The sequence below is a fragment of the Monodon monoceros genome, unplaced genomic scaffold, assembly GCF_005190385.1.
Source record: "Monodon monoceros isolate NGI ecotype Baffin Bay Population unplaced genomic scaffold, NGI_Narwhal_1 Super_Scaffold_22, whole genome shotgun sequence".
In the NCBI taxonomy this organism is placed as follows: Eukaryota; Metazoa; Chordata; class Mammalia; order Artiodactyla; family Monodontidae; genus Monodon; species Monodon monoceros.
Window position 1 is genome coordinate 126,932,559 of NW_021703779.1, and position 117,039 is coordinate 127,049,597.

The 117,039-nt window shown below is 59.0% G+C and overlaps 7 protein-coding genes and 1 non-coding gene across 19 annotated transcripts in view; 4 read left to right on the top strand and 4 right to left on the bottom strand.

Annotated features, from left to right (window-relative positions):
• Positions 1-5,399: 5,399 nt before the first annotated feature.
• BCAP31 (B cell receptor associated protein 31) lies at positions 5,400-30,724 on the bottom strand. Of its 4 annotated transcripts, none has more exons than XM_029240599.1 (8): positions 30,662-30,724; positions 29,551-29,679; positions 28,000-28,163; positions 23,519-23,666; positions 8,791-8,926; positions 7,805-7,925; positions 6,918-7,018; positions 5,400-5,761 (listed from the first exon to the last, which is right to left on the bottom strand). In XM_029240599.1, the coding sequence occupies exons 2-8, from the start codon at positions 29,640-29,642 to the stop codon at positions 5,723-5,725; spliced, it is 801 nt and encodes a 266-aa protein (XP_029096432.1). In that variant the 5' UTR covers positions 29,643-29,679; positions 30,662-30,724; the 3' UTR covers positions 5,400-5,722. The 4 variants fall into 4 exon arrangements, with proteins under 4 accessions (XP_029096432.1, XP_029096433.1, XP_029096434.1 ...); XM_029240600.1 differs by lacking the exon at positions 30,662-30,724 and adding an exon at positions 30,210-30,378; XM_029240601.1 differs by having other exon boundaries at positions 5,404-5,761; positions 28,000-28,100.
• Positions 25,060-25,162, bottom strand: LOC114906633. The gene has a single exon (XR_003796458.1). It is a non-coding gene; the product is annotated as a U6 spliceosomal RNA (small nuclear RNA).
• Positions 30,725-31,110: 386 nt separating the features above from the next.
• Positions 31,111-48,778, top strand: ABCD1 (ATP binding cassette subfamily D member 1). Of its 2 annotated transcripts, XM_029240323.1 has the most exons (11): positions 31,111-32,405; positions 34,808-34,924; positions 35,198-35,378; positions 40,262-40,404; positions 40,495-40,663; positions 41,181-41,275; positions 44,083-44,228; positions 44,662-44,807; positions 47,017-47,101; positions 47,423-47,548; positions 47,648-48,778. In XM_029240323.1, the coding sequence occupies exons 1-11, from the start codon at positions 31,497-31,499 to the stop codon at positions 47,853-47,855; spliced, it is 2,325 nt and encodes a 774-aa protein (XP_029096156.1). In that variant the 5' UTR covers positions 31,111-31,496; the 3' UTR covers positions 47,856-48,778. The 2 variants fall into 2 exon arrangements, with proteins under 2 accessions (XP_029096156.1, XP_029096157.1); XM_029240324.1 differs by lacking the exon at positions 34,808-34,924.
• Positions 48,779-61,825: 13,047 nt separating this feature from the next.
• Positions 61,826-74,690, top strand: PLXNB3 (plexin B3). 2 transcript variants are annotated; one of them, XM_029239881.1, is made up of 33 exons: positions 61,826-63,063; positions 63,481-63,660; positions 64,241-64,369; positions 64,455-64,555; positions 65,015-65,463; positions 65,574-65,682; positions 65,762-65,876; positions 65,989-66,114; positions 66,209-66,325; positions 66,588-66,681; positions 66,764-66,933; positions 67,179-67,330; positions 67,609-67,714; positions 68,407-68,537; positions 68,791-68,967; positions 69,082-69,274; positions 69,397-69,627; positions 69,713-69,874; positions 69,956-70,107; positions 70,271-70,371; positions 70,450-70,673; positions 70,809-70,987; positions 71,250-71,316; positions 71,579-71,906; positions 72,018-72,121; positions 72,208-72,346; positions 72,669-72,847; positions 72,972-73,132; positions 73,349-73,496; positions 73,645-73,709; positions 73,778-73,853; positions 73,976-74,050; positions 74,334-74,690. In XM_029239881.1, the coding sequence occupies exons 1-33, from the start codon at positions 62,029-62,031 to the stop codon at positions 74,436-74,438; spliced, it is 5,880 nt and encodes a 1,959-aa protein (XP_029095714.1). In that variant the 5' UTR covers positions 61,826-62,028; the 3' UTR covers positions 74,439-74,690. The 2 variants fall into 2 exon arrangements, with proteins under 2 accessions (XP_029095714.1, XP_029095713.1); XM_029239880.1 differs by having other exon boundaries at positions 65,015-65,144; positions 65,307-65,463; positions 69,713-70,107; positions 71,579-72,121.
• A 1,514-nt stretch (positions 74,691-76,204) lies between these two features.
• SRPK3 (SRSF protein kinase 3) lies at positions 76,205-80,670 on the top strand. Its single transcript, XM_029240255.1, has 15 exons — positions 76,205-76,329; positions 76,405-76,535; positions 76,670-76,778; positions 76,909-76,996; positions 77,295-77,382; positions 77,948-78,054; positions 78,136-78,301; positions 78,407-78,432; positions 78,859-78,988; positions 79,072-79,311; positions 79,403-79,503; positions 79,767-79,874; positions 79,946-80,015; positions 80,096-80,188; positions 80,329-80,670. The coding sequence occupies exons 1-15, from the start codon at positions 76,205-76,207 to the stop codon at positions 80,511-80,513; spliced, it is 1,767 nt and encodes a 588-aa protein (XP_029096088.1). The 3' UTR covers positions 80,514-80,670.
• Positions 80,671-80,816: 146 nt separating this feature from the next.
• IDH3G (isocitrate dehydrogenase (NAD(+)) 3 gamma) lies at positions 80,817-89,179 on the bottom strand. 2 transcript variants are annotated; one of them, XM_029240724.1, is made up of 13 exons: positions 88,941-89,179; positions 85,341-85,379; positions 84,976-84,987; positions 84,619-84,716; positions 84,181-84,293; positions 82,967-83,027; positions 82,737-82,869; positions 82,474-82,607; positions 82,112-82,214; positions 81,874-82,020; positions 81,440-81,534; positions 81,296-81,356; positions 80,817-81,024 (listed from the first exon to the last, which is right to left on the bottom strand). In XM_029240724.1, the coding sequence occupies exons 1-13, from the start codon at positions 89,019-89,021 to the stop codon at positions 80,923-80,925; spliced, it is 1,179 nt and encodes a 392-aa protein (XP_029096557.1). In that variant the 5' UTR covers positions 89,022-89,179; the 3' UTR covers positions 80,817-80,922. The 2 variants fall into 2 exon arrangements, with proteins under 2 accessions (XP_029096557.1, XP_029096558.1); XM_029240725.1 differs by having other exon boundaries at positions 80,822-81,024; positions 84,976-85,129; positions 88,941-89,044.
• Positions 89,180-89,265: 86 nt separating this feature from the next.
• SSR4 (signal sequence receptor subunit 4) lies at positions 89,266-93,178 on the top strand. 2 transcript variants are annotated; one of them, XM_029240726.1, is made up of 6 exons: positions 89,266-89,460; positions 91,305-91,423; positions 92,207-92,281; positions 92,436-92,525; positions 92,784-92,849; positions 93,013-93,178. In XM_029240726.1, the coding sequence occupies exons 1-6, from the start codon at positions 89,394-89,396 to the stop codon at positions 93,115-93,117; spliced, it is 522 nt and encodes a 173-aa protein (XP_029096559.1). In that variant the 5' UTR covers positions 89,266-89,393; the 3' UTR covers positions 93,118-93,178. The 2 variants fall into 2 exon arrangements, with proteins under 2 accessions (XP_029096559.1, XP_029096560.1); XM_029240727.1 differs by having other exon boundaries at positions 89,330-89,460; positions 91,308-91,423; positions 93,013-93,169.
• A 3,400-nt stretch (positions 93,179-96,578) lies between these two features.
• Positions 96,579-117,039, bottom strand: part of PDZD4 (PDZ domain containing 4) — a 28,805-nt gene continuing 8,344 nt past the window's right edge. The window contains exons 2-9 of one of the 5 annotated variants that reach the window (XM_029240708.1): positions 101,861-102,114; positions 101,331-101,576; positions 100,659-100,749; positions 100,147-100,245; positions 99,495-99,557; positions 98,943-99,044; positions 98,592-98,702; positions 96,807-98,401 (exon numbers count right to left, since the gene is read on the bottom strand). In XM_029240708.1, the coding sequence (XP_029096541.1) occupies positions 96,851-98,401; positions 98,592-98,702; positions 98,943-99,044; positions 99,495-99,557; positions 100,147-100,245; positions 100,659-100,749; positions 101,331-101,338 (2,025 nt within the window). In that variant the 5' untranslated portion in view covers positions 101,339-101,576; positions 101,861-102,114 and the 3' untranslated portion in view covers positions 96,807-96,850. Of the gene's footprint in view, positions 98,408-98,591; positions 98,703-98,942; positions 99,045-99,494; positions 99,558-100,146; positions 100,246-100,658; positions 100,750-101,330; positions 101,577-101,860; positions 102,115-117,039 lie in introns of all 5 variants that reach the window. The other 4 variants (XM_029240707.1, XM_029240706.1, XM_029240705.1 and 1 more) reach the window with 4 other exon arrangements.

A 117,039-nucleotide genomic window follows, 5' to 3' on the forward strand; every position in this document is an offset into this window, starting at 1 on the left:
CCCGCCCTCCAGTGCCCGCTACCGTCACGTCTCACCTGACCCCACCAGGCCCTGCCTGCCTCTCTCCAGGCTCTGCCCAGCACACCCTTGGGTGGCCCCTCACCCCAGGGGCAGCAGTGGCAGCTCGGGGAACAGGGGGACTGGAGAGCAGAGGGGGCAGGCGAGGGGGGGGCAGCAGAACCAAGGCGAATATTTCAGCTGGGCTAGACCCCTCTCCCCGTCCCTACTCTAGAAGCTTAGAGAGCCAGCCAGCAAGGGAACCTTCAGTTCCTGAGCCAATTGCCACCAATAGCAGTTGTGTGAGCTTGAGTGCATGTGTGCGTGAGTACATAGGGTATAGACATAGATCTCTATTTCTTAGCCAAGGTGAATACCAGGTGTACATTGTGCCTGTGGGCAAATGAGGCTTGTATTTTGCACATTTTATAAAAACTTGAGGAGATTTCTGCTTGTATATTTCTAAGAGAAACACCCCAACGTCCCTCTCCTTGCCACGCCCCATCCCTTTCAGCCCCTCTTACACCTCTGCCCCAGCCAAGGAGTGTGAATTTATAGATCTCATTTTCATAGGCAAAACAGAAGCTTCAAGCTGTCGAGTGTGTGAGTCTGTCGTGTGGGTATGCACGTGTAGTCCCTGGCCCCAGACTGGGGTGGGAAAAGTGCATGGTGGGGACCTCAGTGGGTGTCCGCACACTCCCCGCTCTGCCCACAGGTCGGCAGGGTGAGCCGACGCAGGGTTCTGCGGGGGGATCCGGACCTGAGGCTGCTCACCCAGCATGCTCAGGCTGACCCACACCCTGCGCCCTGGGCCGGGTGCCCCTGCGGCAGGGGTCTGAGGTGGGCATCCGTCCCCCGCCCCAGGGATCCTGCGCGCGGCTCCCACCTGCGAGCTTAAGGCTGACGCACTTTCCACGTCTTAAGTCCTCCGCGTAGCAGCTTCACTTAACCCACGTCTGTGTCACGTCCAATCCCGAGACAGCCGAGGGGGCCCTAGAAAGGCTTCCCTCACACCCTGACGTGGGCTCGAGGGGTGGGGGGCGGGTGAGGGCGGCGGTCCAGCGGGGACACCCTTACTGTGCTCAAAAGCCACTGCAAACATAGCAATAAAAACATGTCATTTTCCAAAAGCTGGCTCCTGCCCCCCCTCTGTTTGTCAGGTGCCAGAGCTGCGGGTGGAGGCCTCCCCACCTCGAGCAGCTTCCTTGGGCAAGTATTCGCCCTGAGGGTCTCTGCACCCGGCACTGTTCTGGGAACTTGGAACGGAACAGGGAAGGAATCCGACAGGAAGCCTTTTCCCCACGGAGCTGACATACTTGGGGAGCAAGGATAACGGCGTGCTAAAGAGGAGCACGCCGAGCGGGGAAGGTGGGTGTGAAGTCCGGGCGCTGAGGTTTGCAAAGGCTGCCCAAATGCTGCACTGAACAGGTGCTCTTCCGAGGGCAGGCGAGGGAGAAGGCTGGGGAGGAGGCTCCGGCAGAGCCCCCGCGAGGAAGGTGGAGATCACTGGGTGGGACCAGGGCACTAGCAGTGCAGGTGAGAAGTCTCTGGGTTAGGGACCTGTTTGCAAGGCAGAGCCAACAGGCTTTTGGATGGCTGGGATGCCAGGGACGATGGCAGTTGCCAGGCCCTGTACCAGGGAGACGAGGAGGTTTGGAGGGAACGGTGGTGTCAACTGAGTAGAAATGTCCAGTAGGCAGGTGGACAAGGAGTTTGAAGTTCTGGAAAGAGTCTGGGCTGGAGACAGAATTTTGGAAATTCTCATTACATAAAGATGGCCCCGAGAGCCCCGAGCCTGGATGAGCTCCCCAAGGGGGGGGGGGTGTGGGCCACGGGCAGCTGGAGAGGGAGACGTGGCCCAAGCACTTGAGTGGCCCTGGGACACTCAAGAGGTGGCAGAGGGCTTCCCTGGTGGCGCAGTGGTTGAGAGTCCGCCTGCCGACGCAGGGGACACAGGTTCGTGCCCCGGTCCGGGAGGATCCCACATGCCGCGGAGCGGCTGGGTCTGTGAGCCATGGCCGCTGAGCCTGTGCGTCCGGAGCCTGTGCTCCGCAACGGGAGAGGCCGTGACAGTGAGAGGCCCGCGTACCGCAAAAAAAAAAAGGTGGCAGAGAAGAGCGGGGACCGGCTACAGAGTCTGAGGAGGCTCGGGAGGGGCCCCCGAGTGCCAGACGGGTCCTGGAACACATGTGAGGACCCCCCCCAACCCCGCCCTGGGCGTCAGGGAGGAGGGAGCAGTGGGCTCTGTCGGGTGCTGCCCACGGTCACGGGAAGTGAGGCCCGAGATCGCCAGCTGCGTTTGGCGACAAGATCGGTGACAAAATCGCGGAGACCTGGATGAGAGAGGTCTGGTGTGGGAGGAAGGGCCAAAGTCTGATTGGAGTGGTATTAGGAAAGGAGTGGAAGCAACCCAAGTGTCCACCGACAGAGGAACAGATGAAAACAATGTGATCCATCCACACGATGGAACAAAAATCAGCCTTAAAAAGGAAGGAAATTCTGACACCTGCTACAACACGGATGAACCTCAGACATTACGCTCAGTGGAAGGGAAGCCAATCACAAAAAGACATAGTGTGTGACTCCACTTCTGTGATGGCCCTAGAGGAGTCAAATTCAGAGACAGAAAGCAGAACGGTGGGTGCCAGCAGATGGGGGGAGAGGGAAGGGGAGTTAATGTTTAATGGCGAGAGAGGCCACACACAGTGTAAGTGTACTTAATGTCACTCAACGATAATCCTAAAAATGGTTAAAGCAGAGTTTGAGATTACACACACTTTAGCCCAGTGTAAGGGAAGGGGTGGGGAAGACCTGGAGAAAGTGAACCCATTCAGGTCCTTGGCTCCATCCCGAGTGATAGGAGGAGGAGCATGACAAGGCAGGGACACGGGGTGGCCAGGACCAGCCCGGTCATCATCTGAGGCAGGCCTGGGGTGGGGGTCAAGGTTGGGAACCTGCTGCCCACTCTGAATGCCAGCCTGGGCAGAAGGGAGGGGGTGGCCCTTCAGAGAAAAGTGACAACTTGCTCCTCTTCAGTCCCTCCCAGGCCAGTCCCTCTCTTTAGCAAGGCACAGTCCCCTTAGAGAGGAGGGGGCTTTAGCCCACTGTACAGCCGGAGATGGGCTCCTGCCTGTGACACGGCCATCAGCCCATGCTCTCATGATCACCAAGAAGAACCCAGACAGAGCACAGGTCACCGCAGAGCTTGGGAAGGAACATCGGCCGAGCAGGCCCAACCCCAACTCGACCTGGGCCTTTAGAGCCTTTGCTGGCGTGGAGAGGCGCCTCGGCGGTGCGACGGTGGCCCGGGCCCTGCAGGCCCAACACCTGACGACCGTTCTTCCGACCCAACCCGTCCCACCCTTCTCTTAAAAGACTTTTCACCCTACAAACCTCTGCTCTCGCCACGCCCACAACTCCAAGAACCCCGTGTGCTGGCAGCTCCCCAAACCTGCAGCCTGGCTCTCCTGAGCAGGCCCCTCACACGGTGCCCAGCCCCCACCCTGCATCCGCTCCTCCATCAACAGTCCCTGCCTCCCCTGCGGCTGGGCCTGCTGTCACCCCCAGGCCCTCGCTACTCCCCACCCTGACTCATACCAACTCCTTGACGTCTCTGTTCCCCCGACCACCGCCATGCCTTGGCTCAGGTCCTCATCACCTCTTACCAAATGGCCTCCAAGCCACCTACCACAGGCCAAGAAAGACTCAGAAAACATCAACAGCACAAAAAAGGGAACTCAGGGAATTCCCTGGCGGTCCAGTTGTTGCGACTCTGTGCTCCACCACAGGGGGGCCGGGTTTGACCCCTGGTCGGGGAACTAGGGTCCCACAAGCCATGCGGTACAGCCAGATAAATTAATTTTAAAAATTAAAAAAAAAAAACAAAAAAGGGAACTTGACAGAGGTCATGCTGCTTGGCCAGGGCCCTGAGAGCAGTGGGCTGGCCCCATTCACTTGGGAATCTGTCCGTCCAGTAGGGGCTGAGAACCCAGTGACCAGCAGCCTAGCGGGGAAGACAGGCAAGGAAATGGAACAGCCCAGACCCGTGGAGCCCACGGGGTTACCAGAGCTGGAGGCAAGACAGGGGATACTGTCGGGCACAGTCCCACTCAGAATGGAGGCTGCCGGAGGAAAACAGCCCTCAGGATGGGCCAGAGGGGGCTGGTTTCCTCAGGCGGCCCTCCAGTGTAGGCTGGGCGAGCACCTGGCTTTTCACCTGTCAAGAGTCTGCTGCCCCTGCCACTGTCTCTTCCCGTCCCCAGCCCGGGGCCTGATGCCAAGGGGGTTCAGGGACCACCTGGGACTGAACAGGGAAGAACCTAGAGGCACACTGTTTGGACTTTGGCCTGTAGAAGTTCAGAGAAGAGCGAGCTCAGGGAGGCCGAGGTCGTCAGGGAACACTTCCTGGAAAAGTGGGCCTGGCCCTCAGCCTCGGCATAGCAACCAGAGGGCGTCACCTGTGGGCTCCCTCCCCGGCAGACACCACCTAGAAGGCTGCCCGGAAAGGGGCGGCATTCCTCGTGAGAACATGGGGAAACGACAGCCCTGAAGGGAGCCACCAGCCTGCGCCTGGCAGGAGGAGCAGGTGTGCAAGGCTGGGTGTCAGCACCATCTTCAGGGGCCCCTTAATTCCAAGAGAAAACACCTCCGACCTTACCCCAATTCCCCTCGCCCAGCCCTCAGGGCCAGCAGAGAATGAGCACTAGGGCCTGCCCAACGGCGGCCACCTGCCAAAGCCAGCCCAGGGGGCCGCCAAGGGGGAGCCCGCTGCCAGAGCAGGCTGTCCGATCAGGGCGGTGCACCTACATGTTCACGGGCCACAGGTGGCAGAGGAGCACTTCACCCGCCCGGAGGCCCTCCCCACTGCCTCGCTCTGCCCTGGGCCAGTCGCAGGTCACTGCCAAGGGCAAGTCTCCTCTCTTGCCAGCATTAGTCAGAGGTCATCCTGCAAACCTTTGGGAGGGGGTGGGGCAGGGAGTGACTGGTGGCACTCTGCCATGCTCTATCTGTCCTAAATGTGATGAAGAGGACCCAGAGGAGGCAGGCGAGTCTGCCACCCGGAAGCCCCAGCGGTTTACCTTGCCTCTCAAGCTTCCCCGGGCCCAGCAGCCAACCCCCAGGAAGACCGACAGGACGGACACACCCCACGTGGCCATAAAGCGGGGCCTGGCCTGGGGAGCAGGAGGCAGAGGGGCAGAGAGGGCAAGTGTGAGCCTGCGCCCAGCCTGGGATGAGGGAGCCTTTAGGGGTTTGAACAAATGGAGACAAAATGTCTGGAAGGCCTCCAGGGCAAAGACTGGAGCGGGGATCTCTGTCCGAGCTGCCTGCCGCCACCTTCCCAGCCACTCCAGGGAGAGGGATCACAAGGAGGTCTCCCTGCGGCCTCAGTTATACGCACGCACCACGGACACAACACAACAACGTTTATTTTGCCCCAAGAGAAATTCTACTCTTCCTGCTCCACCTGCCCTCCTGCAGGACCAGAGAAAAGGGGCCTTGGAGCCCCGAGCATCAATGCGCAACACGAAGGGGCTTAACCCAGCGGGAAGCAAGACCTGCCGCAGCCTTACTCATCCTGGGTGGGAACTGAGTTCCCTACAGAATGCTGGGAGAGCGTGGAACTGCAAGCGGCATGAGGGAACGGAAGCGGAAGGGAGCGAGCCGAAGTACCGAGGGAGGCCGGGCTCTCGGGAAGCAGCCAGCCACGGGCGGGGAGCAGGGGCCCTCACTCCTCCTTCTTGTCCGTGGGGCCATCTACCTCCGCCTGCAAAGGGGACAGAAATTGCAAAGCAGTGGGTTGGCAGGCATACTCCTCCCCTTCGCCTTCCAGCCCCTCCACCCCAGAGGCCCAGTGGGGTGCCCCTTTCTGAAGATGCCAGGCGGTCAGATGAGCAAGGGACCCCCCCACCAGCAGCACCTCACACTCTGCCAGGCTGGGAGTGGCCCCACTCCACGAGGGCTGTAACCCTAACTCCAGCCAGGCGGGGGCGTGGGGCGAGGGGAGACAAGCCTCTGCTGTCGCTCTTTTCTCAGAGCCCCAACCCCACAGCACCACCTTCTCCTGGGCCTCACTCACACCCACCCTCGTGCCCACGGCTGTCTCCGAACTTGAGCCCCTTCCAAGTCCCAGTTCAGGCTCTTCCCAACTCTGCACGCCTTCCACAGGTCCTGCCAGTGAGCCCGCCCTGCACTGAAGCTGTTGGTCCCCCTTTGGGGGCTGGGCCCTCCTTCACCTTCCACGGTGCCCAAACTCAGGACGCCAAGCACTGAATCAAACCATCAGAACTTAGGGGTGTTTTCCTAGCCCTTATGCCCAATTTCCAGGCCACCTGAGCTTCCAGACGCAGGCAGCCTGGGGACTCAGACCGGGCCTGCGGGCGGAGGTGGTGGCAATGACTCGGACCTACTGGGTGGGAGCTGGCTGTGATGTCCCCAGCTCTCGGCCTCACATCACCCCGCAGCCCCTACGGAGGGAAGGCCAGCAGCCAGCAGTGGAATTTCCCCTGCACGTCTCTGGCCGGTACTTGATGGGGCCCTTCAGTAAACCACACCATGGACCAGGGGTACGTGTAAGGGAAGGAGCCCTTCTCAAGGGCACTGATGCTGGGCACGAGGCTGGGCAGACCCACAATGCAGAGGGCTGATCCGACTGCCAAGGCGACCTTAGTAAGTGGCTGCCATCTGCCAGGCCACACCCCTCCTGCTCCAGAAGGGGTTCTGGCTGTTGGGCCCATGCTGGCCCCAGACTCAGCAGCAACAAAGGAAAAAAGGGGGACTGGGAGAGAAAGCAGCCAGCTTGCTGCCGAGGCCTCTCAAAGGGGACACGTTGGCCCTGAGGCTAAGGGAGTGGGAGGCCTGCTCTGCACCTGCGCAGGGTGCGGGGGGGCTCGGTTCCAACAGAGCAAGCTGAGTGTGCTGACCTGCAACTTCGCGTGCTCCTCCAACAGGCGGTCGTACTCCTTGGTCAGGCCCTCAGACTGCTTCCGCATGGCCAGAGCCTCATTTTCAGCTTTCTCCAGTTCTGGGGATGATGCAAGTGGTGAAGGAAGGAAAATTAAAAGATGAGGATTAGGGAGAAAAACACCATTTGCTGTAGACAGCAGATGCAGCCGCCCCAAATCTGTCCCCAGTGAGGGTGTCTGGGAGACCACTCCTCTCAAGAAAGCTCCTCTGCCAGCTGCCTCGAAAGCCTCCAAAAGTGGGGAAGGGCTGGCCAACAAAGCTGGGACAAGTAGAACACCGAGGATCGCCCCCCAACCCCTTTAATGGAGGGGTTGCATGGCTCTCAGCAGGGGTGACCGCAGGGAGGCTGACAGCATGGGGCAAACATCTTGGAAAGGTTGGGGGTAAGAGCAGGAGGCAGGGAGCAGAACCCCAGCCTCAAAGCTGAGAACGAGAGGTGTGTCGAGAGAGTCCTTCAGGAAGGGAGCAGATGGGAACATCTCAAGCAGCTCTGATGCAGCCTTTCCTTCCCCACCCACCAGGCCCCTGGTGACAAGGCACACAGCACCACTCCCCATGCCTGGTGCTGGATGAGATGCTCTGGAGTTAGCCCATGGGCCTCTGGGGTTCCTGGGCCCTCCTCGGTTGGACCCTGAGTGCACTGCTAAACCACTAAGCCCCACCGGCTGGGGCCAAGCCCGGCTGTGTTTGGGCTGGACGAGCAGGGAGCCATTTGTTTGTTTTCACGCAGCTCCTGAGCCCGCGTGTGAGCTTGTTATTAATACTTTGGCAAGAGAGGTGTGGCAGCCACCGGCAGAGGCTCCCGAGCTCTGGGGGCCGCGGGCAACCCGACGACAGTGCTCACTTTGCTTGTTGACAGCCAGCTCGTCCTTCAGCCTTTGCAGATCAGCCTTCAGGCTCCTGTTCTCTTCCTCCACCTTCACTTCAGCGTCCCTGCCATCCAACTTGACTCCACCGGCAGCTTCCTAGGAACAGTGCCAAGGGCCTGGGTTACTCGGGAGGGAGGAGGGAGGAGGGAGGGAGGGAAGGAGTCCAGCTCCGTCCTCCCCACTGAGCTGTGATTCCTCAAGCTGCCCTGGGCACTTGCCCCTTCGGAAATGTCAGCACAGAACTGGGCCACTGCTTGTTCCCAGCCACCAGGCAAAGCCCAGGCCAGCAGGGCCACCTGCTACAGCTCCCAAGCCACACGCCCTGCCTGCCCTGGCCCCCAGCCCTGCCTCCTTTCTCGGCAGCTCCTCCAAGTTGACCAGTCCATCCAACGACTCCATTTGCTGTCATCTGGGGATTGCTGCCAGTGACCCCCAGCTGACCAATGCCATCGCTTCCTCTCCCCAAGCTCCACAGCTCACTCCAGCCGAGGAGCCCCCAACTCACCCCTGCTCTATCCTGCCTATGGATCCAAGTCCATCCGTCTCCTTCCCAGCTTGGCTCACACCTCACCTCCTCTGACAAGCCTTCTAGGACTGCCCCGCCTTGTCCCCAGATGATAGCAATCCTCAGGGGACCAAGATTGGTCCTATCCTACCTTGTGTTCTTCTGTGCTAACTTGCCCAATGTGCACAGCACAGGGCTCGGCTCCTTAGGGAGTCAGTTTATCAGGGAAGAGTCTGGCCTGGATGCACAGCGGGTAGAGGCAAGAGAGCAGCAAGGGCGCCCCCCTTCCCATCGCGTCCCCCAGACCCCTCCGGTACCCACCCCCTTCGTCCCTCCACCCACCTCCTCCGCTTTCAGACAACAGCAGTGTCGCACGTTTCCCAGCCTGACAGGCTAACGGCAGCTGCTGTGGCCCGTAAAGAATGTCACGTGGGGGGTCGGGAAGGCCAAACTCACCTTCTTTAGCTGGTCATTCTCTTCCATGTACTTCTTGGCCGCTTCACTAGCGCTCTCTGCCTGCTTTTTAAAGGCTTCATTGGAGGCCAGCAGCGTGGCCTGCTGGGAGATAAGAGTCACCAGGCGTCTAAGCAAGCTGTAATTGTTTACAAAAAGAAGGGAGAAGTGAGCAAAAGAAAGAGGGAAAGATGGCTAGCATGAACTTCTTTCGTTTGCTCCCACCCCACACCTGCCTGCAGCCTAGACCTGTCCTTCTGGATTGCCAGGGAGGCAAAGCAAAACACACTGGCAACGTGAGGGGAAAGATGGAGCCAGGAGCTGTCCTCTGCCACCAGAAGGATTACTAGTGCCCGCAAAAGGCCGCTCACAGCCCTGGGGCTCTCCTCCAGCCCAGAAGGCACAGGAAGCAGGAGCCTGATAGGACACAAGGGGCCACGCTTAGATACAGCCTAAAGGCCTAGAACCCGGCACTTTACAGGGCAGGGCCTTGACGTGCCAAAGCAGCCATGCTGCCACTTTCCTCGCTGCAAGGCTGGGCTCGCCTTGATAAACAAGGGCAGCCCAGGACTTCCCTGGTGGTCCAGTGGTTAAGACTCCGTGCTTCCAATGCAGGGGGCGTGGATTTGATCCCTGGTTGGGGAACTAAGATCCCACATGCCATGCAGCAAAACAAACAAACACACCATACAAGAGCGGCCAGTGCTGCGGGGGCTTCCAAAGGGCCGGCCGAATCCTCCAGCCCACCTTGTGAGACAGTTGCTACTACTGCCCCCGCTTCAGAGGGGATATGGAGGCTCAGCATGCTGAAGCAATTGGTCAAGAGCCAGAAACGAATGTGGCTGGAATCCGCACTCCTGCCTGTCTGACCCCAAGGCCTGAGCTGCCAACCACTACATGTTCTCGATTTCCAGGGAACCACCAGCTGGGCCAAATGAGAGAGATGGAAACAACCCTTCTCTCCTCACCCCCTTCCCAAATGCAGTCTACAGGCAGCTGCCAGACCACACCTGTTAGAAAACATCACCACCTTGAGGTTTCCCCAGGCAAGGGGGACAGAAAATGAAAAATCAGGGCCCAGGCACACATCTCAGGTTCAGGCCAGCCACGAGAGGCAAGCACGTGGCAGCTGAGCACACGCTGCTCCATTTCCCGACAGCCACCCTGCCCTGAGATGTTAGCTGGCAGAAGAGAGGATGGGAGGACTCAGAGTGGGGGGCAGTGGGGGCACTTCCCCACATGCCTGGGACGGGCCTGGCCAGCCACTGCCCCGAGGAGGGTGCAGAATAGGCAGGCCCCGGGGACGAGGGGAGGACTCAGCATGTCCAGGGTGTTTCCACAACAAAGTGCTCGCTCAGAGGAGACAAAGGAGCTGAAGCCGCCTGCTCCGAGCCGTCTTCTCTGGCCTTTGCAGGGCTCTTGTGGACACCTGCTGCTCATCAGGCCCAAGGGGACGAGGGGACTAGGGAGGGATGGGAGAGCAAACAAGGCGCCCAGCTCTCCCTGGCCAGGCCCTGGCAGAGCCCCAGCTGGGAATGAGCCCTGATGGGGAGCGGCTCGCAGGGGCTGTGAGGCACCCATCACGCTTCCTGGTTTAGGGAGCGGCTCCAGGGGCCCCTGTCAGGACCGGGAGAGCCAGGCTACTGGTTCCTGGCAGGAAGGGAGAGTTTCCAGTGACATGTGCTCTCTAAAATTAGCGACCAAGACCTCGTGGCCCAGGGCTCAGGTTTCCCTGTCTCAGCCGCAACTGCCCACCAGCCTGCCCCCCACCGGGCTGAAGCCCTGGAGGTGGAGGGGGCTCCCGAGTGCCCCAGGAGCCAGAGAGAAGCAACGTGCCTGAGTCACATAGGCAGAGTGGCAGTCACTGGGGGAGCCCAGAAAAAAAGGCAAGTCTGACTAAGCCCCAAGCTTGCAAGCACAGGGCGCTCAGGCAGCTCTGAACAGATCCTGACGACGTGGAGGAGGCTGCTCCTCCCAGCCGGAGACTGGGTTGGGGGGGAGGGCACATGTGCCACCTGGCAGACCCAGCCAGCAAAGATGGAGCAGGCAAGCCCAAAGGTGACGCTCCCCCTTCGCTTGCGCCCCCCCCCCCCCCCGACGAGGCTGGGCAGGCGGCTGACATGGGGCAGGACTCCAGCAGCACTGTGAGCCACCACAGCTGTCGCCCCAGTTACCCAGGGCGGCCAGGCCCAGGATGGTGGTGGCAGCGAGGACCACAGCAGTACAGCAGGGGCCGAGCTCTCCTCGGTGCCGTCCCAGCCCATCCCCACTTATGGAGAACCAGGGTTGCCAACAAGGGCCCGGGCAAACACGCGGTACCCAGCGCCAAGAGCTGTCCAGGGGGCCTCCCGCCACCTCAACCCGCTCAGCCCCCTGCCCGCCCTCAGGGTCTCCCCCTCAGTGCAGGGCAAGAGCGTCTAGGGTAGATGCCCCTCCCCGACCACGTGTCTTTCACACCATCCATCCCCTTCCTCTCCCTTCCTGTTAGACCTGTTCCTCCAACCCAGCCCCAGACGATTCTGGGTAATTCCTCCCTCCAGGAACCTCGCCCCTCAAGGCTCTGCCTCCCACCAGCCCAAGCCCCTCCTCTCTTCCTCCATTCCTCAACCAACACCAACCTATATCCTGCCCTGGCCATGCCACCAGCATGATCACCGGTGCCCTAACCGCCCAATCCAAGGAGCACCCTGGAGTCCTTGGGGCACTCGCTCTGTAGCACTTGTCACAGCTGACGGGTCACCCCCTTGGAACTCTCCCCTACCCTTGCCTCAAGCAAGCCTCACCGCCCACCAATCCCACCCCCGACAGGGGTTTATCTCAGCCAGATCCTGACACCCAGCTGCCGACTCACCGGTGGCTCCTGCGTGTCCCCGAGACACGCCTGACTCAGCCCATCCATGACAGGCCAACTGCTCCTGCACCGCGCTATGGTGGACACCGTCACTGAGCTACCCAAGCTCTTGGGCCTGCACGCCACCTTGGGCCCCAGTCATCCCTGTGGCCTCACTGCTTCTTTCCTGGGTGACTTTAATAGCTCCTAAGTGGCCTCCTCCCTACCCTCCACCATACAGCTTTGCAATCCATGCCCCCAAGGAAAGCCAGTGATCTTTCTCCAAGACAATCTGATCATGTCACTCCTCTGCTTCCATCCCTCTGACGCACGCCCACTGTTCTGGCTGGCACACAGCCCTCTGCGAGCTGGCTCTTGTCCCCTCACCACCCGCATGGCCCTCTGCTCTACTAACACCAAACCACTGGCTGCTCTTGAACACGCCAGTCCTCACTTGCCTCATCTCCTGTCACTGCACGTCAGCCCACCAGTCTGCAGGGGTGTCTCCCCTTCTCTTTGAGAACTCTCGCTGATGACTCAAGACCCAGCTCCAGGGGACTTCCCTGGTGGCGCGGTGGTTAAGAATCCGCCTGCCAATGCAGGGGACACGGGTTCGAGCCCTGGTCCAGGAAGAGCCCACATGCCGTGGAGCAACTGAGCCTGTGCGCCACAACTACTGAGCCTGTGCTCTAGAGCCCACGAGCCACAACTACTGAGCCCGCGTGCTACAACTACTGAAGCCCACGAGCCTAGAGCCTGTGCTCCACAACAAGAGAAGCCACCGCAATGAGAAGCCCGCGCACCATAACAAAGAGGAGTGCCCGCTCACCGCAACTAGAGAAAGCCCACCTGCAACAACGAAGACCCAACGCAGCCAAAAATAAATTAAAAATAAATAAAATTTAAAAATAAAAAAGGGGACATTTAAAAAAATCCGCCTGCCAGTGTAGGGGACGTGGGTTCGATCCCTGGTGCGGGAAGATCCCACGTGCCGCGGAGCAACGAAGCCCGTGCGCCACAACTACTGAAGCCCGCGAGCCACAACTACTGAAGCCCGTGAGCCACAACTACTAAAGCCCACAAGACACAACTACTGAAGCCCGTGAGCCACAACTACTGAAGCCCACGAGCCACAACTACTGAAGCCCACACGCCTAGGGCCCGTGCTCCGCAACAAGAGAAGCCACCGCAATGAGAAGCCCGTGCACTGCAACGAAGAGTAGCCCCCCGCTCGCCACAACTAGAGAAAAGCCCATGTGCAGCAACGATAGACCCAATGCAGCCAAAATAAATAAAGACCTAGCTCCATTACCACTCTCCCCTCAAAGCCTCTCCTGAACCTCCCAGGTCCCCCTTCCACATCTTCCCGCACCAGCCCCTGTGCCCCCTCATCTGGTTGCACGGTTCTTCCTCTCTTCTCCTCCCAATCATCTCCCCGCATCACACTGTCACTTGCTCCTCAACTGGCTGCCCAGCCACAAATGCCTTCAGACCAGGGAATGCACCTTCAACCTCTACACGCCCCCCCACCTGGTCCACTGGGAAGGGACCCTGCAGATGACTCCCCCCCATCCCCCATGTGTGTGATGCCACACCTCAGGCCAGGACAGAATGTGAGTCTGTGGCCCTGGCTCTCCCCAAACTCAGCCTTCCCTCGGCCCAGGCGCACAGAGGGGGACACAGGCAGACACGGGCGGGGCTTGCCAGTCAGTTGAGCAACAGGGTGACGAGAAACAGCAGCAGGAAGGCGCCATGTCAGACCCGTGTTGATGAGCCAGCCAGGCTTGTGACTGCAGCGGTAGCTGAATAGGCACTTGGGAAAACACTCATCACCAAAGCTGGGGGCAAAGCCCAGTGCCCCGGCCCAAGTCCAAAGGGTGCCCCTGCAGGGCCCCCGGCTAAGCCAAGAGCAGCATTCCCTAGCACGGCCGACCGGGCCTGCCCAGGAGCTGGCCTTCTAGAACTTCTTAGTGCCCCTCACACATTAGGCCCCATGCTCTTGTGCCTGTCCCCAATTCACCCAAGATCCAGCTCCAACACTCCCCGAGAGCCTCCACCCTCTCCCAGGCACATCAATGTGCCCTCTTTGTGTCTGTCCCCTCAGTGTTCTGAGTCTCCACCGAGACCCAGGACAGAGCAGGGCATACGGTGGAAGGTGCTGAGCTTCAGAATCTCCAAATCTCAACAGCCCAGAGATGTCAGCCTAGAAAGAAGGCTGACGGACTGCTGTCCCCACTCCTGCTGGCCATCCTCCACCGTGCTCGGCTTCACTGTCCAAGTACTGTTATGCAGGTAACTATTTCTAGCCATTTCTGGACAACAGGTGAGAAGCCACAAGCCGAAGGGATTTCCCAAAGGTTCAGGGCTGGTAGAGGGGCCACGGTCTGGGTTAAATGCACCCAGCGACTGGGAGAGAAGTCAGTGCACGAACCGTAAGAGAATCCAGATGTGCCCTTGGCAGACAAACGTCATCCCCAAATACCTGAATTCAACTGGGCTTTCTCGGTAAGATGTTTCTGGACGCTGAGTGGGGCTTTCATGCTTTTATAAAAGGTTGAGTAAACAAGGATCGGCAGGAGAAACAGAGCCAACCATATCAAGCTATGGAGACGTGGTTTCACATGTGCTTTACACCGATCCTGTCTCCCTCCTGTGGGCGAACAGGGGGAGGCAGACTTGGACTTTACAGGAAGTGGGACAAGAGCAAGGAGGAGGGTCCTCCCAAGTCCCAAAAGGAATATTCTATGCTTGTGGCCCCCCCTTGCCAATCCTGCCCACTAGCATTTACCAGGCATCTCCCAGGTGCCACGCCCTCGGGTCACTCAGCCCTCAGGGCCCCGCAGCGAGATAGGTGGGCAGGCAACTCCCCTCACCCTGCTGCCCTGGGGAAGCGGGAAGCTGGTGTCACAGCGCCACCTGTCGACTCTCCAGGCTGACTACAGCTCTGCCTCTGGCGCCGCTCCACAGGGTGGCAGGTGGACTCCGGGTGAACTCGGCCCAGCTCGCCAGCAAAAAAAACACTGAGGAGGCGGCGGCGCGGCGGCGTGGGGAGGTGGCCACCGTGGCGAGGAGCCAAAAGCCAGGTGCTGCCCCAGCAAAAACTTCGGACAAAGCAGACCAGTAATAACAGGGTGGAAGCCGCCCCAGGAAACTCTCACCCTACAGAGTCTGGAGTCATGAAAATAAGGAGGCAGCAGAATGGGAAGAAGGAGAGTTTACTCAGAAAGATTCAGGGAAAATCTTTCAAGGGCTGCCCCCATCCATCTCAGGAGTACATCTCAGCACACACGCTCGGCCTTCCTCTTAGCCCTTGAGTTCGGACAAAATGGGAGGGGGCCAGGGTCGAGGAAAGGCCAAGGCCCTGCAGCAACTCCAGCTTAAGCCCAGGTGGTGCCTATCTACCCTGGGGACAGCAAGGCCAGCTAGAGGGAGAGGGAGCGGGGGCGGGGGGCCCTCTAGAACTGAAGAGAACCAGCGAACAGGAGCGAGCCTGTCACGTTGCCTTCTTGAAACCAGGGAGCAGAGGGATTCTGTATAAACTGGGGGACAGAGAGCAACCAAAAGAGGCCAGACAACCTAGACAGATGTTCCAGGGCTAAAATATGCTGGTGGCCCCCTGGCTACTTCGAGGGAATGGGAAGGAGGGAGCTGTCGAGCCCCAGATGTGCCCCACGTGGTACTCCAGTCCAAAGGCAACAAGGCAGTGTCTCCAGCAGGCGATGGCGATGTGCTGTGGAAAAAGCCCAGGAAATAGGCCTGGCCTGGGCAACCAACAAAGCAAAGAACGAGAGGTGGCATTGGCTATGCGGTCCAATACAGAGGCCACCAGAGGTCCTTTCAGTTCAAATAAATTAAAATTACATTAAATGAAAAATCCAGCTCCTCAGTCACACCAGCCCCATTTGTTCACAGCGAGAGTGTCTCCAGCCTGCAGGCAATTGGTCACATGGTGCTGGGCTGGAGGAGCCAATCGCCCTTCCCATCTCCAGCCCTGCTCTCCGCTCATCCTACCCTCTGCCTTCAGAGAAAGGGGCCCTCCTGGAACATCAGGCTTCCGATGGCCTTGGAATCAGGAAGACTGAACCCCTGTAGTTTGGCACCCTGCCCCCAAAGAGGTCATTCACCATTTGCCTTTAGAGTATGAAGAGAATTCTTCGGCCAAAATCCAGTAGCTGAGCAAACAATCCATATTTTAAAAGAAGCCAATGCGTGTCAGATGGTCTTCCATGGCCTCTTCGTAGCAACTCCCCCCGCATTAACACGGTCCCCCCTTTAACAGAGCCCCCTCCTGGGCCCAGCACCCACAGGACACCAGCACACGAGTAGCTGGGGTGAGTTTGGCTGGGGGAGGAGGGGGGACTAGAAATCAACGGACTTATCAAAAAGGCTCTTACCCAGTGCTGAGCTGTGAAGCACTACCATATTTGTAGTCTTGGAAAATGATGGCAGGGCTTCCCTGGTGGCGCAGTGGTTAAGAATCCGCCTGCCAATGCAGGGGACACGGGTTCGAGCCCTGGTTCGGGAAGATCCCACAGGCCGTGGAGCAACTAAGCCCGTGCGCCACAACTACTGAGCCTGCGCTCTAGAGCCCACGAGCCACAACTACTGAAGCCTGCGCGCCTAGAGCCCGTGCTCCACAACAAGAGAAGCCACCGCAATGAGAAGCCCGCGCACCGCAACGTAGAGTAGCCCCCGCTCGCCGTAACTAGAGAAAGCCCGCGCACTGCAACAATGACCCAATGCAGCCAAAAATAAATACATTAATTAATTTTAAAAAAAAAGAAAGAAAATGATGGCAGCTGATGGATGGATCGTCGGATCAAGAGGAAACAAAGGTCAAAAATCCCTTTACCTGGCCTTCTAAGGTCAGTCCTCCACTTAAATCACTTTATCTTTGGGTAGGCCCCAAGCATCAGATTTTAAAAACCCCTTAGGTTCCCTTATCTAGACACAGATTTAAACAAACAGTAAAAAAGCATAAACAAAACCTGCAAAGTAATCTGGGAAACGTGAGCAATCACTACTGAGTTGGTTACTAAGGAGTTACTGTAAGGTTCTTGTAATAAGCAAGATGCTAGTATGCTTATGGTTTTTTAATAAAGCCCCTCTCTTTTCAAAGCGATAATCCAAAATATTATTTTGCTTGTAAACATAATATTTGGGATTGGTTTCAAAATAATCCAGAGAATAATGGGGAAGGGGGCAATCAAATGAGACTGGCCAGGGAGACACTCATGTTGAAGCTGAGTGACACCACAGGGGGTTGGCTCTTCTATGCTGCCTCCAGTGCTGAGAACCGGATGCCCAGGGCCCTGAGGATTCCTTGGCTTGGCCGCCTCCAACCCTTATTTGGCCTCTCCCTGGGGCAGCCCTCCCCCCACCCTCTGCTCTGGCTGCAGTACCCGTCCTCTCTGTCCTTCTGTCCCACTCTGCTCTCCCACCCCCACTCTCCCCACCCTGTGCCCAGCCTGGAATGTAAGACCCCTGAAGGCCAACACCAGCTTTCTCTTCAACTCCCTACCTAGGCCCAGCACAGCCTACCACATGAGTGGGAAAAATCCCACGAAACTCTCTCACTACTTGGGGTGATACCGGTAACAACTACCATTTATTAAGCACTCCCCACGTGCCAGGCATGATGCTGAGAACATAACCCAAGTCACCTCCACCCTCACACCAAGTGCTCGAAAGAGGCATCCTCAACCCCTGCGCAACAGGTAAGGAAAAAGGCTCCGGAGAGTTAAGTGACTTACCCGAGATCACACAGCTAGACAGTAACAGACCCAGAATCCAAACCCAGCCAGTTCCAAAGTCCACTCTCACTACGCCCATCTGTCTCTCAGGACCACCATGGGCTGTTATACTCCCTTGGGCAAGGGAAGAAAGCGCCCCGTGGCCACTGCAGGTGGCAGAGCCCAGGCTGGACGTTCATCCCCGCCTGCTGGGCCCACGTGGCCTCCGTGGACACGGTGGCTCTGGCTTGTCTCGCCATCAACACAAGCCCCAGCGGCCGCCTGGGCACCAACTATGCGCAGAGCTGAGCGCTGGCAGCAGGCAGGGCTGACCCAAAAGCAAAGAAAGCAGAGCAGAACGTCCCGCCCACCCCAGAGGGTCTGGATGGATTCCGCCCCACCAGCAGTTTAAAGGGCACGATCACCTTCCAGGAGACAACCCAGCCCCCAAGTCACTGGCGGTTAAGCAGAGGAACTTTGTAGCAAAGCACGGGCAGCTCCATCTGGACTGACTGTGGTGACACAACCCAGCCCCAGAGAGGTAGGCAGAAAACAAGAGCTAACTGTGGACCAAGTTCAGGTCACTACAGATCGAGGGGCCTCACGCACAACGGTGGACCTTCCTGGGTCTGGATGGCGACCACTACTTGGGTCCTGACCAGTAACATTTTAGCAAAGGCGGAGAAAACAGAGCACTGCTCTCAGAACATGCAAAACTCAGCCCAGCAAGAGCTGCTGTGCAGCCAACACCTGTAGCTCAATAGGGACGCCGGCCAGAGGCGCTCCCAGAGCAGGGAAGTAGGCACTAAGGCAGCGGATGAGCAAGAGCACGCAAGACAGAGCCCGCGCTGCCGAGTCCACACTAAACGGTGCCCTGCGCCACGCCCATCACAGACCAGAGGCCCGCTGCACAGTGCTGGGACCAACGGCATCCACATCCACATCCTCGGGGCACCCAGACATGTGTCTTCACGAGCACCGCCCCCACCCCCCGGCGTTCCTGCTGCCAGAGCTCAGGAGACCTGAAGAGCTGGGCATCCAATCTAAAACACTCGACACAGCAGTTCGATGAGTTCAACCTGGACATAGGCCTGAAGCTGTCCCTGTGTGCCCAGGACACTCCATTCAGTCCCTAAGGTGAAGGTGGCACAGAGCCAACCAGACTAAAGGGGGTGAGCCCAGGTCCCCACGCTGCCCCTCACAGGCCGCTGGGGCCCTTGAAGGACAGCTCTGTAGGCCAGCCCACAGCACAGCACGGGCCTTGCACGGCAGAATCAGGAGGGAAGGCCCAAATAAGCATGAAGAGGAGGTCTTGGCTAGGCCAGCAGACAAGAGTTGGGGGGTTCCAGGCAGAGGCCACAGAAATACTCAGGGAAGGGGACCCACGAGGCTGGTTCACGACACGGGGCAGCCGAAGCAGAGACTGCAGAGGGCTGCAGGATGTAGGTTTCAAGCCTTGATGCCAAAGGTGCTCTGAAGGCACTGGAAGCAGGGGGCGGTGGAGTCGGTTTTACATGCCAGAAAGGTCACCTGGCTGGGGCAGGGGCAGGGTGGACAGGCTGGGAGACCAAAGCCGGCGGCAGGAAGCCTACTCGGGATGATGCAGCCCCACTGTGGCAGCACTTCCCCGGGTAACGAGGAAGAGAGGCTCAGGAGGTGAGACCCCTGGCTGTGGAGTGGGGACAGAGTTTCAGTTTTGAAGATGAAGAGTTCTGGAGGCTGCCTGTACAACAGTGCGCACGGGCCCAACACTACTGAGCTGTACACTTAAAAATGGTTCAGATGGCCAGTTTGATGTTAATGCATTTTACTGCAATTTAAAAAAGGAAAACACAGGAGCAGGGGAATCACATGGGACAAAAAGAAAGAGGCAGAGCACCCCCAGGCTTCTGAGTAGAGACAGCTGTTCTCAGACTTTGGGGCCCAGCCCACAGAGAAAGGAGCGTGAGGACATGGGAAGGTAGCAAGCTGCCCCACGTCAGGGCGACCACGAAGCAGATGCAAGACAAAAGCCCAGACCCTGCCCCCTGCCCCTCCCCCAGCAGACTGTTGCAGGGAAGTACAGACTTGTCTCCCCCAGCAGACTGTTGCAGGGAAGTACAGACTTGTTTAAGGACGTGATGCGTCCTTTAAGCCTGGGGCCCCTGTTTTCAATTATGAGGACTGCTCAAGGCTCCCCCCAGGTGCTTTTTTTGTTGGCCGCCCTGCACAGCCTGTGGGATCTTAGTTCCCCAATCGGGATTGAACCCGGGCCCTCAGCAGCGAAAGCGCAGAGTCCTAACCACTGGGCAGCTAGGGAATTCTCCCCCAATGTGCTCTTGACCCCAGCCCCATGAGGAACCAGCGCCACCCCCAGCCTCTCTTCTGAGCATTGCTCTCTGCCTCTGTGGTCCCCTCACCCACTAACCTGCTGTCTCTCCCCCAGTCTTGCCTCTCCCTGCATCTGCTTTCATTCCCCTCCATCTCACTTCCAGGGAGCGGCCAGCACCTCCCTGTCGCCCATTCCTCGACCCCTCGGTGCAGTCATCCCCCTCCTCTCCCCCGGCTTCTTCGTTCCTTCCAGCAGGCCTCACCGGCTCCCTTCCTTCCACGCGGGTGGGTGTGCAGCCTTCCTCTGGGTTCTGCCACAGCTGCCACTCTGTGGGCGCCCACAGGAGAACCCACCACCACCTCAACCTCAGAGGCTTGGCATCCTCACTAGTTCCTCCCCTTTCTTCCACCAGCACCTCTGAAACCAGGTTCAGGCCACCAGCATGTCTCAGTTCAGTGACCTCTGACTTGGTCCCCCTGCTTGCAGGCTCTCCTGCTCTACTCCACCCCAGGCGCCAAGTGTGAACACGCAACTCTGACCATGGTGCAGCGCCACTGGAAAAACTCAGTGCTCTACCACACAGGGTTCGGGTACAAACTCTGAAACTGGCATTCAAAACCCTCCACCCTCTCTCTGGCCACTCCTGACCCATCCACCCTGATCCACGTGCTCTTTTCCAAACAGCCTACAGGGGTTCAGGGACTGAGTCAGTACCTGCAAGTGAGACTTGCACAAATACAGATGAGAAAGAGACAGACAGTAAGAGGGGCAGAGACACTTTGAAGAGTACCAGGCAGTCTAGCTGAGAGGCATGCAAAGTGACAATTGAGAGGGGTTTTCCCTGTTTATGATATCAGAAAAATGGGGAGATCGGCCTGATGTTCACCAGCGGGGAATTGGTAGACACCTAAGAATGCTGGCAACAGATGGGTTGTCCTAGAACAATGTTAATGACAAACTCAGTGGAAGACCCATGTTCCCACGTGGTAGTTACAACCTGACCCTGTTTTGAAGAAGCATGTGGCTGCTGAGGTCCCATCACTTTAAGTCTGAATTCTCAGCTCTGCTGATGACTAGTTCTGGGAACTGGGGTCTCTGAACCTCAGTTGTTTCTTCGCAGAGCTACTATAAAAATTAATGTGTGCTTGGCACACTGAACGCTTAACAAGTGGTAGCTGCTATTAGGCACAGAAAAGTCTAGAAAAATATTTAACAAACGTATGTGTCAACAGTGGTTATGATAGCATTTTACAGGATGTATTTTCTTATTTGTTTACTTAAAGCCTCAACCTCCTCCAAAGGTTTTATACTACCAGATTACTTAATAACCCTCAGATGTACAAATGGAGCTAAGAGATTAAAGTCGTTGGACTCCTAACACTTAGACTAATAAGACTGATGTACAGATCGTGTACTTGATCCAGGCACCTTCCTACCAAAATCCAGGGGAAAAAAGCAGCCCGCTATCCAGTCTACGGTCTGAGGCAGGCTATACACCAACCATCTGGCACCAATTGCTCACTCCAATGCACACTAGCTGGCATCTGAACAGAGGGTCGGAACTCGGCGTGAGCTCGGGCTGGCCACTTAGAACCTGTGCAACTCAGGCCGCTCCATCTCTCTTGGGCTGCCCTTTTCCATTTATAAAGGCCCACTGAATTATGAAGGATTATTAAAGTCCTTACTGACTTCAAGCAGAACCAGAACCCAAACAGCTCACACGCACACAGGCGAGGCCACCTGGCCATCCAGTCTTCAAGATAAGCTTTTGTTTTTTTTTCTTTCTTTTTTTCTTTTTGGCCATGCTGCGCGGCTTGTGGGAATCTTAGTTCCCTGACCAGGGATTGAACCCAGGCCCTCGGCAGTGAAAGCACAGAGTCCTAACCACTGGACGGCCAGAGAATTCACACGTAATCTTTTTTCTTCTTGGATGGTTAATGTCATGCAAATAGAGAGGTTCCTCAAGGGCCACAGCCGCCATACAGGATCTGACCCCTAGACTAGGGAGGAGTATATCACCTCAGAAAATTCTAGAAACAATTAAACAGCTCATTTGTGGGCAACTGATGAATCCACACTGATCCGTGGGGTCACGGTTTCCTTTTCTAAGAAGTCACACAAGACCAACCTCACATCCTTTTTTTGATCAGCTACTGGCCAGGAGGGACACGGGAGGGTATGGCAGACACAGCAAGCTAAGATGGACAGGCAACAGATGTACGGCTGCTGGAACAACCAGGCCCAAGAAGTTACTATGCCCGACATGTTTTAAAGGGAATTCGATGAAGCCTTCCTTACACGCCTGTCAAATGGAGAGGCCAGAGCAAAGTGAGGGAGGCAGCTGCCACGACAGAGCACAGAGTGGGATTGTGAGGGAGCATGGGACCTGTGGGCCCAAATCTCACTCTCCTCTCTCAGTCTCCGCACGTCCCTTCAGGAACAGCCGAGGTATAAATGAGGACTGCTCTTCTTTGAATTCACCTGTTTGGGTTAGGAGACTGCCAACTACTCTGTACCCTGACGGCGGTGGTGGTGTTATCCTACTCTGCATTTGTCAAACACTCACAGAACCAGATGCCCATTTGTGCTATATGTCAAGTTTTTAAAGTCAACTGCAGGAATTAAGCTGGAACACCTCGCTTCACAGTGTCGCAGAGAGGACAGAGCTGAGCACACACTCACTCGTCTGGTACACCTGGCTACCCACTGTCCCCTGGCCTTGTCAGATAACACCTGCCCTGGATATCTCCTTCTGGAAGAGATCACAAAAGCAGAGCAGTCAGGAGAGTCTCAGTCCACAAGATCATACTTCTTTTTTGGAGCTTCCTGAAACCCTAAAACTCTAAGCTATGTGTCCAACTCCTCCCAGCCTTCTCAGTTCCTGACTCTCAGAAGTTGGAAGACAGCAGCCTTGCAGATCACTCCTGTGATCAAATGTATCCTCCTGAAAAGCCCTTTCCAGCTCCACCACCCGGCACTTTCCAACTATGACCCAGAGAGGCCAGGCTCAGCAGAGCAACTGACTTTTTTTCTGAAAAACTGAAACCCAGTCATTCCAATGCCCAAGAATCCATACACTGACCCTACTTCTCAGTAACCTCACGGTAGGCTCTTCCCAATAACTCCGGAAGCCCTTGGCCCCCAGGCTCCAATAGGCCTCATGCTCCTGTGACAGACAGGTCTACATCTGGGAAGGCCCTGGGGACAGGGTCGGTCTCAGCCCCTTCGTGCCATTTCTGCCCACTTTTCTCAGGACAGGACCCCATACACAAAAAGCCCCTGTTCAACTGGTCCCTTTTTTTTTTTTTTTTTTGGCGGTACGCGGGCCTCTCACTATTGTGGCCTCTCCCGTTGCGGAGCACAGGCTCCGGACGCGCAGGCTCAGCGGCCATGGCTCACGGGCCCAGCCGCTCCACGGCATGTGGGATCTTCCCGGACCGGGGCACGAACCCGCGTCCCCTGCATCGGCAGGCGGACTCTCAACCACTGCACCACCAGGGAAGCCCTCAACTGGTCCCTTTTAAGCTGGGCTCCAAAGAGCCTCTCCCAGAGGAGGGTAACGCTTGTCATTTACTTCACTCTGTGTACAGAAAGCGAGCTGGTGATGAGACATTTGTCCTAAAAGAACGTGTTGCAGATTACGGCAGAGCCAGAACGTGGTCTTCTGACCTTCTAGTCAGCCCTCTCCCATCCTCCATGCTGCCTCCGGAGGTCAGGAGAAAAATCAGAGGCCTCGGGGGAAACTGTGTGGTTCCCCTAACACAGAAAGGGCCTCCAGTTCAAGGCCACAGACTGAGGAGGCAAAGTCATGGGCTAGCCCACAGGTCCCTTCACAGTCCCTCAGCCCTCCCCACTCACAAGGACAGCAGCAAGGAAAAGCCAGCAATGTAGAGGTTCCTCTGGGCACGGAAAAGCTTCATGTGGAAGTGTTCCACAGCCCCGGGGTTGTTCTGGAGGTTCACCTTCTCCGTCACGTCGTCATACTTTCGAATCTCGCGAAGAGCATCTGTGGCGGAGCAGAGAAGAGATACGGGCATTTAGCTCCCGCTCAGACTAGGCTGGCCTGTCCAGGTAAGACAGGCGGCATGAGCTGGGGCAGTCTTGCTTCCCTCGAATCTGTCTCCCCTGCTATCCCCCTTCTATACACACCTTGGGGGATGCCTTGTCAGAAGCGCTGCCCTTGGACCTACTCTCTCCTCCAGCTTTTCTCACGTCACCCCCCGACCCATTCTACCCAGGCCATGAGCCTGCTCTCCGTGTCAAGATGCTCACCGAATCTGAGACGTCGCCAGCAACAGAGGCAGCTCTCCTTTCCCGTGGTGCCCCCAATGTTTGGTCCTGTTTATCTCAAACTGGGCTGGTCATGGGCCATCCAACTGATAAGCCGGGGTACTCCTGTTTATGGAAATGCCCGCTAGGGAGGCATGAGCTGCCTAGGAGTCAAGACCTGAAGCATGCGTGCTAAAGATTCAAGGGTTTTCACTTCTAAGCTTTATAACCCATTTTATTATTTAAACTCTTTTATTCTGATTACAAAAGAAATTCACACTTATCAAAGGTTCAAACATAGCAGAAATGCAGGAGTAAGAATCCCATAACATAATCACCTCCAGCAGGACCTGCTACATGTGGCCAGCTTAGCTAAAAAGCAGTCATTTTCAGTCCCATTACCTGATGTCATTCTCTTTGCAATACACACATCTGAAATTACCCCAATTACAGGTTTATTGTCCATCTCCCCCAAATTAGACTACAAACGCCATGAGAGCAGAAATCTTTTCTATTACACCCCTAGGGCCTAGCATAGTGCTAGGCGCACAGGGGGCACACAAACACCTGCTGAATGGTGAACAGCCTCTGCTCTGGAGAGCTGCTGCTGGCCACACAGCGCTCTGGTTCACCCGTGTATTCACATCTATGTGTTTGTGGAACAGAAATGGAACCATCACACAGGGAGGGGGAAGGGTAAGCTGGGACGAAGTGAGAGAGTGGCATGGACATATACACACTACCAAAAGTACAACAGCTAGTGGGAAGCAGCCGCATAGCACAGGGAGACCAGCTCGGTGCTTTGTGACCACCTAGGGGGCGGGATGGGGGGGTGTGATAGGGAGGGTGGGAGGGAGACGCAAGAGGGAGGGGATATGGGGATATATGTATACGTATAGCTGATTCACTTTGTTATACAGCAGAAACTAACATAACAATGTAAACCAATTATACTCCAATAAAGATGTTAAAAAAATAAGAAAAAAAAAAAATAAATGCAACCATCCCATACCTACCGCTTTTCTCCCTCAACCCTGAAATCTCTTTTTTCTTGAGGTACACTGATTTGTAACATTATGTAAGTTTCATGTGTACAACATTTCTACTTCTGTATACCCTACAATGTGCTAAAAAACATGGAATGCTTCATGAATCTGTGTGCCATCCTTGTGCAGGGGGCACGCTAATCATCTCTCTCTTTCCAATTTTAGGATATGTGCTGCCAAAGTGAACATCTGAGACATCTTTTTAAGTCAGTACGTAAAGAGCTACCTAAAGAGGGCTCTTAATGGACCCCCATGGGAGAGGGTTAAAGTATCACTGTATGGCTATTGTCTGGTTCTTAATTTCTGGTTTGAGACTGCTTGTTTTTTAAGCTGATCTTACATTATAAAAATCTGTCCCCCTTTACTGGTGTTTTTGTGTTACATCTGTACCATGAAGCAAGCCCTCTTTCAACACTGTTGGCAGGGATATAAACCAGGACAACAATGTTTTTTTATGGACTGCGTGTTCCTGGCCCCAAAAATTCCTAAGTTGGCATCCTAACCCCCAACCAGATGGTATTAGGAAGACGGGCCCCTGGGAAGTGAGCACGAGGCCCTCGTGAATGGGATTAGTGCCCTTATAAAATAGACCCCAGAGAGCTCCTTTGTCCCTTCTTCCATGTGAGGACATGGCAAGAAGACAGCCACCTATGAACCAGGAAGAGAGCCCTCACCAGACACTGAATCTGCCAGCACCTTAATCTTGGACTTGCTGCCTCCAGAACTTTGAGAAATAAATGTCTTTTGTTTAAGCCACTCGGTCTATGGTCTATCGCAGCCCAAACTAAGACATAAAATTTTAAATGTTCATGCCCTTGGGTTCATCCACTCCACCTCTATGAATTTACCTTACAGAAAGATTTGCATATATGTGCAATGATATGAGAATGCCTATAAAGAAGGAATTACAGTATAACCATATGATAAAATACTACCCAATCTTTAAGAAGAATGAGACTGCTATAAAAAAAAAAGGCTAAGATACAGTAAGTGGAAAAAGCACAATCCAAAACAGTGTGTACTGTGATCTGAATCCGAGCCAAAACGGTATGTACTAGTTAATAAAGACGGCAGCATAGAAAATGCCTGTGGAAACATACCATAAACTTTTAACAATACTTACCTGTGAGACATGGGATTATGGGGGACTTTACCTTTCTAGGTTGAATTTGTGAATTTTTAAAGATGTGTTATTTTGTGATTTAAACAAACAAAAACCATGTTTTCCTACACTGTCTTCTGCATCCAGAAACCCCAGCACCTCCAGGACCACCTCTGGCTGATGGCAGAGAGCAGACCGGGGATGGGGGCGTTGGGCCAAACTAGCCCAAGTCACGCAGCAGAGTGCTGCCCTCTATCTCAGGCCTCCAGCCCAGGGTAGTTGACCCTGGACCCTCATTAAGCCCACTCCCCCAGTGAGATGTGCCCTAGGCCCCTCCCAGTGATGGCTAGGGGCCAGCCAGGCCTGCAGCTTCTAGCTGGTTATGTTATGTCATCAGTATTTGCTACTAGCTAACAACTTATTTAGGTAGGCCTCTCTAGATTATGCTTCTTACCCTTAGGATAGAAAGCAGCCTATCATCATAGCAGGACGTCTCTCTAGAACATCCAGGTAGTTCCCTGACCCCCAAAAAAGAAGAATGGCACCTTTGCCAACTACTGCCTTCTGCAAAGGGCCCCCCGGCCCACCCTGCCATACTAGGAGAGTTCGTGGAGTCTGGTTTGCAGAGGGGCAAGGCCCCAAGTGAACACCCTCAGCACGGTCCCTCCCCACCCCAATTCTTGCCCCCAGCCCACACCCAAAAGCAAACGCACACACACCCAATTCCAAAACCCTGCAGCCTGGCTTTTCCTGCTCACGGGAAGACATGCATAATCCCTACCTGTTCTGGACTCAGAGGCCGCTCAGGGAGAGAACCCTGATTGGAAAGAGTTGCCTCTTGGGGCTTTACCAAGTACTTCAAGAACAGTGAGGTCTGTGCGCAGCTGGCACCCACCCTCCACGGCTGGGAATGGATAGGCTGCACCTCACCTGTTCAGAGGCAGTCCTGCCTGAACCTATCCCATCAGGCCCCGAGACATCAGGAAGGAGACACGCCTAATGCTGCAGCTGGTGGGTGGAGCCCTGCACATTCCCCTGAACTATGGCCCCCTGGCCTCCCACCCCCTGCCACATTTCTGCTGGGGACTCAGGGAGACAGAAGGGCTCTGAGTCTAAGCAGGCATCGCACCTTGGAGACAGGACCACTGTCTATGGCAGAGGTGAGCCAATACTTTGGAGACCAAGCAGGGGGATGTACTGATCACTTACCGCAGCAAAAGGCACATTTAACAGACAGATGAGGGCTATACTGATTCCTCGGGTCTCCGAACAATCATGCCACCACCTGGCCTCAGGCCCCACCCCTGTTCATCTTTCAAGCCCCTGCTGGTGTGTACCTCAATGCACGGTTTATAGAACTTCAGAACTGGAAGGACTTCGAGGAACCTGAAGTCTGACCCAGATCCAGAGAGGTCTGGGATTTGCCCCCTAGATATGCTATCAGACCTCTTGCCCCCCGTATACTTCAGGACATGGCGGCTTCTTTCCCAGCTTGACTCCCTATCTACTTGGTAGCTCAGTCCCCTATTTGAGGCCTGTTTCAGGCACTGAGGAAGAGACTGATGTTGCTAAGTGCCCAAGGAGCAGCACTACTTGGACCAAGGTCAGCATGAGCCAGTTAGCTTCTCTTGGTTTCAGCTCTGGAAGGGCGTGAGGAGCTGCCTGAGACATGAGGTGGTCATCGCCGGGTACACAAAGGCCGCCGGTCAAAGTGAGGGCCCTGCCAGCAGCCAGCATCGCCGTCTTTGTGCCTGAAAGGAGCCTCCTCCCCCAAGAGAAAGACAGGCGCCCTTCAGTGGTCTGTCTCTGAGAAGCCAAAGCTGTACACTGCTTACGGAACATGGCACGGGGGCTTTGCAGCAGAGGCTACTTTGGTCAAAGGGTCTAGGTCAGGTAGCTGCCCTCAGCCACAGCTCACTCACCAATGAGCAGTAGCACAAGGATGACAACGAGAACCACAAAGAAGGTGTTGCCATAGGTCACTACCAAGTGCACGAGGCGGGACTTGAAAATCTTCTGCCATCTGTGAAGAAAACAAAAAGGCTGAGGCCTGAAGAGAAAGAACGCACGCCGGGGATCCAGGACCCTGTGAACAGAAATACAGTTTTGCACTCGTCTCCAACGGCTGAATATCCCATACAGATTCAGCCTCAGCCACTTGCAATTCTCCAATTTATGACATCCATTCGAGAGTGTTAAAAAGAAAAAAAAGATACATGTCCGTGTATAGAAATTTCTAGAAAACCAGTCTTAAACACTGGTAGGCTCTGGGAAGGGAAATGGGAAACTTACTTTCCCCTCTGTAGTATCAAAATGCTTGCCACGTACACATTTCTTTAAACTGTTTTCCCCCGTGACCAATCGTGGTTCACCTAGACTCCCACCACCCTACATTACCATGAAGCACCCCAGAGCTCTCTTTCCCTCCATGAATACTTCAGGATACAGCTCTATCAGAGAAGAGCCTTCCAAAATACTAATCACGATGCCATCACCAGACCTCAAAAATATCAACAAGAATCTCGCATCATCAGAACTCCAGAGCCAGAACTCCAAAGTCCAACTGAGACAATTATTTTTAGTTGGTTTGTTTGAATCCTGACAAGATTCTGATTCTGCATTTAGTTGGTAAGTATCTTAAGTCTCTCTTATTCTATAAGCTCCCTCTTCCCTTGCTCTTTTTTCTTTCCCAGTTTACTGTCTGCAGAAACCAGATTGTTTGTCCTACAAAGCTTCCCAGATTGCAGCTCCAAGGGGGCCTCTGTTCTGCATTTCCTGTGAACTGTACGAGGTGACTCAGATCTCGCTTTTGTCAAGAATATTCCTTAAGCAATGTTGTATACTTTCTATCACATCACAACAGGGCCTACACTTTTTCATTAAAAAAGAGCTTTTAAAAAAATATCCATAAAAACACAGCCTTATCTGTAATGCCCCAATTTAAGTCCAAACGTGTTCATATAGTAAGCGTAATTAAAATTAATTTCAAGTTAACTTTCTACAGGTCCTCTGTTCATTGAAAAGAAACATGGCTCCAGCCTTCATAGGCTGAGTAATGCTCATGAGGGCAATACGCAATGCCAGTGAGACTAGTTAAGAGGACAGAAGTCACCGAATCAACGGCAACACGACCCCGTGATGCAAGTTTTGCAGATCCCACAATGCCATCCCCTGAACGCCAGGGCCCCCGGGGGGGCGGCAGGAGGGCATCATTCCCAGAACCATAACTAGGTCTTCTCCCCTCTGGGACATTCTGAAGACCAGAAGGCAGGGCGCACAGGAAAGGAACTCAGCAAGATGTGACAGCAGAACTGTGGGGAAGGTTGGCGATAATCAACACAACCCTTGCCACCCCTACCCCAGACAGGTTCTACCTGTTTCCATCTGGCCTCAGTTCCAGGGCCCACCAACTCTGCAGGCATAAGCTGCGGAGCAACTCTCCCTGGCTCGCCTGCCCGCTCCACGGGCCATACCTTTTGGGAGAAATGAAGGGAATGCAGAGAAGCAGCACAGCAAAGACCTCTGCATAGAGGAAGGTGGCGACTGCAGTCCACTGCAGACTCATCGTGTTGCTAGCAGCTTTCCAACGGGGAGATGTGAGCCTGTTCCCGCGGGAGCACAGAAAAAACAGGAGTCGTGACAGCTGGGCGGCCCCCGCACCCGACCTCAGAGCCTTCCAAGGCCTGGCTGACACGGGCTCGAGCCCCGGCAGTCTGGGCGCTAACACACCCAGAGCCGCCTTTTCGGACAATTCCTTCCCGGTGGAGTCCGGGAGGCTCCTCCCGCCTGCGGAACCGGGGCAGCGCCTGGAATCGGAAACCCGTGGAGCCCGGAGACCATCCTCGCAGCCCCGCGGGCCCGGGCCCGCCCCCCCGCCCCCCCCACGCCGAGGGGAGCGCTGCGCCAGACGCTCCCGCCCCCCACACCCCAGCCCCCGTCTCCGTAACGCCCTCGCGCTTTCTCCCGAAGCTGCGGCGCCCCCGTCCCCCGGGGAAGCCAAGGGGCCCTGGCGCCCGCGGCCCTCCCATCGGGGCCCACAGAGAACCAGCAGCCCCTCCCGGGGTAGGAGCGGGGCTCCAAGGTCTCCCGACCACTGCGTCCGCCTCCGAAGGGGCGGAAGGGCTCGGGGTACCTCAGAAAGCTCCGGAGAGCGACTCCTAGAGAACGGGAGTCGGGGCCAAGGGCAAACGCGGGTCTGGACCCTGCACCTCACGGCCCCATCCAGAGAAACTTCTAGAAGACTGTCTCCTCAAAAGCCGGAGGAGCCCCTCCCGGCCGCCCAGGTCGGCCACGGCGTCCACCCCACTCCAGAGAAACCCCGACGTGGCCCCGACCCGGCACGCCCTCCCAAGCCCCACCCCGGCGGCTCCTCCGGATGGACTTGGCCGTCGTCCCCCGCCCCCGGAGACGGCTCCACCCGCCGCCGCTCCGACTTCCCTCTGCCCGGCCCTGCCCTCGCACTCCCAGCTCGGTACTGGACCCGCGCCCCGGGCCTCGCCGCGCTGCCCGTCGTTCCCCCCCTCGTCGAGGAGCCGGGGCACCTCGGCGACCCCGGAGCCCGGCCGGGAGCGCGGGTTCGCTCACCGAGTTTCCCACACTCAACCGTCACGCCCCGTCGCCGCCGCACTCTCCAACCTCAACCTCGGCCCCGCCCCTTCCCCGCAGCCGGAACCGGAAGCACCCGCCGGGTCCCGCCCCGCCCCCAACCGCCGCGAGGCCCCCGGAGGCCCCTCCCAAGGCGGTTTTCCGCCCCGCCCCCGAGCCGAGGCTCCGACGCCCAGGACTGGGGAAGAAGCTGCGCCTCAGGCGCGCGGGGAGTCGGGGCGAGGCCTTGGCGGGAAGGCGAGGTGCAGCTTCTCTAGCCCGCGCGGTCCTCCCACGTCTCTGTGGTCCGGGGAGGGGGCGGGGCCCAGCCGTGGGGCGAGAACGGGGTGGGGCGCCCCGCGCCCTGGCTCCGCCTCCCACCCCTCCTCCGCCTCCTCCCCTTCCCCCGAGTTCCCCCTGAGGGAGAGTGGGTGGGTAGGTGGGGATTCCCGGCGGGTGGCGGAGTCACAGTCGCTTCAGCCAGGCTGCGGAGCGGACGCACGCGCCCGGTGCCCCGGGGGAGGAGGAGGTGGAGAGGAAAAGACGCCCTCTCTGCCCGAGACCTCTGGAGGCTCTGACCCCAGGGGCCAGGGGACTGACAAGTTCCTCCACCTCGGCTGCCTGAAGAGGCCACGACCCTGGAGGCCCCTGAGCCCACCGCACCAGGGGGCCCAGCACCACCCGGGTGGCCTAAAGCGACAGTATCTGGGACCACTGCGAGGTTTCCAGTTGCCTAGACAACGAGCCTGGGGTCAGAGCCTCCACCCTTCCAGCCACCTGCCTCCTCTGCTGCCTCAGGCACCAGTCCCAGACCCGTGAGTCCAGCCCAGGTGACATGACGGTGCTCTCGACCCCCCGGCCCTCGCGGGTGACCACGCTGAAGCGCACAGCTGTGGTCCTAGCCCTCACGGCCTATGGAGCCCACAAAATCTACCCCCTGGTGCGGCAGTGCCTGGCTCCGGCCAGGGGCCCTCAGACGCCGGCTGGGGAGTCCGCGCAGGAAGCTTCCGGGGCCACGGTGGGCGCAGCGGCCAAGGCCGGTGTCAACCGTGTGTTCTTCCAGCGACTCCTGCGGCTCCTGCGGCTGCTCTTCCCCAGGATCCTGTGCCGGGAGACGGGGCTGCTGGCGCTGCACTCAGCCGCCCTGGTGAGCCGGACTTTCCTGTCGGTGTATGTGGCCCGCCTGGACGGCCGGCTGGCCCGCTGCATCGTGCGCAAGGACCCCCGGGCCTTCGGCTGGCAGCTCCTGCAGTGGCTCCTCATCGCGCTCCCCGCCACCTTCGTCAACAGTGCCATCCGCTACCTAGAGGGCCGACTGGCCCTGGCGTTCCGCAGCCGGCTGGTGGCCCACGCCTACAGCCTCTACTTCTCCCAGCAGACCTACTACCGGGTCAGCAACATGGACGGGCGGCTCCGCAACCCGGACCAGTCCCTGACGGAGGATGTGGTGGCCTTTGCCGCCTCCGTGGCCCACCTCTACTCCAACCTGACCAAGCCGCTCCTGGACGTGGCTGTGACCACCTATACCCTGGTTCGAGTGGCCCGCTCCCGCGGGGCCGGCACAGCCTGGCCCTCGGCCATCGCTGGCCTTGTGGTGTTCCTCACGGCCAACGTGCTGCAAGCCTTCTCGCCCAAGTTCGGGGAGCTGGTGGCAGAGGAGGCGCGGCGGAAGGGGGAGTTGCGCTACATGCACTCCCGGGTGGTGGCCAACTCGGAGGAGATTGCCTTCTATGGGGGCCACGAGGTGGGGCAGCTTGGGGCACCGGAAAGTGTGTAGCTGGGGGCTCAGGGGCAGGAGAGCCAGGGCTGCCTATGGCTGATGCCAGAGGTGTGGGCCAACCAGGGCCTTGGGCAGCTCAGATGGCACAGTAATGAAGAAGCAGGAAGGCTGGGTGGGGACTGCCCTGGGCCACTTCTGCTTCTTCTCCACCTCACTTGTCTTGGCCTTAGGGCTGTGGACCCTAGCGATTTGAGACTAGAGTTCCCTGGTTGCCCCATTCTTCTAGCCAACAGAGAGGAGGCTCCTGCCATCTGGGGACGCGGCCTTATGCCTGGGCCCCCAGACCCTTTGAAGGCTGGCCTCTGGCCCAGCTGGCCGGCTGGGCAGGCGGGCATTATGGGCATGACTCAGCCCAAGCGGAGGTTAACGAGCAGCGCGCAGCGTGCCGGCCGCAGCGGTGGTGGAGCTCAGCGCTCCAGGTCAAGGCTTCCCCCATCTGGAGCCCGAAGGCCCGCCTGGCTGTGGGCTTGGCCGCCTCCCCGAGGCCCCAGCCCAGGATGCTGGGCCCAGGCCGCCACTGCGGCAGGACGCACTTCCTGCCTGCCCGGCGGCCACCCAGCCCCCAGCGTGGCCGCCCTTCCGCCTGGGTCCCAGTCGTGCAGCTTCCCGGCAGGCCGGGTCGGGGGGCTGGGCCAGCTACGGCCAGCCTAGGAAAGGTTACTCCAGGCCAATGCTCCCTTTATCTCGCCTCGGCCCCTCCCCTTCCTCGCGCCTGGGGTTGCGGCTGCCTCTGGCTAGGCTCTCTGCAACTCTGGTTTCAGTTCCCAGTGTTTCTCGGGGGAGGGGCACAATGGCATCCATCTCGTGAAGGCCCATGTGTCCTCCCCGAGTCAGGTGGCCTTGTGCCCCAGACCTTGTCTCACTGGCTGCGCATCACATCAGGCAGATAGGCAGGCTTGTCTCTGATTTTTAAAAAGGGTTTATTCCTGAGCAGATAGGGGGCATCCCGGGTGTGGGCTGGGCTCCAGATGAGGAGAAAAAGTGCCTGGTGTGCAGCTGCAACCCCCTCTCCTCCTCTCCTGTCCTCTGGGCCTCAGGGCCTTGGCAGGCAGCCGTGGCCTTGGGTGAGGCACTTGGCACGTTCCCCGTAGCTACATTGTCAGCTCCTGCCAGCTCCCAGCACGAGCCTGGATTGCCCGCGTGCTCATTTCAGGAACAGGAGATGGGCTTGAGGCAAAGCCACTGAGCGGTGCTGCAGACCTGGGTGGTGGGGGGTAGAAGAGAGATCACTGGCTCCTTGAAGGACTTCCTCTGGGCTAGTTTCAGCAAATCGCATGCTCACCGGGAGGATTCACCAGCCAGGGCGGGAGGGACCTTGTGAGCGTCCACAGCCTGTCTGTTTAGGCCTCAGCCAAAGGCCTGAAAGCAGTGTGGAGTGATGGGCCTTCATGGGTGGGTTGATTGCCCTTACTGTATAGGCAGGTGGCTCACCCCAGTCCCATTGGCGGATGTCCCCATGCCCAGGCTCAGATCAACAGGCTAGGGCAGAGGTGACTGGCTGGAGGGCAGACAGCAGGGTATTCTGCTGTTACTGGGATCTCGAGGAGGCTTATTTAGACACGCACATACAAACACACACAACCTCTTATTGGCTTGTGCCTAGGTAGACCTTTCTTCATAAGTGGAAGCATGAAGCATCGTTTACAAGAATTTGGTCCTCCTAATGGCTCAGCCAATGTGATCCAAATTCCGTACCTCTTGCTACCTCCAGGCTGTGTGAGCTGGGGCAGGTCACTTTGCCTATCTGGGCTGCAATGGACATGAGAATACACACACAGTGGGACGTGGTGAGAATCAAATGGAGAGTCAGCTGTGAAACCACTTGGCAGAGGAAACGGTTCCAGGCTGGGCAGCTATTGTCGGTCAGGGGTGGGAAGGCAGGGCTAGGGCATGTGCCCCACCCCCAACCAAGAAATCTATGCCCCAGTGGCCACCTTGCTGTGACTGCTTCCTGACCACTCCAGCCCCCTGCCCGTCTAACTGCTGCTGTCACAGGGAGCCTCTTTCTCTCCCACTCCCTCTCCTCCTCTCTCTTCTCCAGGCCCTGCACAGGTCCCTCTCCTGAGATGGCAGGTAGTGGCCAGTGCAGGAGGGGGAGGGCAGGGGAGGCCCACTCACTGCTGAGCGGGTGGGCCAGAGTCCTCAGCTGGCTTGGGCGTGGGGCTGTCCACTGAGGGCGATGCCTGCACGAGCTGGCTTGGGAGTGTGCCCTGCAGGTTCTGGTGGGAGAATGCAGTGCAAGTGTGTCACCCAGAGGAACTGTGGGAAAGTAGAGGGAGGCGGGGCCTAAGCAGGTAGAGGTTATTGAACCAAGTTCTTCAAAACCAACAACCGCCTTTTGCTTTCCTGTGCTGTCCTTCGCTTAGTTCAGGGTAGCCCCCCAGCAGTTGCCCAAAGAAACAGGCAAGGTGGCTGCCCTCAGCCCATGTCGAGAAGCTGTCCAGGGCAAAGAGAGGGGTGTGGTGAGCACTCCAACTGAAGAGGTAACGGAAAGGAGATGAGCGTGGGTCTCGGGAGGTGGGGGGGGTGAGCCCCTTCACTGCCGCTGTACCCCAATGCTGTGATGTCGATCCCATACCTCCCCCAAGTTTGAGACCTGTCCCCTGTAAACGTGGCCCAGTCCTAACCCCTGGCTCTCAACCTGGTCGTGGTCATCATACAGCATGGCCTGTGTGCGCGACACTTGGGGACTCTCGCTGTTGCCCCTGTGGGACTGACCGCCAGGCCTCTGGGTCTCCGGTGCCCGATCCCTGCAGGTGGAGCTGGCCCTGCTGCAGCACTCCTACCAGGACCTGGCTTCGCAGATCAACCTCATTCTGCTGGAACGCCTGTGGTACGTCATGCTGGAGCAGTTCCTCATGAAGTACGTGTGGAGCGCCTCGGGACTGCTCATGGTGGCAGTCCCCATCATCACTGCCACCGGACACGCAGAATCAGGTGAGTGGGGGCCTGTCCTCCTGCACCGCTGGGCTAGGCTTGGGAGGCCCCAGTGCTCAGCCGGCCCACCTGACTTTTCTACTTCTGGGGTCAGGGGGCACCCAGCAGGTCACACTCTCCCGGAGCTCCTCGCTGCCTGCTACCCTGTGTGCGGCTCCCCTTTACAGCATCTCATGCTTCTTGGTCCCACTTGGCCAAGCCCAGGGACTGCAAGTCAGGAACAGCCTTCACCAGGCGCGTGCACCCTTGCGCATCTGGCCCTGCCCTCGGCTCATCTTGGAAGTGGGAGGGTGGGGAAGTACATCGAGGGAGCCCCTTCCTGGCTTGGGCTTTGGCTTTCCCACCCACGCCTACAATAGCTCTTGCAGGTTGTCGAGGGTAGAGCCCCCTTCCCCAAGGCCTTGGGGGGACTGGGAAGGATTCGCATTTTGTTCCTCTACTGGTTTGCAAGGAATTCATTCTGTTTGCAGCCTTTTCATGGTTGCCCTTCGAAGGTTAACGTGCTTACTTGAGAACAGTCTGGGTTAATCTGTAGCTCCTCCTCCTCTGGGCCCTTACTTAGAACACGTGGACTGGAGGGCCAGCCCGCCTGACGTGCTGATGTCCCCAGCAACAGGTTTGCCGTTGCTTTATCCGGTTGGTGCGTGTTCAGATTCACCTGTGAGTTTCTGCTTTCTTGGCTTCCCAGCCCTTCCCCGCGGCCCAGTGACCCTTCTTCAGACAGCCGTCCTTCAGAAGTCCTTACTGTGACGCTTTCATCATGGAGCTTCGAGATGATTTTCTTGTCTGAAAATGTCTTTATTTTATCCTCCCCCTACCCCCGAACTGAAGTTCAGTTGGGTGAGGGAGTTGAGACGGACGGTCGGTTTCTCTCAGCCCGTTGACAACATCCCGTCGCCTCCGTTGGAAAATCTGTTGCCAGCTTAACCGCTCTCAGCAGGCTGCGTGGTCTCCCTGGTTAGACTTTTCTCTCTTTCTGCAGTTTCTTTAGGAAGCGTCTGCCTGTGTGTTTCTGTCTATTCTGCTTGAGACTTGTTGTATGGCCGTTGAATACTCAGATTGTTCCATCGTTCTGGAAAGTTCTCAGCTGTTATCTTTTCAAATATTGCCTCTCTCATTCTTTTTACTCTTTCCTTCTGGAACTCTCACGATGTGTTGGGCTTCTCACTCCTTTGTGACTGTCCGTCTCTCTTCACTTTTCCCCATCTAGCACTGTCTATGCTGAATGCTGGGAGTTTTCCTCAGATTTTCCTGCTCACACATTTGCTAGTTTTCTCTTCGGCTGCATCTAATTTGAATTTTCTTTTTTTTTGGCCACACTGCGCTGCATGAGGGATCTTAGCTCCCCGACCAGGGATCGAAACTGTGCCCCCTGCATTGGAAGCACAGAGCCTTAGCTACTGAACCGCCAGGGAAGTCCCTAATTTGAATTGTTTTTTATTTCAATGGCTATTTCTGTAAAGTTCTGCTGGCAACCATATTAATCATGCTCGTTCCATGGTTTCTGGGCAGCTATTCGGTTGTCTGAATTCTTGGGGGTCTAAGCCAGCTTTATCTTCCGTCTGCCGGTCTTCTTTGCTCGTGGTCGTTGTGGGTTCTGCAGCCTAACTAGAGGGTAGGATTCCCCTGCGCACATTTGCTTTAGTTTTAGCCAAGCGGCTGCCCAGTAATGAACCAGTTGGAGGCCACTTTCATGTTAGCTTCTCTGCTTGGGGGAGGAGGGGTCCCCGCACTTGCAGGTGATATTAATTTGCAGCCCAGACACATAATTACAAATTCTTAGAGGAGACCTTTTGGTCCTTGCACCTAGAGCCCTATCTTCTCCGTCTCTGGGGATGTCACAGGAGCACCTGGCTACTGGCTTCTCTTCTCACTCCTGGGAATTTCCCTTGCTTTCCTGCAAGCACAGCTCTGATTTAAAAGGTATTATATTTTATGCAGTTTGGTAGTAAGAGGGTTTCCAGATATATGTAAAGAGGGAGAGCCTGAATTGCGTGTTTCAGAACCAGAAGTCTCTCTGATTCTCTCCCTATTGGTGTCTCTCCCTTGGGGCTTCCATACCCTCAGCCGTCTGTCCCTCTCTGGGTGACCCCCAAGAGGAAAGATCTAATTGAGGGGGTAGTTGCTTCCACCAATGGACCTACACTAAGGGTGGCCTTGATTTAGGCCAGGAGCATGGGAACGGACCCAGGAGGAAACCCAGCCGTGGTTTCTGTGAGGAAATGCCTGTGGCCGCTTCCCTCTGAAGCTGGCACAGGGCACAGCTCAGCCTGTCTAGTCCCCGAGGCCTCTCCCTCCTCTGAAGGCCTAGGACTTTTTGGCGCCTCTGCTGTGTCGGGCTTTGTGGGTGATTCAGAGTCCTGAGCTCCTGTCCCCACCCTCATGGCCCTTATAGCCAGTCACCTGTGAACATGTGGACCGCTCCCATCCCCCTGGCTCACTCCGCTTGTCTCACTGGCCTGCTTCTGCCTCAGGCCCTTTGCTCCTCCTGGCTCTGCCAGGAATGCTCTTTCCTCTGCCACCCTGTGGCCCCTCCCTCCCTCTATGGGAGCTTTGCTCACAGGCACCCTCTAGGTGAGACCACCGCCCTGCCTTTCTCTCCCCCTCCCCTGCCTCGCTGCTCTTCAAAGTGCTGAACGGCCCGTCTGCTCCACGTCTGCGGCTGCCTTATAGAGGCTCTGACACTTTAAACTCAAGGAGGCCAGAGGTTTGTCTGTTTTGTCCCTGCTGTGTCCCCAGTAACTGGAGACTGAGAGCGCTGGGAACCGGGTGAGGAGGCCAGCAATTATCCCCAGGGAAAGATGTAGCCACCTTTGCCTTTCTGGCCTGCCGGCATGGCGGCCTGGCCGGGAAGAGCTGTCAGGTGTCTGGCTCTGGGCTGCTCATCTTAGCCCCCAAGGCTCCGAGGAAAGCTGCGGAGGGCTGTGCTGTCTCCAGGGAGGGGCCCCCTGTTGCCAGGGCCCCCGCGGAGACCCTTTCCCTTTGTGCGCAGTCCCTTTGCAGCTCTCAGGATGTCCGGGGAGGAGGGTTTGTGTCCCCCCTGCCTAGGGACCTTAGACTGTCAGAATCACCACTCCCCTGCCCCGCCCAGTTCCCTGGACTCCTGGTGCTCTAGCCAGCTGTCTGGCCCTATCCACCCCACACTGCAGCTGCCCTGCCCTGACTGCCTGGCCCTTCCCAGCCCACCCCCACCATCACATTCTTGAGGCTTCAACCTCAGATCCATTTATGCCCCTGGATAGTTAGCCCTCAGAGTTGGCCTCCCCCTTGCTCCCCATCACCAACCATTTCCAGAACATTCCTTGTGTAAAAACATTGCCCCTCTAGGGGGTCCAACGGTCAAGGGAGTCAAGGCCATTGACAAGAAAGGGTTGAAGTGAGTGACCATGGGGTCTCAGCTGAGACAGAAAAGAACAAAGCAAGTCAAGACAGGAGCAGGCTCTCAGGGAGAAATAGTAGCATTGAGGACGGCCACAGAATACGGCAGCAAGGGGAGAGATGAAGGCGACATGGGGTAGACTGGAGGTCTGAAAGGGGATATTCCTGTTTGAGAGGCTCGGGAGGGGCTGCCGTTGTAGTACAGGACACGACATCTGCATTATTGAGGCGTAATTAACGTACCGTACAAAAGTTGTGCAACCATCACCACTATCTAAGTCTAGAACATTGTCACCACCCCAACAAGAAAGCCCGGACCCATTAGTGGTCACTTCCCACCCCACCTGGCAGCCCCCAGCGACCGCTAATCTTCCTGTTGCCATGGGCTTGCGTCTTCCGGACATTTCATATAAATGGAATCACACAATATGTGGCCTTGTGTATCTGGCTTCTTTTACTTAGCATCATGTTTTTACGTTTCATCCACGCTTTAGGATTAATCAGTACTTTATTCCTTCTTATGGCTGAATAATGTTCCATTGTATGTACATAGCTACCACATCGTGTTTATCCACTCATGCATCGGTAGACGTTTGGGTTGTTTCCATCTTTCGGCTCTTAGGAATAACTGCTACACATACCCATGTATCATTTTTTGTGTGGACCTCTGTCTTCACTCTTGGATATATGTACACCTAGGAGTGGAATTGCTGGGGCATTCGGTAACTCTCTGTTTAACATTTGGACGAACTGCCAAACTTGTCTTCCGCAGCAGCTGCGCGTCGTTCATCCCCACCAGCGGTGTCTCATGGCGCCAGCTGGTCCGCTTCCTCACCAGCACTTTTACTGTCTTTTCAGCTGTAGCCACATCCTAGTGAGCGTGAAGTGATGTCTCATTGCAGTTTTGATTTTGTATTTCCCTGGTGACCAATAAGCATCTTTTCGTATGCTTCTTGGCCATTTGTATATCTTGCAGAGGAAATGTTTATTCAGATCCTTTGCCCATTGTTTAATTGAGTCGTTTGTCTCTTTATTGTTGAATTGAAGAAGTTCTTTCCGTATTCTGGGGCCTGGGACCTGGGCCCTTAGCAGATATATGATCTGCAGGTATTTTCTTCCAGTCTGTAGGTTGTGTTTTCACCTTCTGGATGACTGACTTTGGTGCCCAAAACTTTTTACTTTTGTCAAAGCTCCCTTACCTGTTTTGCTTTTGTCACTTGTGCTTTCTGGTGTCGTGTTTAAGGAGCCACACCTAATCCCAGGGCACGAAGGTTTACCCCTGCTTTCTTCGAAGAGTTGTGTGGTCTTAGCTGTTCCGTGCAGGCCGCTGCGGTGCTGCATTCTGAGTGAGTTTCTGTGTGTGGTGTGCGGTAGGGGTCCTTCTTCTGCATGTGGATGCCCGGTTGTCCGAGCACCATTGGCTGGACAGACTTGCTCTCTCCCCCAGTGGGTCAGTTATGATTTTCCACTGTCCTCGCCCCTCCCCACCCCGCTGTGCTCCGCAGACTCGGAGGTGGCGAAGAAGGCGGCCCTGGAGGCGAAGGAGGAGGAGCTGGTGAGCGAGCGCACGGAAGCCTTCACCATCGCCCGCAACCTCCTCACAGCTGCCGCGGACGCCATCGAGCGGGTCATGGTGTCCTACAAGGAGGTAACCCCCCGCCCAGCCCCCGCCCCTACCGTCTCCCCTCCCTCCCCGCCCCCACTGGTGGGGGCTGAGCCACGGTCGCCCTCCCTGCAGGTCACAGAGTTGGCTGGCTACACAGCCCGGGTCCACGAGATGTTCCAGGTATTTGAAGACGTCCAGCACTGCCGTTTCAAGAGGCCCGGGGAGCCAGAGGACACTCAGGCAGGGTCCGGGGCCGTGGTGAGGTCTGGTGTCCGTGTGGAGGGGTCCCTGCAGATCCGAGGTAAGGGAGCCCTCCCCAAAGAGGCCGCCCTGGTCCCGGCCCTCCCACAGCAGGCTGCCCGGCGCCCCACAGAGGGCTTCCTGGGCACGTTGCGGCCCCCACAGCCCTCCCTCTCAGAGCGGCCGCCGCTGGCCACCGTGCTCACGTGCCCAGTCCCTTCCAGGTGCCCCGGTCAGGGTTTCCCTTTGCGAGAGAGGGGGCCGCAGCCCCAGTAGGGGCTGGGGCGCTGGGGAAGAGGCCCCAGGCGTCGCAGCCGCCTTTCAGGTGGTGTGGCATTGAGGGGCTGCAGGGGCGGACGCCACGCTTGGGCTCCAGAGGCCAGGGAACCGGCTTTGCCCCTCCGCCGCCCAGAGCACAGCAAGGGGGCTGTAGTCAGCTGGTGGGCAGCCGCACTGTATTCCCAAGGGCCCCTGGGCCACACAGTGGCGTGCCGTCGCGGGTGGGGGTCCATGGCGCCCAGCGGCAGGTGGCGGGAGAGCTCTGCTCCCTCTCTCCCTTCCTCGCGTTCTCTCTCCAGGCCAAGTGGTGGATGTGGAGCAGGGGATCGTGTGTGAGAACATCCCCATCGTCACGCCCACGGGGGAGGTAGTGGTGGCCAGCCTCAACATCAGGGTAGGTCGAAGGGCGGAGGGGAGCCCCAACCTGGCAGCACGGGCGGGGCCGAGCCCAGCTCTGGGGCCCAGGGCCTGGCCTTCTGCACCCACCTCAGCCCTCAGCATCCAGCCTGGCCAGCCTGCCCGCACTGCCAGTAGCCATTGACCCCAGGCCTACATGGCAGGCAGGCAAGCTCAAGGTGAAAGACCAGCGTGTCTCTGACTGACTGTTAGTTCTGGGGCAGTGGAGTCAGAGCTGATTGAGAGGGCTGGGCTGGAGTCACCCGAAGGTTCCTGGCCCTGTCGTTGGCAGCACCCCACGCCCGCCCCTATCCCTGAGTAGCCCAGGACTTGGGGACTCTGGTCCAATTCCAGCTGTGATGAAAGAGATTCTCTTCCACTGACCCGGGCTTGAGGTCCCACAGATTTGCTGTGAGAGGCCCCCAGGGCGGGTGTGTGCCGGGTGCAGCCTGGCCCACTGGGAGGGCTCTCAGCCATTACGCAAGCTGTCTGTGAGAGGATGCCCTGGGGGCAGACGTCCACCAGTGACCTGTGTCCCCAGCCAGAGCTTTGGACAGGGTCAGGGAGTGATAGAGTGAAGGGGAGTCCTGGGTGCAGTAGTCATTCATTCATTCATTCATTCAACTAATGTTCCCTGAGCTCCAGGCTGGACACTGTAAACCACAGGTAAATCAGGGGAACCCCAAAGCGTTACAGAGATCCCGGATTTGGGACTTCCCTGGTGGTCCAGCGATTAAGACTCCACGCTTCCACTGCCAAAGGGTGCAGGTTTGATCCCTGGTCAGGGAACTAAGATCCCACGTGCCGCCCAGTGTGGCCAAATTAAACTTTAAAAAAAAAGAGAAAAGATCCATGGTTAGATGGCTGTCCCGGGTCCAGCGAGGGCCACAGGAAAGGCAGAGTAGAGGTCTGCATCCCTGGGGGAGTAGAGGTCACATGAAGCTTCACCCAGGGCAGGGACGAGGAGCCAGGGGCTTCAGGCCCAGGTCCTGCAGGGGCCACGCGTGCCCCGCTGAGGAGCCAGGGCAGCGGAAGCCACGGCCAGGCAGGGAATAGGCAGGAAGGGCCAGTGCCTAGAGCTCCTTTCCTTGATCTGCTGAGAGGGGGCCTGAGAGCCAGCTGGAAGCTGGACGCAGGCCAGTGGTGTGATCCCCATCACCCCTGGCAGTAGTCACCCTTGGGGTGTGGGGCTGCCACTGACGGCCAGTTTATGCAGGGTGAATGGCTTCCAGGCAGGCCCAGTGGAAGCCCAGCTGGGCAAAGCTCAGAGGCCATGGTGAGCAGGGGCGTGGCTGGTTAGGGAGCAAGGTCAGGCAAGGAACGGGTGACCAGGGGCTGAGCAAGAGCTCTGTCCTGGCAGAGCCGCTGGTGGAGCTGGGCTCCGGGGCTGGGAGATGTTGGGGGCGGTCGGAGAGATGCACGGAAGGAGACAAGGGAGGCAGCCGTGGAGCTGGCTGGGGCCACGCAGCTCCCCCGGAGCCAGGCACACAGAGGAGCCGGGCCCTGACCGACCAGCCCTCCCACATTTGCACGGAGGTAGGCCTGGGCCCTGCCCGGGGGAGTTTACAGTCTAACGAAGGAGGAACAGCGAACGAGGGGCTCAGCCAACAGAAGTTCACATCAGGGTGTCTAGGCCTCTCCCGGCTTCTGGTGTTTTGCCTTCATCTTTTTTTTTTTTTTTCTGGGCCGCGTTGGGTCTTTGTTGCTGCGCGCGGACTTTTCTCCAGTTGCTGCGAGCGGGGGCTACTCTTCGTTGCCGTGCGTGGGCTTCTCATTGCGGTGGCTTCTCTTGTTGTGGAGCACCAACTCTAAGCGTGCGGGCTCAGTAGTTACGGTACTTGGGCTCAGTAGTTGTGGCGCACGGGCTTAGTTGCTCCGCAGCACGTGGCATCTTCCCCGACCAGGGCTCGAACCCCTGTTCCCTTCATTGGCAGGCGGACTCTTAACCACTGCGCCACCAGGGAAGTCCCTGCCTCCATCTTCACATGGCACTCTCCCTGTGCACGTGTCTCTGTGTCCAAATGTCTCCTATTTATAAGGACACCAGGTCACACTGGATTAGGGGCCCACCCCACTCCTTATCTAAATTTCATTATATCCGCAAAGACTCTATTTCCAAGTAAGGCCACATTCTGAGGTCCTGGGAGTTAGGACTCAAACACAGGACTCTTTGAGGGGACACGGCTCAACCCATGGCACTGACCGAGATAAACCAGATGGATGCGCGTATCTGCCACACTCTGGGATCTCGCGAGGACTGCACTGGCTGGAAGGCCCTTAGTGTTGCTGTGATGTCACACATGGCGGGGGGCAGCGGAAGCTGTACCCCGCGTGCCTTGACTCGGTGCCTCATGCTCTCCCCCACCCCGAGGACGGCGGGCTCCCTGCCATCTGCACGCTCCCCGCCTGCTCGGGCGGCCTTTTTCCTATAGCAGGTGTTTCCAGAACACCAGTGGACATGATGTAATCGGCTCATGGCGGGCCTCAGGCGCTTGACGCTTGGCTTCCAGGTGAAGCGGGCTGCAGCTGCCGTTGACCTTCTGGGGCGCGTACCCGTTTGCTGGACTGTGGCAGAACAGGCCCTCCTCCTGCTGGCCCCCTGCTCTCTGGGGACAAGGCAGTGCCTGAAACAGGCAGCCGGTTAGGGCTCCGGATACCAGAGCTCACCCTCGGGGCCCTGCCATTCCTCACCAAGAGATGGAGGATGGCATGTGCTGGGTGCGGGGGCCTCTCCGAGGCTGTCAGGCAGGCCATGGGTAAGGGGAGGGAGGCCCGGGCCGGCTTCCACGGCCGCTGCCTCTACAGGTGGAAGAGGGCATGCACCTGCTCATCACGGGCCCCAACGGCTGCGGCAAGAGCTCTCTGTTCCGTATCCTGGGCGGTCTCTGGCCCACCTATGGTGGCGTGCTCTACAAGCCCCCACCCCAGCGCATGTTCTACGTCCCCCAGAGGTGAGCGGTGGGGTGATGGGGCCACCGGCGGCTGGGCGGGGGTGGGGGGGGAAGAGGGAGAGAGCCAGGGTCCCCAGGTCCGCCCCCACCCCTTCTGACCTGCGGAACCTGACGTCCCGGAGATGGCAGGGCCTGAGGCCTGGGCAGAGGACGGCAAGGTGCTGCCACCCCGCCCCGCCCCACCCGCCCAGCAGCTTCACAGCTGGGGGTGCGTGTGGGCGAGTACCTGCATGTGTGCCGTGATGCGTGTGTGCGACCTGAGTGTGCGTGCGTGTGTGAGCGGGTGGGCGCGGCGCGCTGTGCGGCAGTGTCTGCGGCCTTCCGGTCAGCCCCCCTCGGGCAGGCAGGGCCCGTGCGGAGCCTGCTCGGGAGCAGGGCATCGGCAGGGAAGCCAGGCCGCCCTTCCCTCGGCGGACACGCGGCTCTCCCGCAGGCCCTACATGTCTGTGGGCTCTTTGCGTGACCAAGTGATCTACCCGGACTCTGTGGAGGACATGCGAAGGAAGGGCTTTTCGGAGCAGCACCTGGAAGCCATTCTGGACATCGTGCACCTGCACCACATCCTGCAGCGGGAAGGAGGTAGGGGGAGGGGCAGCCCACGCGTCAGCGCCACGCGGGACGCCGCCGATCCATCGTCCTTTGTCCAAGGCTCAGCGGGGAACCTGCTGCTGCCCCTGCCCGTGCCTCCCTCCTGGCCCCCGAGGGATAGTCCCCGAGGGACTGCCCCAGCCAACGTTCGCGAGTCCAAAGTGCTACGTGGCCTGGGGAGCCCCACCCCCTGGGGAGGACCGACAGGAAGCGCGCGGCCCCGGACCGCCCGAGTGCACTGCACTCGGGAAGGGAGCCGGGCCTGGCGGGGGCCATCCAACGGGGCACCCTCTCCAGGCTCTGGGCTCCGTGGCAGGCAGGGCCTCTTGGGCCAGGCAGGGAAGCGACAGGTCAGTTATGCATTTCAGCGAGAGGGCAGAGCACGGGTGTGGGCAGGGCAGCCTGGAGCGTGCGGAGCAGAGGTGGAGGGGACGCCTGCCCACCCACGTGTCTGGCTCGAGCCTGGGAGGTGTGTCCCCTGGGAAGAGACCGCAGGAGGGAGGGACAGGCCGATGGCCAGAGAACGCATCGCTTGGTGACTTCTCAGGTTGGTCTTTAATTGCCTATCGTGCCCAGAGGGGCGGAAGAGGAGATTGCGGCCCAGCTGCCAGAGTTTGGATTTTTATACTGAAAGCTGAGTGGCAGAGGTCCGAGTCCTGCCTAGGCTACCAAGGGGCAGCTTGACCTTGAGCAAAACCTGACCTCTTGAGATCCTTTCCACCTGTAGAAGGGGCCAGGTACCAGTCTCAACCTCAGTGCCGGCAGTAAATGAAAGAGCGCCTTTGAGGACCCATGGGGGCTCTGCAGGACATGGCGGGTGACTCATGAGAGTCCCTCCCAGGTGTCATCAACTGTGCAGAAAGGGGGCCACAGGCAGTGGATTCAGTGGGGCTGTTCCTCCCGGGCCTGCCCTGGTCGCCACGGTCCCTGCAAAGCTTCATCCCCAGCTTCCCCCTGGCTTGGTCGGGCCTCTTTCGCTCGCCCTGGGAGTGTACCCCTCCTCCTGGGCTGCACACACCCCTGAGTGCCTGGGGCCCCTGAGGCCGAGCCCCACTCCACAAAGGCCCCCAGGTCACTCTGCTGTATGTGGCTTCCTTTCCCAAGGTCACCTCACGGTCCAAGGTGGCTGCTCCGGCATCACATCATATCCCAGGCCATAGGATGGAGAAAGTGGCAGGGGCGGGGTGGGGGTGCAAATCATGGAGTGATTTAAAGGAAGTTCCTTTAAAGAAAGTTCCAGAAGCTGCCACTTACACTTACACCCCATTGGCCAGAATTCAGTCCTGTGGTTAAACCTCTCATCAAAGCAAGCTGGGGGATTTTGTCTTCTTTGTGTGTGGCCACGTGCCCTGCCAAAACCTCTAGTTTTCTGGAAAGGCAGTGGAGGGAGCAGGCGAGGAGGCATCTCTGATGGATCACCCACTCGCCTCCTGAGCCTGGCTGACGTGCTCCACCAAGCAGAGATGCGCAGGCCTGGCGCTTGTGGGTGAGAAGCCTTCTGGAGAGCCCATCGCAGCCATCCTTGGGGCTCTGCCATGACTGTTTGATGCCCACTGGCACTTCATTAGCACCCCATTAGGTCCTGTGTGAGTTCGCTGGCGCCACAGATTGGGTGGGGCAAATGACAGAAACGTATCGTCTCCCAGTTGTGCAGGCCGGGAGGCCAAGATCCAGGGGTGTGGGCAGGGGCAGTTCCTTCTGGGGACCGCGAGGGAGGGTCTGTTCCAGGCCTTTCTCCTGGGCTTGTAGTTGCCGTCTGCTCCTTGTGTCTTCACGTCGTCTCTCCTCTGTGCGTGTCTGCGTCTCCAAATGTCCCCTTTTTATAAGGACACCAGTCCCATCGGATGAGGACCCACCCCCGTGACCTCACTTTAACTCGATCACCTCTGTAAAGACCCTGTCTCCAAGTGCAGTGGCATTCTCATGTCCTGCGGGTGAGGACTCCCATGTGTCTTTTCTTGGAGGGGATGTAATTCTGCTCCCAACTCTTTTGAACTATTCCGGTGTCCCCACAGACGGACAGGTACCCAGAGCACACATCCCCAGCGGACAGCCTTTCTCCGAGTCACGTGCGCTGCTGTGTTCCGCTATTGTTGGTGGCCCGGCCGCTCCCACCACAGCCACTGCGCCTGGGCCCGGGCCCTCTGCCCGTGCTGCCCGGCCCTTGTTGAACTGAACAGCGACCTTTGTCTCCTGCCAGGTTGGGAGGCCGTGTGTGACTGGAAGGACGTTCTGTCCGGGGGCGAGAAGCAGAGAGTTGGCATGGCCCGCATGTTCTACCACAGGTGAGCCACTCTGTCCTGAGTGGCTGGGCTCCCTCGGGCACTGGAGGGCCTCCGAGCCAGCGGCAGAGACAAGGGTGCTGCCTGGGTGCTCCCAGGAGCCTGCTCGGCATCTGTGCTCCCCGGGAGCCCCTTAAGCGGGGAGGGCAGCGCCACCAGGAGGCCTTGCCCTGCCCCCCCAGGGCCCAGCAGGGATGGGATCGAAAGGACAGGGGGTCAGCACGCAGATCAGGCTTCCCGCCCCCACTGGGGGCTGGGGCCAGCCCGGGCTGTTGGGGCTGTTGGAGGGTCCACAGGCTCACCCACTCAGCCCCCACCCCCAAGGCCCAAGTACGCCCTCCTGGATGAATGTACCAGTGCCGTGAGCATCGACGTGGAAGGCAAGATCTTCCAGGCGGCCAAGGATGCAGGCATTGCCCTGCTTTCCATCACCCACCGACCCTCCCTGTGGTAGGTGCCCTCACTTCTGGCGAGCGACGCGCCCGTGGCTTTGCAGCTGGGGAGGGGGCGGTGCTGCCAAACAACCTCCCTCTCCCTCTCCTGGGACAGGAAGTACCACACACACCTACTACAGTTCGACGGGGAGGGTGGCTGGAAGTTCGAGAAGCTGGACTCGGCCGCCCGCCTGAGCCTGACTGAGGAAAAGCAGCGGCTTGAGCAGCAGCTGGCGGGCATCCCCAAGATGCAGCGGCGCCTCCAGGAGCTCTGCCAGATCCTGGGCCAAGGCCCTGGAGTCCTGCAGGCCGCTGCCACCTGACAGACGGCCCTGGCTCTTAGCCCTTGGCCCACGCCCCACACCAAGCCCTCGGATCACGTGAAGGAAACGGAGCGCCTGCCCACCAAGCCTTCCCCCCCACCGCCCCGCTGCGGGCCCACCCTGCATGCTTTGCTGTCCTCCCAGGCCTCCCAGAGGACAGCCAGCGAAACCCAGGCCCACTTCCCAGCCCCACCAGACTGGGACCTGGGCAAGTAGAAGGGGAGAGGGGCCAGAGGCGCGGCCCCGCTCACAGCACCAGCCTGTGCCCAGGAGCCTTGGTGTTTGCGGGGCAGCGCCTCCTAAGTCTGGAGTCCCCCCATTCCCTCCTCTGCGGTCCCTTGGAGACATCACAGACGGTCCATCTCTCTATTGCCATCATCCCAGTGGCCCGCCGGGGCTCCCGTCCCCCGGAACACCCTCACTGCCATAAAAACGGCCAAGTGGGCCCTGCGATGAGGCAGGGCCCGTCATCTGTGCCCCTTCTCCCCACCAGTCATCCCAAAGAGCCCTCGGGAGAAAGAATTGCACAACATTTCCTACCGAGCAATGACAAGAATGTAGTCCCCGTCCGCCTCCGTCCCTAGCCCTCTCTCCTTCAAGCTAATTTATTGGATTCCCCTTTGCAGCCCTCTCCATCTTCAACATGAGCACCCTGCTAGCGGGAGAGGTGGCCTGGGCCCCCAGCCAGCCCGCTACCCCACCGGCCTACACTGCCAACCACCAGGGCGTGGGTGGGGGCGGGGACGCTGGGGCTGCCAGTTCAGTGCCAAAGAGGGGTCAGTGGGGAAGCTGTCTCTGCAAAGACTGCCCCCACCCGAGGGGGAGACCCCGCCACCGCGCCACCGTGTGCCTTTCGGGCCCTCAGCCCTCGGGTCGGGGAACCTCCCTCAGTTCCTCAGTAAAAACCTCCTGTGGAAAGTGCAGCCCTGCCTCCCAGCGTCTTTGTCCATCGGGGCTTGGGGGAGAGGCGGGACGGGCAGCAGTGGCCTGTGGGGGGGGGGGAGGAGCCTTGATCCCACCCCCAGCCGAAGATGCTGCCCTGTGCGTTCTCCGGCAGACACAGCCGTGGGCAGGCGGCATCAGCAACATCTCTCGAAAAGGATGGCTGAGCCGGAAGGGGACTCTGGACCCAGCCCGACCTTGTGCCAGGGTGGAGAGGAGAGGACCGAGGTCCAGTCCACCCGTGACGAGCTCCAAGAGAGATGCTGAGAGAAAACCAGTGAGCTGCCAAATGGGCTGGCAGGGGACACGGAGGAGGAAGAGTCCTGAGCCAGCCAGGCAAGGAGCAGTGGGGACACAGTGCTTCTAGACCTTCTAGGAGGGGGGAACGCTTGTGCCGAGGCCCAGGGGTAAATCAGGAGCAAGATGCAGGGGGGAGGGAGGGGCCTCACTTCCAGAGCCTGGCCTTCAGAAGCAGTGAGAAGCCACTGACGGGTTTTCAGCAGGATGGAAACAACATGGAATTCATGCTTAAAGGAGGCTGCGTGGAGGGTTGCTTGGAGGGAGGCAAGAGCACTGTGCTTGGCTCACGCACTGCTGCTGGGACAGAGGTGGGGCAGCCATCGTGGGGAGCAGTGTGGCAGGTCCTGGAAAGCTAGGCAGAGTTCCCGTGTGACCCAGCAATTCCACTCGGAGACGTAGACCCAAGAGAATGGAAAATAGATGTTCAATCAAAACCTTATACATGGGGCTTCCCTGGTGGTGCAGTGGTTAAGAATCTGCCTGCCAATGCAGGGGACACGGGTTCGAGCCCTGGTCCGGGAAGATCCCACATGCCACGAAGCAACTAAGCCCATGCACCACAACTACCGAGCCTGCGCTCTAGGGCCCACGAGCCACAACTACTGAGCCCGCGTGCCACAACCGATGAAGCCCACGCGCCTAGAGCCCGTGCTCTGCAACAAGAGAAGCCACCGCAATGAGAAGCCTGTGCACCACGACAAAGAGTAGCCCCCACTCGCCGTAACTAGAGAAAGCCCGCGCGCAGCAACGAAGACCCAATGCAGCCAAAAATAATAAATTTTTTTAAAAAAACCTCATACATGAACATTATTAACAGTACTATTGATGGTAACCAAAAGTGGAAACAACTCGAATGTCCATCAACAGATGAATGGACAAGCAAAATGTGGTCTGTCCGTACAATGGAGTATTATTCAGCTTGACAAAGAAAGCAGACCAGTGGGTGCCAGGGGCTGGATAGTGACTGCTGAATGGGGTCAAGGTTTCCTTTTGGGGTAATGAGAATGTTCTGGAACTACAGAGGTGATGGTTGCACAATACTGTCAGTATGCTAACTACCAACAAATTGTGCACTTTAAAAGGGTTAATTTTGTGTTATGTGAATTTCGCCTCAAAAAATAGATAATAGGTGATGGATACATTGATCATAAAGAGGTAGAAATGATCGATGACTGATTGATAGATAATAAAGAGAGATGATAGACTGGTGATGATAGATAGATGGATGGATGGATCACAGGTAAAGAGATAGAGAGACATAGACGAAGGAGCACACCGCTTGACGCAACCCAGGCCAGACGTGCTGAGGCCTGAAATCCCAGATGCACTAGAGAGAATAGAAGAAAGTCATGCGGGGGGTACCTCAGACTCTGGGGGAGGGGACGGGTGGAGTGAGAGTCAAGGTGACCCCTGGGTTCTGGCTTGGGTGGCCAGTTGGGCGATGGCATCCGTTGCGGAAGAAGGGACAGGTCGGGGAGAAGGTGCTGCCTGATTAGTGCTTGCTGGGCCCAGGCCCTTGGCCCCAGCGGAAATGATGAGTAAGCGCTAGGAGGGTGTGGCTGGCTGAGAGCTCCAGACTGGAGGTGGTCCGAGGGTGCATTGGCCAGCAGAGAGGCAGCTGGTGGTTGAAGAGATGCATGGACACGAGGTGCTTGGTCTCTCATCTGGGGGACGGGAGATAGACGGCGTTTTCTCTGAGTTGTTTTTTTTTTTATTTATTTTTGGCTGTGTTGGGTCTTCGTTGCTGCGCACAGGCTTTCTCTAGTTGCGGCGAGTGGGGGCTACTCTTCGTTACGATGTGCAGGCTTCTCATTGCGGTGGCTTCTCTTGTTGTGGAGCACGGGCTCTAGGCATGTGGGCTCAGTAGTTGTGGCCCATGGGCTCAGTAGTCGTGGCTCACAGGCTCTAGAGCACAGGCTCAGTAGTTGTGGCGCACGGGCTTAGTTGCTCCGCGGCACGTGGGATCTTCCCGGACCAGGGCTCGAACCCGTGTCCCGTGCATTGGCAGGCGATTCTTAAGCACTGCACCACCAGGGAAGTCCCTTAGCTGAGTTTTGAGGTTAGGATTTGTTCCTGATCCAGGACAAGTGGCAATTTGGAGGGTTAGGAGGTGTTCCTCCATCTCTTCCCAAGATTGTGCAAGCCGTCCCTACCTGATAATAAATCCTTTTGGTTTTTTTTTCAACTTAACTTACAAAGCTAGAATGGTTCTGTGGTCTGCCACCAAACCCTAATTGATACAAATGGAAACAGACATACCCAGCGAATACCATTCAAAAGGAAGTTAGTGGAGAGGAATTAACATCAGACAAAGTACTCAGGGCACAAATCATTATTAGGAATAAAAGGGGTTGCTGCCCAATGATTAAAGAAATAATCCATTCAGAAGCATTAACCATTCTGAATGTGTGTGTAGCTGCCTAATGACAGAGCCTCAAACGTACATCAAACAAAAAAGTAGCAGTGGGCTTCCCTGGTGGCTCAGTGGTTGAGAGTCCGCCTGCCGATGAAGGGGACGCAGGTTCGTGCCCCGGTCCGGGAAGATCCCACATGCCGCGGAGCGGCTGGGCCCGTGAGCCATGGCCCCTGAGCCTGCGCGTCCGGAGCCTGTGCTCCGCAACGGGAGAGGCCGCAGCAGTGAGAGGCCCGTGTACCGCAAAAAAAAAAAAAAAAAAGTAGCAGTAAAAGGAAAAATTAATAAATTAGTAAATTCACCACAGTAAATCACACTACCTCTCACTCCAGTTGGTAGCTCAAGCAGACAAAAATAGGAAGAATATAGCACAAATTGAACACACTTGATTAACAGACATCCCCAAACTAGAGACTACACACTTCAAGTTCACCTTGAACACTTAATAAAACCCACCATGTTCGCAGCCACAAAACAAATCTCAGCAAATGCTAGAAGAATGGGTATCATACAGAGCATGTTCTCAAACTGCAATAGAATAAGATCATAAATGGATAATAAAGCTAAAATTAAGTCCTCCCATATGTTTGAAAATTTAAATTTACAAATTTAAATTTAAAAATACACTTCCCAATAACTGATTGGTCCAAGAAGAAATATAATGAAAATCTAAAAAAATGTTAGAACTGAACAACAATGAAAACGCGACATTTGAAAACGTGTGGAGTGTAGCTCAAGCAGTACTTAAGAGTTAATGTATAGCCTTAAAAAAGTAAGCTGAGCCCCAACCCAGGAAGTTAGAAAAACCACAGTAGAATAAACCCAAAGAAAGTAGAAGGAAGGAAATCACAAAGACAGCAGAAATTAATGAAATAGAAAAAACAAAGATCAATAAAACCAAAAGTTGGTTCTTTGAAATTAGTAAAATAGACACAAGGCTCTGGCAAGAATGAAAGGAGAGGAAAAGAGGGGTAAAACCACGGATACCATAGCCCTTTCCAACATAATGAGAGACTCTGGCTTAAGCATGGGAGCTTGGACACCTGTGCAAGAGGCTGCTAGATCACATATATTTCAATTATATATATATATATATCACCTTTATATATATGAAGCTGCTAGATGCTCACATCTTTACCCCACCTCATGCAGAAGACCAGACTTTATTCCCTGGCAAGTTAGAACAGAGGGTCTTTGGAAATGCAGATTAAAGCCACAGTGATATATCTTTTTATTCCCATCCACTGACTGATAGAAATTAAGAAGTCAGACAATAGCAGGTGTCGGCATTGATATGGAGTAGCAGGAACTCGTACACTGTGGTGCTACACAAACTTGTACAGCCACTCTGGAAAACAATTTGGTGTTATCTAGTAGAATTAAAGATGTACATATTTATGGCCTAACAAGGTCACTCTTGGGCACACCCTAGAGAAGGTCCTTCACAAATACCCCAGATTACACGTACAGGTCGTTCACAGGCAGCATTGTTTATAATAAGCAAAAGCCAGAAAAAACCCAGGTGTCCATTAACAGGTGAATAAACAAACTATGTTGCAGTCATATGATGGAAAACCATTCAGCAATAAAAATGAATAAACTCCAGCTAGATGTACCACACTCGGATGCATGTCACAAATGTAATATGGAACTAAAGCAACAGGTTACAGAAAAATACATCCAGTATGATTCCATTTATATAAGTTCTAAAAATATAAGATATATTGTTTAGAGATGATGCATATGTGGGACAAGTAAGAAAAGTAAGGAAAGGCTAGTGGTTGCTTATGTCAAGGGAGGAACAGGGTATATGGGGGCTTCAGAGTCATTGGGAATATTGTCTTCTGGTTGACAGTAGGGACACGTGTAGCAACAAAGGATACAACAAACAGAGTAAAAAGGCCTCCTACAGAACGGGAGAAAATATAAGTCACATATCTGATAAAGGGTTAAGACCCAGAATATACAAAGAACTCCTACAACTCAACAACAACAAATCCAATTACCTGATTTCAAAATGTGCAAAGGGACTTCTCTGGTGGCACAGTGGTTAAGAATCCACCTGGCAATGCAGGGGACACAGGTTCGATCTTCCCTGGTCTGGGAAGATCCCACGTGCCGTGGAGCAACGTAGCCCATGCGCCACAACTACTGAGCCTGCGCTCTAGAGCCTGAGAGTCACAACTACTGAACCCGCGTGCTACAATTACTGAAGCCCGCAAGCCTGGAGCCCGTGCTCCGCAACAAGAGAAGCCACCGCAATGAGAAGCCCACGCACCGCAACGAAGAGTAGCCCCCGCTCGCCGCAACTAGAGAAAGCCTGTGCATGGCAACGAAGACCCAACGCAGCCAAAAATAAAATAAATTAATTTTTAAAAAAAGATTTAAAAAAAGTGCAAAGGCCTTGAATAGACATTACCCCGAAGATGATATACAAGTGGCCAACAAGCATATGAAAACATGCTCAACATCACTAATCATCAAGAAATGTAAATCAAAACCACAATAAATTACCTGACACCCATTAGAATGGTTACTATTTTTTAAAAAAACCCAAAAAAACCCAGAAAACGTCAAATAGTGTCAAGAATGTGGAGAAATTAGAAGTCTTGTGCACTGTTGGTGGGATTGTAAAATGGTGTAACTGCCATAGAAAATGGCAAGGAAGTTCCTCAGAAAATTAAACATAGAACTACCATGTGGTCCAGCAATCCCACTTCTGAGTATATATCTAAAAGAATCGAGAGCAGAGCTATTTACATATCCACGTTCATGGCAGCACCATTCACGATAGTCAAGAGGTAGAAGCAACCTCAGTGTCCATTGACTGATGAAAGGATGAACAAAATGTGGTCTATACACAAAATGGAGTATTATTCCTCCTTAAAAGGAAGGAAATCCTGCCATATGCTACAACATGGGTGACCCTTGATGACATTATGTTATGTGAAATAAGTCAGTCACAAAAGACGAATATTGCATGATTCCACCTATGTGAGGTCCCTAGAATAGCCAAATTTATAGACACAGAAAGTAGAAGGGTGGGTGCCAGGGGCTGGGGAAAAGCAGAGTTGCTTAATGGATATAGCGTTTCAGTTTTGCAAGATGAAAAAGTTCTGGAGATCCGTTTCACAACAATGTGAGTGTACCTAGCACTGCTTAACTATACACTTAAGAATGGTTAAGATGGTAAACTTTATGTTATGTATTTTTGACCACAATAAAAAAATTGACTCAAGAAGAAACAGAAAACCTGAACAGTCCCATAATTACTAAAGAAATCGGCAATGTGATTTAAAATGTATGGATAGAGGGGCTGGTGGCTGCAAAAACAAGGAAGGCCTAGATAGTTTTACAGATGTATTCCATCAAGCCTTTAAGGAACTGATAACCCTCGTCTGAGATAAATTGTTCCAGGGAACAGAAAAAGGGGACCCCATGCTCCAAAAACAACAACAAAACCAATCCAGCCAATACACCATGACAAAGTTGAGTTTAGCCCAGAAAATGCAAGGGTGGTTTAACATTAGATAATCAATTAACACAACTGAACACATTAACTGATGAGAGGAGGAACATTCTGTCATCAACTCAGTGCTTTTTCTGAATGCATTCGATAAAATTCAACATATAGCAAACTAGGACTGGAAGGGACCTGCCTTAATCTCATAAAGGTGTCTGTAAACACCCTCTGCAAACATCTTAATTAATGATGAAACCTTAAGAATATTCTCTTTGCTTCCATTCAACCTTGTACTGTCCAGGGAAGTAAAGTGAGAAAAAGAAACTGTAGTTAAAAGGACTGGAAAAGAAGAAACAAAACAGTCATTCCTCCCAGATGGCATGACTGTGTAAGTAGAAAACCAAAAAGAATCCACAGGGGACTTCCCTGGTGGCACAGTGGATAAGACTATGAACTCCCAGTGCAGGGGGCCTGGGTTTGATCCCTGGTCAGGGAACCATATCCCACACGCATGCCGCAACTAAGAGCTCACGTGCCGCAACTAAGGAGCTGGCAAGCCGCAACTAAGGAGCCCGCCTGCCACAACTGACACCCAGCGCAACCAAATAAATTTTTTTAAAAAGTCATCTTCCTTGGAAAAACATAAAAAGAATCCACAAAAAGAATCCACAAAGAATTATTAGCCCTAATACAAGCATTTATGAGGTTGCTTGAGACAAAATGCATACGCCAAAGTCAATTCTGTTTCCTTTGTTGTACACCGGAAACTAACACAACATTGTAAATCAACTGTACTTCAATTTTTAAAAAGTCAGTTGTGTTTCTATGTACCAGCAGCACAATCAGAAAGTGAATTAAGAAGAAGATAGCATTTATAATGCCATAAAAAAGCAAGTCCTGGGACTTCCCTGGTGGTCCAGTGGCTAAGACTCTGCACTCCCAATGCAGGGGGCCTGGGTTCGATCCCTGGTCAGGGAACTAGATCCCGCATGCCGCTTCTAAAAGATCCCCCATGCCACAACAAAGATCCCTCACGCGGCAACTAAGACCCGACGCAGCCAAACAAATAATAAATAGGTAAATATTTTTTAAAAAGCAAGTCCCTAGTAACAGCTCTACCAAACACGTGATGTTCAAGTCCTTAGGGGAAAATGTACTGAAAGGATCTTAATAACTAGAGAGAGATGCTATGCTCAGAGATGGGGAAATGATATTTTAGAGATGACTAGTCTTCAAAGGGATTCAAAATTCAACAAAATCTCCATTTACCTCTTCAAAAAAATCCCAACGGTGTTTCCTGGAACTTGACAAGCTGTTTTTGAAACTTCTAAGGAAAACTAAAGGGCCTAGAATAGGTGACAGAATTTTGAAAGATGATGACCCCCTCCCGGTATCAAGGCTTGCTTTTAAAGCTGTAGTAAGTAAAACAGGGATAGACAGAGAACTACATTCAACATCCTGCCATAAACCATAATGGAAAAGAATATAAAAAAGAATCTATATATGTGTATAACTGAGTCACTTTTCTGAACAGCAGAAATTAACACAACATTGTAAATCAACTATACTTCAATTAAAACATTAAAATAAAAAATAAGACGGGGGGACTTCCCCGATGGCACAGTGGTTAAGAATCCGCCTGCCAACGCAGGGGACACGGGTTTGAGCCCCGGTCCAGGAAGATCCCACAGGCTGCGGAGCAACTAAGCCCGCGCGCCGCAACTACTGAGCCTGCGCTCTAGAGCCCGCGAGCCACAACTACTGAGCCCGCGTGCTACAACTACTGAAGCCCACGCGCCTATGGCCCGTGCTCCGCAACAAGAGAAGCCACCACAATGAGAAGCCCGCGCACCGCAACGAAGAGCAGCCCCCACTCGCCGCAACCAGAGAAAAGCCCACGCACAGCAATGAAGACCCAACGCAGCCAAAACAAAGTCCAGCAAGGCATCACCATTTCACACCCATTGTATTGACCGAAAGTACGAAACACAAAGTAAAAGTACTAAGTCCAAGTACTGGTGAAAATGAGGAGAAACAGAAATAAATGTCTATACAGTGGCAGTGGGAGTGTCGTGTGGGCCACCAGCTTGGAAAGCGATTCCTCCACCCCTGGCAAACTCGGAGCGCACGTGCCCTATGACCCGGCAAGTCCCCTTCCAGCATCTAGAGAACCCCGCCCTCAGCAAGGCCGCCTCCCCACCCCTCGAAGGGATACTGATGGAAAGATCCCATGCAGCTGGACGAATGGGCCATCCACATGGATCGGCACAGATACATCTCCAAAGGCCAGCTGCGAGGGGAAGGAGCCGTTGGCAGAAGGAAAACAACAACACGATTCCCTTTGTGTAAGATGTTAAAACTCACAAAGCTTGCAAAGGTCCTTCACCGTTGCCACTGACTTCAGACTAGGGGCTGCCTGTCTTCTGCCTGGGACCGGTGGACACGGCCCTTTGCAGGCCATACACATACATACTTATTAAAAATTGTGTTGCCTGGAGACAGATTTATTTTCTTCTGTGGAAAGGTAGGACAAATGTTCCCAGCGCTGGGACTGAAGGCGTCTGTCTTTCCCGAAGCCACCAAGGACACGTGTGTGCTGGGGTGGAGGCTGAGGAGGGACACGGTGGAGGGGAGGGGCCCAGCTGGCCATGGGGGGGGACAGTCCTTCCAGTCTTAGTGTTCAGAGACCCTCCCCCATCACTCTCCTGACAGCCTGCCTCTCCCGGAGCTTCTAGATCCCTCCCTGGCCCCTTCTTGGGCATTTGGCCTTCCCCCTTGGGGGAGGGGGGTGTAGCCCTCCGGATCTGCTGGGCCTTCAGGTTCTGGGTCGCTTGCATCCCCTGACGCCCCTGGTCTCCCAGTTCCCTCTTGTGACTCCCACCCACCCCCAGTGCTCTTCACCCCGAGCCAAGCTTCTTACGCTAAGACCCCACCAGCTCCATTGGCCACCTCCTCCTGCCTTGTGGGCCCTTCAGTCCTCCCCTCCACTGGCACCCCTGCTCCATAGGGAGTGATGCCCCAGCAGAAAGAGCCCAGGGATCTCCTGGATCCTTCTGCGTTCGCCGCTTACACCCTGTCCACCGCCACGTCTCCAGGGTCCTGCTCCCCCTCTCCACGCCTACAGCCCCCCCTGACCCAGGTTTCCCCCATGCTCTCCACCCCTGGGCCACCAGCTTGCGCTTCTTCAAATGCAAAGCCGTTTGCCAGCCCTCTGCAGCCTCGAAGCCCACCTCGACCAACTTGTGCTCCAGGTAGGAGAAAATGCCCTGTGGGCGTGTCACCTGCAGGCTTGGCCTCGGGCAGTCCCCATCTCCCTTCCTGCCCAATGCCTGCTGCCCTTCATGGTTCAGGGCCTCGTGGCCTGATGGTTAAGGGCAGGGACCCGCGGTTGACTCTTAGCCTTACCACTTACTAGCCCTGTGACTTTGTGCAAGTTTCCTAACCTTGCGAGCCTCAGTCTCCCCACCCGTGAACCAGGGAAAATAACTGCACCCGCTCTGGGGTCACTGGAAGGACTGAATGAGTTCACGTACACAGAACACTTAGACAAGCCCTGGTACATTGGAGGATGACAGTAGGAGTAGCACCGTGTGCTTCAAGGTCAGCTTAAACTTCACTTCCTCTGTGATGCTCTCCATGATGCCCTGAGCGCCCCTAGACTTGACTCCCCCTCCTTGGTGACCCACAGTGCCCTCCACAAATGGGCTGTCCTGGCAGTGGGGTCTCATCTGTTGGCAAGTAGTTCTGCCCCTGAGACCCGGGAGACTCTTGGGGCAGGTGGCTGTGGGCTTTGTCTCTGAACGGTGCCAGTGCCAGGGCCAAGTCTGGCGCTCATTCAGGGCACTTCACGGAAGGCTATGGAATGCCCGCCTGCCCCCACCCCCCCATGGGAGGGCACCGCCCCCTCTCACCTCCTCTGGGCAGGTGCGCGGCCGGCCCTCTGCCATGCCCACCGAGGCCGGCAGAGGGCAGCAGTGCCCTGCCCTGCGCCGTCGGGCAAAGGGGTGGGCGCGGAGGGGCTGGGCTTCCCGGGCCACCCAGGACAACTCGGGCTGGGAGCGATTGCATTGTGGGGAGGGAGACTGGGGCTCCTCCGGGACGCACTCCTGGCACCGCCAGCTGCTCCTCGGCCCGGCCGGCGGCCCGCTCAGGTAGGCAGGAGCCGGGGCTGGCTAGGGCGCGGGGTGCAGGGGCCGCCGGGTCGGGGTGGGGGGCGCCGCCTGGGAGCCGGGAGAAGCCAGGGGTCCACAGGCCGACTAGCCCGAATCAGGCAAAAGCGCTTAGGCGCCAGCCCAAGTCCTGCGACGACACCTCCTGATGCCTGAGGGCACAGATCCCCCCAATCCTGGCCAACGGGTGGCCCTGGCGCTGGGAGGTAGGGCTGCGGCTGCTGCCCCCAAATGCGAGGGCTGGCGCCTCTGGCCACGGGGCAGGGCACGGGGTAGGGAAGCGGCCCGCCTGGCTCCCCGCTCCTACAGCCACCCAACTGGCCCAGCCAGGTGGCAGCGAGCCCTGTGGCTGTCACCTCACCCTGGAGCCTGCCTGCTGCTACCGCACCCTGTGGAGGAAACGGGGAGCCTGACTCAAGCACACCTGTTCCCGCACCTCGGGTCACGGCCTGAGCCCTGCCGCCTTGGTGTGTGGACGGTGCCCTCTGAGGGAGGCAGAGGAGCCGGCTGCCGGCTGCCACTCCCTTCCCCACCCCACACGTGAAGGGGGAGATCCAGACCCATCCTGGGATGGTATTTCCCCGAGCGAGCGGGAGGGGGACAGCCTGCGACCAGTTGCCAAGTCTGAAGCTAAGGGCTGGGTTCCCACCCCCTCCCGTGCATCCTCTATGCTGGCACCAGACTGTACCTGGCACGACTTTGCCAGTCCCTGGGGGTGGGGGGGCGTGAGGGGAGAAGGTCTCCCAGGCGGGCTGCCTTGGCCAGTCTCTCCCCTGCCCCCCGCCTGGACAAACGCAGGCATTGAGGGTCAGGACTCGCCTCCAGCCAGGCGCCAAGGCTACCGAGGGTGAGGCCTGCTATGCAGGGGCGCAGGGCCCTGGCCCTCGCAGGGGGGCTCCGTGGCCCACTCTGCGCCCTTCACAGGGACCCCGGGGGGACACGGGGAGGAGCACGCTGGCTGGCACAGGGCGGGAGTGGGGGACTGGCTGTGTGGGTCTCATTTTTCTGGCTGAAGGAAACCCTGTCCCTTTGTCCCCAGATCCCAGGGGGTGTCTCTCTGGGGGTGGGGAGTGGCAGGGAGCCCCCTGGTCAGAACAGCCTGGATGGGGATAGGAACACCAGATAGCGGGTCCCTGGCCTGGGCCTCTGGACAGAGGGGACATTGTTGGCGTGGAGGCAGGGCTGCCTTGGCCCGGCCACTATTGACAAAGCTGCCAGCTGTGGTGGAGCCCGGCTGCCAGGCCTCGGCCCTCCTGGCCTCCCTCCTCCCCCAGGGTTGAGTGTGAATGGAACCAAGCCTTGCCTGTCTCCCTCCTACTCAGGACAATGCCCCCCACAGCCATCCTGTGTCCGTCACCACTGCCCCGGGAGACGCCTCTGCTGCTGCCCTTCGCTGCGGTAAGTGCCTGAGTCCTGCGTCCCCAGAGAGCCCCCTCTGGGGCAGGGAAGGCGGGTGAGGAGCGCGGAGGAGCCTGGAGCCTGGGCTCCCACGCGCTGCGCCTCCAGCTGTGGGCCGTCTGCCCCTCACCCGCCACAGACACTGCCGCCGATACCAGGGTCCAGAGGAAACGGCCCTGTCCCCAGGCCAGGCCTGACCTTCCTGTCTGTATTCCCAAGATAAGGGCCCAGGGGCGTCCTCGGAGCTCTCCCCGCAGCTGGCACGCCCACGGGGGCCGGAGCTGGCAGGCTGCTGGATGACAGTGGGCCCACTCCTGGCTGGCACGCGCCCCCACGCCCAGCTGTGCGGGACCTTGGCTCAACTCAGGACCTGGCTTCTACCCCGTCTTTGTGGCTCTGTGCCGGGGTCAGGAGGAGAGAGGCGTGAGGGGCCATCACGGCCCAGGGATTCGTGGCGCGTGTCACCTGGGCACTGCTAAGGCCCCTGGCCGGGAGGTGAGCTGGAAGGTGCAGCAGAATCCGGGATCAGAGCCTCCTCTGGAGGCTAGGGCCCCGCCCTTCCCCTCAGGGCTCAGCCTTGGGCCCCAAATGGGTGGGGAAGGGAGCCCATGCCCGGCTTCTGGCTAGGACTTTCTTTCAAGCTCTCTTCTCCCCTCCCGCCCTCTGGCTGTCCTCTTCTCACTCCACCCCCCCCCACATTAACCCTCCCCGTGCCAGTCCCAGTGGACCCTGGCTGCCGGGGCTGATGGGGCAAGGGACAGGCCTCCCCCAACCCCCTGCACCCTGGGTTGTCTCTTGGTGCCCCCCAACTCCCCCATCCCCGCTCTGAGCACCCCCAGCTCAGCCTGGGGCCCTCCCAGCCCTCTGTCCTCCTCTACCTCGGCCCTGGCCACCGGCCCCTTGCTTTCTCTGCGGCAGGCAGCGGGGTGTCTGGCTCTCTCCTCTCTTCCGCTGGCTTCCCAGGGCAGCTTTTCTCTCCCACCCTCGCTGGCCCTCAGGCCCTGGTCTCTGGGCTCCTGTCCCCTTTCCCCTCGCCCTCCGCCGCCCTCCGCCGCTGCCCGGGGAAAGGCGCTCCCCACTCTCCGCCCTGCTCTCCTTTCTGTGGTCTCTCCTCTCTCTGCCACTCAGTCCTTCTGTTGGTGTTCCTGTGGCTTTTCAGGATCTGCCCCCTTCCACAATCTAGATGCATCTAAAGTAGATGAAGGAAATTCCTCGCGCATGCGTGCACCCCCCCCCCCCCCCCCGGGGGCCCCCCCTCCCCCCCGCCCCCCCCCCCACCCGTCTCCCTCTGACTCTTTCCCTCTCCGCTTCCCCTGCTGCTCCCTGCCCCCGCTTTCTGCTGCTGTCTCTCTGCCTCTCCGTCCTTCTTTCACTCCCCTTCTGTCTCTGTCTCTCCTGGATTCTCCTTTTCCTCCTGCTCCCTCGTCCTCCATTCCCACGGCCGCCCTGACTCGTGCCTTCCTGCCCGGCCTCCCCCAGGGCCCCGCGATGGCGCCCCAGCCTCCACTGGGCGCCTGCCTGCTGCTCGTGCTGCCGCTGCTGTGCCCACCGCTCGCCCCGACGTGGGCACACCGCTTCCCAGCGCCCAATACCACCCTCAACCGCTTGGCGCTGGCCCCAGGCCGGGGCGCGCTCTACGTGGGCGCGGTGAACCGCCTTTTCCAGCTCAGCCCCGCGCTGCGGCTCGAGTCGGTGGCTGTCACAGGCCCGGTCCTCGACAGCCCCGACTGTGTGCCCTTCCGGGAGCCGGCCGAGTGCCCGCAGGCCCGGCTCACCGACAATGCCAACCAACTGCTGCTGGTGAGCGGCCGGGCCCGGGAGCTGGTGGCCTGCGGGCAGGTGCGGCAGGGAGTGTGTGAGAAGCGGCGCCTCGAGGATGTGGCGCAGCTGCTGTACCGGGCCGAGGACCCCGGCGACGGGCAGTTCGTGGCTGCCAACGCCGTGGGTGTGGCTACGGTGGGCCTGGTGGTGCCCGGGCCAGGCCGGGACCTCCTGCTGGTGGCCAGGGGCCTGGCGGGCAAGCTGTCGGGCGGGGTGCCACCCCTGACCGTGCGCCAGCTGGCTGGGCCACAGCCCTTCTCCAGCGAGGGCCTGGGCCGCTTGGTGGTGGGCGACCTCTCCGACTACAACAACAGCTACGTGGCGGCCCTCGCTGACGCTCGCTCGGCCTACTTCGTCTTCCGCCGCCGTGGGGCCCGGGCACAGGCCGAGTACCGCTCCTACGTGGCTCGGGTCTGCCTGGGGGACGCCAACCTCTACTCCTATGTGGAGGTGCCCCTCACCTGCCGGGGCCACGGCCTCATCCAGGCCGCCTCCCTCGCCCCAGGCGCCTTACTGGGAGCGTTTGCTGCCGGCCCGAGGGGGGTGCAGGCAGCCCTGTGCGCCTTTCCCCTGGCCGACCTGGACGCGACCATGGAGCGGGCCCGGCGCCTTTGCTACACCACGGGCGGCCGGGGCCCCGGCGGCACGGAGGAAGCCACCGTGGAGTACGGCGTCACATCGCGCTGCGTCACCCTGCCGCCCGTGAGTGGCTGGGCCCGGGCCTCACCCCTGCCCTCTCACCTGAGGCTTTCCGCACCGCCACCTGGCAGCGGCTCCCGCCTCTCCCGCGGCCTCGTGTTGCCCGGCCTGCCACCCCGGCCCTGTCCCTCTGTGGACCTGCAGCATCTCTCTGACCAGGGCCGGGGCTGCCACACGTAGTCCTGGCCGAGGGCAGCTGGACGCTCTCATGTGACAATCGCCTGTGACCTCTGCTTTAGAGGATGTCAAGGAGGGGCCCGCTTGTCTGAGTCTCCTCGGCCAGTCTCTCCCTCTCTGCGGTGCAACCTTGAGCCCTTCTCGCCTGCTGCCTTGCCATCCTGGGCTGACTGCAGATCTGGGCCCAGGGAAGGTACCTCGTGCCTCTTCCAGGAATTGAATCCCCCCTCTCCGCCCCCGCAGGACTCCCCCGAGTCATACCCCTGTGGCGACGAACACACCCCGAGCCCCATTGCGGGCCGCAGGCCCCTGGAGGCGGGGCCTCTGCTGCAGCTCAGAAACTCCATCAGCGCAGTCGCAGCCCTCCAGGCAGACGGACACACGATAGCGTTCCTGGGGGACGTCCAGGGCCAGCTGCATAAAGTAAGGGCCTGATGAAGGCGGGGCGGGCCTCGGCCAGACCCCCGGTCCCAGCCTCAATGCTGCCAGGCCGGGCCCGGCCTCAGTGGCCTGACTGGAGGCGCTCCTGCCCTGTGGTGGCTCCCAGAAGCCCCGTGAGTCGCGGGTTCCTTCCACACCTCTCGGCCTGTGCCCTGCTGGCAGGTCGGAAAGCCAGGCCACACACTGACGGCTGGTTCCCAGATGTGTGGCTTACGATGCCTCCCAGGCGGCCCCCACTTCTGCAGCCGATAAGAGGAGACTCTTGCCTTTTCATGACCTGCTTGTCTCCCCACAACTGCCCTTCCTCCCTTGGCACCCAAGGGCCCCACCCAGGGTGGCTCTGCCTCCCTAGCTGGGTGAGGCTGAAGCGGGGAGGCGACATGGGCAGGCTGGATGCCCGTGGGCCTGCCCCACCCTCCACGGCACAGCCTGGCCGCCCTGGGCCGGCAAGAAGGGGAGACAGCTCTGTGGGCCGGGATGCTCCCCGGGAACCCCAGCCGGGACAGCACCTGCTCCGAACGCTCGGCGGGCTGGCCCAGCCCTGCCCTTGTCATCCCCCCAGGTCTTCCTCAATGGCACCCGAGGCCAGGTGTACCACTCACAACAAGTGGGGCCCCCGGGCTCGGCCATCAGCCCCGACCTGCTGGTGGACAGCAGTGGCAGCCACCTCTACGTGCTGACTTCCCAGCAGGTGAGGGCTGTCCCGGGGGTGGGGGTTGAGCACACGAGGCCCGAGGCCCTGCAGCCACCACCTCCGTACCCCGCCGCCTGTCCAGGTGGACCGCTTACCCGTGGCAGCCTGCCCCCAGTTCCCTGACTGCAGCAACTGCCTCCAGGCCCGGGACCCCCTGTGCGGCTGGTGCGTCCTGCAGGGCAGGTGAGTGGGGGCCGCTCCCGGAGCACTTCTAGGTGGGCCAGGAGGCCGGGTCGTGTCCCCGAGGTGGGACGCAGGGCCGTCGCTGAGTTCCCCCATCCTGCCCTGCGTGCCCAACCGAGAATCTGGTGGGCATCCCCTTCCCCCCACTGCCCAGCCTGTCCACTTCTCCTCCCCCCAGCCCCCTCTGGGCCAGGCCTCCGTCACCTCTCTCAGGTGTCCCCTGGCCCACTCCAGCTCCTCTCCAGCCCACGCTCCACACGGCAGCCTCAGGAATCCCTCACGGCAACCCTAAGTCAGGTTCACGTGCTCATGCGCTTGGCCCCTTCCTCTCTGAGCAGAGTCCCTTTCACCCCCACTGCTCGCTGCGCTCCAGCTGGGCCGTCCTCCCAAGCCCCTTGCCGCAAATCACCCAGGGAGCCTGAGTCCCACACAGGGACCCAACGGGCCCCTGCCCCACAGGTGTACCCGCAAGGGCCAATGCGGGCGGGCAGCCCAGCCCAACCAGTGGCTATGGAGCTACGAGGACGGCCGCTGCCTGCACATCCAGAGCCTGCTGCCGGCCCACCATCCCCGCCAGGAGCAGGGCCAGGTCAGACGCCTGCCGCCGCCTGCCGGGGCGGGGGCTGCCCCGTCTTCCTCTTCTCCTGCTGCCTCTGCTCCCAGCCCTCCCTTGCCCTGGATCCCTCTCCCTCGGCGAGCTGGGCCCCCCAGGAGGCCCCCGCCTGCTGTGCTTTCCTCGCATGCGTCGCAGGTCACCTTGTCTGTGCCCCGGCTGCCCACCCTCACCGTGGACGAATACTTCCACTGTGCCTTTGGGAACTATGACAGCTTGGCTCACGTGGAAGGGACCCACGTGGCCTGCGTCACCCCTCCCCAAGACCAGCTGCCGCATAACCCTCCAGGCACAGGTGAGGGGCCCCCGGGGCGAGGGGCAAGGGGGGAGCCGGAGGGGCAGGAGCCACATGGCCGCCCCTGCCACCACCATGCCCTCCCCTGCCACCACCATATGCCCCCCCAGAGCACATCACCTTGCCCCTGGCCCTGATGTTCGAGGACGTGGTCGTGGCTACCGCCAACTTCTCCTTCTACGACTGCAGTGCCGTGCAGGCCTTGGAGGCGGCTGCTCCGTGAGTGCCGGGCCCAGCTGCTGGGTAGGGGTGGTGACTCCCGATGGCGCCCCACCTGAGCAGTCCCCCGTCCCCCCAGGTGCAGTGCTTGTGTGGGCAGCCGCTGGAGGTGCCACTGGTGCCCCCAGAGCAGCCGCTGTGTGTACGGGGAACGCTGCCCGGAGGGCGAGAGGACCATCTACAGTGCCCAACAGGTGGGCGGGCCCAGCCTGCTGGCTTCTCTTCACCTCCGCCGTGCGCCCGCCCTACCCCAGGCCCGCCTAGGCCCCTCGACTCCTGAAGCGCTAAGGGGTCTCCTTCCCCCAGGTGGACATCCAGGTGCGGGGCCCAGGGGCTTGTCCCCGGGTCGAGGGCCTGGTAGGCCCCCTCCTGGTGCCTGTGGGCTGGGAGAGCCGTTTGGCCCTGCGCGTGCGGAACCTTCAGCATTTCCGGGTGAGCATTCCGGTGGGTGGGGGACAGCGACAGCGGGGGAGGGGCAGTGGTAGCGGCTGACAGCGTCCAGGATGCTGACAGAGCCCACCCCCAGGGCCTGCCTGCCTCCTACCACTGCTGGCTGGAGCTGCCCGGAGAACTGCAGAGGCTGCCAGCCTCCCTGGAGGAGGTGGCCGGGGACGCCGGCCTCATCCACTGCCAGGCCCAGCAGGTGGGCAGCTGCCCCATAGCCTCACCTGGCACTGGACGCCCGGGCCCTCAGGGGCTCACCCCCTTCAGCCTGTCGTCACTCAGGAGGCCTGCCGTGGGCAGGCCTGGGCGTGCACAGGAACGTGGTGCCCACAGCCCCTGCTGGGAGATGCGGGGGCCCTGAACAATGGCACCCATTCTGGGAGGAGCGTCCTGGAGGAGGCGGGCGGGGGTCAGGGGGTGTCCCGAGTTGGGTCGGGCCTGACCCCGCCCTCCACCCACAGTTCCAGCCCTCCATGGCCCAGCGGGAGCTCCCGGTGCCCATCTACGTCACCCGGGGCGAGGGCCAGAGGCTGGACAATGCCCGCACTCTTCATGGTGAGCCTGGGGGCGGCACAGCAGGCAGGGCGGGGTGTGCAGCCGGGGGAGGCGCCTCAGCGCACCGCCTGGCCTTTCCTAGTGACCCTGTACGACTGCGCTGTGGGCCACCCCGACTGCAGCCACTGCCAGGCGGCCAGCGGGAGCCTGGGCTGCCTGTGGTGCAGCCACGACCGGCCCACCTGCCGCTATGGGCCGCTGTGCCCACCTGGGGCCGTGGAGCTGCTGTGTCCCGCACCCAGCATCGACGCGGTGAGTCCCCAGCCCTCCCCCACGGCCCAGCCTCTCATTCATCCCCCATCCCCCATCGCGGTCCGCCTGGCCCCGCCCTGCCCCCCACTGTCTCAGCTTTACCAGGGTCAGCGCAGCCCTGCCCCAGGCCCCCAAACCCTAGCAGCTGTGTCCCACCTCGGTCTGGTCGGCTGGCCAGGCACCCCCCGACACCGCAAAGGAGGAGCAGGTTGGGGGCATCCCATCACCACCCTTCCCTGTTGCAGATTGAGCCCCTGACCGGCCCCCCTGAGGGCGGCTTGGCCCTCACCATCCTGGGCTCCAACCTGGGCCGGGACTTTGCCGACGTGCAGGACGCCGTGAGCGTGGCTGGCCAGCCCTGCAGCCCTGACCCCTCTCTCTACCGCATCTCTGCCCGGTGAGGCATCCTGGCAGCCGGGGGCGGAGGGATGCCCTCCCAAGGAGGCCCTCAGAGACTGGCCGCCCAGAGAGAAGGGAGGCTCGCAGCCAAGAAACGTGGGCCCGGGTCAGATGCGCCGAAGGAAGATGAGGCCGGGGGAAGGGAGGGGGGGCTGGCAGCGAGAGGAGTGGAGGGGGTGGGCTCTGGGCAGCGGCTGGCAGGCGGCCTGCGGCTCCCGACAGGCGAGGGCCCAGCCCACGGGGGTCCTGAGCAGCTATCGGGCCTTCGCTCTGCAGAATTGTGTGTGTGACATCTCCTGCCCCCAACGGCACCGTGGGCCCAATCCAAGTGGCCGTTAAGAGTCGGCCACCGGGCATCTCAACCCAGCACTTCACCTACCAGGTCAGTGCCCACCCAGGGTGCTCCCCACAGAGGGGGTAGTAGAAAGAAGGGACAGGAGGACAGTGACACCTACGTGAGGATTTCCAACCTGACCTAAGGTTAGTGGGAAGCGTCACCTCATGTCCAGGAGGGAAGCCACGCGATCCGAGTGCTCGCTCTGGCCACTGAGTGGACGGTGGGCTGTGGGCAGCGGCGGGATGGCGAGGACGCTGCCCACCGGCCGCTGTCCAGGAGGGAGGCAAGCAGCGGCCGCCGGATGGCCAGGGGGACCACTCGGGGATGCAGAGCTGTCAGGACTTGCTGCCCACCCGGCTGCCTGCGGGCAAGGGGACGGGGGAGAGCAGGGATGCCTCCAGGTGCCAGCCCGAGCCCTCGAGACTTGCTGGAGCCCGAGAGCCCGGGGTGGGAGCAGTGGGTGCAGGGGCAGGGGCAGCACCCCAAGGAGGTGACTGGATCTTAGGGCTTAGAGCTGCGGGGAGGGGGGCCTGGGAGGTGCAAGCCGCGGCAGAGGACGAGGAGACGCAGCAAGGAGAGAAGAGCGCCCCCTGGTGGGGCAGGGCGGCTGGCAGGAGAGCTGCGGGGCTGCAGAAGCTGGGCACAGGGCTTCCGGAGGGAGAGCAGGGTCAGCCGTGGCCCAGAAGGCAGAGCTGAGAAGTGGGCCTCCACGTGCCCCAGCTTGCCCTGTCTCCCAGGACCCCGTCCTGCTGAGCCTGAGTCCCCAGTGGGGCCCCCAGGCAGGGGGCACCCAGCTCACCATCCATGGGCAGCACCTGCAGACGGGAGGCAACATCAGTGCCTTTGTGGGCAGCCAGCCCTGTCGTATGTGAGTCCCTCCTCCTGGCCCCAGCTGGTCACTGTCAGCTGGGGATACTCCCTACGGGCCCCAGCGTCCCCTTGCGTACAATGGGGGCGATGAGCTCAGGGCTCCCCAAGGCCCCCGTGAAAGTCCCAGGTCCACGGCTGCCGTGCCCACCCCAGGGGTCTCTGCCCTTGGTGAGGGAGGCAAAGCAGGCCTCTGGTGGGGAGGCCGGGCTGAGGCTAGAGCCCAAGATGCCAGACACCTCCCCACCCTGCAGAAGGGAGCCAGTGTGTCCTGAGGCCATCGTGTGCCACACCACGCCCCAGGCCAGCCCAGGAGAAGCTGTGGTTCGAGTGGTCTTCGGCCGTGCCCAGCGCACGCTGCTCGCCAGCCCCTTCCACTACACCGCTGACCCCCAGCTCGTGGCGGCGGAGCCCAGCGTCAGCTTCCGGGGGTGAGGACCTGATCCACCCGGGGCAACCTGTGCACCCTGCCGGGAGGGTGGGCAGCCAGGACTGGACTGGGCTGCCCGCCGCCCCTGGTCCTGCTGAGTGCTATCCTGGCGCAGGGGCGGGCGGCTGATCCGAGTCAGGGGCACGGGCCTGGACGTGGTAGAGCGGCCCCTGCTGTCCGTGTGGCTGGAGGCCGCGGAGGAGACGGCTGTAGCGGTGCAGCCCCGGGACCCGACCCCCAGGGGGAGCTGTCGGGCCCCCGCCGCAGCCCCCCAGGCTTGCACCCAGCTTGAGGGGGGCCTGCTGCAGGTGAGGCCCCACCAGCAGGTGACGCCGTGCCCCGCGAGGGGGGTGGGGTGGCCCCCACGTCCCTGGGGGCGAGTGGGCAGCCCCGGCTCACCCTGCCTCGTCCTGGCCCCGCCGCCCCGCAGTGCTCCACCGTCTGCTCCGTCAACTCGTCCAGCCTCCTCCTGTGCCGGAGCCCTGCAGTGCCGGACGGGGCCAGCCCCCGGCGCGTCTTCTTCGCCCTGGACAACGTGCATGTGGACTTCGCCCGCGCCAGTGGGGGCCAGGACTTCCTGTACCAGCCCAACCCCCGCCTGGCCCCACTCAGCCGCGCCCGCCCCTACCGTCTCAAGCCAGGCCACATCCTGGACGTGGAGGTGAGGCCTTCTGCCGGCCGCCGCTGCGCGGGGGCTGCGGGCACCGGCTGGGTGGCTCGACTCAGGCCCCGGATCCGGCTTCCAGGGTGAGGGTCTCAACCTGGGCATCAGCAAGGAGGAGGTGCGCGTGCACATCGGCGACGGCGAGTGCCTGGTGAAGACTCTCACGCTCACCCACCTGTACTGCGAGCCGCCCGCGCGGGCCCCGCAGCCCACCAACGGCTCCAGGCCCCTGCCGCAGTTCGTGGTGAGGCTGGGCCCCGGGTGCCGGGCTGGGCGGGCGGAGCGCTGCAGGCCGGCGCTCAAGAGCCCTGCATCCCCACTGCAGGTGCAGATGGGCAACGTGCGGCTGCCGCTGGGCCCCGTCCAGTACGAGGCTGAGCCCACGCTCTCTGCCTTCCCCGTGGAGGCCCAGGCGGGCCTGGGCCTGGGCGTGGCCGTGCCGATCGCCGCCGTGCTCCTCCTGACCCTCGTGTACAGGTGAGGGGGCCGCCCTGCCACGCGCGCACCCGCCCCAACTCCCCTCCTCACCTTTGGAAAGGGTGGCCCACGGCGGGCCTCTGCGCAGGCGGTCATCTTGGCTCAGTGGCCTCGGCCCAGGCAGTTCTGGTCCCGTGGCTGACACCTGGCCCCTGGGCCGCAGGCACAAGAGCAAGCAGGCCCTGCGGGACTACCAGAAGGTTCTGGTGCAGCTGGAGAACCTGGAGATCGGCGTAGGCGACCAGTGCCGAAAGGAGTTCACAGGTCGGGAGAGGGCGGTGGGGAGGGGGTAGAGGGCGGACCTGGGCCTGAGCTCACACCTCGGTGGCTCCTGGCCTACAGACCTGATGACGGAGATGACTGACCTCAGCAGCGACCTGGAGGCCAGCGGGATCCCCTTCCTGGACTACCGCACGTACGCTGAGCGCGTCTTCTTCCCCGGGCACGGCAGCTGCCCGCTGCAGCCTGCCCTCGAGGGGCCCGGGGAAGAGGGCCGCCGCGCGCCGGTGCGCCAGGGCCTCATGCAGCTCTCCAACCTGCTCAACAGCAAGCCCTTCCTCCTTACGGTGAGGGCCGCGGGGGCGGGAGGCGGGCCTGGGCAAGGAGGCGGGCCAGGCGGCAGGTGTGGGCTCAGGCGTGGGAGGATGTGTGGGGCGCAGGGCTTCCCGGGGTGGGTGCCAGCACCCCCTCCTCCCGCCTAGCTCATCCACACCCTGGAGGAGCAGCCCAGCTTCTCCCAGCGGGACCGCTGCCTCGTGGCTTCGCTGCTGTCCCTGGCGCTGCACGGCAAGCTCGAGTACCTGACCGACATCGTGAGGACGCTGCTCGGAGACCTGGCTGCCCATTACGTGCAGAAGAACCCCAAGCTCATGCTACGCAGGTTGGCCTTGGCCTGGCCGGTCCCGGCAGCAGGGGAGCTGGCTCCGTCCAGCCTTGTCCTGGCGTGGGTGGGGCTGGGAAGCCCTGGGAGGCGGGCTGGGTCCGGAGCCGCTGGTGGGGAAGCAGATGGGCATCCTGAGCGGCGAGCCGGGCACAAAGGGTGGCCAGGCGGAGCAGCTCTGCCCTCCCGCTACCGCCTGCCTCAGCCTGGAGACAGGGTGGCCCTGCAGCAGCCCCTCTGACCCGGGGCCCGCTCCCTGCAGGACGGAGACTATGGTGGAGAAGCTGCTCACCAACTGGGTGTCCATCTGTCTCTACGCCTTCCTGAGGGTGAGGGCCCCTCTCCCCTCATGCCATTCTGGGGCTGCTGCCTCTGGCCTCACTGATCTGTGCCCCCATTCCGCCCAGGGGCCTCGGGCTCGAGGGCGGGGGGTCGGTGAGGGAAGGCTATGAACATTTGCCCGGCTGGATGTGAAGCAGAGGCCGCTGGTGTTGCCTGCCGTCCATCTTGGCTCCGTGCAGCGGGCCACCCCTCCCTGCCCGCACCGCCCACCGCCCCCCAGCTGACGCCAGCCCTTCCTGGTGGTTGCAGGAGGTAGCGGGTGAGCCGCTCTACATGCTCCTGCGGGCCATCCAGTACCAGGTGGACAAGGGCCCCGTGGACGCCGTGACAGGCAAGGCAAAGCGGACCCTGAACGACAGCCGCCTGCTGCGGGAGGACGTGGAATTCCGGGCCCTGACGCTGACGGTGCTGGCTGGCCCGGGGGTTGGTGGGGCTGCGGCCGGCAGCGTGGTGCAGCGCGTGCCCGCCCGGGTGCTCGACACGGACACAATCACCCAGGTCAAGGAGAAGGTGCTGGACCAAGTCTACAAGGGCACCCCCTTCTCCCAGAGGCCCTCAGTGCACGCCCTAGACCTCGGTGAGAACCTACCCCTCCTGCCCCGCCCGAGGCTCTTCTCACCTGTGGCCACTCGGCTCTGCCCTACGGGAACAGGCCGTGGGCTGACCGGCTTCCCTGGGTCCCCCCAAGAGTGGCGCTCAGGCCTGGCTGGTCACCTAACCCTGTCGGACGAGGACCTGACCTCAGTGACTCAGAACCGCTGGAAGAGACTCAACACCCTGCAGCATTACAAGGTGCCGGGCAGGTGGGCGCTGGGGGCAGGCTCCCGCCTCGGGGTCAGCCAGGGAGGGAGCCCAGCCTCTGCTCCCCTCCCCGCCAGGTCCCGGATGGAGCCACGGTAAGGCTCATCCCCCAGCTGCACAACGGAGGCCCCGTCTCCCAGAGCCCGGCCCCGAGCTGCCCCTCTGGGGAGAGTGAGTCCCGTGGCCCAGCCGCACCAACCTGCCCCCGAGTTCGAGGTGGGCAGGCCGGAGTCCTGGTCATGCCGTCTGCCGTGTCCGGGTCTCCCCAAACCTCGCCAGCGGGGAAGCCACAACTCCAGGCTGAGCCAGGGGCCCGGGGTGGACGAGGGCGGCAGTGCGTCCGGGTCGGGGAGCTCCAGGGCCGTGGGGTGCTGGGCCGAGCGAGCCCCTGGGCTGCCACCCTGTCCTCCACATCTCTCTTACCCTGCGGCCCTCGGCGCCCCCCACCCTGCCCCACCTCACCAGGGAAGCAGGCTGGGCCTCCCCGGCTGGCGGCATGAGGGTGCAAAGGACTGAGGCCCGGCTTCTGTGCCCTCAGACGTCCCCGCGCTGGAGGACGGTGAGGACGGCGGGGTCCGCCTCTGGCACCTGGTGAAAGTCACCGATGAGCCAGAAGCAGCGAAGGCGCGGCGCAGCAGCCTGAGGGAGCCGGAGCGGGAGCGGACACGGGCCAAGGCCATTCCGGAGATCTACCTCACCCGCCTGCTGTCCATGAAGGTAGGTGGGCCGGGGAGCTGGGGTGACGGGGCGGCCCCACCCACTGAGGCAGGCCGCGGCTGGCCGCGGCTTCGAGGCGCACACACCCTGCCCCCCCCCATACCGCCCGCGCCCTGCCTTCTAGGGCACACTGCAGAAGTTTGTGGACGACGCCTTCCAGGCCATCCTCAGCGTGAACCGGCCTGTGCCCATCGCTGTCAAGTACCTGTTTGACTTCCTGGACGAGCTGGCCGAGAAGCACGGCATTGAGGACCTGGAGACCTTACACATCTGGAAGACTAACAGGTGCCTCGCCTGCTGCCCCCGTGCAGAGAGGACGCTGGCAGGGCGGGGGCGGCAGGGCCGGGACAGAAGCCCAGGCCCGGCGGCCTTCGCCCTGGGTTCCCGGCTGCCCCCGCATGGACTCGCAGGCCAGCTCCCAGCGCAGCTCAGGGCCGGGGACCAGGCTGAGGATGGGAGCTGGGGCAGCCTGCTCACGCCGCGGCTGGCCCGTGTCCCCAGCCTACTCTTGCGGTTCTGGGTGAACACCCTGAAGAACCCACAGCTCATCTTTGACGTGCGGGTGTCTGACAACGTGGACGCCGTCCTCACCGTCATTGCCCAGACCTTCATGGACTCCTGCACCACCTCGGAGCATAAAGTGGGCCGGGTGAGGGCAGAGGAAGAAAGCCTGGCGGGGGAGCCACGGGGGCTCGGAGCAGAGCCCTGGGTGGGGCTGGGGGGGCACGAGTGGCACAGTCAGAAAACCAGGGCAGAGCTCCCCAGCTCCCACTCACGCCCACCCCTGCCCAGAACAGGATTCCCCCGTGAACAAACTGCTCTACGCCCGGGAGATCCCTCGCTACAAGCAGATGGTGGAGAGGTAGGTGTCGGGGCATCACGGATGAGGGAATGGGTGCTGCCTGCCCCTAACTCTGTCCCCTCCTCCAGATACTACTCCGACATTCGCCAGAGCTCTCCGGCGAGCTACCAGGAGATGAACTCGGCTCTGGCCGAGCTCTCGGGGGTGAGGCCCAGCCCAGAGGGTGCACCCTTCCACACCTGGGGCGGGGGAGGGGGGCAGAGGGGAAGGGGGAGGCTTGGCTCGAGGCCCGGGCTGGGGCCTCAACCCCCGCGTGCTGACCCTAGAATTACACCTCCGCTCCCCACTGTCTGGAAGCTCTGCAAGAACTCTACACCCACATCCACAGGTACTACGACCAGGTGAGGCCCGGGGCACTCTGCGGGGGAGGGGCATGCCTCCAGAGCCCGGAGCCCAGAGCCCAGAGCGAGGCCCCAGGAGTCTCCCTGGGGGCGAGAGGCGGTGTCCAGGCCCAATCTGGGCAGAGGAGAGGAAAGGCCCAGGTTGGGGAAGGGGCTCGGCATCCGTCCAGATTCCTCAGGGAGCTCTGGCTCCCCAGGCTGCTACTGAGATGGAGCCAGGGCAGGGCGGCCGGTGGGCCGAGGGCCAGGGCCTCAGGCGGGCCGGCCTCCTCTGCTCTGGTAGATCATCAGTGCCCTGGAGGAGGACCCCGTGGGCCAGAAGATGCAACTGGCCTGCCGCCTGCAGCAGGTTGCCGCCCTGGTGGAGAACAAGGTGACTGACCTGTGAGCTGGGCAGCAGCAGGATCTGCCAGTTCAATGCCCTGGACGGAGCCTGGACGGAGCCGGCAACACAGGAGTGGCCGGCAGAGAGCAGGAGCGGCTCCCTGCTGCCTACCCGCCCCCCACCCCACCCCCTCCGCTTCCCTCCTTCCCCGCCTGGGCTTCTAACTTATAGCCATCCTTTCTCCCTCCCCCTTCCCCACTGTATTTATGTGTTTGCTGGAGCATCACATCTGGAAATAAAATAGAAATGTCTTTAGAAGAAACCCAATGCCCAGCCCCACCTTCGCCTGTGAGTCTCTTCAGTGCCCCAGCACAGCCCTCCCCTCGGCCCAGGGCTACAACTTCTGCTACCTGAGAAAAAGAGGACTCCGAGGCCTTGCTCTCCTCCCTCCCCTGACCCCTGCGGGAAAGGTGCCCCTGCCCTCAGGCCCCCATCTATGCCACCCCATCCTCCCAGTCCTTTCCTTGGCACAGGGACGTAGAACCAAGTGTCGCCAGTCACTGCCAGGTCCCCTCCGCTTCCCTCTGACTCTGACAGTCCCCAGCTGGCCTCCTGGCTCCCCTCTTCGCCCCCCAGCCCTCCTGGGAGCAGCCAGTGTTCTTTCTGAAGAGCCAAAGTGCCCACCGGTCTCTGCCGGAAGCCCACAGTAGTGCCCACAGGCTCGGGGGGCCCCTTGGCGGCCCTCGGCCTCCCCTCGTCTTCCCCACCCACACCAGCCACGGAGGTCTCCAGCCCATCCTGCTGCCTCCCTGGAGGCTTCCCCACCCACCCCCTTTCTGGGGACCCAATTCTTCTTCCTGGTCCCTTGGATGGGGTCCCAAGGTCACAAGCTCCAAGGGCTCTCTGCCTGACCCGGACATCTCTGCCACTAGCCCACTAGAGCTGTGGGCTTACTTGCTTCCCACTTGAGGACCCCTGAGGGCGGGGCCAGGAAGAACAGCTCCCTACGCCTCCTACGTAGACATGTGCACGTCTTGAAGCCAGTAAGCAAGGGAGGGCTGGGCCGCAGGGAGCCGGGAGAGACCGTGCAGCAGTAGAGTCCCAGGCGGGCCATCCCCAGGCCGTCACTCAGGCCCCGCACCTGTGGTGGGAAGAGCTGCCCGCAGCTCACGCCCCTGACCTTTGCCTGGCTACGGCCCCCAGCGACGCTACACTGAGGGACAGGAGGGCCCCAGCCTGTCTTGGGGATCAAGGAGCCATCGGAAAAGCGGGGACCCAGCAGAGAGGGGGTAGGGAATGAGGTACCCGTGGGAATGGCAGGGATCGCCTCTGGGAAGGCTCCCCCAAGGGCCAAACAGGAAGCCAGAGAATGTTCCCAGAGTGTCACCGGCACCCTAGGGCATGTGAGCAGGGGTGAAAGCCCGGCCTGCCATGCCCGCAGTGCCCTTGTGTGGCTGTCCCCATCAGCGGGCTCTGGAGTACAGGGATTCAGTCTGAGGACCAGGTCACCGCCACATGCCCACTCAACGGTCCCCTCTGCCAGCCCTGAGGCGCAGGGGCTCAGCCTGGGGCCCGGGTCATCACATCCCAGCGTGGGTGTCCCCCTTGGCCCTGGGGTGCGAGGGAGCTCACAGTGGAGGATGTGTCACACCGTATCGGTGGAGTGGTGCCCTCTGCCAGCCCTGGGGGGGGGGCGGGGGGCCTCGTCCTGGGGGCCGGGCCCTCCAAGGCCGCCGTCGCCGCCCCCTCCCCGCTGCATACCTTGCCCACAGCCGAGCAGCTGGGAGGCTATTTATAAAGGCGGGTGAGATCAGCGGCCGAGGCTATAAATGCGCAGGCCGCGGCCGGGCCCCACAGGAGCAGCCGCCCGGGGCGCCGGAGCCGCGGGCAGCGCTGCCGGGATGAGCACCAGCGCGCTGGGTGGCGGCGGGGACAGTGGCAGCAGCAGCAGCAGGTAGGGCTCGGCCTGGGCGCCCGGGGCCCCTGGCGCCTCGCGCGCGCGCTCACCGCCCACCCACCCCACCCACAGCTCGCAGGCCTCCTGTGGGCCCGAGTCCTCAGGCTCCGAACGGGCCCCCGCCGCGCCGGCGCCACGGATACTACGGGGGCTACTAGGCTCCGACGACGAGGAGCAGGAGGATGCCAAGGACTACTGCAAGGGTGAGGCCTGCCTCGGCGCCGCCCGCGGGGAGGGGCCAGGGCCAGCCCACATGGGCCGGGCGCCGGCGGGCCGCGCTGTCCTGGGCACGGGGAAGGCAACACCCCCACCGCGCCCGACGGGCTCCCTTCCCCAGGTGGCTACTACCCCGTGAAGATCGGGGACCTGTTCAATGGGCGGTACCACGTGGTGCGCAAGCTGGGCTGGGGCCACTTCTCCACCGTCTGGCTCTGCTGGGACATCCAGTGAGTGCCCCCTCCACCCCCCGAGGCCCCACGCCAGCTGGGGTCCTGCCCTTGGGCACCGCTGAGGCCACGGTGACGGCCCCGTGGGTCTGGCCGGTGCCGGCAGCCGACGCGGGTCTCGGTGTTGCAGGCGCAAGCGCTTCGTGGCCCTCAAAGTGGTGAAGAGCGCAGGGCATTACACGGAGACAGCTGTGGATGAGATCAAGCTCCTGAAATGTGTGAGGCGCCTCCCCTACCCGCTCCCAGCGCCCCAGGAGCCGCCCAGGGCCTGGCAATGTGGGTGCAAGGCCTGCCGGGGCTCCGCAGGGGTGGGGGCAGGGCTCCCGGAGGGGCGGGCTCCAGCTGGCTCCGTGGAGTGGGAGGACCCGAGGAGCGGGCAAGGGCGGGCCGGCAGCCTTTCTTCCAGCGGGGCCCAGCTGGGGCGGGAGGGAGGCCCCCACCCCAGAGGGGCCGCCCTGGGAGCAGCTGGCGAGGGGCAGGTTGCAGCCGTCTGTGGCCCCTTGGCTTTTGCTCCAGGTCCGAGACAGTGACCCCAGTGACCCCAAAAGAGAAACCATTGTCCAGCTCATCGACGACTTCAGGATCTCAGGGGTTAATGGAGTCCGTATCCTTCGTAGGCTGAGCAAGCAGTGTGGCAGCGCAGGGGCCAGCTGGCTCATGCCTTCCCAGCTCCTAGGGCCTCAGTTTGCTGATCTGCACGATCGGGTTTATCCCTTCCAGTGACACTGCGAAATATCTCCATCACCACTTTGGGGATTTGTGTTTCTGTGGGGGGGGCAGGGAGCGGATAACCAGGTTGGCACTGGCTATCCACGGGCGTTGCTGGGTTACCCCCCGGTGGGAGGGCCCACCTCTGTGGCAGTGCCTTCCCTTTCAGGGGGCTGTCCGTAGGCTCTTTGGCAGACTTGGGTGTAGGACTGGAGATGAGCTGAGAAACCCATCTATTCCTCCAGTGCCCTCTCCCTAGGGTGACTGCGGAAGGTACTGTCCCAACTGGCACACCTAAGAGTGACAGGGACACTATGACACCGGGATGGTAGCAATACCGGGACCTCCCAGACCCAGCTCTGCACTGCCTGAGGCTCGTTGCTCCCCCGCCCCAGCTGAGGGTGGGCAGGGCCTCTGCCCCAGCTGCTTGCCCACTGACTGCCCTTCACTCCCGGCCCAAGACGTGTGCATGGTATTGGAGGTCCTAGGCCACCAGCTCCTCAAGTGGATCATCAAGTCCAACTACCAGGGCCTGCCCGTGCCCTGCGTGAAGAGCATCGTGAGGCAGGTGAGCAGCAGGCGTCTGGCCGAAGAGCGCTGCGAGGCGGCCTGGGCAGCGCCAGGGGAGCTCAGGAGTGGCTCTCCCCAGGTGCTGCGCGGCCTGGATTACCTCCACACCAAGTGCAAGATCATCCACACGGACATCAAGCCTGAAAACATCCTGCTGTGTGTGGGTGATGCCTACATCAGGCGCCTGGCTGCGGAGGCCACAGAGTGGCAGCGGTCAGGGGCCCCGCCCCCATCCCGGTCCACAGGTACCAAGAGCCTGCGCGGGGCGGGGCGGGGCCCGTGGGCCTCAGCCCCTGCCTGAGTCTCGGTTCCTTTCTGTCACTCCATGCTCTGCCTGCCCCACCCCGCAGTCAGCAGTGCCCCCCAGGAGGTGTTGGTAAGTGGGGGCGCCCCTCTTGCTGGGCCTCACCTTCCTCAGCCTCTCGGGTTCCACCCTCCCCAGCACTCCTGCAGTGGCACTTCCAAGCGGCTGGGTGGCCCAGGTGTGGATGATACGCAGAGTGCGCCACGTGCCCCAAACTGCCCTGGGTGGCTGCTGGGCTCGCCCCCGCCTCAGTGGAAGGACACTGCATCCGAGGCTGGGAGGGGCCGGAGCTGCCCCTAGGGGAGGCTGGCACCCACACGCAGGCCTGCTGGTTCCTCCCCAGCCTCAAGCTCTGGGGAGTGGCGGGCAGGAGGGGAGACAGGAGGCGGGTGAGGGGGCGCTGCCACGTCTGGTGTCCCTGCAGGCCGTGGGCAGAGGCTCGGGCTGCTCAGGGGATGGGTGACGGGCACCCCGGAGTGACCCTGGCTCTAACGGCAGACCGGTAAGCTGTCCAAAAACAAGAGGAAGAAGATGAGGCGCAAACGGAACCAGCAGAAGCGGCTGCTGGAGGAGCGGCTTCGGGACCTGCAGAGGCTGGAGGCCATGGAGGCAGCGGCCCAGGCCGAGGGTGAGGGGCCAGGGGGGCGCAGGGCCGCCTGGCACGTGCCGCAGCAGCGTCTGCTCACACACCACCTCCGCCCGTCTCCCCAGACTCTGGCTCAAGACTAGAGGGGGGCAGCGGCTCCACCTCCTCTTCTGGCTGCCACCCTGGGGGGGCCGCGGCCGGCCCCTCCCCGGCCTCCTCCTCCCCTGCCCCCGGGGGCAGCCGCAGCCTCAGCCCCAGCTCCCAGACCTCAGGCTTCTCGGGCTCCCTCTTCTCCCCCGCCTCGTGCTCCATCCTCTCAGGCTCTTCCAACCAACGCGAGACCGGGGGCCTCCTGTCACCCAGCAGTAAGTCAGGCAGCGGCAGGCACAGGTGGGCGGGGCCGGGCAGGGCAGGTCCAGGCCAGCTCAGTCTCTCTCCCTTCTCTTGCTTCCCCAGCACCATTTGGTGCCTCCAACCTCCTGGTGAACCCCCTAGAGCCCCAAAATGCAGACAAGATCAAGATCAAGATCGCAGACCTGGGCAACGCCTGCTGGGTGGTATGAGCGGGCGCCCTGCTGTGAAGGAGGCGGCACAGGCCTGAGCCGAAACCAGCACCGGCCCGCCTGGTCAGCAGAGCTGGGCCCACGGCAGGGGGTGGGGGGCCACAGGGAAGCGGCCAGCCTCAGCCTCAGGTCGTCTGGCCAGACCCTCGGGACACCTGGGGACGCTGAGGCTCAGAGGAGGTGGGAGACGAGAGGGGGGCAGTGAGGGGAGGCCAGCCATGGCCCCAGCTCCTCCCCAGGGCTCCCCTTGCCTGCAGCACAAGCACTTCACCGAGGACATCCAGACGCGGCAGTACCGGGCCGTGGAGGTGCTGATCGGCGCCGAGTACGGGCCCCCGGCCGACATCTGGAGCACGGCGTGCATGGTACATCCGTTTGGGCTACCCCTGCCCAGAGCTGGCCCACCGGCCGCAGCCTCACCCTCTCCCCCTTCCAGGCCTTCGAGCTGGCCACTGGCGACTACCTGTTTGAGCCACACTCCGGAGAAGACTACAGTCGTGACGAGGGTAGGGGGAGGCAGGTCCTGGGCTCGGCCTCGGGGTCTCCCGGCCGCCCGGCTTCCTCCCAGCCCCCTGTCTATTCACAGACCACATCGCCCACATCGTGGAGCTGCTGGGAGACATCCCCCCGGCCTTTGCCCTCTCGGGCCGCTATTCCCGGGAGTTCTTCAACCGGAGAGGTGGGGCCGAGCGGGCGCAGGCCACCTGGATGCAAGGGGCGGGGCAGGGACCTTGGGTTCTGAAATAGGGGGAGCAAGGGGTCCCAGATCAGAGTCCTCCCTGGTGGAGCCTGACCTAAGGCCCACCGGCCTGCCCCCAGGAGAGCTGCGGCACATCCACAGCCTCAAGCGCTGGGGCCTGTACGAGGTGCTCACGGAGAAGTACGAGTGGCCCCTGGAGCAGGCCACGCAGTTCAGCGCCTTCCTGCTGCCCATGATGGAGTACATCCCCGAAAAGCGGGCCAGCGCGGCCGACTGCCTCCAGCACCCTTGGCTCAATCCCTAGGCCCAGCTGGTGCTTTGGGCAGCGTGGGACGGTCCTGGCTGCCCCCGACCCCCAGCCCTCAGTGCCTTCATGGAAAGCAGGACAGCTCCGCCCCACCCACCCTGCTGAGTGCCTCACACCGCCCTCCACACCACACCCCCCCCAGCAGGGCAGACAGATACCAGGGCCAGGCCTGCCTTTCAGAATTCGTTCTGCCCCCAACCCTCGCAGAGGGCCCTCTGAATGGAAGGCGTGCTGCCTGTTTTCTTAATAAAGTGTGACTGAAACACCAGCGTCCTGGGGTGACAGAAGCACGCGGCCAAGGGCTGGGGCAGAAGTGGGTTTATTCTGGGTCCACCACCGAGCCCCGCAGGGTGCTGGGGGCGCGAAGGGGATCTAAAGGGCGGGCCGAGACAGTCCCGGGAACGGCCTAGGCCTCCACGGCCCGGCCGTTGATGACGCGGATACGGCGGATGATGTCCTGGATGGCTTCTGACGTGGTGCCCCGGCCCCCGATGTCTGGGGTGTGCATCTGCAGGAGACGGGCAGGCTTGGGCACACAGCGGGGCCCGGCCAACGCCTGCGCCCTAGCCTGCAGGCAGCCCAGGGCTGCCCACAGTGCCCCGTGGCCTGCAGGGGCTGGGAGCGCCACCAGGAGGGCAGCAATACCAGCTAAGGCCCCCACTCTGCCTGGTACAACCCCCCCGCCTTGGGGGAAGCACAAGGTGCCAGGTCGCCATTTCCAGCCCCTCAACCCGGGCTGGGCTGGGAGCTGGACAGGAGGCAGGTGGGGGGAGCCTCACATTTTCATTGTCCATGGATGCCAAGACGGCCTTGCGGATGGAGGTGGCGTAGGAGTGGAGCCTGAGAAAGAAGGGCGGACTTTGGTCCTCGCGGCCTTGGGCACGGGCCGGGGGTCAACGGCCCGGCATCGAGAAGCCACTTACTTGAGGTGGTCGAGCATCATGCAGCTTGCCAGCAGCGTAGCCGTGGGGTTGGCGATGTTCCTGTTGGCGATGCTCTTGCCTGTGTTCCTTGTAGCCTGGAAGAGGCGAGACGAAAAGGAGGGGGCTGGGAAACACAAGGACGTCGAGTGTAGACTGCATTTGTGTAAAGTGTCCAGAATAGGCAAATCCAGAGACAGAAAGCAAATGACTTTGGTGCCAGGGGCTGGGAAGGGGGAACAGAGAGTGACAGCCACAAGTACAAGATTTCTTCTGGGGGTGATGGAAACGTTCTGGAATTAAGAGAGTGGGGATGGTTGCACAACTCTGAATATCTTAGAAACCAATAAATCGTACACTTTCAATGGGTGACCTAGGAAGTTTGTGAGCTACAGTTCACAAAAGCCAGTGGCCCTGGCACTGCTGATGGCACTCACCGTCTCAAACACGGCATACACGTGGCCGTAGTTGGCCCCAGCTACGAGGCCGGGGCCCCCAACCAACCCCGCGCAGACGTTGTTGACGATGTTGCCGTAGAGATTGGGCATCACCATGACATCGAACTGCTGGGGCCGGGACACCAGCTGTGGGGCAAGGAGGGGACGGCCAGCACCTGGAGCACAGGCAGCCCCGGGAGCCCAGGGCAGGGGCCGCGCAGCATGGCAGCCTAACTACCTGCATGGTGGTGTTGTCCACGATCATATTCTCGAAGGTGATCTGGGGGTAACGGGCTGCCACCGCCCTGCAGCACTGGAGGAAGAGCCCATCGCCCAGTTTCCTAAGGGGGATGCAGGACACCAGCTTGGCCACTGCAACCGTCAGCTGGAGGGACGGGGCACGCAGACGCCACAGAAGGCTGGGTTCTAAACTACAACCAGTGCCGTCTGCGGGACGGGCAGAATCCCGTTCCACCTCCCCTAGGTGTGCACTGCGGTGAGGCCACAGCTGGGAAACAGGCAACAGGGCGTAGTCCCGGGCCCCGAGTCCCAGAGAGCAGGCCCAGGCAGCAGCGCGGAGGCGCGAGGCGGGGGGCATACATGATGTTGGCCTTGTGTACGGCCGTCACTTTCTTGCGCCCGCTCTCCCGGGCCAGCTTGAAGGCATACTCAGCAATGCGCAGCGACCTGGCCTCGGTGATGATCTTCAGGCTCTCCACCACCCCTGCCACACTCTGAGAAGGGGACGAGGGAAAAGAGGCCCACGGCCTGTCTGAGCCTGCCCTCTAGCACGAGGTTCCCCTCGGGCACGGCGTCCCCGACCAGCGCCCTAGCCGAGCTCATGCCCGCCAACACGCCCCCACCTCATGCTCCAGGCTGCTATACTCGCCCTCCGTGTTTTCCCGGACGATGAGGATATCTATGTCCCTGTGCCGCGTCACCACTCCCGGCAGGCTCTTACAGTGGATGACGTTGGCGTAGAGGTCCAGGCTGGTGCTAGGGGCACAGAGGGAGAAGCAGCCGGCAAGTGCAACGTCTCTCTGCTGGCACGCCCACCCCCGCCAAGCCCCCAGCCCATGCACTTGGCTCTCACCGAAGGATGTTGTTTCGGGATTTGTGGGATGGCGGCAGGTTATGGTTTGTTTCAATATTGCCTGCAGGACAGAAACAAGACCAGCAGGCTGGAGAGGGCGCCCCAGGCTCAGCTGTACCACCATATCCCCCTTTCTGACCCAGGGGATGTGTGCCAAGGGTGACTCCAACAGAAGAACACAACAGCTTCCGGCGGCAGAAGTGTTTCATGGAACACTCTAGCGTAACTTGCAGCGTAAGCCCCATGGGGGCAGAGGGGCGTGTGCGTCTATGCGTTTGGTTCACTGATGGGCTCCTGGCACGTAGCATGCACTCAATAAATACTGAACGAATGAATGAATGAGCAAGGGTTGGCATCTGGCCAGAAGGTCTTGCTAGACCCTGGGTGGGGAATGGCAAGGCCAGGGTCTAGCTGGACAGAAAGTGACCACTCTTGCTTACTAACAGGCTGGTGGCTAGGCTGGCACCAGCAAGGGGACCTTGGCCACGGTTAGTGCCAGGACCTGCATCGAGGAAGCACACGAGCTGCAGCTCAGAGGCAGGCAGGGGTTGCCCGGGAAAGACCACAGCTTCACCTTGGCTGGGACCAGGGCACCCAGAGGGCCGGCAGCTGCTAAGAGAAGGCAGTCGGAGGGTGCCAAGTAGAGAAGGGCTTTCTCAGGGCCCCCAGGGCCGCCGGCCCTCCAACTCACACGCTGCCTGGACTTCCTTCACCCAGAGTGCCTTGAGCACCCTGTAGTTGACATGGCTGCCCCTCCACGTGACTGCCAGGGCCTGGGGCTCTAGCTGGGTTCATCTTTGCTCACTCACTCCTCACACAGAGCAGGTAATGGTCTAAAGTTTGCAGAATGAGTGATGGAAACAGTTAAGGACCTGGAGCAAACCAAGGCAAACTCAGAAAGGGTAAAGCTCCCGTCTGTAACATGCACAGCTGTGCCAACTGGAACCAAGGCGGCAGGCAGAGGGTTACAACTGCATCTCTGTGACATGTGGTTTGTGAAGAAAGACTCTGAGGGTCAAAGCTGACTCCAGCAGAGAGGGCTGCCTCAGGAGGGAAGAAGGGGGTGGAAGGGGGCCCATCCCTGGACAGGCTCCCGCAGAGCCTAGTGCCACTGAGATCTCAGAATCGCAGCATCAGTGGGGCCCCAGGGACAAGTGTCAGCTTGGAGGTGAAACGAATCACGTGCGGTGCCCCATCCTGGCCCCCGAGCTCACCCTTCAGGGCCACGCGGTTCCGCCGTATGGCCATGATGGCGTTTCGGATGTCCTCCTCGTCGGCGTTGGAGCTCACGTGCACCTCTTCGAAGTCCACAGGCACACACGCATGCCTGGGGCAGAGCAGGGTCAGGGCGGCGGCCCCAGGCCTCCGTCTGGGAAGCCTGCCTGGACCACTGGGTGCAGAGGCCTCTCCCCTGCTGCTGCCCACCCTGCCCTGGCTCTGGCTGAGGGGAGACTGAGCCCACCTGCGCCAGCTGACAGGCATGCACTTACACTCCACAACACTGTCAGTGGGCCTGGTTCCACCCTCCCCGTGCCCGGGCCGGCCTGCTAGGATCGCAGACACTGGGACAAAAGGCCTCCCACCACTGGCTCGCTGCCCCTCTTGGCACAAAGTTCTCAGGGTCCCCCTGGCTGGGCCCAGGGGCTCTGTACCTGAACACAGACTTGACGTGCAACATGAGCTCTGGCCCGATGCCATCCCCTGGGATCATGGTGACCGTGTGCCGCCCACCATACTTAGCCGACGGGGGCTAAAAGGACGGGGAGGCCTTCAGTTCCCTTCCCCCCTCCAGCACTGACCCAGTGGGAAGGCCCACTGGGAGGCGCCAGCTTGGGGTACCACACCCCTACACCCTGCCCCACCCACCCCAGACAGGGCTGCTCACGGCGGGGGGCGCTCCTGGGTCGGGAGGACAACAGCAGAAACAGGCCCCGTCCCCGCCTGGACCCGGGTCAATCCCAAAGCAACTAAAAGCCCCAACCTAACAGGCAGATGAGAAAAACACTCACAATTGTTTGTTGCTAGAGGCGGGACAGGAAGGAAGAAGACACAGATCAGTCAAGGCTGGAGGAACAAGCTTTGCTGGGGAACGGGGCTGTTTCCCTGGGGCGCCGTCTAGCACGGTTCAGGGCAGAAGGGGTGGGCAAGCTCTGGAGACTGCACCTCAGGGGGAGAGACACAGAAGGGCAGGGAGCCCAGAGGCACGACACACGCGCGTGCACGCACGCACACACACACACACCTCTGCAGCCACGCCTGCCTGTGAGTGCATCCGCATGCACCTCTGTACACACATGCCTCCGCACACACACAGGCGGGCACACGTGAACATCAACACACGCACGTGCATGCACACACTCGGGTGGGTACTTACTGAGAAGCTCCTCCGGGGGGCTTCGTGGGCACCTAGAACCTGGCAAAGAGAACCCAGACGCTAGTGGTTGCCGTCTAGCCCAGAAAGCCAATCTGGCAAAAGGGCCAGCCGAGCTCCTGGCAGGGAAGGCGAGCGTCCTCACCGCGCCCAGACAGGCCCTGTGCCTCACCCGTGCACCACTGTCTAGCACACAGCAGCACACAGACCAGCCCGTCGGAGCACCGCGGAGGGTCGCTACAACGCTTTACACCTCCTTCAGGTCCCTGGTCAGTTTTTAAAAAAATGTTTACATCCCACTCCCCACCTTTTCTTGTTTCTGGTCTTCTTCAGCCAATTATTCCTGCTCAGTGATGTCTGTAACTTGGAAAAGTTGGCACACCAAACGTAGTACAATAGGGAAATCGTGATAAACCACTGGGCCACCACGACCATCATTTACATCATTTAAAAAATCATGTTTTCTTGTTACAAAAGCAGCATATGGACAGAACACGAAGATCGGGAGGAAGAAGATAGCACCCAGCCCCGTCCACCCAGAGATAAGCACTGTTGGCACCATGGGGAATAGCCCTCTAGAATCAGAAATCTAAAAATGCAACCATTTGCAGAAGAATAGCAGATGCCAATCTTTCAGAAGGCTTTCATGAAGGATTGCAAAACTGCTTCGTGGCATACATGGATGACAGATGTCCCCACCCCCCCACCTGAAACAGCCGCGCTTGGTCACACCGGTGCCACGGCTGACAGCTTCAGAGCAAAAGCCACCCGAGCCAAATGGGACAGGTGCTCAGAGTGACCCATCTGGAGTCCCCACACTTTCCTGGAAGAAGAAGCCCATGTCCCAGCTCCCACCGCAGCGGGGCTACAGGCCCACACACTTTCCTCCCTGTTGTGCCCCGCCTGGGTGCCCCCTTCAATCCAGAGACAGGGGCAGGGCCAAGGTCCTCCTTATCACTTGGGAATGCCCTGCCACTTGCCTGCTGGGGCAGCAGCAGATCGTTCCAGCCAATGGCAGAGTCACTGTGGCCATTTTCCAAAGAGCCATGTCTTCCTGCTAGAAGTCTAGAAAGCAGAGGCTGACCGCCCCACCTGGGTCTCCCTGGGTGGTTTTCACAAGGCTCTCCCTTGCACAGAACTCTGGCAGCACAGGGGTTAGGAAGGGGGTGACTAACAGGACAACAGGCTGATCCATGGGGCCCCCAGGTCTGCAGCCTGACGCATACTTGGGGCTTTTCTGTTTTCCTTCTAGCAGTTGTCAGTATCTGGATTCATCTTATCTGTAGGCTCTCAATACAAACTTGTGGATGGTGTTTGTATTGAGACTGCCTTTCCTCCAGGAAGCCTTCCCTGATGCCCTAAGGTTGCTGAGCTGTTGGTCCCCCCGGGCTCCCAAAGCCCTACCCACCCCACTCCCTTCCCCTCAACCACAATCTCACTAGGTTATCGCTGCTGTGCTCCCTCTCCTACCCCTAAGCCCCTGAGAGTGGACACCATGTCTGTCTGATCCCCTACTGTCACCCCAAGACCGAGCAGAATGCCTGGTCCAGAGTTGGGACACAAAAAACATTTACTGAATGAATGAGCATATCAGAAAATGAAGGAAGATATGACGGGCTTTGAGGCTAGGTCGACCTCGGTCCAAATCCTCCATCTACTACTCTTGCTGGCAAATAGCTTAACCTTGCTGAGCTTCCCACCCTTACCTGAAATCCACAGAATAGAGGTGCCTACTTTATCTGACTGCTGGAAACATTAAGCAAGAAGAGGTATGCAAGCTGTTCAGTCGCTAGAAGGGCACACGGGGCTATGCAAAAGCATACGCCCCCCTTTACCCCACCAGCCCCTCAGGCCAGTGTTCAAGGCTGCTGGCCAGTGAGGGGATGCTGGGCTGACCCCTACAGCTCCGAGCAGTAACTCCTCCTGGGTTTCAGCCCTCTGAGGTCTACTGGCACCTGGCAGGTAACCTGGCTGTGCCAGTGAGCCAGCGCTCACACCAGGCCTGGCTCTGCATCTGCGCAACCACACCCCACCAGACCCTGGACCCCATCACTACCACCAGGGCCGAACGTCTCTCTCACCTGGTCCCAATGCTAGATGTTCCATCCAGCTTTGGCCAAAGACCCGGAAAGCTCTCAGGATAGTGACTTCCCTGACCTTGCTCTGGACATATTCAGGCACCTTCCTTCAGGAGGTTACAAAGGTTCTGTGAAGCTACCTATCAAAGGAGCCCAGTATGAGGCAGGATGGGATATATGCATTGGTCTCCAGCTTGTTCATCAAGCAGGAAGGTGGACTGTTACCCTCGTCCTTTGATAGTGCCACAGAAAGAAAGGAGTCCAGAATGGTACGTGTCCCAGCCTAAGGGCTCCCATGATCCACATTTTAGTGAGGGTTCTCTCATCAGCATGTTTCTGTTGGATCAAGTACCAATGGTGGCTGCATATTTTCCCACGAGGTCCCAATTAGTGGGACCAAAGATCTGGGCTTCATCTCTAAAGGTTCCCATACCCAGGACAACCAGTCTCAGGGCAAGGCATTGCCCAGCTAGCAACCTTTCACTGCCCCCCATCCCTGCCCCAATATAGACACAAGCACACACAGGGGAAGTCAGGGAGGAGACAGATGTCCCCACCAAGATCCTGCAGGAGCCTAGCTGCCAGGGACCTCTGGAAAGCCTCTGGTGAGCAAGTGGGAGGAGTCAGCATTTTAAACATAATTTCATAAACCAGAAGCTGTTACAGGGCAGTCTTCCCCAGGGCTCAGAGGGGGGAAGCATGGCCGAAGACATGTCCACAAGTAGTGTCAGCAAAGTCACAGAGTTCTGGAAGGTCAGAGTTGGGTGGATCCTTTGAGACAGAGGAGAAACTGGAGCCCAGAGAGGTCAGACCTCTCGTCCCTCAGGGCCAGTCCTGACTCGATGACGCTTCAGATGGCTTCCAACCCACCCAGGGACTAAATTATCCTCATTCAAGCGTGTCAAGAGAGAGGAATCAGACCTGAATAACCAAGATCCTAAACAGAGAACAACGGAAGCAAAGCCCTCGCGGCCTCCCAACCCGCCAGCTTCAAGAATCCTAGCTCCTTCCCATTCCAGGCGCCTGCGGTGGGGTGGGGGGGGGGGGAGGAGGCTCTGGGGCACCGGCAAAGTCCGATTCGCCACCTCCACTGGGAGAGGTGGCAAAGCGGTCCACAAAAGGGAAACTTGAAGAGGCAGGGCGGCCAAGAACCGATTCCCAAGAGGGCAAGAGCAAGGCGGGCCGGCCACGTGACCGCCTTGGGGGAGGGGTTTCCCACAAGGACACTAGGGAGGTGACATTGCCCCCCGGGGTCCACTCTCCCCGCCCATCGGGAGCTCCCCCGCCACAAGATGCAGACCCCTGAGAAGCCAGACCAGAATCAACTTTGGCTAACCCCTTCACTGACAGCGAAGGTGGCCAATCAACCCTGGCCCGCAGCGCTCTCCCCTCCCCTCACGGGACCCGCAGCCAATCGGGCCCCAGGACGCTCCGAGAGCGGCGGCCGCCGGCCTAACCCCGGCGAGGTGCAAGCACCCCTCAGCGATCGCCGCGGCTGTTCCCGTGGCCCGCTCCTGCTTCTCACCTCCCAAGGACGGCAGAGGAGGGCCGGCCTGAGCACTGCCTTCACAGCGCCGGCCGCAACCGTCGCCACCTTCAGCGCCATGATAGAAAGTGAGAACTGCCGCAGGTTCCGACTCGCAGATGCCGCTCTCGCGAGAGTTCGGCGGGCGCGAAGTCCCGGGAGGGGGCGTGGTCCCGCAGTGCGCACGCACACGGCCGCGCCGGTTTTTACGCCCTCTTCCGGCGCCGAGAGCGCCGCCGCCGCCGCCGCCGTCGTCGCCATCTTGCGGGGGAGGGCGGCCAGCTGGGCCCCTGGTCCGGGGAGGGGACACGTCAGTGCCGCTGGCGACGTCACAGGCCCGCCCGGCCCGCCGGTCCCTGATTGGCTGCTGCGGCCGCTTACGCGTCGCGCTTCCTCGTCTGCTCCTCGTGTTCAGGGGAGTCGTTCTCTTTTTCCCTCGGCAGAGAAGAGGCGATGGCGGCGCTGGCATCTCTCGGCGCCCTGGCGCTACTCCTGCTGTCCGGCCTCTCCTGCTGCTCAGGTAGCGGCCTGGCCGGAGCTCGTTTCTGGCGAGCCTCTCACCCACGACTGGTGGTGCGTGGGGGGAGGAGGGGTGCGGGCGAAGCGGGGGTCTGGGCTTTCTTCCTCAGAGAGGCAGGTGGTCTCTGGTCGCGGCAGCCGAGCCCACCACGCGCTCCTGCATCACACACGTTTACCAAGCAGCTGGGCTGCTGGGAGAAACAGCCTAGTCTGTTCCTCGTCTACTTCCGCGAGGAAGAGTCCCAGAGCTTCTCCCGTGCGCCTGGCCCCAGCTCCAGCAGGAAAAAATGACACATGTCCCTGCTGCCACTCCAGGAGCTCCCGGTCCCGGAGGGGGGTCGGACAGGAGCAAAGCTCTGCAGCGCCGGGCGATCGGAGCGAGAAACTGGGCCGGTGGAGAGGAGCCACCTGACCCGGTGCGGTGGGGCCAGGCCTCTCCAGGAAGAGAGCTCTGAGTGAAGAGGGAGCAGGGACGGTCCAGGCAGAGGGGCCCGGAGTGCGGGCGAGTTAGAAAGGAACTGAAGAGGGAAAGATGAGTGGGCCTAGAGTGCCTAGATCAGGCGGTTGATTTGTTTCCCCCGAGGCCTTGCCATATCCTTATAGGGTTTTTCGGCGGAGTCAGATGGCTTCACGTTCTTGAAAGGTTGTTAACACTTAGTGGCAGGGCTGAGCTCAGACTGGAGTCCAGAAGTTTGTTTAGGAGGAGGTCCTTGCAGGAGCCCCCACCCCGGGCCTGGCGGCCTGGACTGGGTCAGGGCCACTTTCGGTGCATTCACTTTACCTGCCCTACTTCAGGCCAGCGCCCTTGATGCCTGCAGTGTTTCACCAGCCTAACTGGCCTCCCCGCCTGCACCCTGCTCACCTGCTCCTCAGGAACCCCCCCACGCTATAGTCAGTGATGCCTGGAAAGGACAGACCTAACTATAAAGCCCCTCTGTGCTCCCCCGTGTCCATAGGAAAAAGGTCAAGTCTAGCAGAGCGTGGAAGGATCTGGGGGATGTGGCTCCTGAGAACCGCCTCCCACCCATGTTCCCAGGCATCTTCCTCCCGCCATTCCAGTCCCACGGCCTCCTCTGACTGCTTCAGCCTAAGTCACGGCCCTGCCCGGACACCACATTTGGAGAGCAGTTGGCGCCTTGTGATTTAGGTGGCACCTTTCCTTCCCTTTAGCCTCTAGCAGTGTGGAGATGACTACGGCAGCATCCTTTTTCTCAGTGCAGCCCTGTTCAAGGGGACAAGTTATGCTTATGGACCCAGACCCTCTGCCATTTCTCTCCCTCCGGAAACGCTGGGGCCAGTCGTGGCTTTCTGTCAACTGTCTGGGGCAGAGACCCTTTCCTTCATATCAAAAGCCCCCATAGGTTGCCAGCAGCACCACGCTTTGCGTCTGCAGAAGAAGCCTTCAGTAAACTGTCCAGAGCCATGCATGGCTCTGAATTGAGGTCAGCCTGGCCACCCCCTGGGCTTCTAGGGTGCTCCAGGGCAGACTGCATCCCTAAACCATTGCACGGCTTCCCTGTCTGCAGGTCCAGGCACAGACTCGAGTCGTGCAGTGAATTCATGCAGCACGCCCCCCCACACACACACACTCACCTGTTCTCCCTGTACGTTGAGGTTCCACCTGTACAAAGTCTTCCTGTCTCCCTTCCCCTGCCTTCCTTCAAGACCACTGTACTTCTGACTGATCATTTGAATCTGTCTCCCAGACCCCACCTGGCAGGGTCCAAAGGGCCCTTTGTGTGCTCAGCTGATGAGCTCTGGGAAGTGGGGTTAGGGTGGTCCCTTCTGCCCCTAACCCAGCAAGCACAAGCCAGGCCTTAGCCGTTCATCTCTGCCTCTCTGCAGCAGAGGCCTGTGTGGAGCCCCAGATCACCCCTTCTTACTATACCACGTCGGATGCTGTCATTTCTACTGAGACTGTCTTCATCGTGGAGATCTCCCTGACTTGCAAGAACAGGGTCCAGGTGAGGCAGCGGGGGTTCAGCTAGGAAGGTGCGGGGGCGAGAGGTGAGCAGTGAGGCTGAGACCTGGGGCCCTCACTGGCAGTGGATGGGGTCAGACCTGGGGGTCCGTGTGGACAGGGAGAATCAGGGTTTTGATTCCCAGGTGTAGGAGAGATCAGGGCACAGCCAGGCCAGATGCTAGCAGATTTAAAGAACATTCCCCTCACCTGCCTGCTCTGCTGCATCTGTGTGCGGTGATATAGACAGGCATCTTGCTGTGTGTGGAAAGAGTATACGTGTGAAGGGAGAGACAGCCAGGGTCAGCCCCCAGGCTTCTGCGTCCCTCTACTGGTTGCTCTTTGCCGAAGTGTGTGTCCACATGTGTGTTTCGTCATTTCAAGACCAAGCAGCCCTGGCCTCGGCCTCTGCAACCTAAAGGCGCAGAGAAGGAAGGAAGTTGGGCCTTTGTAGGTACAATCTTCCTTAGGCAGCTCATTGGGTGTCCGCGACCGTGATACCCCCTTCCAGGCTCAGAAAAGAAACAAGAACACTTCACTCATCCCGCCCGTGTCCAGTTAACAGGCTTGCCGTGCGTTAGGGAGGCCAGGCATAGGGGAGATGTGGCCCCCAAGGAGGGAGACAGACGTGGAGAGTACCCCCGCCAGACACACCGCAGTCCCCGGCTGTGCCCGGCGGCCTCCTTACCCACACACAGGCCGAGGGTGCTACTCCGGGTGGCAGAGCGGGGCTTCACCTGCAGCCAGAGAGGGGAGAAGGTGACTCTCCTTTTATCCCCTCCCCCAGAACATGGCTCTTTATGCTGACGTCAGTGGAAAACAGTTTCCTGTTACCCGGGGCCAGGACGTGGGCCGATACCAGGTAAGGGATGCTGTGGTGGTCACTTTCGCGGGAGGCCACCCGTTCACAGGTGTGGCTTGAAGGCCGGGCCAGCAGGGCTGGGGTTCTTGAATTCGATGCGCTGGCCGTGGCGCCATGTGCACTGCCCACCCCCTGCCGAACACACCCCACCCAGGTGTCCTGGAGCCTAGACCACAAGAGCGCCCACGCAGGCACCTACGAGGTCAGATTCTTTGACGAGGAGTCCTACAGCCTCCTGAGGAAGGTGAGTGTCCCCGAAGGCCACCCAGGCCTGCAGTAGGGGGGGCATAGCCCACTGCCCCAGCTGGCTCCACCCTGAGGTCCCCTCTCTGACTTGGAGCAGGATGGCCGGTGGGCGCCTTCCTGCTCACCCACCCCACCTGGCCCTGTGCCTTCCGTGTCGCTCCTTCGCCCACATTTCTCCTTCCACGACTCTGGCCGGTGTTCCTGCCTCTCCCACCCCACCCAGCATCACCCCCTGACCCTAGCACCTCCCTCACAGGCTCAGAGAAATAACGAGGACATATCCATCATCCCACCTCTGTTCACAGTCAGCGTGGACCATCGGGTGAGTGGCCAGGAGGGGCTGGCCTGGCACAGGGGGAGGAGGGAGCCGGGGGCTGAGCCAAGTGGACCAGTGTGTCTTCGCGCCCCAGGAGGAGGGTGGCTGGAGCAGCCGGCCTTCTCACCCGTCCCTCCCCCGAGAATGACTTTGGTCTCCTTTCTTGCAGGGCACCTGGAATGGGCCCTGGGTCTCCACCGAGGTACTGGCCGCTGCCATCGGCCTAGTGATCTACTACCTGGCCTTCAGCGCCAAGAGCCACATCCAGGCCTGAGGGTGATGCCCCCCCACCCCCCCTGCTTCTTTCAATAAACAGTTACCAGCTATCCCAAGCACCAGGGCTGTGTCACACACACGGGCAGAGCTGGGTGACCGGCATCCCTCCACCTGCCTAGACGGCACAGGCACCGAGTGGGGGCAGGTCTGGAGGTCCCCTTCCTCCTTGTGTACGTTTGCTTTACTCTTGGCCATTGTTAGCGCTCCCTTCTCAGTCCCCTAATACCCAGTGCCCACCGTCTCCCAGGGCTGCCTGCCTGGTTCCAGGCGGGGCACGGGGCTGTCTCTCCCCTCCGCCCCCCAATCTCTGGCAAAGAGTGGCCTTGTTCTCCTGCCTGGGCCCGCTTAGGGAAGGACCCTCTGACCACCTGCCATTTTGAGGGCAACTGCCCAGGGCAGGTGGCGTGGGGAGCTTCCCCGAAACCCAGCAGTCAGCAGTGCACGTAGCCACGGCCCCTCCTGGCCTTCGGAAGGGCCCTGGGCAGGAACCACACACTGAAGTACTTCCTGTGCTTTTCCTGGGGGGCGCTGCAGGCGTCCCTGTGGCGCTTATGCGGTCGAAGCTAGTACTCCAGGTAGCTGTCCAGGGGGGTGGTCCTTCCAAGCTCTCCGCTCCAGCGTGGTGCCTCCCAGGATGCTCTCACCTCTGGTGTCAGGTGGGGCACGGAGAAAGGCACAAGAGAGGACCCGGACCCCCAAGCCTCCAAGGAGCCCATCGTTAGCCCTTTCCAGTTCGGCTGTGTACCTTCCCTCCAGCGAACCCGCTCTCTGAGGACCTGATGTTCTCGAGAAACCGGGCGGGCGTCCCTGTGCAGACTCCACGCTCCACGTCAACCCGCAGCCCTCCCACCAGCCCAGTGTCCCTGCTACCACCTAGTGACTGGAGAGGTGGGGGGCCCTAGGGTTCAAAGGACCTTTGACCTGGCTTCCTCCAGGCTGTCGGTGAGGGGTCATTGGGATCAGCGTCCAGGGAGGCTGCACCCCAAAGGAGGCCCAGAGCCTACGGGAGTGGGCGGGGCTCTCCTCTGGGCCTTGTCCTCCGCGGGAGTGTGGAGGGACCTGCCTGGGGACCTTCTCCAGGCTAGGGGACGCCAGCTGTTCCCTGCCCCACACCCTCAGTCCAAGCGAAGCGGGTCAGCATGGGTGGCTGGCAGGAATAGGGAGGCTCTGGGGAAGAGCCCCGTCCTCGCTCCCAAAACGGGCACAACAGGGACCATGGGGCCCCTGAAGACCAGGCCAGGCGAGAGCTGCTGGCTGGTGGGAGCTCGGGTGGCGCCTGCTGGCTGAGCACCGCTCCTCCTCCTTCTAAGGGGGAAAGTGGCAGCTGTTGGCCACCCAGCGGCTCTTTTTGATCCCAGCTCCACCACTCCGCCCAGTTAAGTCACTGGTCCAGTGCGCCGGTTGCCAAGGGCTTCCAGATCTCCTGGTGTCAACGTTTCCCGGAGCCAGTGAGAGCCAAGCCCCAGCACCAGCCTTCACACAGCCGAGGGACCCTCGGATCCGGGCCTGTCCTGGCCCCCACCCCAGAGCAAAAGTGAGGTGCCTCTAGAGCCATCACAGTGAGCCCCCAGCAGCCAGAGAGGGATGCTCAGGGAACAGGTGGCCTTAGTCTCCAACTCCAGCCAGTTTTCTGCGATAGGCTGGGTCCTTGGAACCCCATCCTTCACAGGGGCCTATATGGAGTGTCCCCTCCCGAGGAGCGGGGCCGGTCAGGAGTTGATGTTCCTAGCCCCCAGCTCCAGAGGCCTCTGAGGGGTAAGAGGAAGGTGGTGTCTCGTGTTTGCCCCTTTTCATCAACAAGCCCTTTCCTCCCTTGAAGCCACTGGTGCTCTGTGTGGCATGCTGGGTCTTCCCTCCCAGCTGTTCGGACAGCAGGGCACTCCGCTTCTGGGAACAGAGGCTCAGGTTTCTTGCTCACGCCTATCTCAGCAAGTTAGCAAAATTAACAAGAGGTCTACATTGCTCGTTCAAGAGAATTTTTAAATGTATCCTCACCCACTTAATGTGCTGGCAGCATCCTGTGTCTTTTCAGGAGCCAGCGCCTACTCAAGGGCTCACCGCACAGACGGTACCCCTGGAGTTGCCGTCTTTGGGGCCTTGGCCCCAGCCAGGACTTAGCAGGGTTCCTGACACTGAGCAGATGCCCAGTGGCTTGCTGTGCTGAATGGAACCTCTGGGAGTTCCCGCAGCCACCTGGTACTCATCTGGTCAAAAGACACTTCTTTGCATCTTCTGAGGGCTAGGCACCGTGGGGTCCCCAAACAGGGAAGGAAGCCTGTGCCTTCCAGAAACGCTAGGGCACTCCCTGAGCTGCAGGGCAGGGAGAGGGTGGAACCACTTCTCTACGACTCTGACCAGAGCAGGGGTGTTGGCCTCATGCACATGCCGGCTCCAGGCTCAGTCGCCAGTCCTGAGACAGGTCTCTGCCATCCTTCCTGCACCTGGGCACCACCCTTGTGACCGTGGCAGACCTCTGAAATGACTCTGGTGGCTCTGTCCCTCCTCCCAGAGTGCTGGAGGCTGACTTCAGAACACCTCGCTGTTGCTCAGCTTCCCCCTGACCCGCCCGGCCCCACGCCAGCCCCCGGTGCTGGAGAATGAAGGAGAATGAACACGAGGAGGCCAGGAGTCACCCTCGAAGGCAGCTTGCTTTATTCTCACGATGCCGGCAGGGGGCGGGGGTGAGCAGCCTGTCAGCCTTCCATCTGAGGCTCTCTTGAGCCGGGAAGGGCCCGCAGGCCAGCTCTCACTAATGCACAGGTTCCCGGGGGCTGCCTGGCCCACACTGGCAAAGTGGGGCGCAGGGCATCTTCTCCCCAGTCAGCCCACCTGGCAGGGCCCGCCTGTCACTAGCTCCGCGTGGGTCGTGTCACCGAGGTCTGCTGCTGCTCACACCTCTCAGGAGAGAAGCCGAGCTCCAGAAGGCGTCTGGCACAGCCCTGGGCTCTCTTCCTTCTTGGACGGACACTGACCCTTCAGTCCCCGCAGTCGCCGGGGAAGGAGGTGACCTCCAAGGTGAGCCTGGCAAGCCACATCGGAAGCTCCCAGTCGCCACACCTCAGAGCGGAGGCCATCTGCAAAGCTGCTTCCCCTTCTTGCCTTCATTCCCCCACCTCCCCTCCCCCCATCCCCCTCCCTTGCTTCCCCCCACCCCCCTCCTTCCCAGCTATCGCTCGGGGATTCCACCTCTTTCAGGCTGCCTGAAGGAGCTGCCAGCCCTCAGAGCAGGTCCACAAAACAAACAAACCCAAAAAACAACAACTGGCAAGCACAGAAAAGGAAAAGAACCACAGAGATCAGGGTTGCCTTTGTCTACAAGTAACGGACATTCTCTTGTGCTTAGGACAGTCTTCTTTGCCTCTGCTTTTCAGCTGACTTCCCTGTCCCCAAGTGCCCGCAGTGAGAGCGCTCTGGAGGGAAATGCGTGTGTCTGCATGCGTACATGTGTCTGGGCTCGTGTCTCACACACACACACGCCTACGGCTGAAGGGGGGGCCGATACGGGTCTGCCCCCAGGCCAGCTGTTGATGTGGTCTCTGTACTTGGGGAGAAGGAAGTCACCCATGGAGAGAAGCGTCCCTCGTCCTCCAGGGGCTTCTGTCTGGTAACAAAGTCGCACGCGCACACACAGACACACGCTAGATTCTAAGGGAGAGCAGAAGACGGGGTCCCGGCAGGCTCAGTGGACCTGGGCCAGGGCGGAGGACCCGTGCCCTGGAGCACAGCTGGGCTCAGACAGTGGTGACAGAGAGCAGAGGGTTGTAGACCCGCTTCCCGTCGGCTGAGCGCGTGCCGTGGGCCAGCATCTCCTGGATGGTGATCCAGTTGTCCAGGATCTTCTTGCTCCGCTTCTTCATGGTTTTGCGGTGGCTCAGGGCGATGATGTTGAGCTCAGCCTTGCTGTCGCCGCTCTGCTGCTCCCGCAGGCACTCTAGTCGGCTCTGCATCATGAACTCGCGCCGCTTCCGCTGCTCCCGGGCCCGGATCAGGTGCTGCTTCCGCTGCTCCTTGCTCCAGTAGCGGCCCATCTTCATCTCACTCACCGCGTCGTCGTCGGTGGTCATGCCGCTGCGCTCCTCCCGGATCTTCAGGGCCCGGGCTTTTAGGAGGCGGTCCCGCACCGGTCGCTTGGCCACATAGCGGGTCCCGTCGCTGCGCACCTTGACCTTCCACTCCATGCGGGGCGCATCGGTGGCCGCCGCCGCCACCCCACCCACCCGAGGGCCACTGGCCAAACTCAAGGGGCCGCGGCCCAGCTCTTCCAGACCGCGCGGCGGGGCCAGCTGCATGCAGCTGTGGTAGTGATCGCCCTCCTGGCCCTGGACGCGGTGGCGCCGCGACAGGTAAGGGCTGCCCTCGGGGCCCACGCGCTCCAGGGTCACCCCCGTCTTGGGGCCGCGGCGGACCCGCTCCCCCGAGTGCTGTCTCCGGCCCACCTCGGGATCCCGGGAGAGGGATCGGAAGTTGGCGGGACCCCCCTGCGGAGGGGCAGCCTTGGGGTGGGCGGCAACAGGGGGTGCAGAGGGGGTCCGGTTCAGGTTGGAGTTGCCCCCGGCGGTTGCCCGCCTCAGGGGGCTCTCGGGCAGGGGTTCCGCCAGCAGCGGAGTGCTGCGGCAGCTCTCACCCGTGTTGTAGGCGCTGGTGCTGTCCTTGTCCGACTTCTCAGGCAGCTCGGAGATGTCAGACAGCTCGTGCTTCTTGGGCTCGCCGGCCCCCAGGTCGTAGAGGCTCTCCTCCTCCAGCAGCCAGGCCTTCATGCAGCGCTCCCGCAGCTGTTGCATCTTCTGCGCCCGCAGGATGTTGCGGCACTTGAACTCCAGGTGCCGCAGCTCCTCCTCCAGCACGGCCATCTCGTGGCCCACGCTCTCGTTGCGGTTGACATCCAGGGCACCGCTGCCGCCGGCGGCCCGGGGAAAGAGGAGGCCCAGGGGGTTGCCATTCTCCAGGTGGCACTTGATCTCCAGCAGCTCGCGGTAGCGCTCATACTCCTCATCCGTGAGGCCCGGCACGTCGCCGCCACCCAGCCCTGCGCCCTCGGCCAGCAGGGAGTCCATGCTAAAGTGGAAGTCGCGGCTCTGCAGGGCGTCCCCTTGCAGGCCAAACTTGCGCAGGGGCCCGGGCGTGTTGGCGGTACTCAGGGGCTCGTCCCCCAGCAGGTCGTGCTCAGAGCTCTCCTCGTTGCGCGTGCTCTCATCCGTCCTGCCCACCCCGCTGTCCAGCTCCTGGCTGTTGCTCAAGCCTGGGCCCGCATCAGGGGCCCCTTTCTCCTCTTCGTTTCCAAGCTGGAGCTGGAAGATGAGCCCCGCTCAGTCTGGGACACACCAGTGGGGGCGCCGTGGGGGGAGGATGGAGATCGGAAGGGCTTTCGGGTCTGGTCCATCTCCCGCAGCCCCCCCAAGCCTCTATCTACTCCGTCTGCCGTCCTGCCCGCCCTCCCTGCCCTCCCCCCCACCGCCTTTCCTCCTTCCTCACCTGCTGGGCAGGGGGGGATTTCAGCTTCTGCGCCCGCAGGTCTCCCTCATTCTCAGAGCCAAAATCATCCAGGAAGTCATCCCGGTCACTGTCCTTCCACCGCTTCGCCAGCTGCAGAGACAGGCCCGTGCTGTCCCCACTGCCTTAAGGACCTCCGCAGACAATGACCTTACTTGCGTCTAGGTCCCAGCCCACTCAGCCATCAGAGGCCACAAAGGGAAATGGGCCCCGAACACCCCCCCCACCCTCCATCAGTGCCAGGTTGTTGGCATGTTTGTGCCCTAGTCGGCAGCTTTCAAGACAGAAAGCCCCACGTCAGGGGACCCAGGACGCCCTGTTGGGCACACACACCTGGCTCTCAGGCCGGGCCACCAGCAGGGAGATGTTGGTATTCTCCTCCTGGCTCAGGATGGCCACTGCTTCTTCCCGGTTCTGGACGTCCACACCATTTATCTGTGGCAGGCCAAGGGACAATCAACGAGGACACCAGGGCTGGCTCTGGGGCAGGCTCCAGTTGAGCTACAGGGGTCCCCTCGCAGGGAGCTCCAAAGCGAGCACCCTGGGCCAGGACAGGCTCTCGAGCTCTGGCAGGATGGAGACAAGTGGAAGGTGCCGGGGGCGAAGACAGCCTGGCCCACACAAGAGCACACGTGCTTGAAGCGGCGAGGAGCAGGACGCACGCTCACGTCTGGGGCACGGAGGGACAGGCTGGTAAGGGGCCCGAGCAGAGACGCCAGCAGAGCCCACAGGCACATGGGAGCCACCGCGTGGTTGTGCAGGAGGGAGATGAGTCCTAGCCCTGGTTTCAGGCCCGGCGGGATGCCCGGCATCAGGCTGGGCTCTGAGCAGGAGAGAGCTAGAATTGGCTGAGGAGAGCTGGCGGGGCCTGCCTGCCCTGCTCACCTGGATGATGCGGTCTCCCTCGCGGATGCGGCCGTCTTTGGCTGCGATGCTGTTGGGATTCACCTGCAAGGCACGCGCATCATGGGGACTCGGCCCCCTCCCTAAGGTGCCCGTCTGGTAGGAAGGGGCAGCCTCGCCTCAGAGGCCCCAATGTGAACGGAGGGCTGATTTTTTGAGCATGGCAAAGTATGGGAAAGTACCCAGCACCTGCCAGATGGGTGGCGGAGAAGAACCCCTGTGATTACCAGCAGGGCTCCTGAAGGACGTGGTGGGAGAACACAGCCTGGCTGGACCACATCCTGCCTTACCCCGCAAGGCCCCACTGTTCCACTATGGGCACAGGTCTCCTGGGGAGGACTGCCCGGCTGGACACACGCCGAAGCCACTGGCTGCCTTCCTGTGACGCTAAGCTGCCTCCTTACGGGCAGCCTCAGAGCCCTGGGCAGCGTGGCAAGGCTGTGGGGATAGGGTGGCATGGGCGTCTTCATGTGCCACACCCTGCCTCAGCGCCTGCCTCCGTGCTGCCCTGGCCCCCTCATAGGTGCCGTACAGATGGGCACCCGAGTCCAGCTGTCATGTCCCAGCACACAGGAAGGCACGTGGAGCTCCACTGCCTTCTAGAAGATCCCAGCCGCCCGTCCCGCCTTCATACCTCTCCAACGTAGATGCCCAGGTCCTCCTCGTCATCCGTGCGGTAACAGACCATCAGGCCCAGCTTGTCCCGGTGGCTAGTTTTATACAGCTCCACCTCCTGCCGCAAGGGGGATGGACAAGCAGAGGGAGAAGCTGCAGGGACGGCAGCCTCGGCCCAGCCTAACCCCCCAGACCGCATCACCTGAGCTGAGTTTCCAAAGGTCTCTCTTACCATCCCAAATGGCACGTGTGTCCTGTGGTGTCCCTTACCAGGAAATGCCCAAGACACACACAAGACACACAGGACGCACAGCATACAGACATGCGTGGGACACAGACTCGCCAGCACACACTGACAGAGGGACCTCACCCGTGTCCTCCCCAACTCAGCCCAATTTGGCCCTTGAGCCCTTCAGCCATGCGTGGGAAAGAGCCGAGAAGCCCAGCCGCCTGGGGGTTCGGGAGCCAGGCCTGAGCTGGGCCACAGACAGACGCCCTGGGGCTGGCGCCCAAGGCTGGCCAGCAGCTCACCTCATACTCCAGCTCTTCCATATGGTCTGCCTCCTGCGGGCTGCCCTCCATGAACTCCGCCGGGTCATAATACTCATGGCTGATGGGGGGGCTGCCCAGGAGAAGCGGGGCGTCAGGCCAGCCATCTGCTCCCCTCTCTCCCTAGCCCCGGCTCCCAGCTGGCGGGTCCCAGTACGCTCGGCATGGAGCCCCGCTCGGGGTGCAACCTTGGGAGGTGGCGGCCCAGCTACCTCTTCTGTACCCCCTCCTTTTGATCTACATGCATCTATGCAAAGACCAGGAATATTTCTTGAACAGGAGTGTGAGGGCATCTGCAGCGAGGACCCAGGCATGCCTAGCTCTCCCCGCCCCGCCCTGTCCCATCCCATCCCACCCCATCCTGTCCTGTCCGCTAGTTCAGACTCCTCTAACCACGCCAGCCAGCAGGGACCGACTTCTCCAAACTGCGGGTGCCCCTCCCACCTGGCACTGGCCCCACTCATGCAGTGCCCCCAGGAGTTATCCAGGCCCTGGAGGACTGCTGGGGAGCGGAGGAGGGCCGGGCGGCCCTCCTTGCCCCGAGGCTAAACTTGGCTACTGCCAGCCCCAGGCCTACCTCTCTGTGGAGGAGGGGATCCCGGGATGACCTCCCTGCCGCCCGGGGTGAGGCTAGCGAAATGAGTCAGCGCTCACACAGTCATGAGCCACCAGGCCCGGATGAGAGGCCCTTCTTCCGAGCGAGCCAAAGAAAGAAGCCGAAGAGATGGAGGAAGTTCAGAGCAGGCAGAGAAATGGGACAGACAAGGATGCAAGAAGATTCAAGGGATGATGCTTGTGAGGCAGAAGACGATGGGGCGGCAGAGGAGGAGAAAGGACAGAGGAGGAGCTGAGGACCTCAACCTTCCGGCAGCAAAGTCCCGGGACGGTTCTCCCTTGGCCCTGGGGGTAGATACAGTGGGGAGCCTGCGTGTCAGGACCCCCAGGCCCATTCAGTAGCTGCTGTCCAGCCAGAGGCTAGAGGCCCGGAGATGCCTGAGCCCTGGGGTGAGACGGTCAGCTCTGGAGGCCAAGGAGCCTGCTTCCTGCCCGGGGGCAGCCAGTCAGGGTCTCCCTGCCACGCCCAGAGCTGCGACAGTGTGGCCTCTGGGTGGCATGGGGCAGCCACCCCAGGTGGCTTGCCCTCTCTGGAGGCAGGGCCCGGGGCCCTCCTGAGGGCGACTCACAGCTCAGACGGGACGTACGGCTCCAGGATGACCATGGGTGGGGTGGGTGGGCGCAGCTTGCCCAGCGCCATGATATGCTCGAAGGTGATGTCGGTCTGAGTGCCACTGTCCACCAGCTGCAGGTCGTGGGAGGAGCCATCGCCCCGGAGGCGGGGACTGCGTCTCAGCACCTGGATCACCAGGGGCTCCTTGGAGGCACGCAGGGCCTCCAGGGTCTGCTCCTGAGACAGCTTGGAGAGCTCCTTCCCGTTCACCTGCAGCAGAGACATGACATGTCCCCGTGAGGACCCGCTGAGGCCCTGCTTATCCCTGGGCGCCCTCATTCCCAGGTGAACCCCACTTCTCAGCCCTGCCCCCGCATGGTGCCACGCCCCGAGGGCCCTAGATCCCCTTCGGCCGTCCTCCTCCTTCAAGCAGCACTGAGGCCAGAGCTGGTGTGGGAAGATCACGGGGAGCCCCCTTAGCAATGACCGAGCATCTGCTGGGAACATCCAACATATCAAGGTGGGAGGGAGACCTTGACTCCCTTCTGCCGACAGGAGTCAGTCAACAAATGGGTTCAGGTGAGAGAGTCCGGAAGAGCAAGAAGCCTCAGAGGACAGGGTCTCTGTCCTCAAGGGAGCAACGACTCACCACAGAGAAAAGGCCAACACACACCGAGCCTAAGAGAGGTGCTGAGGAAATGGCCCTTACAAGACCACTGTTGTCCCAGTCTTCAATTCTCACAGTGCCACCCCCTCCCCGGGAGTCTCCGGAGAAGGGTTTCTTCACAGAGATGCCCAATGCAATTGCAAAATCATGTCTTCCAGGCTGCAAAGAACAGGCCAGCCCTGGATGTCGTTCCAGGAAGACAGGCTGTCAAAGGAAAGCACAAGGAGTCCTAGGGACCCCTGGCCAGCCAGTGGCTCCTCTGATTCATGGAACCCAAATAATCACCTTGCTGCTACTTGGTTATGTCCTTGTAGATAGTAGTTTCAGTTTTTATGTTCCCCTCTCTGTAATCTTCGCATGGTCAGAAAAGATTTTTTTAATCAGGTCTGTCTAATTATTAAAAAAAAGCAGTTTCGTTGTAGAACATTTGAAAAATACAGAAAACCATAAGGAAGAAAACAAAAATCGCCCACCATCTCAAGGGTGTAAAAGCTGTGAATGTGTTGGCATATTTCATTCCTGCTCTTTTTCCAATTTGTAACTGCAGGCGCCCCGAGGCCTGGAGCATGCCAGCCTGCGCGTGGACCGTCCGTTGTGTATTGGCTTGGTCCCTACTGTCCATCACTAGTGGTTTTCAATTTTATTATAAAGAAGGTTGCAGAGACACATTTTTTGTATGTTCTGTACATATTTTCTATGTATATCTTTGTGTAATCTATGGTTGTTATGTTAGAGAAATTTTCCAAAAGTGGAATTATGGGATCAAAGGGTATCAAGGAAACAGCTTGTCAACCAAGAAAGTATTAGTTATAAGAATGTGGTCAGCACAGCCCAAGAGGATCTGGACAGCTGGAGAGGCCGCAGTTATAAAGCGAAGAGGGAACGGAGCCCGCGGGGCCAAGTGCATGGGAGAAAAGGGCTGGCTGCTGACATGTATTTGGAGACGCGTGTGAAGGGTGGACTGGCAAAGCCTGGGCACCAAGGGAATATGAGGACTGGCCTTGAAGCCCTTAGCAGAGCCAAAACTGTCAGGAAATGCTTGAGGCAGCATTAAACACAGCCAGTATCGACCTTTCAATGGAACAAACTTACAACTAAATGAATTTTATTAAAAACAAAGGCAAAAAAATAAATAAATAAAATTAAAAAATAAAAACAAAGGCAAAAGCAAACATGCATGTTCCTTATATAAACACCAATATTTAACATTTAACTCAACCCTCACGATTCATTAAGAAAAGAAAATTCAATAAAGTCAGGCAGATGTGACCACAGGAAAAACCACCTCCAATGAATCTGGCTGCTTTCAGAACTTTGAATAAAAGAGAAGTCAGTTTTACTGAAACCATTTCCTCTAATATCAAGAACAAGACAAAGTTGTCCACTCTCACCACTATTATTCAATATAGTTTCGGAAGTTTTAGCCACAGCAATCAGAGAAGAAAAAGAAATAAAAGGAATCCAAGTCGGAAAAGAAAAAGTAAAGCTGTCACTGTTTGCAGATGACATGATACTATACATAGAGAATCCTAAAGATGCTACCAGAAAACTACTAGAGCTAATCAATGAATTTGGTAAAGTAGCAGGATACAAAATTAATGCACAGAAATCTCTTGCATTCCTATACACTAGTGATGAAAAATCTGAAAGAGAAATTAAGGAAACACTTCAATTTCCCATTGCAACAAAAAGAATAAAATACCTAGGAATAAACCTACCTACAGAGACAAAATACCTGTACGCAGAAAAGTATAAGACACTGATGAAAGAAATTAAAGGTGATACAAACAGATGGAGAGATATACCATGTTCTTGGATTGGAAGAATCAACATTGTGAAAATGACTATACTACCCAAAGCAATCTACAGATTCAATGCAATCCCTATCAAACTACCAATGGCATTTATCACAGAACTAGAACAAAAAATTTCAACATTTGTATGGAAACACAAAAGACCCCGAATAGCCAAAGCAATCTTGAGAAAGAAAAATGGAGCTGGAGGAATCAGGCTACTGGACTTCAGACTATAATACAAAGCTACAGTCATCAAGACAGTATGGTAGGGCTTCCCTGGTGGCACAGTGGTTAAGAATCCGCCTGCCAACGCAGGGGACACGGCTTCGATCCCTGGCCCGGGAAGATCCCACATGTCATGGAACAACTAAGCCCATGCACCACAACTACTGAGCCTGTGCTCTAGAACCCGTGAGCCACATCTATTGAGCCCACGTGCCACAACTACTGAAGCCTGCATGCCTAGAGCCCATGCTCTGCAACAAGAGAAGCCACGACAATGAGAGGCCGCGCACTGCAACAAAGAGTAGCCCCCACTCGCTGCAACTAGAGAAAGCCTGCACACAGCAACGAAGACCCAACACAGCCAAAAATAAAAACAAATAAATAAATTTATTTTAAAAAGACAGTATGGTACTGGCACAAACACAGAAATATAGATCAATGGAACAGGATAGAAAGCCCAGAGATAAACCCATGCACATATGGTCACCTTATCTTTGATAAAGGAGGCAAGAATATACAATGGAGAAAAGACAGCCTCTTCAGTAAGTGGTGCTGGGAAAACTGGACAGCTACATGTAAAAGAATGAAATTAGAACACTCCCTAACACCATACACAAAAATAAACTCAAAGTGGATTAAAGACCTAAATGTAAGGCCAGACACTATATACTCTTGGAGGAAAACATAGGCAGAACACTCTATGACATAAATCACAGCAAGGTCCTTTTTCACCCACCTCCTAGAGAAATGGAAATAAAAACAAAAATAAACAAATGGGACCTAATGAAACTTAAAAGCTTTTGCACAGCAAAGGAAACCATAAACAAGATGAAAAGACAACCTTCAGAATGGGAGAAAATATTTGCAAATGAAGCCATTGACAAAGGATTAATCTCCAAAATATATAAACAGCTCATGCAGCTCAATATCAAAAAAACAAGCAACCCGAACCAAAAATGGGCAGAAGAACTAAATAGACATTTCTCCAAAGAAGATATAGATTGCCAACAAGCACATGAAAAGATGCTCAACATCACTAGTCATTAGAGAAATGCAAATCAAAACTACAATGAGGTATCACCTCACACCTGTCAGAATGGCCATCATCAAAAATCTACAAACAATAAATGCTGGAGAGGGTGTGGAGAAAAGGGAACACTCTTGCACTGTTGGTGGGAATGTGAATTGATACAGCCACTATGGAGAACAGTATGGAGGTTCCTTAAAAAACTACAAATAGAACTACCATATGACCCAGCAATCCCACTACAGGCCATATACCCTGAGAAAACCATAATTCAAAAAGTCATGTACGGGCTTCCCTGGTGGCGCAGTGGTTGAGAGTCCGCCTGCCGATGCAGGGGACATGGGTTCGTGCCCCGGTCTGGGAAGATCCCACATGCCGTGGAGCGACTGGGCCCGTGAGCCATGGCCGCTGAGCCTGCGCGTCCGCAGTCTGTGCTCCTCAACGGGAGAGGCCACAACAGTGAGAGGCCCGCGTACCGCAAAAAAAAAAAAAAAGTCATGTACCACAATGTTCACTGCAGCTCTATTTACAATAACCAGGACATGGAAGCAACCTAAGTGTCCATCGACAGATGAATGGATCAAGAAGATGTGGCACATATATACAATGGAATGTTACTCAGCCATAAAAAGAAACGAAACTGAGTTATTTGTAGTGAGGTGGATGGATCTAGAGTGTGTCATACAGAGTGAAGTAAGTCAGAAAGAGGAAAACAAATACCGTATGCTAACACATATATGTGGAATGTAGAAAAAAAAAAAAGAAATGGTTCTGAAGAACCTAGGGGCAGGACAGGAATATAGACGCAGACATAGAGAATGGACTTGAGGACACGGGGAGGGGGAAGGGTAAGCTGGGACGAAGCGAGAGAGTGGCATGGACATATATACACTACCAAATGTAAAACAGATAGCTAGTGGGAAGCAGCCGCATAGCACAGGGAGATCAGCTCGGTGCTTTGTGTCCACCTAGAGCGGTGGGATAGGGAGGGTGGGAGGGAGACGCAAGAGGGAGGAGATATGGGGACATATGTATACATATAGCTGATTCACTTTGTTATAAAGGAGAAACTAACACACCACTGTAAAGCAATTATACTCCAATAAAGATGTTAAAAAAAAAGAGAAGTCAGTTTTTGAAATAAAATGCCAAATATAGATGGTGAGCATCATTATAAATATTTTCTTTTGTTTTTAATCCTAGAGTGACTATCTTTTGTATCTTAAACTACCATGTTTCTTCAGTCCCTTGGAATACTTTTAAAGAATCTCATCGTGTGAACTTTAAATAAATAAATAAAAATAAAAACAAAGGCAATGAGTCCTCCAAGCTCATGGCTTTCTAATTATTTTACTACACTTTTATCTGGCCTAGTGTGTCTGGAAGGAGACACCATAGGGCAGTGTGCGACTGTGCATGTCTTCCCATCCCCGCGTTCAGTGACATCGGGCTGGTGGCCATGGTAGGAGTATTTACACCGTGGAAATCGACAAAGGCTCCAAACGAGGGCTTTGGGTTTCAGAACATTTACCGGCTCCCCACTGCCCTTAAGTCAAGGGCTCCTGTAAGAAGCAGAAGGGCCAAGGGCCGAGAGCTATGCTCAGCATCTTTGACCGGGGTTGGTGGGGGGTGGGGGACGTTTCACCTTTTCACCATGTGCAGTGGGACGCTCAGGTGACACTGGGAAACACAGGGATGTATGTCTCCCTGGAAACGTTACCCAGCAGCAGCGTTGCTATGGAAACTGGGCCCAGGCAGTGGGAGGGGAGTGCAGGGTGGTCTGGGATGTCAAGAGGGGGATGGGCACACACACCAAGGAGCAGATCGAGGCCACCGGAGTGATGCCCCTGACAGCCCAGCAACCTTCCCCTTGACCCACGTGGCGCAGAGCAGAGGCAGACCTCTGGGTGTGGAGGCCTGGAGCTCCTGGGCCACTCCTGCAGAGAGTGCCTGGGGCTCCTTCAGCCTCCTCTCTTCTCCTCAGCAGTCACGATGGGCCCCAAGAGCTAATGAAGGTGTGTGGGACCAGGACAGGTAAGACAGGAGCCCTCCCAGAAAGGGTGAAGGCTACAAACAAGATGGGGAAATGCGGGGCAACGGGCAAAGCAGTGTGGGCCCAGGCACACGGTAAGGATCCAGCGTTCTGCCGCTTCCAGTCCTCACTCACCCTACGGCAGTGAAGACTCGCGTGCACCAGCGAAGCCACCATTCAAATGGCCCCGCTCCAGTCCCAAAATGTCTGAACCCAAGCCAGCTTCCCTTCAGAGTCCCCCTCAAGCTAAGGCCACCGGGGGGCACTCCCCACCTCCCCGGCTGCCACTGCTCTAAACCCACACCAAGCAATTCAAAATGGATCAAAGTCCTAAACGGACTGAGCTTTAAAACTACCTTGGAGGCGAGAGAACAGAGTCTTTATGATGCTGAGATAGAGAAGCAATTCTTTCTTTTTTTTTTTTTTTTTGGCCATGCCTCGCGGTATGCAGGATCTTAGTTCCCCGACCAGGGATCGAACCTGGGCCCTGGCAGTGAAAGCGATGAATCCTAACCACTGGACGGCCAGGGAATTCCCTTAAGACAAAACATGGGCAAACAAGAATGGAAAAGATAAATTTGACTATGTTAAAATGTAAAACTTCTGGACAACAAAAGACACCATAACTACAGCGAAAAGATAGGACAGGCTAAGAGAAGATCCTTACAAATGCACAGAACTGATACAGGATTCTCCAGAATAAAGAATTCCTACAAAACACTGGGAAAATACAGAACTCAGTAGGGAAACGGGCATTCCAGGAAAAGGGAGCCTGAACCCACCCATAAGCTTGAATTGATGCCCCTTCGGGACGCTGGGAAGCAAGCAGCGTCATCTTAATAGCTAGAAAGAGCCGAGGGCCGGCCGTCGGTGGAATGGCTCCAAAAAGTGTGGTATAGTCATACATGTGGCTTGTGACAACACACCTGTTTATGAATAGCACACATAGTAGAAAATGTGCCTCAGAATGACAAACCTGAATCCCCTCGGACAGAGGAGAGGAATGGGGTCAGGGATGGGAAAAACACTGAGGCCAACAAGGCCCACATCGAGGCTGGGTGGCAGTACACGCGCGTGCTGACATCATTTTTGATGCTCATACTTTCCCAAGCTCAGGAAATATTCCAGAACATCTCCACGTGGAGGAGCAGCTAGGGGGAGGGAGGCCAGCTGGGGGGCTCTTGCTGCCGTCACCCATTAGGATGTGGAATGGGTGAGACCTGGGGATGTGGGAGCACAGAGGTTTCTGGCCTGGGTGGCTCTAATACTGGCAGGGATGCCATTACTATTATTACTAATAATAGCTACAAACCAATAATAATAGCTCCCACTTACTAAGGGGCGACCGTGCCCCATTCTGCTCTGAGTGCTTTACGGCCAGTACTATGAAACAGGCACTGAGGGTACGTCCACCTCACAGATGAGGAGACTGGGGAGGCTAAGGGATTCACCGGATAGGCCCACCACGGTCAGCATCTCAGGCTGCTGAGGGGCAGGGAGCATGCTCAGTCGGGACAGCTTCGAGAAGCCCCCTCCTTGCGGGCTGGGGGCGTGTGGGTGGTGGGAACCCATGGGGGGAAGGGTGCGGAGGAGTGGGGTGAGAAGGCGGGGCTTCGGCTCAGGTGGGGGGCTCTGGGCTGGTGGTCTGGGTAGGGGCGTGGGCTGTGGCGGGATGGCTTGGTGGCAGTGGGGGTAGGTCTAGGACCCTGCGTTGGACTCTCTTCTCCTTGCAGAGGGTCTTCTCTGGCCCCCTCCCTTCGCCACCCTCCCCCTAAGCGCTCCAGCCAAGCTTATTCATTTCTTGGGCTCCCTACTCCCGCCCTCGGCACTCTCCTGCCCGCTCACACACCCTTCTTCTTGCTGCTTGCACACCTGCTCGTCACCTGCTGCCCCCCTCCTGTCACCCACACTCACTTAAGGCCAGGTGCCCAGGCGTGTCCATTCCGAGCCCAAGCGCCACTCAAGGCCTAGCGACCACCCAGGGAGAATGCCGAGCAGGGGGTCTGAGGGTGACTCGCCTTCCATCAGGCTCTGGAGGCCGCCCGAAGGCCTGGCCGGATACACTCACACCACACCTCACGTGGACCTGCGCTCAGCTTCACCAGGAACCCTTCTAGCTCAGGGAGAGCAAATACTTGCTTGCTGAGCCCATGGTCAGGGAAATCGATTTGAAGATGCTGCCCAAGGGGACCGCCCTGTGGACCACAGCTCCAACCCAGACCCAGCTGGGCTGGAAGACGCTTTGCTTCCACTGAGGACTCTGCAGAAAGGTGCCCTTGCCTTGCCGGGGGGCGGGGACCTGCGCCTCAGAGGCGCCTCTTTGCCCAAATGTGGCCCAGGTGGCCCTCCCCCTCCCCTCGCTGAGGGCCTGATTCCCGTTTACCTGGGGATCCCTGCCCTGGAAGCAGCTGCGAGCCTGGTCTGGGGCGCAGGCGCGGGCTGGAGAGGTCCCTGGAGTAGCAGCCGCCTCCGCCCCCCCCCCCACACCCGCACTGCGACCCTTGCGCGGGCTGACCCCATCACAGACCACACACTCTCAGTCTGATCGTTACCCCAGAGCGTAAAATGGTAAACTTGCTGGAGGAATCTGTCAATAACTATAAAGAACCTTGAAAATGTTCATCATACCCTTTGATCCAGTAAATTGACTCTAAGTAATAGATCCTAAAATAATCAGCATCGATATTATGTGAATCACAAGGATGTTCAGAGCAGCATTCATGATTTTTTTTATTGTGGTAAAATACACCAAACGTAAAATTGACCATTTTCAAGTGTACAGTTCAGTAGCATTTGGTGCATTCACATAGCTGTGCAACCATCACATCTATTTAATTCCAGGACATTTTCATCCCCTCAAAAGGAGACCCCCTGCCCATTCTCTCCAAGTTCACCCCAGGCCCTGGCACTCACCAATCTCCTTTCTTTGCCTCTAGACATTTCATAAGTGGAATTCTACAACAGGTGGTCCGATGTGTCTGGCATCTTTCCTCAAGCATGTTTTCTAGGTCCATCCATATTACAGCCGGCATCAGTACTTCATTCCTCTTATGGCTGAGTGATATTCCATCATATTCCAAACTACTGCATTGGGCGGACAGACCGTTGATCCCTCAACAGACATCGGTTTGCTTCTACCTTTTGGCAATTGTGAATCACGCTGCGGTGAACATTTGTGTACAAGTTTTTGAGTCCCCGTTTTCAAATCTTTGGGGCCATATGGTCATTCTACATTTAACTTATTGAGGTACCAGCATTATTTTTAATGCCCAAAACTTTACAACAGTCTTAAGCACAAGTGTCTGCCTCGAGACTTCCCTGGTGGTCCAGCAGTTAAGACTCTGCGCTCCCAATGTGAGGGGCCTGGGTTCAATCCCTGGTCAGGGAACTAGATCCCGCATGCTGCAACTAAAGATCCCGCACGCCGCAGCTGAGACCCAGCGCAGCCAAATAAATAAATAATTTTTTTAAAGGTGTCTGCCTCATCGAAGTGTACAGCTGCCCTACCAGAGTCTTCCAATAACAAGCCTGTTTCTCAAAAGAGATATAAAATGGCATGTGAACTATGACGATTGCCATGTAAAGTATGTTTATGGAAAGACTGGGAAAGAATATATAAAAACATTGTTCGAGGGAAACGGAAATCTGAGAACTTGCTTTTTTCCAAACTTTATATACCACGGCTAAATTGTTTTTTGAAAAAATGTTTACAAACTTCAAAAAAAATAGCATTGCTGACCCCAGTTCTGAGAGTGTGGATCTCAGCACGTGGGAGGCAGCTGACAGGTGAAGGTGGGGAGGGAGGTGTGAGTCCACGGAGGCTTCATGATGCTACAAATGTGCCAGCTCACAGGGTGCACGGGGGCTCACGGGGCTTTGAAAACTATTTGGAATGGATGTGCCCGTTATGTATATTCATTGGTACGTGCGTAAGTATCAATTATCACACAATATCTTCTTTAAAGACTGGAAGGAGGGACTTCCCTGGTGGGGCAGTGGTTAAGAATGCGCCTGCCAATGCGGGGACACGGGTTCGAGTCCTGGGCCGGGAAGATCCCACATGCGACGGAGCAACGAAGCCCGTGTGCCACAATGACTGAGCCTGCGCTCTAGAGCCCGCGAGCCACAACTACTGAAGCCCGCGTGCCTAGAGCCCGTGCTCCACAACAAGAGAAGCGACCGCAGTGAGAAGCCCGCACACCGCAACAAAGAGTAGCCCGCCAAAGCCCACGTGCAGCAACGAAGACCCAATGCAGCCATAAATAAATAAATTTTAAAAAAACTACAACAATCTAGCCTGTGCTCTGTTCCCCTGAGGCCCCAGGCTCGGGGGCAGTGGGCTGCTTTGTGCTTCTACTCCTGGGCAGCCCCTGCAGGTGGTACAGCCTCTGGGCTCAGGCCCCTTGGGAGCAGGCCATGAAGTCACGTCAGACTTCACATCCAGATCCGATCTGAGGAAGCTCGGGACGTGCTTTCTGGCCCAGGTGTCCCCAGAATGCAAGGGGCAGCTCCCAGGAGCCTGGAGCCCAGATGGGGGCAGAGCCTTCACTCCAGGACCTCCGGCCTGGAAGGTGGGGGAGATGACTCACAGCCTCCACCCCCAGGAGGGCCCCACGCCCACCCCACAGAGCATCAGGAAGCTGGTTCTGCAAGGCTGGAGAAGGGCCTTGTCATGGGGCTGCCAGCTGGTCTCAGGCCTGGGACAGGACAGAGCAGACACCATCCCACCCCCCATTTCCCCCATGCCCCTCCCCGTCACACCCACCCCCCACTGGTTCTAGGACTGCCTTTGCAGAGAGGTTCTGCGGGTGGCCAAGGAGTGGGCCCTGAGCTCCCCCAGCCCAGTGTGTGAGCAGAGGGCGGCAGGAGGCCCCTGGGTGTGGAGGCACTGACCTGCGAGGTGCCAGCCTACGAGCGGGGGAGCACAGCCAGCAGGCCCCCAGGTCTGCCTTCAGAGGGAGGCCGTGCCCAGCCCAGCCCCTCAAGGTAGGCCAGGCCCCGGGGCAAGGCCCCTCACACCGGCGGAAGACAGGTGCCTGTGGCGGCGGGGAGTGAGGTGAGGGTGGGAGGGGTGCGGGAGAGGAGCCATGACACAGCTGGCTCACAGCTGACACACAGCTGGCACACAGCTTGCACACAGCTGGCTCACAGCTGGCTCAGGGACTGCCTCAACCCAAGCTCCAAAGGAGGACTGTGAGGCAGTGCGGGGGGGCACGCGAAGGCCTTTCCGACGATCCAGGGTGTTGGGGGTGAGCAAGGAAGCAGAGGGCCCCCAGCGTCAGAGGCTGAACCCGGGCAGGGAGTCTGGGTGCCTGGGCCACTTGCCACTGCTCAGGCGCTGAGGGGGGCCCTGGGGAACACCCAGTCCCTTATCCCCAGGGGGCCGAGGACAAGGGATTCCTGGCACAAGCCCATGCTGTGCTGTCTCCCCGGGGCTTCTCCAGGGATCAGAGAGACATGGGAGAATGAGCCCAGGAAGGGAGGGGGAGTGGGATTTCCTCGCCGCCACCCACCCCACCATGCCGGGTTGCTCTTTCGGGAGCTGAGAGGCAGCCTGCTTCAAGCTGTGGGCAGAAGCTTGAGCCTGGTGGGATCCAGCACACAGCCCCTCCCACAAGGGTCCTGGTTGGAAGGTAGGAGGGAAAGGGGGGGCAAGGCTGCAGCTCAGAGGGTCCACGGCAGAGCGCAGGAGGTGAGGTCGGCACATGGGGTGTGGGTGCACCAGTGACCCAGTCCCTGATCAGCCAGGAACCACTGGAGGGAAGAGGGCACGTGTCCCGGAACAGGGCATTCGGGGACAGGCCCACTGCTGGCTCAGAGCCCAGGCTCACCCAGCACTGGCAGAACAGGAGCAACAACCTTGGGCAAGACAGACATGATCCCCACGTTGTTTGGGGAGACCAGTGCCGGGGCAGAAATGAGCATACAGAGCCTTGAGCTTGGACGGGGGCTGCTTTAGATAGAACGCACAGGGACAGCCTCTCTGGTGACATTTGAACTGAGACCTGAAAGATGACAAGGAGCCAGCCATGCTAGGGACTTCGAAGAACATTGCAGGCAGTGCTAAGCCCTAGGATGGAACGACTTAGCCCTTGCTGGAGAATAAGGCACGTAGGGGACAGGGCGGAGGCAGGGGACAGACCGGCAGACAACTGCAATGGCTCAGCTCAGGGGGTGGTAGTGGAGACGGGGCTACCATGAGCTGCTGCTGAGCTGGGGAAAATGACCAAGGAACCGTGAGGGAGGAGGGACACCGAACAAGCACAAGAGAAGATGCTCAACGTCACTCATCACAAGGGAAATGCAAATCAAAACCGCAATGAGATATCCCCTCGCACCCACTAGGATGGCTGAAATAAAAACACAGAAAATAACAGTTGATGAGAACGTGGAGAAATTCAGCTCTCACACACTGCTTGTAGGAATGTCAACAGCAGTGGACGTGGAAAACTGTCTAGAGTTCCCAGATGACCCAGCAGTAACACGAGAACTGAAAACAGGCACCCAAACAAAAACTTGTACACAGATGTTCATAGCAGCACTATTTTTTTTTTTTTTTTGGCCACCCTGCGCAGCTTGCAGGATCTTATTTCCCTGACCAGGGATTGAACCAGGGCCCCAGCAGTGAAAGTGCTGAGTCCTAACCAGCGGACTGCCAGGGAATTCCCAGCAGCACTATTCTTTTTTTGTTGTTTGGCTGCGTTGGGTCTTCGTTGCTGCACGCGGGCTTTCTCTACTTGCAGCGAGCGAGGGCTACTCTTCGTTGCAGTGTGTGGGCTTCTCATTGTGGCAGCTTCTCTTTGTCGCGGAGAAGGGGCTCTAGGCGCGCGGGCTTCAGTACTTGTGGCACATGGGCTCAGTAGCTGTGGCTTGCGGGCTCTAGAGCGCAGGCTCAGTAGTTGTGGCGCACAGGCTTGGTTGCTCCGCGGCACGTGGGATCTTCCTGGACCAGGGCTCGACCCCATGTCCCTTGCATTGGCAGGTGGATTCTTAACCACTGCGCCACCAGGGCAGTCCAGCAGCACTATTCTTAATTGCCAAAATTTGGAAGCAACCTACATTGTCCACCAACAGATGGATAAACATAATGTGGTAACATGCACCCAGTGGATTATTCCACCATATAAAGGAACGAAGTCCTGCTACATGCTACGATGTGGATGAAAACAGCCCAGCTGAGTGAGAGAAGGCAGGCACAAAAGGCCATGTACTGTATGATTCCAGAACGGGCAAATCCATAGGGACAGAAAGTAGATGAGCGGTTGCCAGGGACTGGGGAAAGGGAGAATGGGGATTGCCTGCTCAATGGTGTGAAGTTCCGTTCTGGGATGATGAACATGATCAGGCACTAGCTGGTGGTGACAACTGCACCGCACCGTGAACGTACTCAATGTCACTAATGGTAAACTTGATGTCATATATCTTTTCCCACAATAAAAAATTAAAACTGCTGTCCGGATCCAGAGACCACCAGTGCCCTTACAGAGGTGAAGACCACTGGAAAAGACGGGGGGGGGGGGGGGGGGGGCGGGACCTGGGGAACTGGTTTAATCAATGCACATCTTTATCTCTGATTTGAAGTTCCCGAGACCTGCAGACATCCCCAGCGTCCCCCCACTCCACTTACACGTATCCCAAACCAAGCCACCAAACCAGGTGTCATATGACCACTGCTACTGAATTCAAGCAGGGATTGATTGTTCTTGACTTAAAATCATGAGATGGAGGCTATCACCGGGGGATTGAGTGTAGCAGACGATAAGAGGCCCAAGGAGGACCCTAAGGCACCCTGACATTGAGCAGTTGAGGAGACACAGAGCTTAAGTCAGCCAGAGAGAAGGAAAACTAAGGAGGGAATCTGGGCAAGACAGTGCACCAAGGACCGGGAGGATGGACTGGATCAGGACGCAGAAGGGTCCTCAGGATTTGCTAAAAGGGGGCAATCGGGGAGGGCGACCTGTACAGATAGACTCAGCCTTGGGGAGCTTTTGCAGAGAATGGGGTGGAAGCGCCTTGGGGCTGTGGCTTGGGGATGTGGGAGAGCACTAACGTTTGGGTTTTACCAGGTCAGACGCCTGAGAGCGTCTGAAAGCTTGATGGGAAAGGTAGGTTCAGAAGAGGAAAAAATTTTAAATGCCAACGAAAGCGAGGGAAAGACCTGCAGAAGGTACGGCAATAAGGGAGGGGAACACGGGGGCAGGAGGGAGGGACACGGCGCGGGGGGGGGGGCAGCAGAAGGGATATCGGTGTCAGGTGAGACATGGGGGCTGACTAGAGGGACATGGGGGCAAGAGGGGACTCGGGGACAAGGGGTCAGGCAAGAGCAACGCAGGAAGCTCAGCGGGCAGTCGCGCTCCCGCAGGGCCCTGGTGGGCGAAGCGGGAGGCACGGTCCCACCCCCACCCCCGCCGCGAAGCGGCGGCGCCCAGGGAGGCGGGGGGCGGGGCCCAGGCTCGCTCGTCCCGCCTGCCCGGGCGCGGAGCCGCAGACAAAGAGCGCGCGGCGGCGGCGGCAGCGCGAGCTAGGCTGGCAGCCCTTTGGCTGCGTCTCCGGCGCCAGCAGCCGGCGCAGCCCGACCGGCCGGCGCGAGTCCTCCGCCCCCACCCCTCCGTCCCCGCTCCCGGCCGGGGCGGGTCTCCGGACCCCGCTCTAGGAGGCCTGGCGCGACTGGGCCGGAGGCTCCGGGTGGGAGGTCCTCGCCGTACTTCCCAAATGCCCTGATCGGGAATCTTTGAGCAGGCGAGAAGAGGGAGGGTAGGCTGAGAAAAGAGCCCTGGCCCGGGTGACTGGGGGTCCCGCGGGCCCCACGGCTCCCCGGGAGGTCTAGGGACCTCCCCTTTCACCCAGGGTAACGCGAGGGGGAGGGGGTTAACGACACAATTCTAGGGGCGCCCACGGTTGGGGTGAGTCTCCCAACCCCACCCTGCGGATTGGGAAACCTAGGCCAGGCGAGAACACAGACCGGAAGTTAGCCTCTGCGCTGGCGCCCCGTTGCACCCGCTATCTCAGCTCTGCTGTCGCGAGTGTCCAAGGAACACCTTGGACACAGCCGTGTCTGGCTCAGCAGGACCGAGAAAGGAGAAGCCAGGCAGGCTCTGTGCGCTCCCATCTTTTCAGTGGCCCAGCAGAAGTCCTCATTCATGTGTTCCCATCTCTGGAGCTTAAAAATTGTCAACCCACGGGAACGTTGGCGCATCTGACCGTGGACATCTGCATTCCCCTCACCCAGCTCTCCCCGGAGTGCACATTCCACCGCACCTGCTCCCTCCTCTCTACACACACACATTCCCAAGCAAAATGCTGGCACCAACGCTCTCCACACACCCCCACCCCACCCCACCCCACCCCCGGGAAACCGCGACACCCTTAATGTGCTCAGGGATTTAACACTGACACAGTCAGCACCTCTGCATCTCTCCAATTGTACTGCTAATGCCCTTATAGCTGT

Excerpts from the sequence above, each read along its gene's own strand:
- BCAP31 (XM_029240599.1), bottom strand. The coding sequence starts at position 29,642 with ATGAGTCTGCAGTGGACTGCAGTCGCCACCTTCCTCTATGCAGAGGTC. Across the intron at positions 28,164-29,550 it reads CCCTTCATTTCTCCCAAAAG|GGTCCTGGATCCCCGGCGTG; the intron begins GTATGGCCCGTG and ends TTCTGTTCACAG. Across the intron at positions 23,667-27,999 it reads CCTTGTGCTACTGCTCATTG|ATGCTCTTCGCGAGATTCGA; the intron begins GTGAGTGAGCTG and ends GCTCCGCCACAG.
- SSR4 (XM_029240726.1), top strand. The coding sequence starts at position 89,394 with ATGGCGGCGCTGGCATCTCTCGGCGCCCTGGCGCTACTCCTGCTGTCC. Across the intron at positions 92,282-92,435 it reads AGGACGTGGGCCGATACCAG|GTGTCCTGGAGCCTAGACCA; the intron begins GTAAGGGATGCT and ends CACCCCACCCAG. Across the intron at positions 92,526-92,783 it reads CCTACAGCCTCCTGAGGAAG|GCTCAGAGAAATAACGAGGA; the intron begins GTGAGTGTCCCC and ends CCTCCCTCACAG.
- PLXNB3 (XM_029239880.1), top strand. The coding sequence starts at position 62,029 with ATGGCGCCCCAGCCTCCACTGGGCGCCTGCCTGCTGCTCGTGCTGCCG. Across the intron at positions 68,538-68,790 it reads GGCAGCCAGCCCTGTCGTAT|AAGGGAGCCAGTGTGTCCTG; the intron begins GTGAGTCCCTCC and ends CCCACCCTGCAG. Across the intron at positions 70,108-70,270 it reads CTCCTGACCCTCGTGTACAG|GCACAAGAGCAAGCAGGCCC; the intron begins GTGAGGGGGCCG and ends CCTGGGCCGCAG.
- ABCD1 (XM_029240323.1), top strand. The coding sequence starts at position 31,497 with ATGACGGTGCTCTCGACCCCCCGGCCCTCGCGGGTGACCACGCTGAAG. Across the intron at positions 44,808-47,016 it reads CATCCTGCAGCGGGAAGGAG|GTTGGGAGGCCGTGTGTGAC; the intron begins GTAGGGGGAGGG and ends GTCTCCTGCCAG. Across the intron at positions 47,549-47,647 it reads ACCCACCGACCCTCCCTGTG|GAAGTACCACACACACCTAC; the intron begins GTAGGTGCCCTC and ends CTCCTGGGACAG.
- IDH3G (XM_029240724.1), bottom strand. The coding sequence starts at position 89,021 with ATGGCGCTGAAGGTGGCGACGGTTGCGGCCGGCGCTGTGAAGGCAGTG. Across the intron at positions 84,294-84,618 it reads CACGTCAAGTCTGTGTTCAG|GCATGCGTGTGTGCCTGTGG; the intron begins GTACAGAGCCCC and ends GCTCTGCCCCAG. Across the intron at positions 81,535-81,873 it reads TGTATGCCGTGTTTGAGACG|GCTACAAGGAACACAGGCAA; the intron begins GTGAGTGCCATC and ends CGCCTCTTCCAG.
- SRPK3 (XM_029240255.1), top strand. The coding sequence starts at position 76,205 with ATGCGCAGGCCGCGGCCGGGCCCCACAGGAGCAGCCGCCCGGGGCGCC. Across the intron at positions 78,302-78,406 it reads GCCCCCATCCCGGTCCACAG|TCAGCAGTGCCCCCCAGGAG; the intron begins GTACCAAGAGCC and ends CCCACCCCGCAG. Across the intron at positions 78,989-79,071 it reads GGCAGCGGCCCAGGCCGAGG|ACTCTGGCTCAAGACTAGAG; the intron begins GTGAGGGGCCAG and ends CCGTCTCCCCAG.